The sequence below is a fragment of the Hyperolius riggenbachi genome, chromosome 9 (genome assembly GCF_040937935.1).
Source record: "Hyperolius riggenbachi isolate aHypRig1 chromosome 9, aHypRig1.pri, whole genome shotgun sequence".
Classification (NCBI taxonomy): Eukaryota; Metazoa; Chordata; class Amphibia; order Anura; family Hyperoliidae; genus Hyperolius; species Hyperolius riggenbachi.
Window position 1 is genome coordinate 245879054 of NC_090654.1, and position 106967 is coordinate 245986020.

The 106967-nt window shown below is 44.8% G+C and overlaps 1 protein-coding gene across 2 annotated transcripts; it reads left to right on the plus strand.

Moving 5' to 3' along the window:
- The first annotated feature begins 18367 nt into the window (after nt 1-18367).
- AKAP5 (A-kinase anchoring protein 5) lies at nt 18368-84850 on the plus strand. 2 transcript variants are annotated; one of them, XM_068252062.1, is made up of 3 exons: nt 18368-18445; nt 30324-30528; nt 82398-84850. In XM_068252062.1, exon 3 carries the CDS (start codon nt 82520-82522, stop codon nt 84047-84049), a length of 1530 nt encoding a protein of 509 aa, XP_068108163.1. In that variant the 5' UTR covers nt 18368-18445; nt 30324-30528; nt 82398-82519; the 3' UTR covers nt 84050-84850. The 2 variants fall into 2 exon arrangements, with proteins under 2 accessions (XP_068108163.1, XP_068108162.1); XM_068252061.1 differs by lacking the exon at nt 18368-18445 and having other exon boundaries at nt 30068-30528.
- Nucleotides 84851-106967: the final 22117 nt, after the last annotated feature.

Below are 106967 nucleotides of genomic sequence, written 5' to 3' on the forward strand. Positions count from 1 at the left end.
AATGGCAGATACACACCGCTTGCAGTTCTCCATTGGATTCCATCCTACTCGTTCTCAACAGTGCATTTGCACTTATGCTAAAATGCAAATGCATTGCCGCATTCATTTTTTAGGAAAACAGTGTGTACTGTACTTACATACAAATCACTGGCATAGTCATTTGCATCAAACTGCAAATGTACACAAATGATGAAAAAAAAACTACAGAAAAATGAATGAAACTTGCATGCATTTTTCTAAGCTATTTATTGTAAGTGGGTCTGGGAGCAAGAAATTTTAACACATCCTCTTATATGATTATTATTATTTATTTTATTTATAAAGCGCCAACATATAACGCAGCACTGGACAATAAATATATACAATGATACAAGGATGACAGACATAACAGGGTTATACAACATAGAGCAAAGTTATACATGCAAATTGTACAAAATACATGATCATGCGATATGGGCTGGTTAGGTAGGCCCAGTAATACAAGTAAAGGCTGTCATAGGACAGGAGTACATGATCCTGTAGATTACACTAGGGAATGGAGGACCCTGCCAGAGGCTTACAATCTAAAGGGTGGGGTGGAAACACTAGGTGGGGCTGTGAAATATTCACTAGAGAGCTACTGTGTGGTAGGAGGTGGGTAGGCCATCATAAAGAGGTGGGTTTTGAGGGCTTGCTTGAATGTGTTGAAAGAGGGTGCAAGTCTGATGGGTGGTGGAAGGGCGTTCCAGAGGGTGGGAGCGGCTCTTGAGAAATCCTGCAGGTGGGCATGGGAGTGGGAGATGCGTGGGGTGGTAAAATAACCTCTGTGTCTCTGCGTCCCAGGGTGTGTGTGTGTGTGTGTGGGTCCCTGCTTTGCGCAACTGCGCATGTGCAAGGACGCAGAGACACGGAGGGGGAGTGACCGCGGCTTGCAGGGGAGGACAGAGCCAAGGGGAGAGCAGGCATGTGCGCATACGGCGGGGGCGCCTGAGCGGCGGACTGTGCGAGCGGCGGGCGCATGCATAGCGACAGACCTAGAGCCCGTTTTGAAACAGGCTTAGGTCAGCTAGTTATCAATAAAGTACCTTTTCGGCCCCCAGCAATAAAAAAAAGTGCCTCCAGCCTTCCTTCAAGCTGCTTGTTGTGCAATATTTCTCATCTTTTGCAATGCATGACAGTCTGCCATGAGCAAGTTATTTTCTTTTTCTCCGACATGGCTCTCTTGTGTGCTGCCTCTCATCCCTCCTCCCCTCTCTGTAGAACAGTACAAGCCTGCACACAGTGCTCCAGCACCCAAAGCTGAGACACCAAAGTGCGCCCCTCCATCCCTCCTGCCCCAGCCGTCACGCACTGATTGCTATTAGACTAAGAGGCACCCCAGGGCCCCCAACCCCCCCAAGACTTTCATCTCTAGTTATATGGATTGGAGTCACTGCCATGTATCCTCTTTTCTTATTTCTCTCTCTGCTTCAAACACAATAGGGGAGTGTTAGCTGAGTTGTTGTTCACCCCCTGCTTCACTGCGCTCTGAGGCTGGAGCCTCTCTCTCCTCTGCCTCGACACAGCCCTGCCTGCCCGGCTCTCGTTTCCTGAAATGTAATTCTAATGATTTCTCAACAATCAAGCGCATCATCAATAGGGTATGTTTACAGGGCTATAGAATCAGCACTTACATAGCACAAGTGTAAAAAAAAGGAACTTCCTTCAAACTCTGTGATGTGCCACATTTTCAACAACAAAAATGACGTACTCAGCAACCACAAAACATTTGTAATGCGCTTTTCTCCAGTAGGGCCATAAGCTTGTCTCAGTACATAGTGGTGTGTTACAGGAGGAAAAAAAGTTATGTGACCATAAATGCCAGACTAAACAAGTGCCTTTTCTGTTTTGATTTAAACATCTCCAGGGTTAGAGCTGTCTTGATTGGACGTGGCAAGGCGTTCCAAAGGGTAGGGGCAGCATGACAGAAGATTCTGGCTCCGAAGGTTTTTAGCAATACTCACCAATATTTCAAAGCATATTCTCAATAAGGGTAAAAGCATATTCAATGATTCATTACTATAATTGAATAATTAGGAGAATGCTTCAGAGATTTATCTTTTTAAAAGCGTTATTCATTTTTTCACCGCCCTGAATTTAGTGATTCAGCAGCAAAGCGTCCCTGTAATTGACAGTAAATTATCTGCAGTGCTGTGGTCCGTGCAAGCTTTTACTTACGCCTGGTACTAGTTTTCAAAGACGCACATCTGCTGTCAGTTCCAACTCAGTGTCTGCGTTAACTATATTCATAACACCCAGAGTGTAATTTGTCTTCCTGCAAGGCCACGGTTGTGTCTGTCACATGTGATCAGGGCTTACAAGGAAGAAGCACCCGCTCTCATCAGACGTCGATTCATGTGTCACACAGCATTAATGCTGATTAAGTTATCTGATAAACCCACTAGCTGGCTCTTCCTGTAATGCAGTACTCCAGCCTGCCACCCTTGCTTATGTGGGTGATCAATAAACCGTGGTTAAGGGTTCCATTTATAAAGTTGGAGCTATGTCAGCTGAAGCAAGGCTATTTTTCAGATGGTCTTATAAAAGTGCCGATCAGCTTAAAGAGAAACCATAACCAAGAATTGAACCTCATCCCATTAATAGCTGATGCCTTCTTTCCCATGATAAATATTTTCCTTTTCACAAATATATGTGGTGAACGGCCTCCCACAGTGTGATGTGATGACCATGGCTCTGACATCACACTGTGGGCAACAATGGGGCCCCAGGGCAAAATAAACCTGGGGGGCCCCCCAACATATACCCCGGAACAAAAATCGGCATTAGGGGACCTTTTTTGCAGCTAGTATAGTCATAGTTCCCACACTCTAAACAAAAAAAAATATTGGGAAAATAGGAAAAAATGCCAGGGATCTTCATACAGCCATATTACGGCTGTATAGCGATCCCTGGCCAAAGCGCTGCGGCTGCATATTGACCCCCTGGAAACCCCGTCAGGAAATTTATTGTGCTTTCGTTTGATGCATGTAAAATTACACTACTGTTAGGTTTGCTACTAAAAGTGACATTTACCGCATTTAAAAGTATACTTTTTTCCTTCTAAACTTTAAAATATTATAAAAACTATAAGGTCTTTTTGAATAATTGTTTTTTCCTCTTATTCCTAATGATCTCCTTAACATATCCTGCAAATTTAGGGTTTCTAGCATTTAAGGTGGATTTGCTATTAACCATTAAAGTCGGCAGGTTTTTAAATGTATCAATTTTTTTCCTTTGAAACTTTAAAATCGATTTTCTCAAACTATAAGGCCGATTTGAATTTTTTTTTTCCTCTTGTAGCCACTGGGGGCCCCTACAAGCTCTGGGGCCCTGGGGCAGCTGCCTCCTTTGCCTTAATGGTAGCGCCGGCCCTGACTGTGGGAGCTTTGTTGCATTGTGGGAAATAACAGCTGTTTACAGCTGTTTCCAACTGCTAAAAAAGCAAACAGCATCTCCTTCCACTGACATCACCCGCCAGCAGTAACAATGTCATCATGTGATAAATGTCAGATTGTAAATCAGAGAGAGGAAAAAATTTACAATGGGCAAACACTGACTAAATCATTTATACATAATTATTGTAAAAATGAAGCACTTCTTTTATTACATTATTTTCTCTGGAGTTCCTCATTAAAGTGAACCTGAAGCCTATTTAACGTGTACCCAGGGTGACATGTGACATGATGAGATAAACGTATGCATGTATAGGGCAAAACATATTAATAACCAGGCTGTTTTACTTGTTTTATTTTGCTGCCTGAAAGAGTTAATTTCTGGGCATGGAAGTAACAGCTTTTGTCTTGTTTGTACCTTTTCGGGAATATAGTAAACATCACTGATAAGGAAATTATAGTCATAAAAGTTTTCCTGGCAGAATACAACGTCTGAGGACAGAGAAAGATAAAATACATGAACTATTGACCTTTTTCTAACTCTGGGATACTTAATAGGCTGCAACTGACTAGAGACCCTACAACATTCAACCTACTTTGTAAATGTTTAAATATAAAATAAAACCCTGGGATACTTAAAGAGAATCTGTACTCTAAAATTCTTACAATAAAAAGCATACCATTCTATTCATTATTTTCTCCTGGGCCCCTCTGTGCTGTTTCTGCCACTCCCTGCTGCAATCCTGGCTTGTAATTGCCAGTTTTAGGCAGTGTTTACAAACAAAAGACATGGCTGCTAACCAGAGTGTGATAGGCTGAGAGGAGAGCTTGGAGTGGGTGTGTAAAGCTTCTGCCTATCACAAGCTGTGCTGCACATTCCACACATTCCAGCCTGAGCCAGACACAGCTGACAGAGGAAAGAAGATAAGATTTATTACAGAGACAGTGCAACTAGAAAAGGCTGCAGTAAGCCAGTGCACATTAGAACAGGTATAGGAACTTATAGGATAGAAGAAATAAGGCTCAAAATTTTGTTACAGAGTCCCTTTAAAAAGTATTTTTTAGGATTAGGAGGATAAATATAATTGTTTATCTCATCAGTTTATTTTCACCTTGGGTTCACTTTAAAATAGAAAAAATAGGTACTTACCTAAGGAGGTGAAAGGCCTAAGCTCCTATAGTGCTGTCTCCTGCATTATCAGTCTCCGACCAATTGGCTGGAGATTGCTCTCTGCCGCCGCGGGATGTTTCGGAAGAGTTCAGGAGCCCGCGGGCTTCTGAAGATTGTCGGCTCTGTAGTGCGAATGCACAAGTGTGTGCTCTCATGCATGCACTGTATGGAGCCACCTGCCTGCGGGAGCAGTCGGCAAGCCTCCCACGGCAAGAGATTTAAATGGGGAAGTCTGCGCTGGAACGAGGGGACCGTGAGAGGAACGGGAAGGCTCTATAGGACCCAGAGCCTTCCTCCTCCTTAGGTAAGTATCTGCTTTTTTATCTTAAATACAGTAGGCTTCAGGTTTCTGATCCAATTCACTTTTTCTCCTTGGAGATAATTTTTCATCTTCTCTTTTCAGCTCTCTGCAATTAAAAAAAGTACCAAAAAGTAGGTGAAAATGTTTTCTGAAAAAGTATCGTCTTGTTTGCTGGTGGCTGAAAAGATCTAAGAAGAGGGAAGCCTCTGGCCAGGGGCGTAGCAATAGGGGTTGCATAGGTTGCGACCGCATTGGGGCACTTGGGCCCTGAAGGGCCCTCCCTCAACTACAGTATTAGCTTTCTATTGGTCCTGACTCCTGTGCTCATAATAATCACTTCTATAGATGCGTTGAATAGTGGTAATTATTAACAAACTGTTTCCCATCCCCTTCTTGCAGCTCTGACAGTGTAGTTACCATTGGTGCGCCGTATCAGTTGTTATGTATAGAGTGCTTGGGGGGCCCCATTGTAAAACTTGCATTGGGGCCCACAGCTCCTTAGCTACGCCACTGCCTCTGGCAAAGCAGGTAGTTTCAGCGGCAGTCGCATCGGTAATGGCCAGCGATATCAGGACAAGCGACGAACGTGGCGAAGCCCCCGACGCCGCCACCTAATGTATAAATCTGCCCCCCCCCCCATATGCGCATTTATACATAATCTGTCCTGCGTCAACCATCTGTCTTTCGGGTTTTCCTCTTCCATTTGCGCCTCATACACCGCTGGCGTATAGCACGTGCTGCGTTTGAAGTCACACAAGCGGCACGTGCTATACGCCACCAGTAGCATGTGAGGCGCAAATAAACGAGGAAGAACCAGAAAGTGGATAGGCACCAAGCGGTGGGCGACACAGTACAGGTAATGTATAAATGCACACACGGGGGAACATTTATACACTAGTGGGCAGCACTGAGGCGGCCGATTCCTTAGAGATTGCATGCTGAAATTGATCAGGGATCAGTCTGCGGTGTATGGTCAGCTGACAGATCTATCTCTGATCAGATTCAATCAGAGAGAGATTTGCCTCTTGGTTGAATCTTCCCAGCATCCCTAGATGTTTGGCTACCTTTACTGTAAATGACAGCTGCATAGAAATAAAGTCATTTATAGTGCATTTTATTTTGCAACACACGTACATCTTATATGTATGTGTGCACATGTATTTTAAATGTTACAGTTTTTTTTAATCATAGTCATAGTGGTAATGGTAAAGAATACTTTATCAATCTATTGGCTGTGTGATCATTGATGTGGTTTACATCCATACTATTCATCAGCATTGCTTCAATGGTAATATTGATTGGCACAAGACTTGCAAGTTGTACACACTGTGGTTTATAATTAAGCACTTGCTGTGCTGGAACTGTTTTGAATCTGACAACCTGACCAACATGAACATTATTTCCACCTTATGGGATTGGCAAAGGCAATTATTCATGCAATTTATTGAACTTGTCTTCCTTATTTATTTATTTATTGTATTTATAAAGCGCCAACATATTACGCAGCGCTTTAAATAACCTGCAGGTCCAATAGGGTTAAGGTCTTCTACCTTTTGGCATTAGCCATGTCTTTTCTTCTGTAACATGTTGATTGATTGCTGATAGGTTTAAACGAAACCAGAGACGAACAAATCTGAAAGATGTATACATACCTGGGGCTTCCTCCAGCCCCATCTGCACGGATCGCTGCCTTGCCACCGTCCTCAGTCTTCTCCAACTCCGGAACCGGGACCCGTAACTTTGGCCACTCGCAGCCAGTCAGAGCATGCGCAGTGCGCTCTCTCCATCTTTCTCCAGCGGAGAACAGTACTGAACATGCTCAGACTGGCCGTGACTGGTTGAAGTTACAGGTCCCGGTACAGGAGCTGGAAAAGGCTGAGGATGGCGGCGTGGGAGCGATCCATGCGAATGGGGCCCCAGGTATGTATAAAACTTTTATGTTATCTCGTGTCTGGTACACTTTAACAGAAAGAACCTGAGGTGAAAGACATGTGGTGGCTGACAAATGTATTTCCTTTTAAGCCCTTTTTATACTTATACACTTCTATTTAAGTCTCGTTACCCTTTCTGCACGCAGGGTAACACAACAGCAATGAAAGTGTATGGGGCCCAGTACACTTTCCGCATCCTGTTGCGCTGGAAGCTGACCTGCCCCAAACCGACTTTTACGTCATGTTAAGTATGTTCAACATAGAAATTTTAAATTTGTTGGCGGCTGTGGTGTGGCGTGCATGTGCATGGCGTCCAAGGAGTACGTCACTGGGCAAGGGGGGAAGGGCGTTCAGGGGCGCGTGAGTGCTGTATGGGGGGGGGGGGGCACGATGCTATGCATATGACTTACGCTACAATGGCTACATGAAGAAGCGCGAGATACCTTGTAGGAGCACGCATACTTTTAAAAGAAGCACTCGTAACTTAGTACCGCATGCTATGCAACACTACCACACGTAGCGTTCGAGTGCTGTATTTAAAGGGAACCAAAGATGTACCCTAGATGAAAAAGAAGTTATACATACCTGGGGCTTCCTCCAGCCCCATACGCGCTGATCGATCCCACGCCGCAGTCCTCCACTGTCTGCATCTACGAGAACGGGCTCCCATCGCTGACGTCATCTACGCAGGAGAAGTGCGCCCTCTATGTATCTCTCCATACACTGCTGCAGAGATACGCAAAGAGCGCATTTCTGCTACGCTTAGACTTGCTCCGACTGACGTAACAACGGGGAGCCGGTTCTCGTAGCTGCGGGCAGAGGAGGATGGCGGCGTGGGATCGATCAGCGCGTATGGGGCTGAAGGAAGCCCCAGGTATGTATACAATCTTTATTTTTTTTCATCTCTGGTTCCCTGTAAGTCCCGATGTTGCCTTTTAATTTGCGCTGTTGTAGCAGCCTGAGTTCATGAGTACTAAAGCCAGTACAAAACATAGCTGGTTTCCCAGAATGCTTTTGGAGGGAGAATTACACATAATAAACAGCCTAGGTTAAGCTTCAGTGGGAGGGCGGGGCTGCATACCAATATGTAGCTGTAGGAAGTGTTTCTGGTGCTAAAATTAGGATATTTCATGCAAAAGTGGGTATCCTAAGAAATTTTACTGCATTCACCTATTTGTTACAGTTCCTCTTTAATAAAATTCCCACTTGCCATTTCCTGCCAAGAACGTTCTTGTTCAATCCATTTTATTCAAGGAATTTTCAATAACAAAGTTAGCCATTACAGTGGCATAGAACATAATGCGAAATGCCATGAGATGGCTAAATCAGGGCCGGATTTACCATAAGGCACTCTAGGCACATGCCTGTAGGCGCCTGATGATAGAAAGGCGTCTCACTCTGCTTCTCAAGCGCCTCCCTCCCTCCATCCCTATGCAGAGTTCTGTGCGGAGTGTAAATGAGAGATAACTCACCCAGCTCTCGGCAGTCCACTGATAAGATCTACGTAATAGAGAGGGTACCTCTGGCTGCCTAATACTAAGGGGCACTTGGCTGTAGCTACCTATAATGGGCAAAAGAAGTAAGGGAGAAGTGACAGTTGGGCCAACCAGCAAAATTGCAGTGCAGTTTTTGTTAGGGGGTTGTAGGTTCATGGAGGGTGAAGTCTTGGGTGCCAAGGCATCTGTGCCTATAGGCTCCTGTGATGTAAATCCGAGCCTTGGATAAATATTGACTAAACATGACTGGAAATCTATGTAAATCTGAGCATTAAGAGTACCCTTTCTATGTTTTGTCCATTGTTTAGTGGACTTTTCCCATCCAGATGTTACTGCGCTGCATTACAGGCCCAGCTACAGAGCACAGACTGGCAGAGCCGGGACAAGGTCCTCCAGCACCCAAGGCTCAGACACCAAAGTGCGCCCCTCCATCCCTCCCACCCCAGCCATCACACGCAGATTGCTATTAGCCTAAGAGGCGCCCCAACCCCCAACACCTTAAAGGGGAACTGAAGAGAGAGGTATATGGAGGCTGCCATGTTTATTTCAATTTAAGCAATACCAGTTGCCTGGCAGCCCTGCTGATTCTCTGCCTCTAATACTATTAGCCATAGCCCCTGAACAAGCATGCAGCAGATCAGGTGTTTCAGACTTTAAAGTCAGATCTGACAAGACTAGCTGCATGCTTGTTTCTGGTGTTATTCAGATACTACTGCAGAGAAATAGACCAGCAGGGCTGCCAGGCAACTGGTATAGCTTAAAAGGAAATAAATATGGCAGCCTCCGTATACCTCTTACTTCAGTTCCCCTTTAATCTCTAGTCATCTGGCTTGCAGTCACTGCCATCTATTCCCGTCTCTTATTTCTCTCTGCTTCAAACACAATAGGGGAATGATAGCTGAGTGAGTTGTGTGCCCCTCCTACACTGCGCCCTGAGGCTGGAGCCTCTCTTGCCTCTGCCTCAGCCCGGCCCTGTAGACTGGTATGTCTGTATAATACTAGTACTTATAGTTCTTCAACTGTGATATAACTGATCTTTTAAGGAGGGATGAATTAAGACAATATTGGGCCCTAGCAGAAAAGGATGAAGATAAAATGGGCTCCAAGGCAAGATAGTAGTTTTTGTCCACTGCTGATGGTCACCTGGCTTTTTTTCAATAAGATGTGGTGGGGATTATGATCCAGCAGGCCCTTAGACTCTCTCCAGGCCCTAGGCATCTGCCTAGGTTTGTCTTGTGGATGATCTGGCTCTGGGTCCTTAGACAAGATAGCAGCTTTGGCTCCCCATTTGGTAAGATGAGGTGGGGACAGAAGCTCAGATGGGGAACTTAACAGGGTCAGGTATGAGCACAGCCCTGTGCCGTGCTGTGTGGTGTGAATGCTTCACTTTCCCCTTCATTAGCAATGTCGGCTGTCCTCATTATTATCTGTATCCAAACTGCTCCTGATCGATCCCGTTGTCGAGCGAGAGCAGATTGGACAATTAGGAAATAATTGTCAGATCCTGTCAGTCGGACGGGAAACTGCATTATGTGTACTCAGCATGATGTCCTACCATATTATTATATTGTAAGGTGCGTGGCTGAGGGAGACCTTTCAGGAATCCCTCCCTTGAAAATCCTGGGTTTGCGCCTGCTTATGGGTGGCAGACAGGACACTGAACTGTTTGACAAGGGCAGATCAGCCGTCTATCTGAAAGAGGCCTACTTCTGCACAGGATTAATATTTTCCCATATTTGTCTATGGCTCATTGCTGCACTAGCATTGCTTGGCAATGGCTGGCGGTACCTACAGTGCTCTGAACTGAACTGTGACTGAAATTGCTGAGGCAAAGCGTAAAATACATATTTTTGTGCGTTTGATAAGGTACCTATGGCTTCCAGCCCCTTTTACACATCCATGTACATCGCCTAAGGCTATTTACTGTGGCCTACTAATATATGCAGGATATGATTGCATGGTTGGCTTTCTGCGCCGGTGCACAATTTGTCAATGCGTGAGCTGGTTTAATCGTTTTTTAATGTAAGTTGTGTACTGTATTTCCATAGTGCTTGCCGCCTGCCAGTCTCCCGGCTAGATATGTTGTAAATGTTTCTTTTTTACAGGTAGAAATAATTATTTGTAGAATTTGACTCTATAGGGAAGGTACTGTGAGCATTTTCTGACTTGTCATATTTATTTCTTAAAGCAGTAGGATCAGCCATACTATGCCAGGGAAAAAAACACATATATAAGTAGATAAATACTTGATCTAATTACATAACACATGTATTGTACTGTCCACGTTTTGATTTCAGTGAATGTTATATAGTAAATGACGAGAATTCTGTTCCTGGTGGGAACCATGTCTTTTGCCCACAGTTAAGGCTAACTCGTGATGTCATTTCTGCCCTTTACTTTTTTTCTTGTCTCCTCCAATCACTGAGTCACCTCAGCCTTGCTTGTAAACACAAGTGAGTAGGGAATTAGGTTTCAGATAAGAAGCTGGCAGGGAAATAAAGGGAAGAGGAGGAATAGATTATAGATAAAAAGAACCCCCAGCATGCAATTCTTTGGCACGACTACTAAAGGGCCAGTGCTCCTTAAGTATGTGATAACTCCAAATCATAACAGCAGAAAAGGTATTAAAAGTTTTGAATGCAGGATTAGCATCTTTATCACTTAATACACTCAGACCAGTTGCTGTTGAAATTTGATTTTTATGGTGACGATACCGCTTTAAAGTAAACCTGTGACAAAAGGAGGGAACATTTTTATACATACCTGGGGCTTCCTCCAGCCCCCTCCAGGCAGATCGCTCCATTGCCACGGTCTAAACCCTCCTGAATCCTTCAGTGGTCATTTTCAGCCAGTCAGGGCCAGTCGGCATAGGCCCAGTGCGGCCGCATGTGCCCACCACACGCCGGGAGCGATCTATGCCTGCACAGTAATACCGCGCAGTCGCAGAACACTCCCATCCGAAAAGAACGGGCTGCTATTGGGGGATCCAAGAGGCTTTGGATGGTGACACCATGTTATTTTTTTCACTAGCCGTGCAGGTGCAGGGTGGGGGGCATTTGTAAGTTACTACCCTTCCAAACGTGCTGTGTTGATTGGTTACACTTGTTAGGGGGTGTTAGGGGTGGGGCTATAATGTGCACACATTTTCACTGGTGGGCTCCATGGTTTGAAGTTACACCATTGAGGCTTGGAGCACACATAATATAGCGTAAAAGGCTGCGTTTTATGTCATGTTCTATGTAAATGTTGTGTGCATTTTTTGAGCATTTTTACTGCATTTTTGCTGCGTTTGCTATGCGTTTTTTCATGCGTTTTGCGTGCATTTTAATACTTTTGCGGTTCACATATACAAAATGCATATGCATTTTGTATGCATTTTCCATAAGTTTTTATATTTCCATGTATGCAAATCACTAGGAAGACAACAGGAAGTGGAAATAAAGCAGAATTTTTTTTCTAGGAAAAACGCATAGAAAACGCATGAAACGCATACCATTGCGTTCCCCTTGACTTTCATTATGTGCGTTTTTCATGCGTCTATGAATATTATGCAACAAAAGCCAGCGTTTTTGAAAACGCATAGAAAATGCATGCGCATTTTATATACATTTTCCCTGCGGCCCATAGACTTCCATTAGCGGCAAAAACGCAGCGGTTCCGCAATGCTAGCGTTTCTGCTATGTGTGCACCAAGCCGCAATCAGACTGCTCACTGGGTTATAATTACAATGATTGCTGCTAAAACGTCAGCAAATAATGGCAGAGGTGATATTTTTGGAAACCGATGATCATTAATAAAAGTCTTGAGCATTTGATTGCCACTATTATAAATAAGGCGATCTGAAAACCACCATTATTTCTGCAGAGAAACTGGGAATTCTGTCTTGATCAGGTGATCGCTGGCTTTATAAATAGGTCCCTGGGTGTGTTACGCCTCCTGCCTCATTCATATGTACAGTTTCTTCCAGGGAAAGACAAGGCGGCACATGGGAAACATTTGCTGCTAACTTCTGGAGGACAAAAACAAATGTAAAAGTTATAAATTGCAGGCGAGGAGCTGCAAATATAAATTAAGAACAGAGATCAGGCCATTACTCTCCTTTGTCGGAGCAGTTGGACCCCAGCCAGGATGAGCCAGAGGCTCTCCTTAGTAGATGGATGGAGAATGATTGCAGTTTATTTGTCAGATTTACTGCATGGAGACAGAATCTGAGCCACAGCTAAGATATCGCCTCCCCATCTTTGAAATGTATCAGTAATATTATCCAATCCCTAATTATCTTACATCCTCTCATAGAGTTTCAGACTACCAAGCAAGCTCGTGGTGAACCAGAACTCCTAGGAGTGTGTAAGGGGCAGGGCAGTTTCTAGGCTAAATTGCGCCCAAGGCAAGGGTGTAAAAATTGCTGCCCCCCCCCCCATGTGGAGACAGGTATAGGTGCCCCCAGTATAGGTAGCCAGCTATAGGTAACCCCCCCAGTATAGGTGGCCCGTATAGGTTAGCTAGGTAGATGCCTCCAGCATAGGTAGCCAGTATAGTTGCCCCCAGTATAGGTTGGATAGGTAGGTGCCCGCAGTACAGGTTTGATACTGTAGGTAGGTGCATGCAATATAGGTTAGATAGGTAGGTGTCCGCAGTATAGGTTAGATAGGTAGTTGCACGTAGTATAGGTTAGATAGGTAGGAGCCCCCAGTATCTGTAGCAATCATGGGCGGCAGGAGCGGGCACAGCGGAGCTTCAACTCACCTTCCTCGATCCCCGCACGCACGCAGCCTCTATCTTTTTCCTGTCCCAGTCCATCGCATTGGTAAGAGCGCCCCCATGTGATGACACGCGGTTACATCATCATAGCTGGCGCTGTTACCAATGTGATGGATGCCTCAGGCAGGAAGAAGATAGAGGCTACGTGCTTGCAGGTATCGAGGAAGGTGAGTTGAAACTCCGCTATGCCCGCTATCCCCGCTGCTGCGCACACACGGCTTTGCACGGCTGTAGAAATGGGCCTGGTAAGGGGCTTCAATGGACCAAAAAAGCCCTGTTACTAAAATGAATGCAATCGAACCATGAGCTTGCTGGGTACTCTGTAACTCTGGGTGTTTCAAGTCCTACCCTATAGAGTCACATTAATCCATGTCATGCACTGATGAGGATCAACCAATCTGAAACAGTCTGTATGCACGTTGGATTAGTGTGGCTCTGTACAATTAACAAGCTGATACATCATTGCATTCCAGCGGTTCTGGGGGTGTGTTTAGCTTTCAGGGAGAACAAATGGATGAATTGAATATTTCAGCAGTGATGCACTGGGAGACACCTCAGAGCTCACTCCAACCTGAATAATCGCAAACGTTGTTATCCTCTCATGGAGTAACAGGGAATGCAGAAAAAGGGATTTAAAATAAGGAGATGAAAATTAAATTTGATCGTCACACTGTTTAAAGTGTCTAGCAACCCTGAGGATGACTGTAACCCGAGAGGAACATCAAATAAGGCTACTTCTACCATGTGAAGATGAAGACACAGCCGAGGGAAACCCCCAGGCATTTCCAAGACGTGGGCTTACATGACCTTCCTACTGGAGGACATAATGAAGCTGATCCCTGAAGACTACATCTCTGGGATTTGAGGATTAATCACACCAGCAGAGATAAAACAGAAGCAAACATTCCCTTTTTCACTGATACTTTTATGAAGGTGAGGAACTTGTGCGGAAAAACAAAATATCTTCTACCGGATAGCAGCCGCACTGCGCCTGCAGGAGCACGACTGCAGTTGCATAGTAAGCCGGTGCAGCTTGTGCTTGTATGGCTTGAAGAGAGGATGATCGCGAGCTTGGAATCTGAGAAGAGCTTCATGGAATCATTTGGGGGGGTTGGGCTCGTCAATGGTGGACCAGAGTATGGCATGGGAAGCCTCTACAGGATCCAGAGACTCCCCTATTCTTAGGTAAGTATTTGACTTTTGACTCAATGTTTGCCTTGGTTACACTTTCAAACCATTTAAAATAGGAAGTAACGGTGGACTCTTCAAGCGTGAGCGCAGCCTTTGCAATCATGGCCGCATCTGCGCACTAAGCCCGAACCGCTTATGCATGAGCACTCCATGCTGCTGCACAGTCGCCAAAGTGCTCATGCGGGTGCAGTGTGGCCAAACTCGTGCAGGAAAAGGAACATGCCCGCAAGGTTCAGGAGGGTCCCGGGGCAGCGGTGGAGATCCGGAGGACGGCGGAGGAAGCCTACTTACTTAGGTAAGTATTTGATTTTTTACCCAAGGTTTCTTTAAAGTGATTTATACTCATTGGTACATCTGTTATCTTCTACTGATCTTGTTTGCCTCCCCTGGTGGAAGTTTGCTACCCATTTTCACCCCAAAGAGAGCGACTTCTTAACCCGAGTGCGGTCAGGTTTATTCTCCCCACCTGCCTTTCCAGTGGTCACCCAAATTTGTGAGTATAACCCTTTACATTTCTCTTTGTCCATCTTGGGAACTTGGATATGCTACAATATACTTACTCTTGGCTTCACTTTTCTTTTTGTTTGCTGAGATTCTTTTCCAACCTGTCTCCTTCATCCTTTAAACCTGTAAAGGCAAGGTCCTCCTTGAATTGTTTCTGGTCTTTATAGTTCTGGTCCTTCCAAAAAATATGTAGTCATTCCCTGTGGTGGTTATCGTTATTTAACAATAAGCTATAATAGTTATTAAACATTGTCTACCGTTTAGCTATAAAACATTATCAGCCAGATGACAGAGGCTACAAATATAAATGCCGGGGCTCTGCCACTGCCACGAAAGTACTTTCTTACCCTGTGCATGATGCTCCCGGCTGGTGGCTGGCAGGCAGTGCCCACAGTCTAGTTGTGCTGGAAGTGGTCAGGCAGCCAATCCTGTGTGGGTGACCACCCAGCACACTGCTGCCTGCGTGGCATTCCGGCTCCTGCTGCTGCACTCTCCTCCTACCAGCATCATCCACGCGCTGTGCCAACCATCCTCTTCCCAAGGTCTGCTTTTCCTAGACGGCAGAGGTGGCAGGGCTAACATGCCCGCTCTCCACCCGTCCACTCCTCTCTCTTCCCTCCTGCTGCTTATTTTGAAAGTTGAGAAGCCACCACATACAAGGAAATTGTGTCAGTGGATGAGCCAGCAGCCGAAGAAACCCTCCTCACGGTGGGTTAATTAACGTTGAAGACAGTAAAATGATAATTAGCGATATGCCGCTTAACAATTTAACCTTTCAATTACTTTTTCGTCTGTGCACCATAATTAAACATTGAAATTGCTAAATAACATTAAGGCTATGTTTTCAATGCGGAGCCATTTTTAAACATCGGAACTATGCACCATTTTTCTCTGACCCCGGTTGGGGGATGGTGAACCCTTTAAAATGTTCTATACTGTTATATAACGATGACCTAAAACTTCTGATTTTCAAACACATCCTAAATGTAACAGAATAAAATCTGGTTAAACAAATGAAACAAAAATTATTATATATGGTCATACATTTATTGAAAAAAAAAAAAACTGAAGCTGATGAGAGAAGAAAGTGGAACAGTTTTAAGGTGATTTGCAACAGTTACTGGACACAACACCTAAAGCACCATCTGCACGATACGTTTCTTTGTGCGATTCAATTACGATTCTATTTACGATCTGATAAAATCCGACATGTCCGATCGGGATTCGATTCGATTCAATTCGATTTTCCATTGCAAAACCATGGCAAATCGAATTGAATCCAATCAAATCCCGATTGGACATGTCGGATTTAATCGGATCACAAAGAGAATCGTAATCGAATTGCAAAAAGAATCGTATCGTGTAGATTGGGCTTTAGAAAGACATTACATACTCGTAGGTGACTGGAATGCTAAAGTTAGCAGAGAAAAAACAAAAACAAACAATAAAGGGGTACACACTATAAAAAGGTTGAGAATTACTGGTCTACACTCTAGAAAGTTTCACTCTGACATTTTCCATCTTGATTGAAAGACTCTCCATGTTTATCTATTTCTGTGAAAAGAGCTCTGCAGTGGAAATATTTTTTGGACAATTTCTATTTGAAAGGTCAAATAAAATAACACGTTTCCACCAATATATTACAGCCATAAACACTTTTGGGACTGCTTTGGCTGTTTTTAACTTTGTATTAGTTCTAGATTTATATGCTATGTGAGTTTTAAAGAAAACGTTTACTTAAAGAGAACCCGAGGTGTGTTTAAAGAATGTTCTCTGCATACAGAGGCTGGATCTGCCTATACAGCCCAGCCTCTGTTGCTATCCCAAACCCCCCTAAGGTCCCCCTGCACTCTGCAATCCCTTATAAATCACAGCCGTGCTGTGAGGCTGTGTTTACATCTGTAGTGTCAGTCTCAGCTGCTCCCCCGCCTCCTGCATAGCTCCGGTCCCTGCCCCGGTCCCTTCCCTCCAATCAGCAGGGAGGGAAGGGATGCAGGCGGGGACTGGAGGTCTGCAGGAGGCGGGGAGAGCAGCAGACTGACACTATAGAGATAAACACAGCCAGCTCTGACAAGCTGTTTGTCAGCAGCGTGGCTGTGATTTATGAGGGATTGCAGAGTGCAGGGGGACCTTAGGGGGGTTTGGGATAGCAACAGAGGCTGGGCTGTATAGGCAGATCCAGCCTCTGTATGCAGATAATATTCTTCAAACCCACCTCGGGTTCTCTTTAAGGCTTGCATAAAATGAATGTGATTTTATCTTAGTCTTTAGCTAAAAGTCACGGGGTATTTTAGCACTAAATATTGGTAAAATGTCCTTGCACATAGAGCGTACACTTACTTCGTACACATTGGGCATGATTCACAAAGCTTTTTCACCTGTTTTCCTGTTTTCACCTTATCTGTTACTTTTTTAAGCTCCCACAGAGCAAGAATATAATATAATTAAGGTAAGAAAAGTAATATTAAAATGAAGTTAATCAGGAAAAACTAACTTTGAGAGATTATTTTGCTTGTAAATTTGCTGAAAGGTTACTTTTATTAATTAGGTGATAAAAAAAGTCATTTATAAGGCCCCATACATTGAGAAAGGCCGTGATTGGTCGAAACATGCCAGTGGGCGGAGCTATAGGATGCCGAACTTCTCCTGCCTACGGACCCTTGTTGATTCCCGCTGACTAGCCACGTGGGTGCAGGTAGATCACGGGACGAAGGCGCACATCCATGAAAGGGGATCCCCTTGCCTCACACAGCTGACTGAGGCATCCACAGGTTGTGAGTACTTGTACAGGACTTGCAGGGTGGCTGTTTTGAGTTGCGGCGCCGGTGGGTGGAAGTCCAAGCACTCATAGCTAGCCTTCCTTTACCTATGTCGCTGTATTACTTGTGCTGCAGCATCACCTCAGTGCCTGACAACAGACTGCAATTTTTTATGCTGACATTAGGCTGGATGCTTAAAGGGACACGATGGCGAAAAATTGTAAAATTTAACGTATGTGCAAACATATACAAATAAGAAGTACGTTTTTTTCCAGAGTAAAATGAGCCATAAATTACTTTTCTCCTATGTTGCTGTCACTTACAGTACTGCAGGTAGTAGAAATCTGACAGAAGCGACAGGTTTGGGACTAGTCCATCTCTTCATGGGGGATTCTCAGGGATCTATTTATTTTCAAAAGCACTTACTAAATGGCAGTTGCTCTGTCCAACTGACAAAAAACTGTTTCACGGGCAGGGAGGCTGGCCAGCATCATTGTTTAAATCATTTTTAAAGAGAACCTGTACTGAGTAAAAATATTTAAAATAAACACATGAGGTAACTTCAAATGAACATTGCATAGTTACCTTGCCCTCAGTTCCTCTCAGAAGTGCTCCATTTTCTTCTGACAATAATCCCTTCCAGTTCTGACAATATTTTGTCAGATCTGAAATATATCAGTTGCTGTCAGTAAAATATCAGTTGCTGTCAGTTACAGCTGAGAGGAAAACTGATGTACCAGGCAATGTCCATGTTTCCCTATGGCTCAAGTGGGCGATGTTACAGTTTAACTGTGTGCTGACCAGAAAGCTGTTATGGGTAATGGCTATTTTCAAAATGGAGGACGGAAAATTCCCTTGATCATAGTGAACAAATAGGACGCAGCACAGGAGAAAGACACTGAGGAGTAGACTACTTGGATGGTAAGTATGACTTGTGTATGCCTATTTTGACTTTTATTTTCAGTACAGGTTTTTTTAAGGAATATCTTTATAAAGAATAAAAGCCTTGCTGAGAATCCCCTATGAAGAGATGGACTAGTCCAAAACCTGTTGCTTCTGTCAGATTTCTACTACCTACTGTAAGTGACAGCAACATAGGAGAAAAGTAATTTATGGCTCATTTTACTCTGGAAAAAAATGTACTTCTTATTTGTATATGTTTGCACATATTTTATTTTTTACAATTTTTCGCCATAGTGCTCCTTTAAAGAGAAACTCCGACCAAGAATTGAACTTTATCCCAATCAGTAGCTGATACCCACTTTTACATGAAAAATATAATGATTTTCACAAACAGACCATCAGGGGGCGCTGTATGACTGATTTTGTGCTGAAACCCCTCCCACAAGAGGCTCTGGTACCGTACAGTACTCTGGGCAAACTGCCACAATGTAACAATGACACACACAGGAAATGGCTGTTTATAGCTGTCTGTTAAAGCCAGAACAGCTACATAATCTGCCCAGAGTAACAATGTCACCATGTAATACATGTCAGAATGTGAATCTGGGAGAGGAAAGATTTTACAATGAGCAAACTCTGACTAAATCATGTATACATAATTATTGTAAAAATTAAGCACCTTTTATATTAAATTATTTTCACTGGAGTTCCTCTTTAAGCATGATTAACTTGCTAACTGCTGCTAACTGTGTCGCTTGCTTGCAAGATCTATCTGTCGATATTTGAACCGTATTCTTGGATTACACAGATTATGTTGATAAGGAACTGCTTTTAATCTTAATATATGATTGCAGTGCCTGGAAGTCACTGGTTATATGTATTTGGCCAGATATCAGTTTATTAAGTGATTTTGGTGTATGGTGCAGCTGCAACATCTATATATCCAAAAATACTCAGATTGGGTGATCCTACAGATTGCACGCAGGCATGGGCTCACCAGTACTCAAGAGTGGCTAAGCACTCGAATGCGTGATTTAAATGAGGCTTAATTCCCGCAGCTGTGCGGCGGGGAAACAAGGGGTTATTTGCCCATAAGTCCGTCGTATATTGTGCACTCCAAATAGCTTGCACGTGTCCTATTGGACGCGCTGCAAGACTCACTTCCTCCTTCCGGCTTGAAAGAGGAAGTGCGCATAGTGAGTCTCGCAGCGCGTCCAATAGGACACATGCAAGCTATTTGGAGTGCACAATTTACAACAGACTTATGGGCAAATAACCCCTTGTTTCCCCGCTGCACAGCTGCGGCAATTAAGTCTCATTTAAATCACGTATTCGAGTGCTTAGCCACTCGTGAGCCCATGCCTAATTCTAGGTGTGAGGGTTTGTGTGTTGGAGATCCCAATTATGGATGATGTGAGAGTCAGTGCAGTCCTAATTCCATGATTTTAAAACCTTTTTAATTAGTGTGGTGATCGTGTGAAGGCTGTTTAAATAAAGATTTTGTATTTTTTGGAAAACTGAGGTCTAGATCCACCTTCTTTTCTGTCCATTTACAGGGGCGTAGCAATAGGATAGGGGTTGCAGAGGTTGCGACCGCATCGGGTCCCCAAAGGGCCCACACTCAACTACAGTATTAGCTCTCTATTGGTCTTGTGCTCATAATAATCACTTCTATAGATACTTTGAATAGTGGTAATCATTAACTAGCTGTTCTTCATCCCCTTCTTGCCCCTCTGACACTGTAGTTGCCATTGGCAGGTTTTGGTGCGACGTATCAATTTTTATGTACAGAGTGCTTGGGGGGCCCCATTGTAAAACCTGCATCTGGGCCCCCAGCTCCTTAGCTACGCCACTGTCCATTTATATATAATTACGTTAACTAAGTTGTAGACACTCTAATGATTTACCACACTGCGAAGTGAGGTGTATTTACACCCATCCTCTGTGTTACAGTAATTTTTCCATGTGAGGACTCTTCTTTCATACCTTAAAAAATAAGTCATTTTTGAAAAGTTTTGTGAATAGAGCCGATTGTGTGTTTAAAGCTCTTTGTCAGATTCCAAGCTCGTGACTGCATCCCTCTGCAGACACGAGCCCAGCTGCACCGCGCCTGCACAAGCACAGCTGCGTCTCCGCGCAGTAAGCTGGAGCCGCTTGTGCATGCATGGCTGTGCTCCTGTTTAAAGAGAAGCATGATCATGAGCTTGGAATCAGACAAGAGCTATAAATACACAATGTGTACATTGTTAGTGTATGCTCTATGCGCAAGGGGTTCGGGCTCGGCAATGGTGGACTAGAGTACAACATGGGAAGCCTCTGCAGGATCCCGGGGCTCCACTCTTCACCTTGGGTACACATTAAAAACCATTTGAAACGGGAGGTAACGGTGGACTCTTCAAGCATAAGCGGGGCTATGCTCAGGGCCGGATTTCTGGCAAGGCCACATAGGCCATGGCCTAGGGCATTAGAAATATAGGGGCGGCTCATTGAGGGTAGTAAAGCTGTTCTATGCAGCCATCCCAATCTACAAGGACAGCTTTAACCTTTGAACTCTCTGTCCTGTACTTGTGTCATTCCAGCAAGACCTGTAAGCTCTATCCTGCAGGTACACATCAGCCTAACTGGGTCCATCATTAACAACATGGCAGGCATAACATAAAAGTTCTTAAGGAAAACATAACTTATAATCTATATGCATATTACTAAAATAGCTATTGTCTGTGAAACCAATGATGGTTGGGGCACACAGAGATAACAACCATACAGACGGTATAGTCGGCCTAGGGCGGTAAAAAGTACAAATCCGGCCCTGGCTATGCTGCATCTGTGCAGTAAGGTGGAACCGCTTGTGCACAGGCAGCTACATGCTACTGCACAGGGGCGGGTGTGCTAACGCGGGTGCAGAGCAGCCACACTCGTGCATGAAAAAGAACACGACTGCTGTGTACAGGAGGGTCACAGGCAGCGGCAGAGTTCTGGAGGACAGCATGGGAAGCCTCAGGAAGCCTGCTTACTTAGGTAAGTATTTGATTTTTAACCCGCGGTTCATCTTGGGTACACCTCGCGCTTTCTTTAAAGAGGACCTGAACTCAGAACTTCCTCCCTGCTCTAAAAGATACACAACAGCATAAAATCTTTAAACAACAAGCATTTTTTGTTACAGCTGATACAAATCCTAAAATAAATCTGCACGGTTTCTACTTCTTGATTCATGGAAGCAGACATATTTTTAACAGCCTGTGCTTAAAATGAGCTTATCTGCCATCTCTGCCCTGGCAGTCATGGGACACAGGGGAGAGATCAAATTACAACTTGTGGTTAGACACAAATGATGGGAAATTAAACAGGCTAAACTCTCTAAATTCGATTCAATACAAAAAGAACCGGTTACTATACCTTAGGATGCGTTCTGTGAGGACGCATGGCACCAGCTCCTGCTGTCTCTCCCCACCTGCCTGCACCCGTCACCCTCACCTAGGGTGACACCTGGTGCACCCATGGGCAGGGAGGGCAGCGGCAGCCAGCGGTAATGCGTCTGTATAGACGCACTCTCAGCTATACTAAGTATAGCTAAGCAAAAAGCATCTTTAAAATTTGGCTCCAAGGCTCCCCATTGGTTCCTCATCGACCAATGGGGATCCTCCTGATCCCCATTGGTCTGATAAGGAACCAATGGGGGCAATTGGAGCGACATTTTAAAGATGCTTTTTGCTCTAAGCTATACTAAGTATAGCTGAGAGCAGTGCGGCGGGGGCGGCGTGTGTGACGTCGGGGCGGTGGAGATCTTCAATCAACATGTAACAGAAGGTCGCAAGATGGAGGATACTGTCGTGGGACCTAATTGACGTAGGATTTTTTTCTTAAAGGTACAGGTAAGTATTTCTGAAGATTGCAAGACAGAGAATACTGTCGTCGTGGGACATAACAGATTATACTGCGAAAGCTTTTCCGAGGATAATGGCGTGGGAATTTTTTCTTAAAGGTACAGGTAAGTATTTCTGAAGATCGCAAGATGGAGGATACTGTCGTGGGACCTAATTGGCGTGGAATTTTTTCTTAAAGGTACAGGTAAGTATTTCTGGTTAAAGGATACCACAGCCCACAGGCTGTGGTAAAATAAATGCAGCATGGTGTAGGGGAAAAAAAGGACATACTCACCGCTCCCCTTGCTCCCAGCTGTCGGGTCCCGCTCGTCTGCTACAGCTCCCGGTACCGGCCGACTCTTCTGACTCCTGACCCGGACATGCTGCGCATGCGCAGTATGTCCAATCATCTTCCCTTCTGCCGTCGCATCATGATGGCAGAAGATCGGACACTCCCCCGCCTCCTCCCTGCCCAGCGTGTGCGCTCCACTAATAAAGCTAGCGTGACATGCTAGCTGGAGTCACGCTGGGAGCGGCAATTTGGAGAGAGTGGAGGGGGAGTGAGTTGGGATGGACGGGAAGCAGGCACTTTCATAATAAGTGCCCGCTTCCCGTCCATCCTAACTCACTCCCCCTCCGCTCTCTCTCCAAATCGCCGCTCCCAGCGTGACTCCAGCTAGCATGTCACACTAGCTTTATTAGTGGAGAGCACACACTGGGCAGGGAGGAGGCGGGGGAGTGTCCGATCTTCTGCCATCATGATGCGACGGCAGAAGGGAAGATGATTGGACATACTGCGCATGCGCAGTGCAGTATGTCCGGGTCAGGGGTCAGAAGAGTCGGCCGGTACCGGGAGCTGTAGCAGACGAGCGCGACCCGACAGCTGGGAGCGAGGGGAGCGGTGAGTATGTCCTTTTTTTCCCCCTACACTATGCTGCATTTATTTTACCACAGCCTGTGGGCTGTGGTATCCTTTAATTTAGAACATTAAAGGACTTTTCTCTTTGTTGCGTTTTTATTTCATTTAACCCTTTATGGAAATGGGTAAGGGGTACTTTTCACCCCTATACTCATTTCTCCTGGGAGGGGGGGCAGGCATCTGGGTTCCCCTTCTTAAAGGGGACTCCCAGATGCCACCATGAACCCCCCCCCCCCCCCAGGGAGTCGTCGCCCCCACCTCCGGTGCCCCAGGAGGAGGTGAGGGCGACGACTCCCTGGGGGGGTTCATGGTCCATGGATTAGACAAGGGCTCCGGGGGGGGGAGGGGTAGGCTTGGCCGCCCCTCCCCCCGAAGGCCCCCCATACCATGGACCATGCGGGCTGGTATAGCTCAGGGTGTGAAGCCCCAGTCGGCTGGGGCTCCGCATTCTGGCTATCCCAGCCTGCATGGGGGACAAGGGGTTACAGAGGCTCGGGAGGGGGGACACCACGTCATTTTTTTCCAAAAATTTCCCACACTCAGAACATGACACAAAAATGTTATTTAAAAAAAATAAATAAATAAAATGTGTCAATTTTTTTTTAGATATTGTTTCCCAGTATCTTTTTAACATATCCTGCAAATTTGGTGTTGCTAGGATTTAAGGGGACTTTGCTATTAACTGCTAAAGTCGGCAGGAATTGTTTCTGCAGAAATGTCATTAGCGATTTAAATAGATACATTTTCCTCTTTGAACATTGAAAATTGATTTTCTCAAAAACTATAAGGTCTTTTTGAACAATTTTTTTTCTTCGTGTTCCCACTGTTCTTCTTAACATTCCCTACACATTTGGTGTTTCTGGCATTTAAAGGGGCTTTGCTATTAACCGCTAAAGTCGGCGGGCGTTTAATTTTCCCACGGTCAGAAGAAAAATATTCAAAATCGATTTTTCAAAAACTATCAGGTCTTTATGAAAAAAAAATGTTCCTCTTGTTCACACATTGTTTCTTAACATTCCCTGCAAATGTGGTGTTTTTAGCGTTTAAGGGGGCTTTGCTATTAAACATTAAAGTTGGCGGGCAGACATTTTCCAAATGGCAGCAAAGCAGGGCTTAAAACGATAAATATCGTTCAGGCAGGACAAAAAAAACAACTTTTAAAACGATAAATTTCGTTCAAAAAGTCTGCACTATTTTAACTTTTAAAACGAAAACATCGTTTTAAACTAATATCGGGCAGAAGGGGGCGCCATTATTTAACCGGCGCCATTTTTCACTAGACGCAAAACAGGGTGCATTTCTCTCTGTTTTGCTTCTGTTCTGTGCAAGAGATCAGGTCCACTTTAAAGTGTTTTAGACTCATTGGTGCCTCTGTTATCTTCTACTGATCTTGTTTGCCACCCTTGGTGGAGCTAACTACCCCTTTCCACCCCAGAGAACAACATCTTAACCCTCCTGGCGGTATAAAAAAATCTGCCAGGAGGGAGCGCAGCAGTTTTTTTTAAACTTTTTTTTTCCTATATCATGTAGCGAGCCCAGGGCCTTCGGCGATCTCCGATCAGGAAATCCCGTTCAAAGAACGGGATTTCCTGGAGGGCTTCCCCCGTCGCCATGGCGACGGGGCGGGATGACGTCACCGACGTCGCTGACGTCGGGACGTCATTGGGAGTCCCGGGCCACCCCTCGGCGCTGCCTGGCACTGATTGGCCAGGCAGCGCACGGGGTCTGGGGGGGGGGGGCCGTGCGGCTCGACTGATAGCGGCGATCGTGAGCGGGGCGGCGGCGATCAGTGTGCTGCCACAGCTAGCAAAGTGCTAGCTGCGTCCAGCAAAAAAAAAATTAAACAAATCGGCCCAGCAGGGCCTGAGCGGCACCCTCCGGCGGCTTACCCCGAACTACGTTCGGGGTTACCGCCAAGGAGGTTAAAGTGAATGGGAACAGCATTTTAAAAAATGAGACAGATACTTATCCAAGGAGAGGGAAGGCTCTGGGTCCTATAGAGCCTTCCGACTCCTCTCCTGGTCCCCTTGTTCCGGTGCTGGCTCGCCTGGTAGCAGTATTTGACTAAATTAGTCAAATACTGCTTTACCCGGCCGAAGGAGGCTTCAGAAGTCTTCAGGGAGCCCAAGTGCTCCTGAAGAAGGGCGGCCCTGTACTGCGCCTGCGCAAGCACGCTCTCTTGCAAGCTCACGCCTGTGCAGTATGGAGCTCTTTTTCTTTTTGTGTTCTGAGATTTTTTTCAAATCTGTCTGATTCATCCAACCACTTAAGGACCAGGGGATTTTGGAATGATCTACAGCCCGCAGCACCGATCAGGTAAAAGGCAGGGCGATCAGACTTCCCCCCTTTTTTCCCCACTAGGGGGATGTCCTGCAGGGGGGGATCTGATCACCGCCGGCTACTATTGATTTGCGGGGGGGCTCCTCAAAGCCCCCCTCCGCAGCGTTTTCCGGGCTCCCTCTGCTTACCTCCCTCTCCCATGTCCTCTGTGCGGCGCAGGACGGATATCCGTCCTGCGCCTGATAGAATAGGCTTCTGCCTATCAGATGCCGGCGATCCCCGGCCAATCAGAGGCCGAGGATCGCCGATCTACGTCACGGCGCTGCTGCGCAGCAGCGCCGTGTGATGTAAACAGCGGGGATTCCTTCCCCGCATGTTTACATTATGTGTGCGAGCCACGATCGGCGGCTCGCACACTGTTCACGGAGGCAGTCTCCGTGAACTGGCATGGAAAGCGGGCCGTTTCCATGCTATACTACTAACGACCCATCGACGCCTATGGGCGTTAGGCGGTCGTTAAGTGGTTTTTAAACCTGTAAGGGCAAGGTCCTCCCTGAATTGTTTCTGGTCTTTATATTGTAGTTCTGTTCCTTCCAAAAAAGCACGTATTTACTGTATGTTGCGGAATGCTGTACCAGTCATAAAATATGTAGGCATTTACTGTGGTGGTTGAATGATGGTGAACTCTTTAAAATGTTCTATATTGTTACATGAATGTGAAATAAAACACCTGATTCACAAACACGCTTATTGTTTTATGTGTTGGTTTGAGCCACGGTACAGACCCTGGTGAAAGGCTCAAATACAATGCAACGGCCTTACCAGTACGCTATCCACAATAACTTACTGGTGATAATCAGAACTTTATGATACCCCCTGATAGGCAACAGGACAACATGGCAACCTTCATTTAAAAAAAAATAAAAATATGTCAGCCTCCGTATCCCTCTCCTTTACTTCAAGGGCTCTCTGTAATGATCCGCTCAGCTGCCTGCGCAGGCAGGCAGCTTTTTGACCACTGTTCAGGTCTGCATTCTGCAGGTCTCTGGAAGAGAGACCTTTTGTCAGTTTTGCAGCTTGCTGCTGCTAGGGAATTTGCATACGTTGGTCATGCAAATTTCCTAGCCACATCCTCTGGAGGTTTGTACTATAAATACCATGTGATATCACAGACCTGGGCTGGTCATAAGGGTTGGTCCTGTGAAACACTCCTGGAGTGTCAGCCTTGCTCATTGTTTGAAGATTAGCTTAGAGTAATTCCTGGGACTGCACTAGGCAGATTCCCTAGTGCAGTTAGGATTGCATATCATTTTTGTTTGTCTGTTGCGATTGTTCTGTCCCAGCGGTGGTCGACAGGAAGTCGTTCTGATCTTTGTTCTTGGAGTATAGCTGGAGCAGCGGTTGCTACCAGCTATCTCTTCTAATCTGTCTTGCCTGGATCACACTCGCCTAGCGCTAGTGCTGTGGATCCGTCTGATCTCCATCTCTCTTGCTGTTATCTCTCACTTATTCCTGTTTTCGTGTATCTGTTTTGTCTGCTACAAACGCTTGCTGGAGGCTCGGTGAGGTAACCGTTTAGCAAGCGCTCGCGTCCTCTGTTTCATGTTTGTCTGTCGGTGGTTAGTTAGGCGTGCTTGTCTCTGTTGTGCTTAACACGCGGAGACCGCGCATAAACGCGTGCACTGTTGCAAATGAGTGCGGTGTTCGCGTTTAGTTAGCGTTTGTTATTTTCCTTATCTTCTCATTGTATGATTTGCTGTGCCTTTGCTACTCTCGTGCTCTGCCTTGCTGTAGCCTTGTGTCACCTCTGGCAATCGCCTCTCTCGCGATTGCGTTCCTACTTCATATCTGCTGTTGTGTATGCATCGTCGCAGGTTGGCGACTAGTTTGGTGCACACACATACAATCTGTCCCTTTGCTCAATCTCATTCGCAAACGCTTCTCAGGTGATTGCGTTCTCACTCGGTTTCCTTTGTTGTGTGTCTGCCGTCGCAGGTGGGCGGCTAGATTGGTGGACATACATACATTCCTCATCTGTGCTTATTCGGTCTTGTGTCGCTGTTAGCAACCGCCATCTCCGGCGATTGCCCTCTCACTTTATCTTCCTGGTTGTGTGTTCATGGTCGCAGGGTGGCGACTAGATTGTTGAACACACATACCCTCTGTCGCTTTGATCTCTCTCTTTCAGGGCTACCTTGCCTGCGTTCCTTCCCTTCGTGCAATTCCTGTCTTGCGTCTGTGGCAGGGCAGAGAAGCTGTTCCTCTGCACTCCACAGCTCCACCTGCCGACAGGAATTTCCCTCTACAGGTGCGTTGCACCTTTTGCTGGGTTCCCTCAAATTATACGCTTGTGGAGGATTTCCGCAGTGTCAGCGCACGTCTTGTGCGCTGATCACGGAGAGAATTTCACAACCGTTACACTCTCACATGCAAAACACCGGTAAGTGGTATGATCAATTAAAGATGGAAAATGTCCTGTATTTATTGTATGTAGTGAAGAAGGTATTACTGGAAGCCAAGCAACCCAAAATATTAAAGGGAAATAATGATGGCAGCCTCCATGCTGGTCTCTTTTCATGTTTTCTTTAAAGATACTCTGTAACAAAATAGAAAAAACACCCCCTGGGGGATACTTACCTCGGGAGGGAGACGCCTCCGGGTCCTAATGAGGCTTCCCCCATCCTCCTAAGCCTCAGGGATCCAGTGCTGTCTTCTAGAGCAGAATCATCCACCAGGCAACCTGGGCAGGTGCTTGAGCCTAATTGGTGTCAAGGGGACAACCAGCCTCCTACTGTGATCTCTGATCACTAAGTTCAGCTTACCAAAAAGACCACAAGGGGACCCCAAAGCTACTACCTTGCCTAGGGCCCCATTACAACTTAATCCACCTCTGCTATCTCCCCCGAAAATACAGCCAGCAAGGATGTCAGCTGAGGCACAGTAGTACCTGCAATATTTACCTAGCGTGATCCTGCGCAGGCGCAGTAGCGACTTTCCGACCAGACTAAGGCAGAAATAGCCGAACCCGATTCGTTCCGCTCTACTGCGCAGGCGCGAGCAGGGCTGGATTTGTACTCTTTACCACCCAAGGCCGCTGTCACCAGCCGCCCCCCTTCAGTATAGGTAGCGAGATGACCCCTTCCCTCCAGTATAGGTAGCCTGATGACCCCACCCCAGTATAGGTAGTCAGATGACCCCTCCCCCTTTTCCTCCAGTATAGGTAACCAGATGGCCCCTCCCCCCTTTCCCTCCAGTATAGGTAGCCAGATGACTCTCTTTATCCCTCCTTACTTCCTCCCCCCCCCCTTTCAGTATAGGTAGCCAGCTTGCCTTCACACCGCAGCAGCCATCAGCATCACTCATTTCTCCGCTCATGTCCAGTGCAGAAGCTTCCTCTTCCTTTCTGTCTCCAAAGCTGCCCAAGACCATAGCCGCCGGCCACAATGCAAATGTGCACAGAGAGCAAGGTGGCCGCTGCACAGGCAGCTAGCAGCAGAGAACCGTGGTCAGGTGCTTGCCTGATCTCCCTGCATTGCAGCATTTGCAAGCTTGCAAATGCTGCACCAGTTTAGCCTACTGCTTTGGTGCCCTTGCTCCTGTGGTGCCCTAGGCCATGGCCTACGTGGCCTTGCCCTAAATCCGGCCCTGGGCGCGAGTCAGATTGGGCTCAGCTATTTCCACCTGAGCCTGATCGGAAAGCCGCTACTGCACCTGCGCAATATTGTGGTAGGTAATATACCAGGTGTTCGGGGGTTGCCAGTGCTGGTCTGGACCCCTGAGGCTCAGGAGGATGGCGGAAGCCTCATTAGGATCAAGAGGCTTCCCTCTCTCGAAGTAAATACCCCCCAGGGGCTTTTGTTTTTTTGTTTTTTATTTTTTGTTACAGATTTACATTTTAAGATTCTTTGCGACAGTTCCTCCTTAAAGAAAAACACATACAAATAAGAAGTACGTTTCTTCCTGAGTAAAATGAGCCATAAATTGCTTCTCTCCTATGCTGCTGTTATTTACAGTAAGTAGTACAAATCTGACATTACCGACAGGTTTTGGGCTAGTCCATCTCTCCATAGGGGATTCTCAGCATGGCCTTTATTCTTTATAAAGACACTCCCTGAAAAAGATTTATACAAAGATGTTGACCAACCTCCCTGCTCACCGTACACTATTTATGGCAGTTGGACGGAGCAACTGCCATTCACTAAGGGCATTTTGAAAATAAAGAAATCCCTGTGAACCCCCCATGAGGAGATGGGCTAGTCCAAAACCTGTCGGTTCTGTCAGATTTCTACTACCTACTGTAAGTGACAGCAACATTGGAGAAAAGTAATTTATGGCTCATTTTACTCTGGAAGAAACGTACTTCTTAATTGTATATTTACATATATTTAATATTTTAAGAATTTTGCGACAGAGGTCCTTTAAGTGAAGAAAGGTGTTAAGAGTAAAAAGTTAGCCCACAAACAATTGCTGTTCCCATTTAACTGCCAGGTTGTCGTGGGTTACCAGCAGCAGAGATTTTCAGGGGGTGGCAAGAGCCCAGCTTTGAATTGTTTTTTGCTAATAGAGCAGCCAGTAAACAGCTAAATCGCAGTGAATCACCTGTCAGAGACGCTTCACGGAGGCTGATGAATACGTCTCTCCTAAGCAATTTATTCAATTTGTTTCAAAGAGCGCAGTCAATTCCTGGCTGCTGTATAATCTCACTCGCAAGCAATTTCACACTTTTTTTTCTTCTTCTTCTTCTCTGCTTGCTACAATTGCAACCCACTCTTTTTTTTTTTTTTACTTGTGGGGGCTTATTATTAGCAACTTTGATTTTGTCATTGTGAAACAGGGCTGTCCATCATCCGGGTTGCTACGGCGATGACCAATAGCAGGCCCCTGAGTAGGAGTTTCCATTTGGCTCCGAATGCAGCATGACCTGTCTTATAGAAGCAAGCAGAGGGAGAAGACGAGAGCCCGGCATGCGGAAGGATGTACAGGGGATGAGACCGGTCCAGCACGGCAGATAAGCGTCGCAAGTTAGCGAAATAAACAAGGTAAGGCCAATTTTCTTTGTTTCCTGCCAGGCATGCAGGTTGTGCAGTCTCTTGCCTGTACAGAATGGAACTGCCACAGTGTTATCATTGAATGTGCTACTAAGGCATTGTGCTGCAAGCTCCTACAGAGGGTACCGCTATAGCATGAAGCACACTGGCCATGCAGCTGTAGCATCCTCCGTCAAGGACACTACATACTGCTATTAACCCCTTGCACTCTGACAGCACAACAGATTTTTTCTTTTTTTCACAGACAGCAATAAAAGCGTGGCCAAGGCCGTTAAAAAAAAATGGAGAATCTTAGTTTACAGAAAAACTGCAGCATTTAGCGTAAGCCAGTTAAACGCGACAAGGTGTCCTTCATTTACCTAGTAAGTACTGTAACCCTGCACCATGCATAGCACTGCAAGCAGTCATCCCGTGCATGGTACCTTATTGGGCGCATGCATGGAGGGGGGATTCTCAATCTTTAGCTAAGGGAACTCACTATCACTACCAAGGACGCCATGCATGGAGTTTGCGTGTTCTCTGTGTTTTGCGTGGGTTTTCTCCTTGTGCTTGTTTCCGCCCACATGCTGAAAGCATACTGGCAGGTTACCTGGCATCTACCCAAACTGGATGGAGTGTGTGTGAATGTGGCAGAGGCGGGAGACTATCGAAACAGTACACTGCGTAGTATATCGGTCTTACATGTATGCTATTAATAAATAAAAATATCTCAACAACCTATGCGCAGTTCAGACAGCAGTTACCAATCATACACTCAGCTATAGAAAAATGGAATTCTGAATTGCCAGTGGTGTAGCAATAGGGAATGCAGAGGTTGTGACTGCATCGGGGCCCCTGGACCAGAGGGCCCTCCTTCATCCATCTTATTAGCTTTTCATTGGTGCTATGCTGATAATGAACACCTCTATATGTGCATTGCATAGTGGTAATCCTTAACAAACTGTTCCCTGACTCTAAATACACCTCTCTGACACTGCAGCTGTCCTTGGGAGGTTTTGGGGCTCACTATCAATACAGTGCTTGGGGCCCCATGTAAAACTGGCACTGGGGCCATAAGCTCCTTAGTTAAGCCACTGCTGGTTGCTATGGGCTACACACATCTCTTTGGGAAATATCTTTGCCTGTTGCTGACTTATATAAGCCTGTATATAGGTTGTTCTGTATTTGCATGAGAAAACTGATTTTGTACAAATAAAAAAACAAAACAAAAAAAACATTAGAATCAGTGTGAGCTGCTGGGTAATAAATGCGACTGTAAAATAAAAAATGTATATATAAATATATGTACACGTGTGTGTATGAGTGTGGAATCTATCTATCTATCTATCTATCTATCTATCTATCTATCTATCTATCTATCTACTTATCTATCTATCTATCTATCTATCTATCTGCTATCTATCTATCTATCTATCTATCTATCTATCTATCTATCTATCTATCTATCTACCTATCTATCTATCTACTTATCTATCTATCTATCTATCTACTTATCTATCTATCTATCTATCTATCTATCTATCTATCTATCTATCTATCTATCTATCTATCTATCTATCTATCTATCTATCTATCTATCTATCTATCTACTTATCTATCTATCTACCTATCTATCTATCTATCTATCTATCTACCTATCTATCTATCTACTTATCTATCTATCTATCTATCTACTTATCTATCTATCTACCTATCTATCTATCTATCTATCTATCTATCTACTTATCTATCTATCTATCTACCTATCTATCTATCTATCTATCTATCTATCTATCTATCTATCTATCTATCTATCTATCTATCTATCTACCTACCTATCTATCTATCTACTTATCTATCTATCTATCTATCTATCTATCTATCTACCTACCTATCTATCTATCTATCTACTTATCTATCTATCTACCTATCTACCTACCTACCTATCTATCTATCTATCTATCTATCTATCTATCTATCTACCTACCTATCTATTATCAAGGGTCAAGGGTACCTATGGGGTAATTCTATCTATCTATCTATCTATCTATCTATCTATCTATCTATCTATCTATCTATCTATCTATCTATCTATCTATCTATCTATCTATCTATCTATCTATCTATCTATCTATCTATTATCAAGGGTACCTATGGGGCAATCCTATCTATCTATCTATCTATCTATCTATCTATCTATCTATCATATATCTTTACATGCGCACAAGTAATGTCCTTCACAGAATGGCCAGTGTTGGATCTTCGATCTTAATTAGCGGAAGCCCCATCTCCAGTGTGGCATAATGGACAGTTACAGTATAGTCATAATGGGCTGTGAAAGAATGTGACCTATGAATGCAAGTCTAATGAGATGGAGGCAAGGAGTAGCCTCTGCAATCAATTTAATGCACTGTGAGCACTAATCAAGGTTAGTTATAGAGACAGGAGTGCATTGCTGCGTGAATGCTTTAAGCCATTGCTGTACTAATGCAAAAACATTTTTGCCTAATTCCAAGGCCAGGGTACGAGGACAGCAAAGTCAAGGGAAGAACGCCAGTGTAGACTCGCGAATGAGAGGCGGATGGAATAATATTTTAGGAGCTGTTACTACAGGAAAATCTCCATGGAAATCAATGTGGCAGCATTTAAAGCAAACCCAAGACAAATGCAATAACAAAAAAGATACTTACCTAAGAAGAGGTAGGACCACCCCCACTGCAGGGACCCTCTTGTAAATCACGATCGTGCTTCTCTTCATGTACGAATGCAGTTGTGTTGCGCCACATGAATGAGCGGCTACGGCTTACAGTGCAGGCATGGCTGCAGTCACGCATGACCAAGAAAGGCCCCTTTTACACTATTGCCTCGTGTCATGGTACTCTCCTCCCGCCGCTCCTAGGTCGCAGTGGCCATTAGTTTCTAGGAGACTGGCCACAGTACCCGTGGTGTGACTCGATGTGACGGAAGTGTTTTGGATGACGCAGAGGTGGCGCAGACTCTGCAGAGCTGTATAAGCGGTACTGCTTGACACACAATTGCATTGGAGCCAATGGCAAGGGAATAATCTTGTTGCAGTAGCGGTGCAGCATGCATGGGCAGATCGTCTGAAAACCAGTGATGTACTCCCTGTCCAGGCGAGAGCACGTCACTGAGCGGGGGCGGGGCAAAGGAAATTACGCTGTCATTCTGCCGCAGGGTATTTAAAATATGAAGTGATGCAGTGCGATTGTCCTGCGGAGGGCTCTCCTGTGGCAGGACCATCACAACTCTCCTTGGGCCTGATTTACAAAGCTTTTCTGTTAAATTATCTCACCTTATTTATTAACTCACAATTTATCACTCCCTAGACTTAACACATGATTTACCTCTCCTTATCTAACTTAACTCATGGTTTAGCTCTCCTTATTTGACATAGCTCATGGTTTAGCTCTCCTTATTTGACACAACTCATGGTTTAGCTCTCCTTATTTGACATAACTCATGGTTTAGCTCTCCTTATCTATTTATCTCATGAATGATCTCTCCTTATTTGTTTATCTCATGCATTAGCACTCCTTACAGTTAAAGAGACTCTTAAGCCCCGTCTACACGGGGAGATGTTGGGGAGATATTGTGGCGATCGGCTGGCTCTTGCGCGTCCCCCCCCCGCGTCCCCGCCGCATTCGATTCCGAGCTCGTGCCCGCTCGTCCCCGCTTATCTCCCGCACGATTCCCTGCCATTGTCCCCTCGCGGGGATCAAGCAGGGAATTGGCGGTGCGGAGATCCGTCCTGTCGGATCTTATCAATCGAGCCGCATCAGCGGCTCGATTGATAAGGAGCATCGCGGCCGCATCTACTCTTGTAGATGTGGCTTAAAGTCTCCTAAAAACGAGGTTTTTACTTTAAAAACCTCTTTAACCTAATTGCCCCTCCTAAAACGCTGCATCCCCGCGGCTGAGAACGCCATAAATCACCCCTAATTCCCCCCAGCAACATCCATGACTTTCTTGGTCGTAGATTTTGCTGCTAGAGGAGGCAGAGCTTTCAGCTGCAGCTCTGCCTCCATGCGCGTCAATCCGCGCGTATCTCTGCGAAGGTGAAGTGAAGGAAGACTGAGAGGGGCGGGGAGAGGCGGCGATCCGCGCTGATGGACGCGTGGAGAGGCAGAGTTGCAGCCGAAAGCTCTCCCTCTATGCGGAAGGAGCTCCGCGATGTCCCCCAGGTAATTTGGGGTGATTTATGGCATTTTCAGCCGCAGGGATGCGGCGTTTTAGGAGGGGCATTTAGGTTAAAGAGGTTTTTAAAGTAAGAACCTCGTTTTTAGAAGACTTCAGAGTATCTTTAATGTGAAAAATAACTAACCTTTGTGAACCCTCCCCCCCCCCCATGTGTACAATTAGCTTCACATATCCTATAAGCTCTTGACAGACATGTTCCAGGGGTCCACGTATGGCAACGGTGGGGGCCAGGAGAGTGTGCAAAGTCTTTGCAGGATCCAAAAACTTCCCTTTTTTAGGGAAGTATTTTTAATTCAGCAGAAAAGTCTTTATTAAGCAGTTTTAAGACAATGATCACATATTCGCCAATAAAACCCACAAAAAAGTTAGATACACTGATCAGTTGCATAAACTAGTATTTTTCTTTTAAAATATTTTTTGCCTCGGCTCGGGTACATTTTAAAAGATTTTATTATTTTATCAGTGGCGTAGCAATAGGGGATGCACAGGCTGTGACTGCACTGGGGTCCCTGTACCAGAAGGATCCAAAAGGGAACCTCCTTCAACCAGAGATGGATTAAGATGTAATGGGACCCTAGGCAAGGTAGTAGATTTGGGGGCCCCTTGTGGCCCTTTTGGTAAGCTGAAGTGGAGAGAGGACAGAGAAGGTGGCAGGTGGACCCCTTGATACCCACCAAGACCCAAGCACCTGCCTAGGTTGCCTGGTGGATGATCCTGCTCTGCCTTCAACCTCTGTATTAGCTCTTCATTGGTACCAGAATGGTAATAATTATCTGTGTATGTGCTTCGATTTGTGGAAATCATTAACATACTGTTCCCCCCGCTTACACTTCTCTGGCACTAAGGCTGGCCTTGGCAGATTTTAGTGCTCCATATTAGTTGACAAGACAAAATAACATTTATATCACACTTTTCTCCTGGCGGACTCAAAGCGCCAGAGCTGCAGCCACTAGGATGCGCTATATACACAGTAGCAGTGTTAGGGAGTCTTGCCCAAGGTCTCCTACTGAAAAGGTGCTGGCATACTGAACAGGAAGAGCCAAAATGGGAACCCTGGTCTCCTGTGTCAGAGGCAGAGCCCTTAACCAGTACAATATCCAGCCACTAAGAGACTGCATGAGGGGACTCAATGTAAAACTTGTACTGGGTCCCAATGCACCTTGGCTAGAACAATGGCTTCCATAAGGTAGGAAACCCCTTTAACTAGAGCAGGGGTCTCAAACTCGCGGCCCACGGGCCATTTGCGGCCCTCGATACAATATTTTGTGGCCCTCGCTGGCAAAAGCTTCCTTATAGTTCGCTTCAGTGCTCCCAAGTAATCCGCCGCATCCCCGCCGCTAAACGAGGGCTGCAGAGCCCCCAAATCGCCCAGGGGGGCAATCCGCCGGCATTTCCTGGAAGGGGCAGAGCTTTCAGCTTCAGCTCTGCCCCTCCTGACGTCAGTCGCCGCACGGATTGCCGCCTCTCCCCACCCCTCTCTGTGAAGGAAGAGTGAGAGGGGCGGGCAGAGGCGGCGATGCACCGCGATTGTGAAATTCCTTATGCGGCTCAGCCTCATCCTGACTTTGCCTCCTGCGGCCCCCAGGTAAATTGAGTTTGAGACCCCTGAACTAGAGTCTAGTTGGAAAGGAATGGAATATGGAGTTATAGGCAGGACCACATCGGCAAACAACTGAAGGGGTGATTCACTTTCTTTATGAAAGTTGAAAATCCCTTTAAAGCTGTCAGCCATACTAACTCAAAAACAAACCCCACATATATAAGTAGACAAATACTTGCTCTACTAACATATGCATTGCACTGTCCACGTTCTGATTTTAGTGTTTTATTTTAGTGAAAAAAAGAGAAAATCCTTATTAGCATTTCCCATATGAACCGTGGCTATTTTTAAGTGAATCCTGATGTCATTTCCTTCCTAACTCTCCTCTGCCTGATTGTGTATGCATTGCCTGCCCTTCACTATAGAAAGTACATTGTCTCTCAGGAAAGTGCATGAGAAATATTGGCCAATCAGAGAGGTACAGAGGTGTGGGATGGGAAAACAGGAGGGAACGAGGCTTCACCCAATCAGGCTGCATTAGTTAAGTCTGAGAAGAAGCAGAGGAGCAAAAAAAAAAAAAAAGACAACCCAGCATGCCCTGCAACTTCCTTTTTGTGTACCAAATTTTGTGTGTACCAAATAAGTCATGTAAACTGGGGAATGATCATTTATCAACAAGAAAAGTTATAGTGATTTTAAATTTTGGATTGCCTGATTAGCATCCTTATTACTTGTTTACCAGATAAAAATAAAGAATTGATTTTTGATTTTATGCACGACAGTTACTCTTTAAAGTGATCCTGAACTAACGTTGTCCAGTATGAAGAGAGCATATGATAATGCACTACATAATTAGGGGTCACCATTGGTGATATCTGGAGTTTCAGAGATTGGCACAGATGCAAGTAAAGTGATTTGAACTCTTGGACGTTCCTGTTGGTCAGTGAAGCCATCCATCACATTGCAGGACCAATAGAGAAGTTTAAAATGATCAACAGGGCAGGACTTCCTCCTGACACTCCTAGCAACTGGGCATATATAGAGCAAAATACCTTTTGTCATGCAGTCTTCACTGAAGGTGGCCCCTGACTATGAGCGCAATAAATTAACGTTTGGGAAGAATAAGTAAGATGTTCGGTAAAATACGGAGTGTAGATCAAACGTGTTTTACCACATTGGAAAGTAGCATTCACAGACCTAATATCAAATGCTGCGTAGCTCGTAGCTTGTTGGCAGTACTTTGTGATTTTTTGACTTCGGTAACATACCGCAGAAATTGGTATTTTATCAGGTTGTTGTTTTAGCAAAATGAACAGGTGGATTGTGGGTATTGTGAGAGGTGGAGATATGCAAATAAGTCACACGACTTATTTTAGCCTCAAATGCCGGGTGGAGAAGCTGAAGGCAACATTCGGTTGAGTGACGGAGAGAAGGGGGCGCGAACGCTCCAAGCATCTTGACTCTCCACAAACCAAACTTGCTCAAACTTAATACAGTATAACGACTGGTGAAGTGTGGCGGTATTTTCATGCGGTATTTACCGTTTCGATGTCCATCGTTTTGCTTTGTGAACTTAGAAAAAATTGACATTTTTCCAACTCAAATTGTAATTTATCAAATAAAAATGATAGAAATCCAAACATCTTTACCGCATTTTATGTTTCCACGGAAACGACTTTGGGTATTAACCACTTAAAGAGAATCTGTACTCTAATATTCTTACACTAAAAAGCATACCATTCTATTCCTTATTTTCTCCTGTGCCCCTCTGTGCTGTTTCTGCCACTCTCTGCTGCAATCCTGGCTTGTAATTAACAGTTTTAGGCAGTGTTTACAAACAAACTAACCAGCTTGTGATAGGCTCACATAAACAGAGTGTGCGAGTCATGCAGAGTGTGCAGGGGGCCTGCAGAGGGTGTGTATCGCTTCTATTCAATCACAAGCAGCCCTGCATATTCCACACATTCAAGCCTTAGCCCGACAGACACGACAGAGGAAAGGAGATAAGATTTAATACAGAGACAGTGCAATTAAGGTGCCCATACACTCGTCAGATTGGCAGCAGATAGATAAGAAATGCATCTGATGATCTATCTGATGCGTTTTTAAAACATTTTTTACCAGGATAGAATTTCAATAGATTTCAGTTTGAAATCTATTGAAATTCGATCTGATGGCATTTTTTTGCCATCAGATTTCCATTAAGGCCAATGCAAACTAATAAGCAATCTCATCAGATCGACCTAAATTTTCCACCCTGCCAGTTCGATGGAAATCCATCGAAATCGATTGAAATCGGCCATCGATCGGTCGATTGGCCAACCGATTTGCAATCGATCGGGATCGATCGGTCGGCCAGAAAATCGGCTGAGTGTATGGGCCTGTCATTATCGCTGCTGCAGCAGATAGTAGTGCTGCAGCTCAGGCAGTTCTGATCTCTTTCCATGCAAGCTGCATAGCTTTGTCTGCCTTTCCCTGCTGTCAGCTTGTGACTGATTATCATTCACCTGTGTGGGAATCTGCATGTCTGCTCCCATTGGATGACCTCAGTATAAAGATCTGCTTCCTGCAGGACTCCTCGGGTTTTCATAGCTTCAGTTTAAGCCTGTCTTGCTGTCGCTTCAGCCCCCGATCGTGTTTCTTGTTCTAAAGATACTTTGCTGGTTTTGCATCATATATTGGTTCATTGCCCATATATATGCATACCAGCACGTTTATTATTTTCCTTGTATTCGTGTTACGTTGATACATCAGTGACGCTGATATATACGTACACGGACTGTTTATATCCTGTGTTCAGCTAGTCAGTTCTAGCACGTTGATCACCCGTGCTGAGCTAGTTATCCTGTTCCTGGTCCTGTTTGTGGATTGCGTTCATCTCTGCGAGGAGATAACGAATCCTTCTGAATCCTGTCCTGTTACCGTTTGTGGATTGCGTTCATCTCTGCGAAGAGATAGCGAATCCTTCTGAGTCCTGTTCCCTGTATCGTTCCAGTCCTAAGTCAGTGTTCCTGCTTATGTCATATATCGGTTCATTGCCGATATATACATATGTTAGTCAGACGTTACAAATAGTTTCATTGATAGCTGTAATTGTAATACGCTAGGAAATCATACTTATTGTATATTTATCTGTGTTACATTCATCTATCTTGATCCTGCTATTTCCTGACTATCCTGTCCTGTCTTTGTGAGGCACGCCATCGCCGCAACGCATTGGCTGCCTCATTCCAGTCTGTTTTATTGTGGACGCTTGCTGTCACTAAGTAGTGGCTAATTAAGCAAGCGTTCATTCTGACTACCTGTCCTGATCTCCCCAGTTCTGGTTTATGCGCTCAGCGCTACTTTGCGCTGAGACGTTATAGCGAAAGTATTGTTTGTGGCTGTCGGATCTGCACTGGCTCTGTGCGCCACAATCTCCTATTGGAGTCAGTCCTCCCCTCCATTATACTAGGGATAGCCTGTTTCCTTGTGCTAGTGTGTGTACCTCCTTCACGTCAGCTCATGCGTTGCATGCTGACTGTGGAGAATACACCACCAAGCCTTACATTATGAAAACACCATTACCAATCCCCATTGTGGGGGGGATTCCCAGAAAGTATGACACTGTTAATTATGGTTCCTGTTCCTTCAAGAAATTTGAAGAACTTAACTCTGAAACAGAAAATGAGTTTTTCTCTGAATGTGCCAGGTTCCTGGCCAATCCCGATCTCCAAGCGACTCCTGTTTCAACCTGGGCACTCCAGCTAGTTTATATTTTGTTTAAAGGGCAATTGCTTCAGTGGGCATTTGATGTTCTCGATCATTCCGATTTGAAAGAAAGGCCGCTGGAATTTCTAGCGTTTGTGATCCATAACTGGTTGCGCATAGATCCATTGCCTTTTCCTCTAAATGAACTCCTGGCAGCAGGCCAATCAGCTGTCCCTTCAATTGTTTGCAAAAATGATCAGCAAGCAGAGAGTGTTCCTGATAATTTTCCTGCAGCCTTGAATAAATCACCAAAAACAGCAGGGTCTAAGGCAAAACGCAAACGTTCTAAGAAACGTGTCCGATCTGCAGAGTCGTTATCCTTAGCGACTGAGACCTATAATGAGATTCTGCCATTAACAGATAATGAAATGCAATTGTCTTTCAGGGGAGTTAAATGGACTTATGAAACTACTAATGAACTTTCATCACTGGCTAGGGAAAATAAAGATTTTTGTTTAAAAGAATTATCTGAGTATGATTATGAGGAGATATTACAGAGTATTGAACAAATCAACTTATTTGTGAAGCAAGGAAAGTTTGCATACACTACAGTTCAACACTTGCTACAGGTATTGGAGATTCTTAAGAATAAGGAATCTGCCAATCACCTGCTAATTAACCCAATATATGTCCCTGCCACAATCATATCTGCAAACTGTGATCTGCCTGTTAAGTATGCTTGGAATCCTCCATTTGAGAAAGGAGAGATGGAAGCTCTGGTCAATGAATGGAAGAATGATTCAAGTTCATTTTGTCAATTTTACAGTGCAAAAAGTGAATTAGTATTGAATGCATGCATTAAGTCTGCCTATAACCTAATAAAAACTGGTGTGTGTGGGTATGACTTTGTGGCTCCATTGATCGATGTGTGGAAAATGATTTTGGACGATTTTTATGCGATTCAATCAGTTGATACCAGGGAAGACACACTGTCAATTGGAGACTGTCCCACTTCTCCAGTTACTGAGTCCCTGCCATGTCTTGTGAATGTTCCTGTAACTCCAGCCTGTACCATGGATAACTCGGTGTTACTTCCCAGTAAAACAGAAGCCACTGATACTTTCTTAACTTTGCCCTGCACAAATTTCTCAGCAGAGAATCCAGAGGTCCTGCTGACTTCTGAGTCCAGCCTAGCCAGTACTCATGAGTCTTTGTTCAGTGAAACAGACACCAGAAAAATCTTGCCTGTCTCTGCAAACACTTCTGCAGAAATTACCTGTGTTAATAAAGTTCAACTCCTGTCTGATCCAGCACATGCCAATAGATGCACTACATCAGTTTCCGAGTCCCAGCAATCCTGTCCAGAAACCTCAGAACCCCAGCATCTGAATTTTCCAATTTTACAATTGAATGGTGATTCAGATGCGCAAACATTGTGTTTTGATCTTCCTGTTTCTACACCTCACTCTAGTTTCGTGAATAACTCAGAGCGTCTGCTATGTGAATCCGAAATCGCAGAATTATTACCGTGTTCAGAAAATGTTCCAGTAAATTTGCCCTGTACCATGAATTGTGCAGTAGATCTCTCCAATGAAACTCAGGTCACAGAATCATTATGCTGTCCAGCAGGTGCTTCCATGGTTTTGCCCTGCAATATGGACTGTTCAGTGATCCTGTCCAGTGAAGCTGTGGTCGCAGAGTCTTATGCTTCACCCAGTACTTTGGATACTTCAAACCCTCTAGCAGAGGAGTCTGAGGCACTGCTTACCTCAGTTGGTGTTGCAGTAATATTCACTTGTCTAGCAGCTGTTTTGGAATTACAGTCTGCTCTAATAAAACTTGATGAATTTCTGCCCAGCAAAGCAGAAGCCATTGAAATATTGTCCTCGTCAGCAAGTGTGTTAGATACCTTGCCCTGTACACAGTCTGATTTAACCAATGTTGTTGAGTCCCTCTCCAGTGTTGTAACAGCTGAGGAACTCCAGCCCTGTCCTCTGAATGTTTCAGAAGTCTTGCCCTGTAACATGAATAATTCTGATTCTCTGGTCAAAATAATAGAAATCTCAGAATTTCAGTCCGGTCTGATGAGTGTTCCTGAAACCCAGCCCTGTATCCTGAAAGATTCTGGTTCTCTGGCCGCTGTGGCAGAGGTTCCAGAGTCCCCTTCCTGTCCAGGGAATTCCTCAGTTTTGCCTAGTCCAGTGGGGGCTGCTGCAATACTGACTTGTTCTGCAGCGCCTCATGAGCTCCAATCCAGTGTATTAGATGAGTCTCTGTCCAGTCCACAGGTAGTTGTGGAGTCCCTATCTGGTTCAGTGCATACATCAGAAGATTTGTCCTGTCTTGTTAGTGCCCCTGAATCTGATTTGTTACTGACTTTGCTGGAATCAGCGACATCTAAGTCTGATCCTGCATTCTCGTGTAAAAGTCCAGTAGTTGCGAAGTCTAGTCATGATGATTTTTTTTGGCCAGTCCTGGTTTTGGTCCTGTCTTGGCTGACCCTGAGGCTCACAGTTCCTTGACATGCCCAGAGGTTTCTCTTGTGCCAGTGTGCCCAGATGTTCTTTGTGTGCCAGAATGCCCAAGTGTGTCTAAGGTGTTAGCGTGCTCTGATGCTTTCTTAGTGGGAACATGTTCTGATGTTGCCAGTCTGCCTGCATGCCCAGAGATGGTTCTGGTCCCTCAAAGCCCTGATCTTGATGTTTGTCCTTGTGGCCCTGACTCGGGAATTGCCCTAGGTTCCATAGGGGTTCTTGATAGTTCTCCATGTGAGCCTAAGGGGCGTTCTGACCTATGGGGATCTCTTTGGAGCTTCAAGGTGTTCTGGGAGGTCTCTGAGAAAACTTGTCCTGGTGCCTTGGACTGGTTCAACAGTGGGTTTTGTGTTGGTAAAGACAGTCCCGGTGGGCATTGCAAAGGCTTTGGCGTTTTTGAACGGTTCCTGGAAGGCGGTGGGTATCGCTCAGGGAGTTTCGGAGGGCTTTCTTCTGGAAATCATGGTTCTGATGGGTGTCACACTGGGGCTTGTGGTACTGATGGGCATGGTTCTGTAGGTTCTGGTTCTGATGGGTCCAGTCTTGTGGGGACTGATTCTGGAATTTGGTCTTGCCGTGCTGTCCCGGTCATCATGAATTATCAGTCAGACTGTTTTGTTGGGAATTTCAGTTTTGAAAAGCGTCTGGAATCCGCTTTTAAGGGCGGGGGTACTGTCATGATCGCTGCTGCAGCAGGTAGTAGTGCTGCAGCTCAGGCAGTTCTGATCTCTTTTCATGCAAGCTGCATAGCTTTGTCTGCCTTTCCCTGCTGTCAGCTTGTGACTGATTATCATTCACCTGTGTGGGAATCTGCATGTCTGCTCCCATTGGATGACCTCAGTATAAAGATCTGCTTCCTGCAGGACTCCTCGGGTTTTCATAGCTTCAGTTTAAGCCTGTCTTGCTGTCGCTTCAGCCCCCGATCGTGTTTCTTGTTCTAAAGATACTTTGCTGGTTTTGCATCATATATTGGTTCATTGCCCATATATATGCATACCAGCACGTTTATTATTTTCCTTGTATTCGTGTTACGTTGATACATCAGTGACGCTGATATATACGTACACGGACTGTTTATATCCTGTGTTCAGCTAGTCAGTTCTAGCACGTTGATCACCCGTGCTGAGCTAGTTATCCTGTTCCTGGTCCTGTTTGTGGATTGCGTTCATCTCTGCGAGGAGATAACGAATCCTTCTGAATCCTGTCCTGTTACCGTTTGTGGATTGCGTTCATCTCTGCGAAGAGATAGCGAATCCTTCTGAGTCCTGTTCCCTGTATCGTTCCAGTCCTAAGTCAGTGTTCCTGCTTATGTCATATATCGGTTCATTGCCGATATATACATATGTTAGTCAGACGTTACAAATAGTTTCATTGATAGCTGTAATTGTAATACGCTAGGAAATCATACTTATTGTATATTTATCTGTGTTACATTCATCTATCTTGATCCTGCTATTTCCTGACTATCCTGTCCTGTCTTTGTGAGGCACGCCATCGCCGCAACGCATTGGCTGCCTCATTCCAGTCTTTTTTATTGTGGACGCTTGCTGTCACTAAGTAGTGGCTAATTAAGCAAGCGTTCATTCTGACTACCTGTCCTGATCTCCTCAGTTCTGGTTTATGCGCTCAGCGCTACTTTGCGCTGAGACGTTATAGCGAAAGTATTGTTTGTGGCTGTCGGATCTGCACTGGCTCTGTGCGCCACAATCTCCTATTGGAGTCAGTCCTCCCCTCCACTATACTAGGGATAGCCTGTTTCCTTGTGCTAGTGTGTGTACCTCCTTCACGTCAGCTCATGCGTTGCATGCTGACTGTGGAGAATACACCACCAAGCCTTACAGGGCCCCTTTAGGAAAGGCTGCAGTAAGCCAGAGCACATTAGAACAGGCATAGGAACTTATAGAATAGAAGAACTAAGGCTGAAAAAATTGTTACAGAGTCTCTTTTAGTACCAGCGGTCTGTGCCCCTTTAAGGACCAGAGACCGCTGGTACAGAAACGGCGGAATCCCGACGAATCGCCGCACATACCTGCCACAATCGCTGTCACCACCGCACGTCTGGAACCTGGGCGACCCACTCTGCCGTCTTTATGTTCAAATCTATGCCTTGGCAGCCAGATCAGCATCAAAACAGGGCACAGATTTCAATTACGGTGGTTCGTAAATAGTTAAACGCTTCTTACGATAAATAATAAACACTTTTAACATTCCAATATTTGGTGCAGCTATAATTCAGCCCTATGTATGTCATCATGTGCTTAATTTATAATTCCCAACTTTATTACAGGATTACTTTTTAAAGGTAAAGAAAAAAAACAGTACAGCTAATTTATCAGGACAATTGTAAAGAAATAAGCAGTAAAGGTGAACCTATTGCTGACAGCAACCAACTGGTTTCAGCAGTTAAAGGACAACTGAAGCGAGAGGGATAAGGAGGCTGCCATATTTATTTCCTTTTAAACAATACCTGTTGCTATCCTGCTGATCCTCTGCCTCTTTTAGCCATAGACCCTGAACAAGCATATGCAGATCAGGTGTTCCTGACAATATTGTCAGATCTGACAAGATTAGCTGCATGCTTTTTCTGGTGCTATTCAACCACTTTTGCAGCCAAATAGATTAGCAGGACTGGTATTTCTAAAAAGGAAATAAATATGGCAGACTCCATATTCTTCTCACTTCAGTTGTCCTTTGCATGCAGTAAGGATTCTGATTGGCTCTTCTAAGCAACCAGTAAACCTCTACATCACTTTCCTTTATGTTTGCCTTTACAATTCAGACTTGTGGTTGGAAAGTACAATAAATTAGTGTTATGTCTTAACAGTCATAACAGTTTAAAAAAAATGTTTCCAATTATTTGTGAAAATTTATGGGCTGATCCTTTACTGTAATTTCAAAATAGCATATATGTTAATATTTCTTTAGAAACATTACTATTTCTTTAGAAACAAACCTGTAATACCTTCATTAGTAAGCATCCTTGTATTAGGCAGGTCAATTAAGTACATTTTGAGAAGGTAAAATGTATCCCTCCTAAGTGGATCAGCTGGCATTGCGTATAATCTCACCCCCCTTGCTCTTCATGTCTTTCAGAACACAATCATTTATTTACAATCCAAAAATACAAAAACGCTATACAGCCAACGCAGATAAAGCCAAGGTTCCATCTTGTTTACTCTGCTAGGATTGAAGGGGAATGTGATTCTTTCCTGCCTGGCACAGTAAATTGATTTCCCAGTTCTCCACATCTGTTTCAGCGCAGCAGCTGCTATATGAACTCACACAAGGCTCTGCTTCTTGATCTGGGGTAGCCGTAAGGAATCAAAATGTTCTATGCATATGTTGTATTTCCTGTTAACTTGGGTAAAAGAAAATGTTTTTAATTATCGAACACAGAATTAATTTACTAATAGTAACCAATGAGTCATCCTATCTCCTTGTGATAGTTGTGTGATAGGTGTGAAATCTAGCCTGATCTTATGTGTTGTAGAATTTCATGCCAATGCTGCTGTCTTTAGTAATTGGTTAAATAAGTTTTTGTGTCTTTAAAGTAAACCTGAGTTAGGGACTTTTATATAATATATACTTACCTGGGGCTTCCTCCAGCTCCCTCCAGGCTTATCCCTCTCACGCCGTCCTCCTCCACCTTCTTGTTTGTCCGCAATTGGCCCTGGAAAGTCCTCTGGTCTGAGGCCAACTGCGCATGAGCAGTCTGACTGTGTGCGCTCCCATGTCTCACGCCCACCAACGTGAGCGCTCTGTGCCTGTGCAGTACTACTGCTGACTGGAGTCCTCCCCACTGGAGGATTTTTTGGGGAAAGCTGCGAGTAAACGAGGAGGAGGACGGCATGGGAGCAATCAGCCTGGAAGGGGCTGGAGGAAGACCCAGGTATGTATATTTTATATGTAAGTCCCCATCTCAGGTACACTTTAAAGGGATTATGTGTATCTTTTTAAAAACAAAAACTGACACTTACCTGGGGCTTCAGTAAGCTCCCGCAGACGCAAGGACGCGCACAGACGCACAGGCTCACTTGCATTCGTCTAGTTTGACAAATATTTGGACCGTGACTGGCGGCGGGGAATGGAGGATTGTAGAGGATGGCGGGTGACAGGACAGCTGCAGGGGGGCGGTGGAACTCCCAGGTAAGTGTCAATTTTTTGTTTTTACAAAGATACACTGAAACCCTTTAAGGAGTAAGCTGGCTGCACATGAAGAGATATCAACAAGATATTCCGTAAAAAGGATTTAAACAATGATGCTGGCCAGCTTCCCTGCTCGCTACAAAGTTTTTTGTCAGTTGGTCAGAGCAAATGCCATTCACTAAGTGCTTTTGAAAATAAATAAATCCCTGAGAATCTCCCCATGAAGAGATGGGCTAGTCCAAAACCTGTTGCTTCTGTCAGATTTCTCCTACCTACTGTAAGTAACAGCAACATAGGAAAAAAGTAATTTATGGCTCATTTTACTCTGGAAAAAACGTACTTCTTATTTATATATGTTTGCACATATTTTAAATGTTACTATTTTTCACCATAGTGCCCCTTTAAAACAAAGTATAGAAGTTCCGTTGTGAGCTATTAGCTTCCAACTCAACAGGCATAGTGTCTGGGAAAGAGCACAAGGCAAATGTCGGGGACTCTCCCCTACTTATCAGTTTACTATGCTTGTTAGCAATGGGGAGGTGGCTTGCAAGGGGGTTTTCAAAGCCAAAACCCCAACAAGGACCAGTGCTCCCTGGTGGAGGAAACAGGAACTTTTCTGACCAGTGGGGTGCCCAGTAATGAAAGCGAAATGTTTACACAACTATATTTTATAACAGTTCTGTCAAATAACTGCTTTGCCTTTGCTAATGAGTACAGAGGGTAATTTTAAGACCCGTTACCCATTTGCCAATGGTGTAAAATTGTATGCAATAAACCTGATGATAGTTGTAATATTTTATTTTGTCTTCAAGTTGATAACAATCTTCAGGGTTCTTCTCTGGGACCCCCATCTTGATCCACTCAGAGTCGTAACTAGCGGGGAGCAGCACCTGTGATCGCAGGGGGGCCCAGAGCTTTTGGGGACCCCCGCTACTAACTTTCCCTTCCTCCTACACAGGGGACTATACTTAGATCAGGTGTTTTTGTGGCTACACTTGTTATGGGTGTAAAGGTCATGATGAACACACTAGTTTTATGACCCTTGTGAGATGGGCATTAAAGCTGTGTAGGGCACCAAGAAGAGGCAAAGGAAGGGGTGTGAGCTTTAGGAGGACACATTAAAGTTTTGTTGGGAGGGGGGGGGGGGGGGGGCAATGAATTTTAGTTATGCCACTGGATCCACTGCCTCTTTTTTGTGTTGACTGTAGAGAGGGACCTCTCTGGTCTGGTGTAGCTAGAAGTCTTGTGTCAACTTCCTTGAATAATTTTGCCATGTTGATTAAAACTAACACCCTCGGTCCTCTTCAAGCTCTCCAAGACCACTGGGGTCCATTTAAAGGACTCCTGAACTGTGAAGGACAAGGAGGCTGCCATATTTCCGTTTAACCAATACCAGTTGCCTGCAAGTCCTGCTGATCTCTTTGGCTACAGTGTCTGGATCACACACCTGGAAAAAACATGAGGCTAATCCACTCAGACTTCAGTCAGAAACATCTGATCTGCATGCTTGCTCAGGGTCTATGGCTAAAAGTATTAGAGGAAGAGTATAAGCAGGACAGCCAGGTATCGTGCATTGTTTAAAAGGAAATAAATATGACAGCCTCCACATCCCTCTCAGTTCAGGTGTACTTTAAATTTTGTGCTGCCACTTACCTAATCAAGCCACATCATCACCCTCTATAAATGTAGGCAGACCCAACAAGATAACATTTGCTGAGTTGGAAAACTCGAAAAAGGGCTGACGGTCAAAGCAGTGTCTCTTCGATCGAGTACATATGACTTCGGCGCCGCTTAGTTCGCTGGCGGCGTTAAATACTATCCCCCCTCCGAGTTGTTGCAACTCGGAGAGAGATGTAATTCGGAGTCTGGCAGCCGCCGAAGCCCCAAATTACTGCTACGCAGGGCGCGCATCATAGCATTGGTCGCGCGCCGAGATGAACTGATCCGCTTCAATCAGCATAGAAGATTACATGAAAAATGGAGACGCATCTTGAGGATGCTGGCTCCAATCACCAAACTGAACAGGGGTGTTCTTGTCCTAGTCAGCATTGTTGACTGTCCGATCTTTGCATTTTCAAATGTAGGGTAAATTGTAGATTTTATTCGGCTTCTATTGCATGTATGACTACAGAGGTAGCAGAAAACACAAAATGTCCCCAATTGAGCATTTATAAAAACCTACTGTATATGCAGTTATTCTTTTCAAGCAACAATTACTAGACAGCCATGAGTTTCTTATTGGTGGGGGATTAGCCATGTCAAAAAGTGAGTTGACCAGGTAAAAGGTCCATCCACAAGGCAACCCTCGGCAGTTGCCTACGGCCTGGAGAAAGTCTAGCCCCGTGGATGCTAGCCCCCACCACAGCTTACTAAAAAAGGCAAGTGACTATCAGCAGTGGGCAAAAACTGCTGTCTTGCCTCGAGCCCCATTTCATCTTAATCCTTTTCTTGGTCCAGGCATGGTCATGTTAGTGCCAAGTGATGGCCCGACTTCCTCCAAGCATGCCGCTGCTGCAGCTTCCCAGGACTTGATTAAGCAGTCAGAAGCGTGCGCCAATCAAGTGGGGGGCGCGGCAATAAAAATGAGTCAATCGCCGCAGCCTGCACTTCTAACTAGAGCCATCTGTCCTGCGGGCGAGACCAGGGCTCCATCATTGGGCTAATCACTTCACTCATTTAGAAGCAGCGAGTGGGGTATTAGCAGCTAACAGTCACCTCTAAGGACCTTGAGAAATGTAGTTCTGTGCCCCAAAGGCTTTTGATGCAGAAGGCAGCATTAGCCCCTCCTAATATATCTACTTCTAAGCTAGTGCTGTGGCGCTAGAATTAGTGGCAGCAGGAGTGTCGGAGAGACTCGACAGTGGAAGTGGTAAGACCTGTCCGGACCGGCACTGCTGCCGCGCTGATCTGTGGGTCTGAATAAATAGAGATTGGTATAGCACAAGGGGTCAGGGGATGGAGGAGGAAAGTAGAAGTCTGGGCCCCACTTACCCGCCAAGCACCGGGTGGAGGTCTAAATGTAGGAAGGGGAGCCTGTAAAAGTTTTGCTTCGGGAGGGGGGGCGTGACACTTTGTTACCTGCTACTTTGAAATGTAAAAGTCCTCATCAGTGCTTAGATCCACTGAACCCTGAGACCATTTGACAACATCGGTAGATTTGGTGGCTGATCAACCAAATCAGGTGCAGCCAAAAGCATTCCCGATCGACGATGCAACCAATTTCTGGCAAAAATTGGTTGCATGTATCAATTGGGCATGCCAGAAAATCTCGGACCAACATGCTCGATCGGGTGCACGGCTGTTACGGCGTACGATATCGCACCCCCTGGATGCTGCCCTCCCTAATGTACATGTATACGCCCACCCAGTGCCCATGCATTAATACTTTACCTGTCCAGTGTCCACTCCTGTGTCGCCACTCCTCTTCTGGATTTATGCCCCACACGGTGGCCGGCGCATTGCATGTGGGGCGTGTTTGTGATGTCACAAACATGCCCCATGTGCAGTTCGCTGGCAATTACATGGAAAAGAAGAGGAAGAGAAGTTCAGACACAGTGGCGGACACCAGACAGGTAAAGTACTGAAGCAGGGGCACCAGAGGGGTACTTGTACAGTAGGGCAGGGACGGCGAGGCGGCATCACAAGGCCATAGACTTTCATTGCACAACGGTGAGGTGCGGTAAAAATACCGCATTGCCTCGGTCTGAAAGGGCCCTAACAGTAAACACCAACAATAATCAAATTACAGTAGCTATCAGCCAGAATACAGCAAAAGACAGTAAAAGATTCGGACGTGTGAAAAAGTTTGAACCTAATCAGAGGGTCAGGAATAAGTACGGAGGATTTTATACAGGGTTCGAGTTACGTTATAAGCAAGCACTTAAGGTTGGGGCACACCAGGCCTGGATTTCCATCACAGGTGCCTATAGGCACAGATGTCCTGGCACACTAAACTTCCCCCACCATGATCCTTGGATTAAGTAGCTAGTGGTTCCCCCAAATGTCAGTGGAATGCCGAGAACTAGCTGAATAACCTCTCATTTACACTCTGCTTTGGACTGCATAGGGAATGAGGGACAGAGGCACTCGGAGAGGGGACTGAGCCACCTTTTCCAGCATCAGCCGCCTGTAGGCCCATGCCTACAGTTCCTTATGGTAAATCTGGCCCTGGGGACTAGAGTTGGGCCGAACCTCCGATTTTAGGTTCGCGAACCTGGTTCGCGAACTTCCGCGGAAGGTTCGGTTCGCGTTAAAGTTCGCGAACCGCAATAGACTTCAATGGGGATGCGAACTTTGAAAAAATAAAATAATTATGCTGGCCACAAAAGTGATGGAAAAGATGTTTCAAGGGGTCTAACACCTGGAGGGGGGCATGGCGGAGTGGGATACATGCCAAAAGTCCCGGGGAAAAATCTGGATTTGACGCAAAGCAGCGTTTTAAGGGCAGAAATCACATTGAATGCTAAATGACAGGCCTAAAGTGCTTTCAAACATCTTGCATGTGTATACATCAATCAGGTAGTGTAATTAAGGTACTGCTTCACACCGACACACCAAACTCACCGTGTAACGCACCGCAAACAGCTGTTTGTGTAGTGACGGCCGTGATGGACTGGTGCGCACCATGGCGAGAGTGCAGGTTTTGGTGGCTTTACAGTCCATATGGTCGCCTGGCTGATGTAGCTGAATGACAGAACAGTGACTGTCCAGCTGATCAAATTTGGTCTGACCACAATGAGGCAACGACCTTATTATCGTGGGTGTGCCCCCCGAGACACTCATCTAGGCGCCGGTCATTGCTTCATTGTGATACGCAAGCCCCTTCACCACGGCAAGGTAATGATCACGAAGGGGAATGGGCGCATGTACATGCCTTTTCTTTTGTTGTTGCAGCTGCCCGCAGTGCAGCCAGAAAAATTAGGCAGTCATGTACACGCACCAGAAAAATTATTACAGCGGCCGCTGCTAGCAGCGGCCTAAAAAATTCAGCAATCCGCCTGGAGTCCCGGACCCTGTTGGTGGTGGCGGAGAAGGTAGTCAAGCGGCCTGCAGGCAGACATGCTGTGTGGAGGGACTGGGAGCGACTTAGTCTTCTTGGGGCAGGCCAGGCAGCCAGTCACACGGCGTGCAGGCAGAGATGCTGTGTGTGCGGGGACTGACTTAGTCTTGGGGCGGGCAGCAGCCCTCCGGGATCCATGCCTCATTCATTTTGATAAAGGTGAGGTACTTAACACTTTTGTGACTTAGGCGACTTCTCTTCTCTGTGACAATGCCTCCAGCTGCGCTGAAGGTCCTTTCTGACAGGACGCTTGCGGCAGGGCAGGAGAGAAGTTGGATGGCAAATTGGGACAGCTCTGGCCACAGGTCAAGCCTGCGCACCCAGTAGTTCAAGGGTTCCTCATCGCTGTTCACAGCAGTGTCTACATCCACACTTAAGGCCAGGTAGTCGGCTACCTGCCGTTCCAGGCGTTGGTGGAGGGTGGATCCGGAAGGGCTACGGCGAGGCGTTGGACTAAAGAACGTCCGCATGTCCGACATCACCATGAGATCGCTGGAGCGTCCTGTCTTTGACTGCGTGGACACGGGAGAAGGATTAGTGGCAGTGGTACCTTGCTGGCGTTGTGCCGTCACATCACCCTTAAAGGCATTGTAAAGCATAGTTGACAGCTGGTTCTGCATGTGCTGCATCCTTTCCACCTTCCGGTGAGTTGGTAACAGGTCCGCCACTTTGTGCCTGTACCGAGGGTCTAGTAGTGTGGCCACCCAGTACAGCTCATTCCCCTTGAGGTTTTTTATACGGGGGTCCCTCAACAGGCAGGACAGCATAAAAGACGACATCTGCACAAAGTCGGATCCAGTACCCTCCATCTCCTCTTGCTCTTCCTCAGTGACGTCAGGTAAGTCAACCTCCTCCCCCCAGCCGCGAACAATACCACGGGAAGGTTGAGCAGCACAAGCCCCTTGCGATGCCTGCTGAGGTTGTTTTCCTGCCGCTGTCCCCTCCTCCTCCTCCTCCTCCTCCTCCCCCAAAGAAACACCTTGCTCATCATCCTCTGAGTCTGACTCGTCTTCTGCACACGACTTCTCTTCTTCCTCCTCCTCCCCCCTCTGTGCTGCCGCAGGTGTTGAGGAAACAGCTGGGTCTGATGAAAATTGGTCCCATGCCTGTTCCTGCCGTAACGGTTCCTGGTCACGCTCATTCACAGCTTCATCCGCCACTCTACGCACAGCACGCTCCAAGAAGTAAGCGTAGGGAATTAAGTCGCTGATGGTGCCCTCACTGCGGCTCACCAGGTTGGTCACCTCCTCAAACGGCCGCATGAGCCTGCATGCATTTTCCATCAGTGTCCAGTTGTCGGGCCACAACATCCCCATCTTCCCAGACTGTTTCATTCTACTGTAGTTGTAGAGGTAGTGGGTCACGGCTTTCTTCTGTTCTAGCAGGCGGGAGAACATGAGCAGGGTCGAGTTCCAGCGAGTCGGGCTATCGCAAATGAGGCGTCTCACCGGCATGTTGTTTTTGCGCTGAATTTCCGCAAAGCGTGCCATGGCTGTGTAAGACCGCCTCAAATGCCCACAGAACTTCCTGGCCTGCTTCAGGACATTCGCTAAGCCAGGGTACTTTGCCACAAATCTTTGAACCACTAGATTCATGACATGTGCCATGCAGGGTATGTGTGTCAGCTTCCCCATATGCAAAGCGGCAAGCAGATTGCTGCCGTTGTCGCACACCACGTTGCCTATCTCCAGGTGGTGCGGGGTCAGCCACTCATCCACCTGTTTCTTAAGAGCAGCCAGGAGAGCTGCTCCAGTGTGACTCTCCGCTTTGAGACAAGACATGTCTAAGATGGCGTGACACCGTCTTACCTGGCATGCAGCATAGGCCCTGCGGAGCTGGGGCTGTGTAGCTGGAGAGGAGAACTGCCACTCAGCCAAGGAGGAGGAGGACAGCGAAGAGCATGTAGCAGGAGGAGAGGAGGTGGCAGGAGGCCTGCCTGCAAGCCGTGGAGGTGTCACAATTTGGTCCGCTGCGCCCTGCTTGCCATCGTTCACCACCAGGTTCACCCAATGGGCTGTGTAGGTAATGTAGCGGCCCTGCCCGTGCTTGGCAGACCAGGCATCCGTGGTCAGGTGTACCCTTGACCCAACTCTCTTCGCAAGAGATGACACCACTTGCCTCTCAACTTCACGGTGCAGTTGGAGTATGGCCTTTCTCGAAAAATAAGTGCGGCCTGGCATCTTCCACTGCGGTGTTCCGATGGCCACAAATTTACGGAAGGCCTCAGAGTCCACCAGCCGGTATGGTAACAGCTGCCGAGCTAACAGTTCCGCCACGCCAGCTGTCAGACGCCGGGCAAGGGGGTGACTGGCCGAAATTGGCTTCTTCCGCTCAAACATTTCCTTCATGGACACCTGACTGCTGCTGTGGGCAGAGGAGCAGGAACCGCTCAAGGGCAGAGGCGGAGTGGAGGAGGGTGCCTGTGAAGGTGGAAGGGAGAAAGCGGCAGAAGCAGATAATGCACCTGATGACGGAGGAAGAGGAGAAGGAGGGTGGCTTTGCTTTTGTGTGCTGCTGCTGCTTTTGCTCAGGTGGCCATCCCATTGCTGTTTGTGCCTTTTCTCCAGGTGCCTTCGTAAGGCACTTGTCCCTACGTGAGTGTTGGCCTTTCCACGGCTCAATTTTTGTTGGCAGAGCGAACAGATGGCTTTGGTCTGATCTGAGGCACACACATTAAAAAATTTCCACACCGCTGAGCCACCCTGGGATGTGGGCACTATGGGGACCGTCACCTCAGCAGCTGATGCTGAAGGGCAAGTTGGCTGGCTGTACATAGGTGGCGATACATGGTGCCGGACTCTGCCACCAGCTGTTTCTGACGAAGAGCTGCCCCAGCTTCTTTCAGCAACTTCTCTCCTCCTACTACTCTCTGACTCCCCCTCTGAACTGTCCCCCTCTTCATCTCCTCTATTGGGAACATACAGAGGATCCCTATCATCGTCATCATCATAATCATCCTGCCCAGCTTCGCTTGCCTCAGACAAATCCAAACATGCACCATCAGTAGGTCCTTCATCCTCCTTACACGTTACATCCATAGTGTTGCCGGGTAACTCAAATATATGAGCTGGTGAAAATTCATCTGGCTGTAACAACAATGGCTGTGCATCAGTGATTTCAACACTAAATAATTCTTGCGAAGTGTCAAATGCAGCGGAAGTGGTGCTAGTAGTAGCGCTGGTGGCTGAGCAAGATGAGGTGTTCTGTGTCGCTAAATACTCAACCACGTCCTGACAATCTTGGGAGGTGATGGGACGTGCCTTCTTCCGAGCACTGTACTGTGGGCCAGGTCCACACGAAATTACATTTACACGACCTCGCGCAGATCTGCCGGGTGGCCTTCCTCTGGCTCTGGCACTACCTCTTCCTCTACCTGTTCTGTCCATATCGGGTATGCACGGAGTGGTATATCACACTGCGTGCACTCACGTAGGTAGGTGGGTTCACTTAACTGCACAGGTATGCGCACTGATGCGGTGGGTTCACTGAACAGAACAGGTATACAGTGGCGGGTCCACTGAACAGAACAGGTATGCAGTGGCGGGTTCACTAAACAGAACAGGTATACAGTGGCGGGTCCACTGAACAGAACAGGTATACAGTGGCGGGTTCACAGAACAGGTATGCAGTGGCAGGTTCACTGAACACAACAGGTATGCAGTGGCGGGTTCACTGAACAGGTATACAGTGGCGGGTCCACTGAACAGAACAGGTATGCAGTGGCGGGTTCACTGAACAGGTATACAGTGGCGGGTCCACTGAACAGAACAGGTATGCAGTGGCGGGTTCACGAAACAGAACAGGTATACAGTGGCGGGTTCACTAAACAGAACAGGTATACAGTGGCGGGTTCACTAAACAGAACAGGTATACAGTGGCGGGTTCACAGAACAGGTATGCAGTGGTGGGTTCACAGCACAGGTATGCAGTGGTGGGTTCAATGAACAGGTATACAGTGGCGGGTCCACTGAACAGAACAGGTATGCAGTGGCAGGTTCACTGAACAGGTATACAGTGGCGGGTCCACTGAACAGAACAGGTATGCAGTGGCGGGTTCACTGAACAGGTATGCAGTGGTGGGTTCACAGAACAGGTATGCAGTGGTGGGTTCACAGCACAGGTATGCAGTGGTGGGTTCAATGAACAGGTATGCAGTGGCGGGTCCACTGAACAGAACAGGTATGCAGTGGCAGGTTCACTGAACAGGTATGCAGTGGTGGGTTCACAGCACAGGTATGCAGTGGTGGGTTCACTGAACAGGTATGCAGTGGTGGGTTCACAGCACAGGTATGCAGTGGTGGGTTCACAGCACAGGTATGCAGTGGTGGGTTCACTGAACAGGTATGCAGTGGTGGGTTCACAGCACAGGTATGCAGTGGTGGGTTCACAGAACAGGTATGCAGCCAGACAGGAACAAGTTAAGCCTAACTAATCTTTCCCTGAGAGACAGTCTGCAGCAGCTCGCCCTACTCTCACTAACGCAGGCAGCACACGAGTGACCGTAATGGCCGCCGCTGCCTGCCTTATATAAGGGGGGGTGGGGCTCCAGGGGCTAGTGTAGCCTAATTGGCTACACTGGGCCTGCTGACTGTGATGTAGAGGGTCAAAGTTGACCCTCCATGTGCATTATGGGGCGAACCGAACTTCCGCAAAGGTTCGCCTGCGGGACGCGAACGCGAACCACTGAAGTTCGCATGGAACCGTTCGCAGGCGAACCGTTCGGCCCAACTCTACTGGGGACCACTAGAAGTATCGATTGCGATATGTGAAGTGTTTTTTGAAGCTATTTTAACAGCATTTTACCGGATCAATTTCTGGTGATTTTAAAACATGTTTTAATTTAATGCTAGCGATTTGTAAAGCGATTGCGATGACCTTTTATCAATTTTTGGTTCTGGGTAGTAAAAATGCTGAAAAATCAATTTGTACAAGCAATAAAAATGCAATTTTGTAGCGGTCTTGTACTTTGTAATGGAGTGCAACTGCTCCAAAAATGCTGCAGGACCCACAATTGCAATTTGAGGAAAGTTTGGTCGCTCCTGTAGAATCCTCCTGACTTTTATCAGCCTTGTGCTTTTGGAAACGCCAAAGTGCAAACTGCAGCTGAAACAGCTCCTGAGGTGGTTGTGTCATAACATCTAATGCTCGCAGCTCTGTAGTTTGGTATGCATTTTACTGCAATAAGGGGTAATTGAAGTACTTGTCTGCCAGTTGAGTTCTTTGACACGTGCGTGGCTCCCGCTTGCATCCAGTATTCAGGTATACAGAACACTGAGCATCTTCTGAATTCATTAACGTTACAATGACATTGATACAATAATGTATTTTCAATTGCAGGCCTGTATTTGAGGCAAATGTTTATGGTAATTCTTGGAGTGCAGCTGCTTAGCCTTGAGCGTTGTGATCTGTTGTGAGAAATTATGCCGCTAGCCTTTCCTCCCTCAGCCTCAATTTACAAACATTTCTAGGCGTACCCTGAGCCCCACTTAGTTTAAAAAGCAGAGACTACAATTGTTTTTGACATTTTAGTGAGTCAGTCTTTGCTTAATAGATTATTTGAGGATATACGGCATATGCTGTTTGCAAATGGTTGGATTTTATAAACAAAAGTTATGAAAACATACTGAAATGCTAAAACATAATAAACCTTAACTAGGGTGGTGGCGCCGGGGTGGGAGGGCTTTCTGGTGCAATAGCACCCCCAAAATTTTTAATAGCACCCCGATAGCACCGGCAACCCCAGCTGCCACAATCCGCCAGCAGTTTTTACGTCAGGCCATACCCCGGGCCTGAGGGTACTGAGGGTAATTGCTGCATTTCATACATGGGTCATTTGCTTCACTTTATATGTGGAGTAATATGTGTGGGACATTTGATTCACTTCATATATGGGGTAATTGTTGCATTTCATTTGTGGGGTATTTGCTGCATTTCATGGGTGGGGTATTTGCTGTATTTCATATGCATGGTGATTGATGCATTTTATATATGAGGTGACTGCTGCATGTCATATGCAAGCTGATTGGTGCATTTCATTTGTGCTGTAATTACTGCTGTTGAATTGTGGGGTAATTACTGTGTTTCATATGTGGGATGATTGCTGCTATTCATATGTGGGGTGATTGCTGCATTTCATATGTGAGATGATTGCTGCAATTTATATGTTGCATTGTGTTTAGTTAGATGCATAAACAGTAATGGTTTTTATCCCATTTTATAAAACCAATACACACAGGCCACATGGCCTTTTCACTTGCACAGAGGTGGGGTGGTGTTTGGAGGGAGGGAAATCGAATGAAGGAGGGCATCCTCACAATGTTTGCTTCTATCTGCAAAAAATCTAGAGCCTGTCCTGTTCACAGTTTTGCCCATATTTTCTATGGCTGCCTATGCCCAAGTTTCTGCTGCTAACAAGCGCTCAAATTTCCTGCTTCCATAGGGTGCACATTCTTTATGCTGAAACGAGGAAAATTAACGTTTAAGTGGGTATCCTGAATAATTTACTACATTCTACTATTTGTCACTACAGTGCCTCTTTGACAGTAAATTGTAAAGTTTTTATACTGCAAACTCGGAATCCGCAAAAAACAGCATTAGTTCAGAAATCCATGCATAAGAATTCCGATGGATTTGAAATTTTTCCGTTTCAACCAACCCTATTTTCAACTGCTGATTTCCATAATTTTTTTTCTTTAGCCCACATGGGAGCCGCCATCTTGCTTGTGATACCATTACTACGCTCAGCAGCTTCATGCCCATACATTTTAATTCTGCAAAAATGTTTTCTTATGCCCATAGACTACATAAAAAAATTTTTACGACGCGTGCATGCCCATAAATGTTTACACATATGCTTGCCCATAGACAATGCATTTGGTGAAAAATAGTTTTCTAATGCCAATATATTTTTGCAAACATTTGACATTTTACAAGAAAAATTATGGCAAAACAAAAATGGGCATATTTAGTTATCACTAATAGTGATTATCACCTTAACTGAACAAATTATTAAGATTACCATAGATGTACAGCTTTGTTTTCTCATAGACAATCATTAGCTACTATGGAAGTGTGAGCCCTCCCTTAAAGGACACCTGAAGTGAGAGGGATATGGAAGCTGACATATTTACCTCCTTTTCAACAAAGCAAATTGCCTTGCAGGCCACAGGCACATGCAGAGGGGGGTGGCTCTGGGTGCCCAAGCACCCCCCTTTTTAAATTACCATAAAAAGCACCTTTGGCTGCGAAAAAAGAAGCATCACCTCAGGCCATGATAAGCCCTGCCCACTTCACAGGGAAGCCATGCCCACCACCCATGGGAAGCTCCTCCCCATATCTGCGACACTTTAGAGTAAAGAGGTTCCATACAAGAATCCTAATGTAACTATCCCATCAACTGTGTGGGAGCAGGTAAGATGGTGTCTCCCTGACAGCAGTGACCTTTCCCTCCCAAAGCATTCACAGTGACCTCTCCCTTAACCTTGCACCCACAGGGACCTCTACCTTCACCTAGGGCCCCATACTGACCTCTACCTCCCTAGTATTAGCACTGCAGTGATCCTGCCTCCCCCAGCACCCACACTGACCTCTCCTTCCCCAGGAGCCCCTTTGACTTTTCCCTCCCCCAATGGCACCCTTCCTGTCCCCAGCAGCACCCACAGTGACCTCCCTCAGCACCTAAACTGACCTCTTCCTCCCCCAGCATACCCAATGTCTTCCCCTTCCTGCAGCACCCACACTGACCTTTACTTCTCCCAACATCCACCTGCACCCTTCCCCATAGCTGGCACCCTGTACTCACACTTACTCACTGACTCACATGACACCAAGTACCTGCACCCGGGCCTGACATTGCACCCAGTACTCACACTTGCACACAGGCTCTACATGGCACCCACTATCTACTCCAAGCACCCACTTAACCAGTTCCTGCACCAAAAGTACCTGCATTTAAAACCCTCCTGACACCCAATGTCCTCCCAATACCAGCACCTAGTACAGGCATAGCACCAAGTATTCACACCCATGTCACACCCAGGAACTGCACCCCGCACCCACATGACACCTAGTACACACACTTAGATCTCACATGGCACTAAGTACCTGCAATTAACACCCAAATGACACTCGATACCCACCCATACCCAGAACCCACATGAATGTGTCAAGCGGGATGGTTTGGGACAGCTAAAGAGCCGGGGGGGGGGGGGGGGGGGGGTCACATGTCACTGAAGGGCAAGGGGGTTGGGAGGGGCAAGGTCCCCCAACAATTGTGCAAGGGGCATGCAACGGAGGCAGCGCTATACATTCTGCCACAGGGTCATATGAATCGCGATGCGATGGGGGCGGAGCAAGCAACGCCCCGGCCAGGTGTAAAAGTGGCATTAATGCGGAATGTGCAACAAGCGCCATAGACTTCGCAGACACATCATTTTATAATCGTTCATAGCTCTGTACACACTGCGGACTATGAACGATTATCTACCAATGTGATCCATGTGACGGTTGTTCAACACAAGCCCTAACACATATAATCACTGAAGATACAGTGTAGCTGGTCTTTCACTGACTGAAAATGTCTGGGTTTTTTTTTCCTTTTTTTCCCTTTCTAGCAGCTTGATCACCAATATTATAAATGATCTGCAGAGATGTAGACTGCAGCTTACACAGCACTATTCCATGGCACAATCTGACGTTGGCTAATAAACGGTAAAAGCCGAGGCAGCGGCGCGCATATGTCGCGGCCAAGAAGCAATATACTATTACTTAGAACCGTTTCCAGGAAGCAGAAAGGTCACACATCTGCTTCATTTCATAGAAATAACGTTACATCATCCGTGGCTTTTCAGGGTCACCTTGGAGATCTCAAGAAGTGATTAGGATTCCTTGTAAATGCACGTAATGAATGCAAGCGTTATCTGCGAGACTGAGATTGTGTCGAGATTGTGCTGTCCTGGAGCTTCAGTATATTGGATTTAAAGGGACAGTGCGCCCGTGGCGATATATCATCTATCTTTGGTGGGCTGAGTTCCCACCCACGGGGGGAAAAAAATTGTGTATAACAAACTGCACATTGTTCCGATATTGTTTGAAAAAGAATTAGTAAATGGCGGTTTCAGACAAAACAATCTATGACCGACTGATGGAGATAAGATTTATTACAGCAGACATGACACGAAGTGACATGTGACATGATGAGATAGACATGTGTATGTATAGTGCCTAGCACACAAATAACTAGGCTGTGTTCCTTTTTTCTTTTCTTTCTCTGCCTGAAAGAGTTAAATATCAGGTATGTAAGTGGCTGACTTAGTCCTGACAGGAAGTGACTACAGTGTGACCCTCACTAATGAGAAATTCCCCTTTTTACCTCTTTCTTGCTCTCAGAAGCCATTTTCTGCCAGGAAAGTGTTTTATAGTTGGAATTTCTTATCAGTGAGGGTCACACTGTAGTCACTTCCTGTCTGAGTCAGGACTGAGTCAGCCACTTACATACCTGATATTTAACTCTTTCAGGCAGAGAAAGAAAAAAAGGAACACAGCATAGTTATTTGTGTGCTAGGCACTGTACATACACGTCTATCTCATCATGTCACATGTCACTTCAGGTATCCTTTAACCATTTCTGCCGCCCGGACGTGAAGCTCACATCCGGGCGGCTGCTCTACTGCGGTGCCGCGCTTTGGTACGTGAACGCGGGCTCGCCCCCGTGGTGCCCCCGGTAGCCCTGGGATCAGTGATTGGGAACATGGATCACCGATCCGTGTCCCCAGCAGAAAAACCGCAGCGCTCTTACAAGAGGCTTCAGTCTTTCTGCACGTAAAAATGTCCGCATCCCCTTGTGCTTCCGCTTAGCGAGAAGCACAAGGAGGGAAAAAAAACTCAAGGTGGCCATCTTGTGGCCAAATAGTAAAACTACATCTACATATTTTTTACATTACAATTTACACATATAATAACATTAAAAATTAACTGTTTATTTCCCACACCAAAATATTACCCAAATAAAATTTTTAATGGAAAAAAAAAATTGCAATTTAAAAAAATAAATAAAAAAAAGACAAATAGTTACCTAAGGGTCTGAACTTTTTAAATATGCATTTGAAGGGGGTATACTAAGAACATTTTTTAAATTATAAGCTTGTAAATAGTGATGGACGCAAAACGGAAACAATGCACCTTTTTTTCCAAATAAAATACTGTCGCCATACATTGTGATAGGGAAAAAATTTAAATGGTGTCATAACCGAGACAAACGGGCAAATAAAATACACAGGTTTTAATTATGGTAGCGTGGATTATTTTAAAGCTATAATGGCCGAAAACTGAGAAATAATGATTTTTTTCCCATTTTTTTCTTATTAATCCTGTTAAAATGCATTTATAACAAAATAATTCTTAACAAAATGTACCACCCAAAGAAAGCCTAATTAGTGGCGGAAAAAACAAGATATAGATTAATAAATTGTGATAAGTAGTGATAAAGTTATTAGCGAATGAATGAGAGGTGAAAATTTCTCTGATGCATAAGGTGAAAAATCCCCACGGGCTGAAATGGTTAAACTCAGAGCAGTGGGTAAATGGAATTTGATTTCATGGCTGATAATTCTCTTCAAAGCAACCTGACTGCTTGTGTGGATGTTTTGTGGACTTAAGATCCACTTTAAATTGTGGTCAGTGAGCCACAGAAAACATTGTGATCTTCACGTTACATTTGCTATCATAGTTTTAGCTTGTCTAGCGATCGCAAGTGCAGTTTTTACATACACCTGGTCTAGCACAGACAGATCTGATGGTTTTATTTTAAAATATGTCCAATTGATATTTAGGTTACAGAAGCTCATTTCCTGGTAAAGATTTATTTTATCAAATAAATAAAAGCACAACACAAGCCTATTTCCATGAGAAAGTCAGACCACATACATATCAGGCAAATCTGGGTCACAACATGTGCAGCATAAAAATATAAAATGTTCCAAGTGAAGAAACAGCCCAGAAATAGTTCTGCCATGAGGCATACAGGACTGTCATTAGAGAGAAACGTAACGCAAGAACCCACGGTTATGCAATCCATCAGCTTTCCTCACACTGGGTGGCTGCCTCGCTGGTGGGGGCACTCCCCTAATTCTACTAACCTTAGATAACTGTTATTAAAGCAAAACTGGAAATAAAATTATGAGATAATGAATTATATGTGTAGTCCAGCTAAGAAATAGAACATTAGAAGCAAAGAAACAAGGTTCATAATGTTTTCCAGTACAGGAAGAGAAAGGGCTCGTCTCCACTATCGCGAATTCGCATGCGTCCAACGCATGCGGATTCGCACATGTAATGCAAGTGGATGGGCCTGTTTCCACTGTAGCGTTGTTGAGGTGCGTTTTTTTCAGCGGAGAAAAAACGCACAAAAGAGCCGCAGAATTCGCCTGCGAGTGGAATGCATGCGAATCGCATGCAATGTATTTAATAGGGAAATCGCATGCGATTTCCCCATGCGTTTTTTTGCCACGAATTCGCATAGGTACGAATGTAAATTCACACAGGCAGTGACATGGTTAAAATCGCATATACCCTCACCTATGCGAATTCGCATACGAATTCGCGGCAAAAAACGCATGGGGAATCGCATCCGCATGCGATTTCATCAGCGGTGGAATCCAGGCGATTCCGCACTGCAATAGTGGAAACGAGCCCTTAAGAAACTTCAGTTATCTATGCAAAAGAACTTCTCTGAGCTCTTTGACCTACTGGATCAAATACAGGGCCGGAACCCAACCAGAGCAGTTTTTTGATCATTTAGGGAGCGCTTTAAATTGCTGACGATTTAACAAATTCCACAGTAGTGATTGCGATTAACAAAATTGCAAGCGCAGGACATGCAGTGTTTTGTGCTTCAATGTAAAGTATTGAAGCGCTGGCAAATTGCTCATAAATTGCTAGACATATTGATTTTTGTGCGATTTTAAATTACTGCAAACTATAAAAAAATGATAATAATTTGAAATGACCAACAGAATTAAAATCGCTAATCATAAATCGCTATCACAATCTCAGGCAAAAAGCTTATACTTTTTAAAATCGCCAGAAAACGATCATGAAATCGCTTACAAATTGCTAATTAAAAACGCAAGCGATTTGAAGTGGCTTCCAGGCCCCAGTGCTGTTTTCTGAAGCACTTAACCAGCCAAGAAACAGTGAGAGGCAGCTTGAGATAAGGTTTTTCTGCAAGAAAGTTCAAAGGGTCATTAGCTCTGCTTTGTTTCAGTTAATAGACAGAGTGTGGTTTCTAAACTGCAAATGTGACAGTATGATGCATGGTTATAGAAAAAAGCTATATAACTGAAAATAAAAATATGAGACGCTTTTCTTTGCTACTAATGCCGTATTCGTTATCCATACTACATACAATTCATTATATTATAAGTGTTTTTTTGCTTCAGGTTTACTTTAAATATCTAAAGTATATGGAGGCTGCCATATTTATTTCCTTTTAATCAATACCAGTTGCCTGGCAGCCCTGTTGGTCTATTTCTCTGCAGTAGTATCTGAATAACACCAGAAACAAGCAGCTAGTCTTGTCAGATCTGACTTTAAAGTCTGAAACACCTGATCTGCTGCATGCTTGTTCAGGGGCTATGGCTAATAGCATTAGAGGCAGAGGATCAGCAGGGCTGCCAGGCAACTGGTATTGCTTAAAAGGAAATAAATATGGCAGCCTCCGTATACCTCTTACTTCAGTTCCCCTTTAAGCTGGGCGCCGCCATAGCAGCAATGCTATACTGTATGCCCCGCATAAGGGTAATTCAGGGATCCGGTGATCACCAGACCCCCGAATAACATCTCCCTCCGAGTTGCTACAACTCAGAGTGGGGATTGTATTTAAAGAGAACCCGAGGTTGGCAGATCGGGGGCAGATGGGACACAAAGGCGTGTTCTCTGCCTCACGACATGCCTCTGTGTCACCACACTGGCGCGCTATAGCCCTCCAAGATTGGCGACATTATCTGTCAGCCTTTAGGAGGTAAGCACAGGGAGAGATATTCCCTGTTCACAATGCCCGCCGGGACGTTCTTCCAGGATTTCCAGAGCTGCCGTTGGGCAGCTCTCTCTCCCTGGCCACGCCGCCTGCCACTCCCTCGCCTCCCTGCAGGCAGGATGAGAGAATGAATCTCTCATCCCAGCGCCGTGACCTATAGGTCATGAAAATGAAAGTGTGCCAGTGCGGCACACAGGAGGGGCGTGGAGCGGCGTTTTTTTCGGCTACCTGATCCGCTCATCCCCACGGATCAGGTAGCCTACTAAAAAAAAAAAAAAATCTCCTTAAAGGGAACCTTAAAGAGAATCTGTTTTGTTAAAATCGCACAAAAGTAAACATACCAGTGCGTTAGGGGACATCTCCTATTACCCTCTGTCACAATTTCGCCGCTCCTCGCCGCATTAAAAGTGGTTAAAAACAGTTTTAAAAAGTTTGTTTATAAACAAACAAAATGGCCACCAAAACAGGAAGTAGGTTGATGTACAGTATGTCCACACATAGAAAATACATTCATACACAAGCAGGCTGTATACACCCTTCCTTTTGAATCTCAAGAGATCATTTGTGTGTTTCTTTCCCCCTGCAGCTATCTTCCACTGAAGTGTCAGGCTGTTTCTTCCTGCAGAGTGCAGACAGCTCTGCCTGTATGTAATTCCTCAGTATGTGAAAGCCCAGCCAGCTCAGAGGAGAATTTTTTTTTTTTTTTTTTTTTTCACATTTTAAAGCTTTATTGAATGAAAGAAAGTTACAATGTTGCAGTAAATATTTTGTTGCAAATTTCAATAAAACAATGTACCACATATACATTCCCCCTTCATTCATTACAGCAAATACAATCAAATTGTGCAAATCTGATGTTATATTTATCTTTGGCTAACATTCAGTATTCGGAGAGTTGGTGTCATCTAATACCGTACTTAATTGTATGTCTCCTGAAAGTTCTCAGTTTACTGTTATAGAAGTCGAAAGACCACTATACATGCTGACTACGTCTTCGTTAAGGGACACGAGTAACCATCCTACTGTCTCGCTCAGCCACAGTGGTGTTGGTGTTCTCCAGACCCTCCCCCCCCCCCCCCCCCCCAGCATGAGTAGTTCCCCCCCGAGGAGGGATTTTTCAAAGAGGCATCAAACAGGCATCAAGGCCCTATATTCATCAGTATCCTTGAATACAATCCAGCCAGCCCATGTTTCAACATATTTGTGGACCTGTTCCCTGGCTGTTAGTGCAATATCCTCCATCTGCGAGAGGCCCTCAACTCTGGTTAGCCATTGCTGAATCGTAGGTGGATCTGATCGCTTCCATAGAATTGGTATAGTCGCCTTAGCTGCATTAATTAGGTGTACTAGGATGCTTTTTTTGTATGTCTTTAGTGAGATATTATTGCTATGTAGTAGGAATACTTCAGGGGTCTGTGGGATTTGTAGGCCAGATATCTTCACACAGAGTTTATGTACCTCTCTCCAGAAGGAGGACAATTTTGTACAGGACCAAAAAACATGTATCAAATCCGCCTGTGGAGCCCCACAACGCCAACAGGCATCTGTAATCCCCTTTGCATACTTGCTTAGTGTTGCCGGTGTTTTATACCAGTTTGTTAGAATTTTAAAGCTTAACTCTTGTATTGAAACATTAGGAGATCCTTTGTGTGTCAATACCCAGATCGTTTGCCATTGGTCATCTGTTAGTTCTCTCCCCAATGTCCTCTCCCAGAATTTCTGATACGGGAGTTTGTCAGTTCTAGGCTTACCTAGGAGCAGGGCATTATAGGTAAGAGAAATTGTATGTCTATGTGGGCCCTCAGTTAGTAGAGCCCTTTCAAGTGTGTGTGGCTTTCTGACGATTAGGGCTCTATGAGGTGAGTTGGTAATGTAGCTTCTGAGTTGCATATATGCCCAAAGTGGGAATTTGTGGGGAGTCGTGAACTGGTGTAGCTCCGTTAATGCTTTGATCCTGTCTCCCTCCATAAAGTGACATATCCTAGGGATGCATAGGCCTGCCCATTTCTCTGCAAAGGAGGAGAAGTGACCTGGTGGGAAGGTTGGGTTGTTTTGTACTGGTGTTAGGGGGCTATAGAGTGGGGAAAGTTTTAATCTCCCAGCTGCTGTACGCCATATTTTGATCGTGGCCCTTATGAGGGGGTGCAAGGACTCCGGATTTTTAGTTTCCTGTATGGGAAGCCATGGTAGTGAGGCTAACTGAGATTTTGAGAAGCTCTGTTCGATCCACACCCAATGTTTGGTTGTAGAGTGATCACACCACTCATACATCCTACTAAGGACCGCAGCTTGGTGGTACAGAAAAAGATCGGGGAGGCCCGCTCCTCCCTCGGCTTTTGGCAGCATAAGAATAGATCTCCTTAACCTGGGCCTTCGTTTTCCCCAAATAAAGTCATTAATTTTCGTCTGCAGGTCTAGTAGCATCTTTTTGGGAAGATAAATAGGGAGCGTCTGACACACATATAGGAATCTAGGAAGTAAGTTCATCTTAACTGAGGCCATGCGGCCAAACCACGATAGGTGAGGTTTTTTCCCCCATGTTTCCAAGTCTTTAGTCAATTGTTCTACTAAGGGTGTGTAATTGAGGGAGAGGATGCGGCTAAGGTCATTTGGGATCATCACCCCCAGATATTTAATTGCAGTTGTGGCCCATTTAAATTGGAAGTTAGCTTTACATTGGTCAGTCAATAAAGTAGGTAGGGATATATTTAGGGCTTCAGATTTTGTAAAATTAATTTTAAAATTCGAGATGTAATTAAATTCAGTGAATTTTGTCATTAAGTTAGGAATCGAGGTTATTGGTTGCTGGATAAAAAAGAGCAGGTCGTCCGCAAAAGCTGCCACTTTAAATTCTCTGCCCCTCACCTCAATACCCCTAATGTTAGAGTCTGCCCTGATCATATTAATAAACGGCTCTAGTGTTATGATGAAAAGTAATGGTGAGAGGGGGCAACCCTGCCTGGTACCATTTGAGATGTCCAGCAGCTGAGACAGTAACCCGTTGACTTTTACTCTGGCTGAGGGGTTCTTATAAAGCATGCCAATCCAAAACATGAAACTCGGAGGGGTTCCCATATGCTCCAGCACTGCGAACATATAATCCCAGGAGATGCGATCAAATGCTTTCTCTGCATCTGTAGAAAGTAGCATTCCTGGGATCTTGTTCTTTTTCATGTGTGCCACAATACCAATTGCTTTCATTGTATTGTCTTTGCCTTCTCTATCAGGTACAAAACCTACCTGGTCTGGTAGTATAGTGGTTGGCAGGTAGGGTAACAATCTATTTGCTATAATCTTGGCAAAGATCTTTGTGTCTACATTTAGCAGCGATATAGGCCGATAACTGGCACACTGTCCAGGATCCTTTCCCTCTTTCGGTATTACAGTGATATGCGCTTCTAAAAAGTGTTTTGAGGGGAGGGTATCTTGGTTTGCTGCATTAAATGCTGAGCTAAATCGTGCGGCGAGAATATCTTGGAAAAACTTATAGTATTGGACCGTAAACCCGTCTGGGCCCGGGGATTTGCCTAATTTCATGTGTTTTATGGCAGCTCTAAATTCACCCTCTGATATTGGTTCGTCAAGATCCTTAGCCGCATCCTCTGTAAATTTGGGGAGACCATATCTATCTACGAACAGTTTAATTTTTTGCTGTCTGAGAGTGCAGGATTCCGAGGAGGGTGTCGCCTGTGTGAGGTTATATAGTTGGGAATAAAAAGCTCTGAATTCCCCTGCAATCTGGTCATTTCTGACTTGTTTAACTTGGGCGCTGTCAACTATGCATTTCACTCTGGTTTGTGCTATTTGTTGTCTCAAGGCTCGGGCTAGAAATTTACCGCTCTTGTTTCCTGATTCATAAAAAATTCCCTTTTTAAGGAGAATCTTTCGTTTAGCTGTTAGATTTAGTAGAGTTAGTAATGAGTTTCTGAGTTGCGAAAGTTCTGTTAATGTTTGTGGCGCCTGTAGTTTTTTATGTGAGCTTTCCAACAGTTTGATTTTTTCTATCAATTTGTCTATTTGAGTTTGACGGGATTTCTTCATCTCTGCTCCTAGCTTAATTAGGACCCCCCGGATCACCGGTTTGTGGGCTTCCCAAAGTGTCATAGGGTTGGTATCAGGTGTGTCGTTTCTCCTGAAATATCTATTAAGATCTCTGGACACTTCAACCCGCAGATTGGGATCTGAGAGCAAGAAGGGATTAAGACGCCAGTTCCATGACTTCTGGACCAGCTCAGGGAATCTCAAAGTGATGGAGATTGGGTTGTGGTCAGTAAAGGTTTTGACCCCGATTTCTGCCGATTTCAAGTACCCAAGATCTCTCTGAGGAAGGAAGATATAATCAATACGAGTGTATTTGTTATGCAGTCCCGAATAGAACGTATAATCCCTTTCAGTGGGATGGAGCAGACGCCACACGTCGTGTAGAGCCAGGGAGTCTAGGCCTTTTTTAACGAAATTCAGAGCTTTAAAAGGGATTGAAGATGCACCCGTAGATGTATCTAGACGTGGATTTAGGGATATGTTTAGATCGCCTCCTATTATAAGCATTCCCTCCTGGAAATCCTGCAGTCTCTTTAGGGTGGACATAATGAAGGAAGGTTGGCCTTTGTTGGGGGCGTAGATATTGGCCAGAGTAAATAGCCTCTCCCCAGAAAACCCTTTTATGAAAAGATAGCGTCCCTCCTCATCTGCCACCACTTCCTTCAATTCGAAGTCTAGTGACTTATGTATAAGAGTAGTCACCCCCTTCTTTTTCCCTTCCGAGGTTCTGGAATGGAACACCTGTGTAAATTTTTTATCCTTGAAATTGGGGGTATTTCCCCTTTTAAAGTGGGTCTCTTGTAGAAAGCAGATATGTGCTTGTTGTTTGTTTAGGAAGTCTAATGTGGATGATCTTTTTTCTGGGGTATTCAACCCATTTATGTTAAGGGATATGATCTTCCACTCCAGAAACCCAGAGTTTTCTTTCTGGCTTGATGAGGTAGTTTTTACAGACATGTTTGCTTGAGTCACTGGGTAAAGAGGGCTGAGAGGAGGAACACCAGCCGGAGCGAGACAGGTCTGGCAGAGCAGTATGTAATGTAGCCCAAAGAGAACTTTCAGAGATACAATAATCATCCCTGAGCAAGACACTGCTCAAACAAAAGGTTACTGTGTCAGTCAATTATAATCCAGTAAGAGTTCTTCTTATCAAAGCAAAACCAAAGAAATCAATGGATTGCACTTTAAGGTAGAAAAACAAAACACGCCACACAGATAGACTACCTAGGTAGTTCTCTGTATACTAAGGCGGACAAGATAGGTCAGCAGACAAGAGTCAACTGTGGGGGTACGACTTAACACCTAGAGGACACACTGAGCCAGCTGGCTCCGGTTTTCCCCAGATTTTGGAAGCATCAGAAAATAAACATAACGATAAAGTGCATTCCCTTGATGGATTTTATGATCAATGTCCTCTCCTAAACTCACAAACCAAGTTGTTTTTATGTAGGAGAGAATGTCAGGGAGCCAAACCTTTTAAGCAAGACGTTAACTATCAAACTTATAACCAGATCTTTAACTGAGGCCTGGAAAGCACAGGTGACCTTATATCCTTTTGAGACCATATCCTGCATTCACACAGCCAATATTAATTCCAGATTGTCAACACATCCGGGCCTTCTGTTATTTTGACCCACTAGTGCATAGAGTTGGTATCGATTATCACCTTGTAGCCCTATTGGGTCTCGCTGCTGCTTCCCCTGCCTCACACAGATAGTGGAAGATAGGGAGATAGGGGGGGGGGGGGAGGGGGGGACCGCCCCGCCACGCACAACCCATAAAACTGGGCTACGGGCAATTGGCGCGGCAGCCCCCCGCCACCCCAGCCCCCCAAGAGAGCAAACATCAGCAGGCAAACAATTTTGCAGAAGTACAGGCAAAGTTATGTTTCACTTCCCCTCCCTCACACCCCGGGTCCCCACAAATCCCCCTCCCCCCCCCCCCTTCAGTAACAGATGCATTTCCCCATCTTTGTGACCTGTCCAAAAACCAAATACTGTGAAATATGTAGAACATGACATTTCAACGTCTGCAGTTTAACTATATCTTCAGTGCAGAAGAAAGAGAGATGTGCAATCTTGCGCTTCAAATTGGGGTTGATCACAAAGTACATAACACGAAACATAACTTCAGGCTTAGACAGGTGTTCTTAGGATGGGTGCGACACTAACATATGTTGTAAAATGAAAAGACAGTGGGCCTTAGGTGAGCAGTTCCACGGTGTCTCGGTTACTGTAGTTAGTATGGGGGCATCCGAGTGCGAGGAGGGACCGGAAGGCCCGGGCAGCGATGCGGGGAATAAAGTTATGGCCAGAACGCAAGACATGGCATACAAAGTCACGTATGTTAGCGAGGCAACCGCATTACTTATCTGATTCAGACGACGAAGATCGCGCATCATCTCCTCTTGTGTCCTGGATGGCGTCAGGGAGGCCCGATTTAGCTTTCTTAGACCTGGGTAAGAGGTGGGTTGTCTGGCGTTCCGTCTGTAGCTCCTCTGGTAGTGTAAAGTCCGCATACCATTCCGGTAATTCTGGGACTCTGAGTTTCAGTCCTTTACAGAACTCTGTAAGGTCTTCAGGCGTCTTCAGGGTGAATACCTGGTTTCCCAGAGTTGCTACCAGGGCAAACGGAAATCTCCATTTGTAGACGATTTTTTTGTCACGTAGGATCTGGAGAAGAGGTTTCAACGCTCTTCGGTTCGCCAGCGTAATCGGTGATAAGTCTTGAAAAATTGAGATTTGGGCCTCATTAAACCTGATTTCTTCCTGTTCTCTCGCTGCCTTCATAATAGATTCCTTCAGTGGAAATGATTGTAGACAGCAAATGACGTCTCTCGGGGAGGCTTCGGAGATGGACCTCGGCCTCAGGGCTCTATGAGCCCTCACAAACTCTATAGCTTCTTCTTTAGGCCTCTCCATCAGGCCGTTAAAGATGGCGGTCAGCGCTGGGACAATGTCCTCCGTGTTAACTGATTCGGGCAAGCCACGCAATCTAATGTTACAGCGACGTCCTCTGTTGTCCAGATCTTCCAGTTTGCGATTGGATTCAATCAAGCAGTTGTTGTGCATGTAGATTGCTCTGTTCGCAGCGTTAATGGTTGTATCCCTCCGTGCGCCATCTTGTTCTAGCGTGTGGACTCTCGCCGCTATGTCCGCCATGTCGGATCTCATTTCGGAAATGGCGCTGGAGAATGCTGCTTTAATATCTTCAGCCATATCTCTCATATCCTTGAGGGTAGGAGAGCGATTTAGCCGGTCTGCACCTTTAGTCACAGTCTCTGGTGAGCTTCCCGCTGAGTCCGAGGAGCGTGGGTCCCCTGGTCTCTTCTCCGGCGCCATCTTGGATGGGGTGTTTGCGGCCGTCTTCAAGGTCTGCGCTTTGAAAAGGTCAGTTATATTCCTTCCCGGCTTGGCTACGGGGTTCCCGGTGGATCTGGTTGTCATACGGGGTTGGCTCCCTCTTCGCATGCTATGCTATAATGGCACTTTTGGCTGAATCTGGGGAGTCACGGAGCGGAGCACTGAGTTCAAGCAGCCATCTTAGTTGGACGCCAAGCCACGCCCCCCTCAGAGGAGAATTTATCCAGCTTGTAAAAGATAAGAGAGAAGAGAGGAGCTGCCCTAATCTAAATAATACACAGGCAGTGTGCAGAGAGGGGCCTGGAAGGGAAAGATGCATCACAGAACCACAACACTGAAGAACTTGGCAGCCTTCCAGACACAGGCCGACAAGTCTGACAAGAGAGAGATAAGTTGATTTATTACAGAGATGGTGATAGTAGAAAGTGCTGCAGTAAGCCAGAACACATTAGAATAGCTTTTGGAACTTGTAGGATGATAAAAAACAGGATGCAATTTTTGTTACGGAGTCTCTTTAACTGAGAGGGATATGGATGTTTCCTTTTAGACAATACCAGTTGCCTGGCAGCCCTGCTGATCTCTTTGGATGTAGTAGTGGCTGAATCATACACCTGAAACAATCATGCAGCTAATCCAGTCTGACTTCAGTCAGAGCACCTGATCTGCATGCGTTATGTACAATACTCTTTTCACTGTACAGATATTGGTAAAAGAATACAAATCCAAAAGCAATCTGTGAGTAGTAATGCCTGGTACACTCCATGCAATTTCCCGTCAGATAGACAGGTCGAATCAATTATTTCCGCCAGGCCCGATCTGATTTCCAATCGTTTTCTGATCACTGCTATACAATATCAATCAGAAAAACTATCGGAAATCAGATCGGATGGTCGGAAATAATCGGTTCAACCCGTCTATCTGATGGGTAATTGCATGGTGTGTACCAGGCTTTACACTTGGTGAATTGAAAGTATACGGAAGAAATGTTCTGAAAACTGAACAAGCAAATACAGTAGAGTTCAGATTATCCAGAACTCAACTAACCAGCAGTCTCAACCAACCAGCACAAATTACCAGCAGCACTTAGGCCTGGTGCACACCAAAAACCGCTAGCAGATCCGCAAACTGCTAGCAGATTTTGAAACGCTTTTTCTTCTTTTTCTGTAGCGTTTCAGCTAGCGTTTTGCGGTTTTGTGTAGCGGTTTTGGTGTAGTAGACTTCAAAACCGCCGGCAAAACCGCTCTCAACAGGCGTTTTTCAGAGCGGTTTGCGTTTTTCCTATACTTAACATTGAGGCAAAAAAGCATCCGCAATCCAAAAAATGCCTCACCCCGGGAGTATGCGTTTCTGCAAAACGCCTCCCGCTCTGGTGTGAACCACCCCATTGAGATACATTGACCAAGCGTATCCGCAGCCTCAAGCAGAAACGCTGAAAAAGCCGCTCGGTGTGCACCAGCCCTTACAGTGGTGAAGGCTAACTTCTTAGGCTGTCTGTGGGCTCTGCTGTGCTTAAAGGGAACCTAAACTGAGAAGGATATGGATTTTTCCTTTTAAAATAATACCAGTTGCCTGACTCTCCTGCTCCTGGGCATATGTGCCTGTAGTATAGGTTAGCTGGGCATATGTGCCTGTAATATAGGTTAGCTGGGCATATGTTCCTGTAGTATAGGTTAGCTGGGCATATGTGCCTGTAATATAGGTTAGCTGGGCATATGTGCCTGTAGTATAGGTTAGCTGGGCATATGTGCCTGTAGTATAGGTTAGCTGGGCATATGTGCCTGTAGTATAGGTTAGCTGGGCATATGTGCCTGTAGTATAGGTTAGTTGGGCATATGTGCCTGTAGTATAGGTTAGCTGGGCATATGTGCCTGTAGTATAGGTTAGCTGAGCATATGTGCCTGTAGTATAGGTTAGCTGGGCATATGTGCCTGTAGTATAGGTTAGTTGGGCATATGTGCCTGTAGTATAGGTTAGCTAGGCATATGTGCCTGTAGTATAGGTTAGCTGGGCACACGTTATCACTTACCTCCCTACAGCTCCAGCGGTGGCGTCCTGGTCTTCACTCCCAATTTGGCGCATGAGGGGTGATGCTGGAGTAGGTTGCGGCAGGCCCGCGAGTGGAGTATTGCTTCCAGCGCCGCCCCCAGCCATAACACTGCGTCATGGCAAAGCCGCCCCTGGCCTCTCAGCCATGCCTCTCTCCTCCCCGCGAGATCAGCGGCCAGCAGCAGAATCTGACAGCTGCTGGCCGCTAAAGTCAATGGGACGCGGCTATGAGGCCGCGATCTACCAATCAGGCTGTCGCGATCTACCGGTAGATCGCGATCGACCTGTTGGGCAGCCCTGCTCTAGCAGATCCGCAAGATGCTAGAGGTTTTTCAAGCAGATTTTCAGAGCGATTCTAGACATGTTCGGAAAGATTTTCTACACATGCCTAGCGTTTTTTGGAGTGTTTTTGTGTAGCAGATTTCAAATATTGTCACAGTAAAGCTGTTACTGAACAACAAAAACACTTGGAAAACCGCTCTAGCGTTTTTCAGAGTGGTTTTCCACTTTCCTATACTTAACATTTAGGCAGAAACGCCTCAGAAATCTAAAAAATGCTGCAGCCCCAGTTTGCGTTTGTGGAAAAAAACGAACCGCTCTGGTGTGCACCAGCCCATTGAAATATATTACCCAAGCTGTTTTCAAAAACGCTCCAAAACCGCTGTGGTGTGCACCAGTCCTTATCCAGCATCAGCAGATTCCCAGCGGTGAGATTCTACTGTATGTGATCTTTTCTCGATTAGCAAAATAGATGTTGATTATAAAGCCGTAAGGTACAAGATCAGTTAAATGTACTTGAGCCCTTGGGAAATTGTGTTATATTATTTCTCTATTAATAATGCAGTGTGCCACGATCATCTCTCCTTTTCACCAGCGTTTTAGCATTGTTATGTTGAGTTCATTATTTTAAATACTCCCTCTGTGGCTGTTATATAACCACATTGATCCGCTATCTTGTTCACAGTTGCTGCCCATTATTGATTCAAAATTCAATAAACATCAAATAAAACTAGTCCTTTTAACACAAGATACGTAAGATTTATATTGCGCTTTTCTCCTGGCAGACTCAAAATGCCGAAGTTGCAGCCACTAGGTGATAGCAGTGTTAGGGAGTCTTGCCCAATGTCTCCTTCCTGAATAGGTGCAGGCTTACTGAACAGGAAGGGGACCTGAACGCAGAACTTTCTCTCTGCTCTAAAAGATAAGCAACAGCATAATAACCTTTAAAGAAAATAATGTATTTGTTACAGCTGATACACCTGCAGAAAAAACTGCTTTGTATCTACTTCCTGCTTTCATAGAAGCAGACATAGGTTTAACATCCTGTGATTACCAATTAGCTATTCTGCCAAAGCAGCTAGCTGACACAGGTGAGAGATCAGCACGGTGGCGTAGTGGTTAGCTCTCTCGCCTTGCAGCGCTGGGTCCGTGGTTCGAATCCCAGCCAGGGCACTATCTGCAAAGAGTTTGTATGTTCTCTCCGTGTCTGCGTGGGTTTCCTCCGGGCACTCTGGTTTCCTCCCACATTCCAAAAACATACGGATAAGTTAATTGGCTCCCCCTAAAATTGGCCCTAGACTACAGTACTTACACTACATAATATAGACATATGGCAATGGTAGGGATTAGATTGTGAGCTCCTTTGAGGGACAGTTAGTGACAAGATATATATATACACTGTACAGCGCTGCGTAATATGTCGGCGCTATATAAATACTAAATAATAATAATAATTACATTTGTAATTAGTCACAGATGAGGGGGAATTAGACAGGCCACACTCTCTAAATACATACTGGGTGCATTTCTCTGTTTTCCTTCTGTCCTGTGCAACAGTTCAGGTCTACTTCAAAAGTAAAAAAAAAATGAGATAATTGGCCTTAATTCACTAAGCTTATCTCCTGTCTTTAATAACGTTTCTAGAGTTATCACCATGGTGATGAGGCATGTAGTATTCAGGAAACATTTTACCTCAGGCAAACCTAAAGTTAACTCTTCTGTCTTTAAGTTAACTTTTCTTAAAATAACTCCAGAATTCTAAAGTTAAAGACAGGCTGTTAATTAGCTGTGTGTGAAAGTAACTACAGAGGAGGTAACTTAACTACAGAAGAGGTAACTTAAGGAATGAAGAGATAAGATAACTCTCTCAGGCCTAGTGCACACCAAAAACCACTAGCAGATCCGCAAAACGCTAGCGGTTTTGGAAGCGGTTTTTCTTATTAATATGAAGCATTTAAGCTAGCATTTTGCGGTTTTGTGTAGCAGTTTTTGTGTAGCAGATTTCATATATTGTTACAGTAAAGCTGTTACTGAACAGCTACTGTAACAAAAACGCCTGGAAAACCGCTCTGATCTGGCGTTTTACCAAGCGTTTTGCGTTTTTCCTATACTTTACATTGAGGCAGAAACACCTCCAAAATCCAAAAAATGCTGCAGCCCGGGAGAATGCGTTTCTGCAAAACGCCTACCACTCTGGTGTGTACCAGCCCATTGAAATACATTACCCAAGCGTTTCCACATCCGCAAGTGGTTCTAAAAACGCGACCAAAACTGCTCGGTGTGCACTAGGCCTCACTGTGTGGTGGCAAGTTCTCTCTTGCCTTATTATCTCCAGCATGATCTTAGTGAACTGAGGCCAATGAATTGTATGTGTAGTACAGATAATTCATAGAACATTAGTAGCAAAGAAAATAGTCTCTTTTCTATAACATTGCATCATTCTCTAATTTTTGTTTACAAATTACACTCTGTATTTTAAATGATGAAACAGAGCAGAGCTAATAATGATCCTTTGAACTTCCCGGCAGATAAACCTTAAACTAACAAGAAACAGTGAGACAGGTTGAGATAAGTGCTTCAGAAAATACCATTGCTCTCTGACTAAATTAGTCAGGGAGCTGAGATACAATACAATACAATACAATACAATAACATTTCTATAGCGCTTTTCTCCCATAGGACTCAAAGCGCTTAGGCTTTCTCAGATTCAGTAATTAGTAGGATGAAGTATTCACACAACAAAAGTTATATTTCTGCAAATGCCAAACTGAACAGGTGGGTTTTCAGTCTGGATATAAACACGTCCAGGGATGGAGCTGTCCTGATCTGTTGAGGTAAGGAGTTCCAAAACGTAGGGGCAGCATGACAGAGGGCTCTGGGACCAAACGTTTCCAGGTGGACTCTGGGTATGACTAGATTATTAGAACCTGTTGATCTGAGAACGCGGGGATTGCTACGTAGCTGCAACATATCTTTCATGTTTCCAGGGCCCAGATTATTCAGGGATTTAAATGTCAGTAGGCCGATCTTGAATGGGACCCTCCATTCTATAGGTAGCCAGTGAAGGGAGTGCAGGACTGGCGTTATGTGGCAGTGACGGGGTTGGTTGGTTAGCAGTCTGGCAGCAGTATTCTGTATCAGCTGTAGACGGTACAAGGCCTTTTTTGGAAGACCAGTGTAGAGCGCATTGCAGTAGTCCAGTCGGGATGTGATGAAGGCGTGGACTAAGGTTGGCAGATCTTCTGGGGGGATGAGGTGCTTGATTTTTGCAATGTTCTTCAGGTGAAAATAGGATGATTTCACCACAGCAGAGATTTGAGTTCTGAAGTTTAAATCCCAATCAATTAGAACTCCCAGGCTACGCACATGATCAGAGCTGCGTAGATCCGTGCCTCCTATTCCCAGTGGTGAAGACTGCAAGTTAAGTTGTTTTGTTATCATGCTCTGCCCTCCAATCAGATAAGCTCTTTTGCATAGATACAGTGGCTTGCAAAAGTATTCGGCTCCCTTGAAGTTTTCCACATTTTGTCACATTACTGCCACAAACATGAATCAATTTTATTGGAATTACGCGTGAAAGACCAACACAAAGTGTTGTAAACGTGAGAAGTGGATCGAAAATCATACATCATTCCAAACATTTTTTTTACAAATCAATAACTGCAAAGTGGGGTGTGCATAATTATTCAGCCCCCTTTGGTCTGAGTGCAGTCAGTTGCCCATAGACATTGCCTGATGAGTGATAATGACTAAATAGAGTGCACCTGTGTGTAATCTTATGTCAGTACAAATACAGCTGCTCTGTGAGGGCCTCAGAGGTTGGCTAAAAGAATATTGGGAGCAACAACACCATGAAGCCTAAAGAACACACCAGACAGGTCAGGGATAAAGTTATTGAGAAATTTAAAGCAAGCTTAGGCTACAAAAAGATTTCCAAAGCCTTGAACATCCCACAAAGCACTGTTCAAGCGATCATTCAGAAATGGAAGGCGTATGGCACAACTGTAAACCTACCAAGACAAGGCCGTCCACCTAAACTCACAGGCCAAACAAGAAGAGTGCTGATCAGAAATGCAGTCAAGAGGCCCATGGTGACTCTGGACGAGCTGCAGAGATCTACAGCTCAGGTGAGGGAATGTGTCCATAGGACAACTGTTAGTCATGCACTGCACAAAGTTGGCCTTTATGGAAGAGTGGCAAGAAGAAAGCCATTGTTAACAGAAAAGCATAAGAAATCCCGTTTGCAGTTTGCCACAAGCCATGTGGGGGACAAAGCAAAGATGTGGAAGAAGGTGCTCTGGTCAGATGAGACCAAAATGGAACTTTTTGGCCAAAATGCAAAATGCTATGTGTGGCGGAAAACTAACACTGCACATCACTCTGAAAACACCATCCCCACTGTCAAATATGGTGGTGGCAGCATCAAGCTCTGGGGATGCTTCTCTTCAGCAGGGACAGGGAAGCTGGTCAGAGTTGATGGGAAGATAGATGGAGCCAAATACAGGGCAATCTTGGAAGAAAACCTCTTGGAGTCAGTAAAAGACTTGAGACTGGGGTGGAGGTTCACCTTCCAGCAGGACAACGACCCTAAACATAAAGCCAGGGCAACAATGGAATGGTTTAAAACAAAACATATTCATGTGTTAGATTGGCCCAGTCAAAGTCCAGATCTAAATCCAATCGAGAATATGTGGCGAGATCTGAAAACTGCTGTTCACAAACGCTGTCCATCTAATCTGACTGAGCTGGAGCTGTTTTGCAAAGAAGAATGGGCAAGGATTTCAGTCTCTAGATGTGCAAAGCTGGTAGAGACATATCCTAAAAGACTGGCAGCTGTAATTGCAGCAAAAGGTGGTTCTACAAAGTATTGACTCAGGGGGCTGAATAATTACGCACACATCACTTTGCAGTTATTTATTTGTAAAAAATGTTTGGAATAATGTATGATTTTCGTTCCACTTCTCACGTGTACACCACTTTGTATTGGTCTTTCACGTGGAATTCCAATAAAATTGATTCATGTTTGTGGCAGTAATGTGACAAAATGTGGAAAACTTCAAGAGGGCCGAATACTTTTGCAAGCCACTGTAACAATTGATGTTTCTTAACTCTTCCTGTACTGGAAACAATATGAGACTCATTTATTTGCTACTTATGTTCTATTTCTTAGCTGTACTACACGTACAATTCATTATCTCATAAGTTTATTTTCGCTTCAGATTCCCTTTAAGTAAAAAAAGTATTAATGAAAAGCAGTACTGGTTACATCAAGAACATGTCATTAGGGTGTGTGGCCTTTTCCAAGCTGTAAAAGGACTGGTTTTATTTCTTGAACAACCTGTAAAGAGCTATAATTTTAACGTGGTACAGGTCCAAATTTTCTGGTGGCAAAATGTAGCTTGACATTTATGAGGGCCCATTTACACTTGAGCGTTTTGCTGGCGATTTTGGCAAAACGCTCAAACGCTAGCGCTTTTCAAAGCGCTAGGGTAATAAAAGTCTATGGGCCCATTCTCATTTGGGCAATTTGCGCTAATCGCCGCAAATCGCCCAAAAACGCTAAACGCAAACGCGTAGCCTGCACCATTTTCAGGCGATTTTCCGTCGATCGCGTTTTAGTCCTATAGAAGCGCAAAACGCGATTGCTAAAAAAATCGCCAGGTGTGAATGGTGATTTTATGGCGTTAATCGCCAATAAACGCAAGAGCAAAACGCTACCAAAATCGCTAGCGTTTTGCGATCAGCAAGTGTGAATGGGCCCTTATTCTGCCTGCTGAATGTGTCACAAGGACACATGTAACTGACCCACCCAGCAGGTTTATACAGAAAGGGCAAGAAGCACATTTTTGAAATGGTATTTTTTGCATAACAGTTTTACTTCTATACGCTGTTTACATCCTCTCATCCTGATAGCTGTTGGAGTTTGCATTGTTAACTTTGAAGGTGCCCATACTGCACTCAATTTTGTGGACCGATCAACTTTCAGGTTCCATAATGTTATTGAATCGGAGGAGAATTGGTGCCGCAACATAGCTGCCCAAATGATCTTTCAATCCATTTCAGGGCAAAAATCGATCGGCAATGGTGCCAAAATCTCAGTCGCAAGGGCTCAATTGGGTGCATGGCGTTCGATATTGCGATGACAGATGGAACCGATGGACCCGCGGCCAGTGTCCACCAAAGTATATGTCATCCCCCACCCCCATCAGTGTGCATTATCAAAGGTTTACTTAGCCAACGGCATGACTCCTGGCCTCCTCTGGTGTTTGACGTCACCGCGAACACCTGTTCCCTGTGACACTAGAGCATGTTGTGACATCAACATGGGTCGAGTCACATGGTACAGACGCTAATGGTGATGCTGAACATCAGAGGAGGCCAGGAGAGATGCGTCTTTAATACTAATCATGGGCACTGGGGGATGATCCCTCTCTAATCACATTAGATCAGAGAGGATCTAATTGTTGATCTGGCCATACATCTTGATGTATGGCCAGCTTTAGGTTTAGTTGGGATTAAAGGATTGGTTTAGAAGACTTCTGAAATTTCACGTTTTACGCTTTTATTAGTATTTCAGAAAAACATTCATAGAATCAAAGATATTGAATAGGAGAAACCAAGTCAAAACATTAATTGGCACTTTTAAATGACATTGTTTGCATGTAAACCATCATTAACCTACTTGTATCTCTGATGAAGTTTTCAGTATTCTATTAGAAGATGAAGATATTGAGCATTACCTTCGAGAGGGTATGAAACAACATGAATTGCCAATCAATTGTTACTCTAAATACTAAATACATTTTACTTATCAAACGTAGAACATTTATATCGCGCTTTTCTCCTGGATGACTCAAAGCGCCAGAGCTGCAGCCACTAGGCCGCGCTCTATAGCAGCAGTGTTAGGGAGTCTAGCCCAAAGTCTCCTACTGAATAGGTGCAGGCTTACTGAACAGGAGGAGCCGAGTTTCGAACCCTGGTCTACTGTGTTAGAGGCAGCGCCTTTAACCAGTACACTATCCAGCCACCACCTGCACCCATTAACATGGTGTTTCACGGCTGGGTAACAGGGGTAGTATAGCAACTAAACATGCCTATTCAGCCTGTCTTCCAATGTAAGACAGGACAAACTAAGTAAACCCATTCCTTGAACAACGATTGGGATAGTCTTCTTTAATAGCGTGTAGAAAATAGGTAAACGTAAGTTACGATTGTGAAGTGGACCAACTTTCTCGTAATGAGGGCTGAGGATGAGGAAGTCTAATGCAGCTAGGTATATTGTTTTCGATTGAGATGGTCATCTCCCTGGTGTTTGTTGTCTCTCTAGTGAAGCAGAAGCAGTCTGGAAATCATAAAAAGGGAATGTACAAAGGAAAGAGGAGAATTGTGAGATAGAGGGGAGAAGAAGGGGGTGTCCCGGGAAAGGAGGTGACCTGCGACCAAAAAGACTTCTGAAATTTCATGCTGTATTTCACATGTGCACAGTACCTGAACAAACTGAGACTCTGAAGTGTAGCAACTAAATACAAACAATGTAATAAAAACTGGGTATCTAAGAGATAGCTGGCCGGTTCTGGGTTGAAACCTCCAGTGATGAGATTTCTGAATTTGCAACTCAATCTTTGTACTGCTGCAGTAGAAGTGTCAATGCAGCTATCGCACATTCTTTACAATGAAAACTAAAGTGAAAATTTGATAAAGGGATCAAAAATACCTTGTGTTGTCTCCAGTATGCTGAGTGCCTAAAATTCAAGTGCCAAGATCTCACTGTTAACGCCCCTGCTAGATACAAATATTGTAAAATGATTTAGCTGGACGGCTCTAAGAAATACTGGTAGACTTTGGTGTGGAGTAATTCTCTTGTCTAGTACATAAATGTATATAAAGTATTTATATTTGATCAGTGTTCTGTATGTTTTGTCTCCTTCTTCAGATACGATGATGTTTTGGAACAGAAGGAATGCCGAGGCAAGACGGGCAACGTGAAAGCATCTTGCTTCTCTACATTTAATGCTGATCTGACTACAGTTTTGGCAACTCTCCTGTTCTATAAAAATGTCAGCATGTAATGCAGAACCTGATGATTCATCTAAAGAAAAACCTCAACCTCAATCCAGCATTGAGAATCCTCCAAATGACCCTGTTAGCAAATACTTTAAAGGCTACTCGTCCATGGTGTTCCTCAGGAGAGGTAAACACAAAAGGAAACAAAGTCGGAGCAATCTGGGCAACCTTTCTAAGGAATTACAAGGGAGTGAAAAGAAACCCTTAAGTGTTGCAACAAAGAAATGTGAGGTTCTGGGTTTTGAAGAAGTCTCCAATGAGTTTACCTGTGACTCTTCACTGGTGGAGTCCTACCACCTGAATACGACCAAGGAGGCAAAGTTCAGCTTCCGAAAACTAGAAGATGGCACTTTTGTGTTAGAAACAAAAACCCCAAGTGATCCTGAGAAATCTGGGTCTGGACTGAAGAGGTCTACAAAATCACGTCACAAGAATGGACGATATTCACACAAACCATTAAAAATTTGCTTCAAAAAAAGAAGTAAAGCCCTCCGGAAGTCTTCGGATTCAAATGATGACTATAAATCACAAAATCTGAATTCACCTTGTGATATTGAGCAAGGAGACATAACCTGTGCTGAAAACAGTCAAGATGAGAACACACTAAATGTTCAGTCAACAAGCAAGACCTGGGCAACTTTTAAAAGGCTCATAACTCGCAGGAGAAAATTGCATTCCTCCTTAAAACGACAATCCCAGCTCAGTGGTCGACACCTTGAAGTCAATGGGAGTGGTTCTTCCATTCAGAGAACGTCTCAAAAAAAAAGGTTCTCCAACCTTAGGATCCCATGCATGAACTTTTCTAGAGGAAAAAGATCTGCAAAAATGGATTTACCTTCTGAAGAACCCCTTTGTACAGCCAAGTCAACGGAACATAGTAGAAATGAATCAGAAGAAGATGGTAATACAAATAACAATGTTCAGGCAAGTATATCTACACCGCAAAATCCTCTAGAGGTAGAAAGGAGGAAAACGGATAGCAGTCCTGAGATTGTTACCGACATATGCTCAAACCCCCATAACAACTTGAACCGAAAAGAAAATGAAAAATGTGAGATAAATCCTCCAAATGCGCAACTTCTTCTCCAGAGCATCAGCTCTCCTGAAGAAATAAAATGTAATTCTCAACAAAGTCAGGGCAAAGAACTAGAACATCAATTAAAAATGGATTTTGAGAGATCGTCTGGGTCTCTGGCTAAAGGACAAGATCTAAAATGTGCCATTTCAAATATTCCAAGCATCATCATAACAAATGGACTTCTGATGGATGAAGACAATTCTGCCCAAAGAGATGATACTTATTCTCACACAGACAGTGAAGAGGAAATGAATGGGCAATTTTTGGTCAACGGTATCTCCACAATAGTGGACCAAAAATCTGATCTGTATGAATTTCTCTTAATGAGAACAGCTGCTTCTCTTGTCAGTAAAGTGCTTCAGTCATCCATTCAACAGATAGTCGAAGAAGACACTTTACTGAATCATTCCCCGTGCAGAGCTTCAGAGAGATTCTACATTTGAGAAATAAGAGCATTAAAAATGGGATATGGGCCCTGTCACCTGCTCCTTTTCATCTTCATTTTGTGCCTTCAAGCTTAAAAGGTTTCTTCACCCACCCGTAAACTTTTTTTTTATATGTAAAATATTTTGAAAAGAGATGTATGCCTGGCAACAGTCTCTGAGGTGCTGCTTTTTAACCACGCCTCTGAGCTGCAGCATTGTAATTGTCCACCTGAAAGGAGAACTCGTGCCAAGATAAAAATGACCAATAGATGTAAATAATGTCAGATCACATGTATCTTCTCCTTTTTTTATTGACAGCTTCAGATTAGCTACACGCAGAAGGTTATACCTTACAAATCAGTTTTCTGAACCTTATTGTATCTTTCTAATTAAATATCTTTCTAATCTATCTAGTTTATGGGTAGGAGGAAGGTAATAGCCGAGAGAACTGTGTTTCAGGATTGGAGAGATTATGAACAAGAGCCAAACTCTCTATGGCTGAGGGTCAAGGTAACAGAGCATGCTAAGTGGAGAGTGTTTTATTTGCTGCTTGCACTAATTAGTAAAATTAATAGTTACACAACATAATTATAAGGTGGGCAGCCCCTGCAGTTTCAGGAAAGCTGGGGCTTTGGACCTTAGAACTTCTTCAGATCAGGTAATTTTGGGTGTAGGGATCGTAAGGCATCTAATAGACGCTTGTGTTAATTATCTGTAATTTGGTGCCCAAAGGGTGAGTAGGTTGTCCGATATGGCTAGTAGCCTATTGACTACTACTGCATAGGAATGAATGGCCTCAGCCGATAGTGGATGAAAAGTGTTAGGCATTGGGGGGGGGGGGGGGGGGGGGGGTTCATTTTAGGGTTTTAGGCACTTCGAGGGGTAGTTTGGGTTAGGTATTTAAGGTACTAGAAGGCAAAGCAGGTTGTTTTGGTGCTCGGTGCCAGGAGCCGGGCAACAAAACTGGGTGCAGCTGTAGCGCTATACTATGTGCCCCGCGGAAGGGTAATTCCGGGTTCCGGTGATCGGGCCAGACACCGCATTACTTCTCCCTCCGATTTGCTATGACTCGGAGGTGGAATAGCATTTAACACCACCGTGGATTTGAGCGCCTAGCTTACTGGCAGCGTATATATACGTACGCCTAAAGGGGGAGGGTTCAAGTGAAATTGGGTTCCAGGTAGTGCATAGAAAAATATCAATAATTGATATTACTGAGTATTTTTACTAAGTCACTTGGTGGTGCCACAATACGTACTCCAACTTCTTATCCTCTCTTTCTCTGATACAGGGACCATCCCGCCGAAGCAGGAGTTATTCTAGCCACACTTATTATGGGTGGGGATAATCATTGTGGCTGTATTTGTCTGCTTCATGGCCGATGTGCCTGTGGTCATGTGGTGAAGGTGGTATAAACATTGTGGGTGGAGAAGGGTGGATCCATCACAATTCTGCCCCTACAGTATACTCTCGTTATAGTAAACTCTGATATAGTAAACATTCAGAAATAGAAAACTACCTCTCCAGGTCCGGGCCAACCTCCATTATAAGACTATCGGAGCAACCCCTGATATAGTAAACTCTGATATAATAAAACTTCTGTTATAGTAAACATGTTTTTGGCCCCTTCATGTCGCTGACTCCGGATATAGTAAACAGTGGGCGGTGCATGCGTCATATGTCAGTGTGACACCCATGGTCAGCAGCTCTCTTCAGGCTGGTTGCAGGTGAGGTGATGCCAGATAACATTTATAAGACAAGAAGAATGGCACCGGCACTAGATATACAGTACTGTACAAATAAGCAGCCTGAGAAAAATGAGGAATAATGTGAACACAAACAAAAGAGGATGCAGTGTTACCACTTCCACTTTGCAATCACCTATAAGTATCATCACAGTCCTCACGTGGGATTGTAAGCACTCCCAGATATCTCTTCCCTTGTTAGCGATGATGCTTCTGGTAGCGTGTGGAGCGCAGTACAGGCTACTTTCACTTGTAGCGCAGATCAGAGCATGCCTACTCTGTGCAAAACTAAGGGCCCATTTCCACTGGAGCCGCACGCGCCTGCGAGACACGCGGCGGCACTTCCGGGTTTGCGGCTAAGCAGACGAATCCCATCAGCAGTGCCATGCACGGTTATGGGATTTGCAGCCTCCCGCACCATTTTGGATGGTAATGTCGGACGAATCGCTAGCGCAAGCGATTCGACCGGCGGCGCAATTGTACCCTATGGCAAAATATTCCTGCGGGATTTGCCTGTGGGGAAACACTGCGAATTAGCTGCGGAAACCGCGCCAGTGGAAACGGGCCCTCAGGAGAGTGTAGAGGAGAGTGCTAAGTCCCACCAGCAGAGCTATCAGACCCTCTTGCATTATATATGCAAGAAGAACGTTTTGCAGGACACATGCTGCAAGTCCCCACACCAAAGTATTAGACCCACTCACAGGAAGCGAGTGGCTGCCTCTATTCAGTGACGGTTGCAATTTTAAGGCTGGGTTCACACATGACATAGCGTGAAAGGCTGCGTTTTAAAGAGAACCCGAGGTGGGTTTGAAGAATATTATCTGCATACAGAGGCTGGATCTGCCTATACAGCCCAGTCTCTGTTGCTATCACAAACCCCCCTAAGGTCCCCCTGCACTCTGCAATCCCTCATAAATCACAGCCACGCTGCTGACAAACAGCTTGTCAGAGCTGGCTGTGTTTATCTCTATAGTGTCAGTCTGCTGCTCTCCCCGCCTCCTGCAGAACTCCAGTCCCCGCCTGCATCCCTTCCCTCCCTGCTGATTGGAGGGAAGGGACAGGGGCAGGGACTGGAGCTATGCAGGAGGCGAGGGAGCAGCTGAGACTGACACTACAGATGTAAACACAGCCTCACAGCATGGCTGTGATTTATGAGGGATTGCAGAGTGCAGGGGGACCTTAGTGGGGTTTGGGATAGCAACAGAGGCTGGGCTGTATAGGCAGATCCAGCCTCTGTATGCAGATAACATTCTTTAAACACACCTCGGGTTCTCTTTAAGTCAAGTTTTATGTTAATGGTGTGTGCGTCTTTTGTGTGTTTTTACTGCGTTTTTGGTTTGTATCCGATGCGTTTTTCAAGCGTTTTGCTTGCGTTTCAATGCATTGGCGGTTCGCTAATACAAAATGCATATGCTTTTTGTATGCGTTTTTCAATTGCGTTTTATGCAAATCACTAGGAAGACAACTGGAAGCGAAAATGCATCACTAAACTATATTTTTAAGCATAAACACATATAAAACACAGAACATGCATGAAAAACGCATACCATTGCGTTCCCATTGACTTTCATTATGTGCATTTTGGTAGTCATCCTGCAATGATATGCAACAGAACCAGCATTTTGCGAAATGCATACTGCAAAACACATAGCGAATGCATACGTTTTTTATATTCGTTTTTTCCTGCGGCCCACAGACTTCCATTAGCGACAAAAACACAGCGTTTTACGCAACGCTAGCGTTTCTGCTATGTGTGAACCCAGCCTTAAGGAGCCCTGGATAGTGTACTAGCAATCTGTCCAGCCTGGCTATGCAGCCCTAAGGTATACTAGGCTCCTTTGCAGCAGAGAATGTACCAGAGCATGCTGGACCATTTCTAGGTCAATTTCTGATATAGTAAACTTCTTATATACTAAACCACTTTCCTGGCCCCTTGGAGTTTACCATAACGAGATTATACTGTATATGCAAAAAAAGGAAAATAAAGCAAAAATCAACTTTTGTTATCATATAGCCATAAATATAGTTTGGTGCTGCACAAATCTGTTTGCAATTTAATGTTAATTTTAATGTCATTAAAATTGCCTTTAAACGCAAATTCCGATCTTTGGAACCACGGCAACACAGCTACTAAACTGACTGCTGTTGCCATGTAACGCCTACACTGCCGCAGGAATAGTTAACTACCCAGGCCAAAGCCTTTGTTACTCATTTTCAACAACTACAGTACCTTAATCCATTGACTGGGAGCAAATTATGACGCACTCACATGCCAGTTTTTGCTACAGAATGAGACCTAAATAATTCCGTTCATTTTATGCAAATTTATGCATCTTGAAAATCAGTTCCACTTTTGGCGGGATTTGATTGTTTCATTTCCAAGCCACAAGAGACTGGGTGTGGCTTGGCAGTGCGTGAAAGGTCGCGTTTTCTGTCATGTGCGTTTTTATTGCGTTTTCTGTGCATTTGCGTTTCTGTCCCGCACATGCGCTTTTTCAGGTTTTTTGTATCTTTTTTTTTTTTTTATGCAAATCACTAGGAACTCAACAGGAAGGGGAAATACATCAGGAAACATAGGTTTTTACAAAACGCATATAAAAACGTATGCAAAGTGCTTTCAAAACGCAATACATTGCGTCACCATTGACTTTCATTCCGTACGTTTTTTATGCGTTTTTGAAAATATGCAACAAAATCAGCGTTTTAAAAACGCATACACATGCATTAACACAGCTTTTTATGTAACTCTAGCGTTTCTGCTTAGGCCCCGTTTACACTTAATCAGTTGGTACGTGTTTTTTTTTTCTTCTCCATAGCAGTGCATTGTGAAAATGATTTCAGTTAAAACGCGTTAAGTGTGAAAGGTGCCGTAGGAAAACATGGGCAATGAAAATCAGTTATAACTGAGAGCAACGGTGTGTTCCCTGCCTGAATCTGCAAATAGGATTTGCATGATCCAGCTACAACTTGAAATCATATGCATTGCAAAGACCACCTCTAATATACTGCTGTAGAATGGCTGTGTTTCATAGGCAGAAAGAAAGTAATCAAGCGGAACTAACATTTACAATGAATTTTTTTCTGTTCTTAAGCTACGTACACACATACGACAATGATGGTTCGTTGTGAACGACGAACGATCTTTTAATTGACGAAAGAACGACCTAAGTAAAGTTAGCTTTTAAAGGTGTGTAACGATCTGATCGTTTGTTAACGAACGATCCGGAAAACGGCACATACTGTTCCTGGAAGCGACATCATACCAAGTTCCGCCCGTACGTAACGAACGGCTCAAAACGTACGTTACACTGTAAAACTAACGTTAGATATATTACATTACAGTACAAGATTTCATACTGTAGGTATGTAGGTAGAGCATTTACATAATATAGCGTTGACAAAACATACAAAAATACACTCTGTCCTGTTAAAATGACAATTGTGGTATAATCATGGAGCAATTAACATGTCACAGGCCACATTCATAGAACATTCATAGAACCAATGTTACATCACGAAAAGCAAATGTTGCGCTTGTGCATAAAAATTAAAGGTTCTATGAAGATATAGCGAAATGCGCATGTCAAGCCTAGTACGAACGACCGTTTTCTAACGATGTACTACTTTTGCAAACGATCGTCGTTAAAAACGAAAGATCTGCCTTGTCGGATTTTTTTAAACGATCTAGCTCATCCATCATTTGATTTAATGATCGTTGGATTTTTTTTAAACGATTGTCGTTTGAAATGATCTGGGAACGATCGTTTCAAATGACTATAGTCGCATGTGTGTACGCACCTTTAAAACTAGCCTATACGTAAGTGCAGCAAATTATGTATTCTCTAGGACTGTGAGGCACGGTTCACAGTGCTCAACTGCATAAAGCACGCATTATAATGAGTGTGAACTGCAACAGGGACTAGCTATAGACTTTGAGGGTCTTTTTCCAGGGATGCTCAACTCCGGAACCGAATGAAATCCGGATAGTTGTTATCCGGACTTTATCTGGTTAAATCAAATCACCTGTGTGGGGTGTGCGGGGGGGGGGTTTAACCTTACTTATCTGACGTCTTCTTAGGTCCGTCCCTCGCCGCCTCCCACGATGCGGTCCACGCGCGTCACGTGACTCCTTCAGAAGGAGGAAGTGTTTGTAATCACGTGACCGCCGCTTGGACCGCATCGTGGGAGTCGCCGAGGGACGGACCTAAGAAGACGTCAGATAGGTAAGATTAACCCCCCCCCCCCCCCCCCCGCCCTGGTGATTTGATTTAACCAGATGAAATCCGGATAACAATTATCTGGATTACATCCGGTTCCGAAGTTAAGCATCCCTGCCCGTTTACACTTGTGCGGTGCGAATTAGTTGCGGAAAACACAAAACCAAATTCGCATGCGAATGAGAATTCTACCGCAAATTCGTGTACGTTTTCGTGGTTTTTTGTTAGTAGGCGAATTTAACCATGTCAGTGCCTGTGTGCTCTTACATTGATTTTAGGCAAAATCATACGTGAATTTGCATGGAATACGCATGTGAATTTCCTATTAATTTCATTGTATGCGAATCGCACACCGCATTGCAGTGTGCGATTTCTGATGGCTCTGCTGTGAAGATTTTTCCTGCACAGAAAAACGCTCTGTTTTCCTGACAAGTGGAAACAGGCTAATTAAGTTGTATTGGTTGTGCGAATCTGCGTGCAGAAAATGTATGCAAAAGATAGAAAACCGAGAGCCCAATATAGTGTAGTAAGTATTAATAGGGGGTGGGATGTGTTATGAAATGTAAGTAATATACTCACAAACCAGGGTTGCCTCCAAAGCAACCACTGTTCAGGCAGGTGGGGAGAACAAGCCTGTCCCCACTCAGGATTAAAACGTCGCTCTCCGTGGATAGAAGGAATTTGTAGGGTAAAACACCCTTCCACCAAGGGTGGACTTCAGGATACGTAAAGGTGTACAGAGGCGCCGGAAGGATAAAAATAACTAAAAGGTTTAAAATTGTTCTGGTTGCAGTGGTGGACCAAACAACCATAAACAGACCAAAACTGTCGAATTTCAAAACATATAAACAGTTTATTCAATGACTCCCAGTACAAGAGTCGCAACGCGTTTCGCAGGCAAGAACACGCTTCTTCAGGCAATAAGGGTCGGGAACATTACAAAGCGTGTAGTCTGGACGAAGCTTGGCACCTCTGTCAAAGCAGTTATCACATGAGCTGCCGCGCACAAAAGTTAGCGCACGAACAGCGTTACTTTGCGTGATAAGCGAAGGTTTGTGAGCGATCATGTGCTTTTTTGCGTCAGGGAGTAAATAAAAAAAACGCTCTGGAAAAGCGCGTAGAAATGCGCTTTGCACAAAAACGAATTGCCCACCTGAACTTTGGAAGGAGAAAAAAAACCTCCTCCTAAAACGGCCAACGTGAATGGCCACGCGAGCGGAACGCAATGTGAACAAGGCCTAACAGGATCTATGAATTGGTTTACCATATTTTTCGGACCATAAGACGCACCTAGGTTTAGAGGACAAAAATCAGGAAAAAAACATACATACTTATCCGAGTACATTTGAAATCGGCGCCGGTAGACTTGGGCGCAGGATACAGCCGGTATATGGCTGATCCTGCTTCTGCACAAGTCCGGGCCGTGTTAATTACTATTCCGCCTCCAGGCCGCCTTGGATGGTAGGGAATAAAATAATTTGGCTTCCAGCAATTGCTTTTAAGCAACTTCAGCTCTGTCTTCTGACGGAGCCGACGTTACTCACTGAGCGCCGCTATAGACTGATTCCCATTATAGTCTATGGCGGCGCTGGCTGCGCCCAAATCTAGCAGCGCCGAAAAGCACTGCTCCGTACTTATCCTGGTGCGTCCATGGCACAGGGGCGTCTTATGAACCTTTTCCTCCAATTCCCCTACATTTTTATGTCTCCCTTGTACCTTCTGGGTCCCCCTTGTACCTTTTGTGTCCCTCTGTGTCCTCCTCAGTCCTTTCTGTGTCCACCATGTCCTTCCTTTGTTAGTCCTGTGTCCCCCTCTCTCTGTCCAGGTCGCCGTCCAGCGCATCACTTACTCTTCTTCCATATGTCCCTTTCAGATGCCCCCCGGCCAATCACGTGATGGCGCTGTCAATCATGGCCGCTGCACTGGCCAAACACGCTGACCCCCGCTGTCCATTGCACCAGCACTCGCTATTCTTCCTGTATGTTCCCATTCAGACTCCCACTGGCCAATCAGGCAGGTGCCGATGGGCTTGAGGGCGGGACAAGACTCCACCATACTAGCCAATCACTGCACTCGCTCTGAGATCAGCGAGTGCAGTGATTGGCTAGTATGGTAGAGCCTTGTCCCGCCCTTAAGACCATCGGCACCCGCCCGATTGGCCAGCGGGAGTCTGAATGGGAACATACAGGAAGAATAACGAGTGCTGGTGCGATGGACAGCGGGGGTCAGCATGTTTGGTCGGTGCAGCGGCCATGATTGACAGCGTCCCCGCGTTATTAGATGGCAGGCCGGGGCATCTGATAGCAATATATGAAGATCCAGGCCAAGCAAAACAGTAAAATGATGCGGTGGACGGCGGGAGTTAACGTGTCTGGCCACTGTAGCGGCTGTGATTGACAGTGTCCCCAGGTGGTTGGCCAGCAGGCATGTTAGGGATTATGTTGATGTATGGATGTGCTAGTGCGGTGGGTGCAGAGGTCTCATTTGTTCGGACCATAAGACGCAGGTACTTCCTCCCCCCCCCCCCACCCACACACACACACACTTTTGGGGGAGAAAAATGTCTTATGGTCCGAAAAATACGGTAGTAGGTATTTTCTGTCTTTATTTTGCAAAACCTGCAACCTTTTCCATACAACCTTTTTCTGTATAATGAATTTAACATAATATTCTATTGGATACATATTAAAAAAAGTTAATGCATGAACCTGGGACTATACCATTTACTGATTTAAATTTGTACTTAAAGGGAACCTGAAGCGAGTAAAAGTATTTAAAATAAACACATGAAGTAGTTGAAGTAGCTGCAAATGAATATTACATACTTACCTCACCGTCGGTTCCTCTCAGCTCACCATTTTCTTCTAACAGTGATCGCTTCCAGTTCTGACAAGATTTTGTCAGAACTGGAATATACCAGTTGCTGTCAGTTATATATCAGCAGGTGTCAGTTACAACTGAATGTGCAAGGTAATGTCCATGTTTCCCTATGGCTCAAGTGGGTGATATTACAATTTAACAGTGTGCTGACCAGGAAGCTGTTATGGGGTAATGGCCATTTTTAAAATGATGGACTGATAATTCCATTGATCACAGGGGACAAACAACACCCAGGAGAGGAGAAAGACGTTGAGGAGTAGATTACACAGGAGGTAAGTATGACCTGTTTATGGTTATTTTGACTTTTTATTTTCAGTTCAGGTTCACTTTAAGGCTGTAATACGTTTTTGTTTTTTTAAAAAAGCACTGCAAAAGAAATGAAGACTTTGTATAGTTGTAGTTGTGTAAAGTACATACTTACTGAAGCACTCTATTATACTTTGATTTCTGCTTACAGTCATGGGTGAAGAGTGAATATGTAAAGTTGATGAGGTTGTTAGTCTTTATTTTTTTGTCATCTATGGTGGTGTACTGGAAATGGCAATATTAAATGTAAAGCCATGCTTGTGTCAATGTCATTTTGTGGAACAATGAAACGTAAACGTTATGAGACCTCGAATACCGACCAATAGGCTAAGCCGATAAAACTCTCCCCTATTGGAAATTAGTCGAATAGTGATTGAATCCTGCTCTAGCTGGAAAACTAAATTTTGATAGATTTCAGAAGATATCTATTGCGCATCTGTAAATCAACTCTTTAGAGCAAAAGATGATATAAAATCAAGTCTCTATACATACAGGCTAAAGAAAAACTAGAACACTGAGGAAGTTGCCGTAATGTATATGTTACGTCCAGAACCCGAAGTGTGGCCACTCCTAGTTCTGGCCGGCCACTTCGGGTTCTGGCCGGCCAATGTGCGAAGTGGCCGCAGCGCAGCGGCCAATGTTAGAAATGTAATGTTTACGCCGTCTCGCTGCGGCCAAATTGATGACAACTTGCTTAACTTACTGAAATATAGCCGTCGGCAATTTAATAGATGAAGCCGCCGGCCTTTGCACTGCCTCTCTCCTCTCCCCCCCCCTCCCCCCCCGCCTCCCATACAATAAGTAGCAGCCGGCGGGGACACACCTGTCCCGAGAGTCATTCGTCGCAGCAGGGGAATCCTGCCGTTCCTGCAGAGCGAGTGCTGGCAGAAGCAATGTCTGCAGCCTCCCCGCTCTGCTGCCCCTGCTGCGACGAACAACTCTCCGGCTGCATGTCCCCGCCGGCTGCTACTTATTGTATAGGAGGCGGGGAGAGGAGAGAGGAGAGAGGCAGTGCGAAAGCCGGCGGCTTCATCTATTACATTGCCGCCGGCTATATTTCATTAAATTAAGCAAGTTGTCATCAATTTGGCCGCAGCGAGATGGCGTAAACATTACATTTCTAACATTGGCCGCTGCACTGCGGCCACTTCGCACATTGGCCGGCCAGAACCAGAAGTGGCCACACTTTGGGTTCTGGCCGTAACATATACAAATAGAAGAAAACTCCTTTAGGGCTCTTTCACATCTACCAACGCATGCAGGAGCCGTTCTCCTGCACGCGTTGAATAGCCTGCGGCGTGTCGTCGGAATGCTGCGGTGCAACGCAATCAGCGGCAGTTGTAATTAATTCACATGACGGGAAAACACTGGCGACGATTAAAAGCTCGAAACGCAGCGTCGGGTGTGCAAGGTAAAATGAAAGTATATAGACTTTCATTTTACCTTGGTTAACTCAAAGTTTCGACTTTGCATTAAAACACAGCAAATGGGCTCTAGTGTGAAAGGAATATATTCAAAATGCTAAATTTATTGAGTATTATATGCTGACAAAATCTAAAAACACATAAAACCAGAATAAAGAATGCTCCCAAAGCTGAATGTAATCAGACAACCTTCTGCCGATATTGAAATGACACAAAAATACAGTACAATACCACTGTGGTAAGTGCAAAGACCTGAACAGTGATTACATAAAATCATACATCATGGATGTCAGAAAAAACTACTTTCAAATACAATCAATGTGCAAAAAAAAAAAACCTGTGAAGAAATACAAATATAAAAAATCCACAATGAATAAGTGCAAAAAATATTCACATATGTACAGTATGAAGAAATGCCCGGTGAAAAAAAATCAAAGTTCTAGTGCAAAAAGATGTTGTTATAATAAAGTGGCAAACTAGAAAATGGATACTTACCGAAGTGGGATCAGCTAGCAGGGGAGCAAAGGAAAGCCTGAAAGCCTGTCTATTGCGCATCTATCCAACTACAAGCATTGTATTGCTTGATGCAGTGCAAAGCTATAGGCCATTGAGCCTAGACTGCTCTTGGTCCGCTAAACCTGCACAGAGGTTTTCCAACATATTTTTGTTTAAAGGGAAACTTCAGCCTAAACAGACATACTGTTATCAAGTTACATTAGTTATGTTAATTAGAATAGATAGGTAATATGATCTCTTACCCACCCTGTTTTAAAAGAACAGGCAAATGTTTGTGATTCATGGGGGCTGCCATCTTTGTCATGGGGGCAGCCATCTTTTTGGTTGAAAGGAGGTGACAAGGAGCAGGAGACACAGTTCCAACTATCCTGTGTCCTGATTACCCCTCCCAGCTGCACACACTAGGCTTCAAATGACAAATTCAAAATGTAAAAAAAAAAAAAAATACACCAAAACAGCAGAACGAGTACAACAACATCAGAAATCCCATCATGCTTTGCACAGCATCAGGGGAAAAAAGCCCGGGCAGTTTTCTTCTGTGTAGCTAAAAATGAGGCTTGTATAAGAGAAACAAAGTTCTGATGCTGTGAAACTGTTAAAGAAACACCAAGTCTCTTCAGTGCTGATGAGTTGATTTTTAGTCCGGAGGTTCACTTTAATATAGTTTTTTTTAAATGCAAAGTGAATAAATATTATAAACCCATCATACCAATGAAACACGATCAGTGAAGTAAACTAATACAAATTAGCATCTAGTATGATAAGTGCAGAGAATGGAGCCAAATTGCAATACAAATGAGAACAAAAGAAGGCTAAGTTCTATATGGAGACCACTCAGCACATGGGGCTGTAGTCATCTTTTTTTGTCTTAATCGTTAACAGGGCCGGATTTACCATAAGGCACTGTAGGCACGTGCCTACAGGCACCTGATGATGGAAAGGCAGACCACTCCCCTCTCTGAGTGCCTCCCTCCCTCCTTCTCTATGCAGAGTCCTGATGAGATAGTAAATAAGAGATTGCTCAACCTGTTCTCGGCATTCAACTGACAAGATCCCCCTTCAGTCAGGGACACCTCTAGCTACTTCATATTGAGGTTCCTTGAGCTACTTAATACTTGGGGGCAACTCTAGCTACTTAAAGAGAACCAGAGGTGTGTTTAAAGAATGTTATCTGCATACAGAGGCTGGATCTGCCTATACAGCCCAGCCTCTGTTGCTATCCCAAACCCCACTAAGGTCCCCCTGCACTCTGCAATCCCTCATAAATCACAGCCGTGCTGTGAGGCTGTGTTTACATCTGTAGTGTCAGTCTCAGCTGCTCCCCCGCCTCCTGCATAGCTCCGGTCCCTGCCCCCGTCCCTTCCCTCCAATCAGCAGGGAGGGAAGGGATGTAGGTGGGGACTGGAGTTCTGCAGGAGGCGGGGAGAGCAGCAGACTGACACTATAGAGATAAACACAGCCAGCTCTGACAAGCTGTTTGTCAGCAGCGTGGCTGTGATTTATGAGGGATTGCAGAGTGCAGGGGGACCTTAGGGGGGTTTGGGATAGCAACAGAGGCTGGGCTGTATAGGCAGACCCAGCCTCTGTATGCAGATAATATTCTTCAAACCCACCTCGGGTTCTCTTTAATGTTGAGGGTACAGCTGGCTACCTAATACTAAGGGGCACCTGTAGCTACCTATGATGGGCAAGGGAAGTAAGGGAGAAGTGACAGCTGGGACCACCAGCACACGCGGTTCAATGGGGGTTTGTAGATTCCTAGAGGGCAAAGTCTAAGATGCCAGGACATCTGTGGACATCCTATAGGCTCCTCTGAGGAAAAATCCAGGCCTGGTCGTTAACCCTACTAACACCTCTTATCATACACCATGTACTGTCCATAGAGAAGAAGAAGAAAGAAGAAGAGAGTAAACAAGAAACAAAGAGAAAGAAAAGGTGTAACGATTGGTGTCAGCACACAGAGAGAATCTGATTATTGATGATCTGCAGAATCATCAACAATAAAGATGTATACCTGATAATGGATGATCTGCAGAATCACCAATAATACAAGTATGACTAACCTCTGGGCACCTAATTAAGTGTTTAGTGCAACTGTAGGCTATCTCCCGTGGGGCGGGAGACACAGATAACTTCGGCCAGAGACCACCTGAGGAGCAGGTGGCCCTCGGCTGTGCAGGAACTATCTCTTTAAGAGAGGGGATAGAGATAATCTGACAGCCAGTGATTCCCTGGTAAACTGGTAATCAGACTGTACTGCAGCCAGGGGGCTCCTATGGGATAGAGGCCACTGGCTGCACTGCAGGAAGGACTCTCTGATGAGCAAGAGGTCCTTGCAGCTAACTGACACTTGGTGGAAGAGTGTCACGGGTAGTACAGACAGACTGAACACTCAAGGGATGAGTGACAGCCAGAAGGGTCGGGCAGGCCAGGTCGGCAACACACGAGCAGATAAGGTACAAAGACAGAAGGCTGATTCGGTAACCTGGTACAGGCAAGGTTGGCAACTGGAAGGCAGATAGGCAGAGGTACCGAATCAGAAAGCAAGAGAGAGGTCGACAGAGCAAATGGCCATAACAGATATAAAGCACAATCCTAGTCTGGGGTGTGAGGTCCTTGGTCTCGACACACAGGAACTAGTCTAAGGAATAACACAGTATCCTACGCTTGGGTGTGAGGTCCTTGGTCTCAACACCCTGGAACTGATATAAAGTATAACACAGCAATGACACAGTAATCCTAAGCTTGGGTGTGAGGTCCTTGGTCTCAACACCCCGGTTCTGGTCTAAGGTATAACACAGCAATGACACAGTAATCCTAAGCTTGGGTGTGAGGTCCTTGGTCTCAACACCCTGGAACTGGTCTAAGGTATAACACTGCAATGACACAGTAATCCTAAGCTTGGGTGTGAGGTCCTTGGTCTCAACACCCTGGAACTGGTCTAAAGTATAACACAGTAATAACAAGAGCGTAATCTGGCTAAGTGTGAATTCCCAGGTCCACCTGGTTCTAACACACTGTAGGATCTGACTGAGGTCTGAGTGCTCACACGTAAGTATTCGCAACGGCAGACAACCAGCAACTGACAAGCAATATCTATATATACTCCAGCGCTCCTCAGCGCCGCCCCCAGCCACTCAGGAGTTCCACTGGAATCAGCTGATCAGCTGATACCTCTCCTGCTGGCATAAAGGTCCTGTCTTCTAGCGCGCGCGCCCGTAGCTCTCCATCTGTGTGCACTAGAAGGCCCAGGCAAACCAGACGCATGCTGCTGTGCGGAAACCGCTGGTCTGAACGCGGAGACAGCCGCCCCGCCGCCAGACCACGCGGCGGCATCTCCGCTATTCATTACAAAAGGAAGTAAAGAATAGATATGGGACTGAAAAAAATAATTGCGCTGGATCCCGGCAAGGTACTGTAAATATATCAAGCCTTGTCAGGCTTGTCGGGGGAGGATTGCGGGACATTTCGGGGGAGCCAGAGCTGGATTCCCTGCAGCTACAGGGATAGGGGAAGCCTCATTGGGACCCTGAGGCTTCCCTCTCCCGAGGTGAGTACCCCCAGGGGATGTTTCTTTTAGTACAGGTTTTCTTTAAACAGTATTTTATTGATAGAGTATGAAAATATCACCTAGGAGAAATCGTAAAAATTTAAATAAGGGCCATAGTCTAAACAAAGCCTTTGAACGCTGGAGAACATAAGTGATCCAACAAGTCTGGATGTTTTTTTTCCTTTTTTTTTTTTTAAGCACGCCTGAAGTGAGAGGGTTATGGAGGCTGACACATTTATTTCCTTTTAAAAGGCATTGTAGTGATTAGGTGTGAGAATATCACCTAGGAGAAAACTAGGGTGAAAATGTGAATTGAATCAGGGCCCTAGAGTTTTAAAGTACACCTGAAATGAGAAGGATATGGGTGAGTCCTTTAAAGGACCACTGTCATGAAAATCTTAAAATCTAAAATACATATAAACACATACAGATAAGAAGTATGTTTCTTCTGGAGTAAAATGAGCCATAAATTACTTTTCTCCTATGTTGCTGTCACTTGCATTAGGTAGTAGAAATCTGACATTACCGACAGGTTTTGGGCTAGTCCATTTCTCCATAGGGGATGTTCAGCATGGTCTTTAATATTTATAAAGACTCTCCTAGAAAAATGATTTATAAAAAAAGATTCTGGCCAGCCTCCCTACTAGCTGTACACTATTTTGGCAGTTGGACGGAGCAACTGCCATTCACTAAGTGCTTTTGAAAATAAAGAAAACCCTAAGAATCCCCCATGAGGAGATGGGCTAGTCTAAAACCTGTTGGTTCTGTCAGATTTCTACAACCTACTGTAATTGACAGCAGCATAGCAGAAAAGTAATATACGGCTCATTTTACACTGGAAGAAACATACTTCTTATATGTTTACATATATTTAAAATGTTAAGATTTTTGGGACAGTGGTCCTTTAATAAGTCTAATCAGGAAAAGTATTCAGTTGCAAATATGACCAGCAGATGTCAGTGCACTGCAGTAATCATCACTGGTACAATAAAAATGTGCAAATTACTGCTTTGCATAATGTAAAACACTGCAGCCTGAATATGCAGTGTCACCTACAGTCAGAATATACAGCTCAGACAGTATATTAATCCAAGTATGGTCAATTCAATTGTGCACTTGATAGGGTTAACAGCGCAGCACTGTTTTGTTAATGGGAACATCCATAATTAGTTTTTACAGGTAATTAGTGGCGTGACCTTCTTCTTTGTTTGTTAAAAAATTCCCTGTAGATGCTTGTCTGAGTTCTAAACTCCCCCAGGAGACCAGCACGTTGGAAAAAAAAACATGAAAGAATAGGAGGTATTTAGGTTAACCATAAAATAACTGTGAAAGTATTTAAAGGGAGTTTGAAGCGATTTTATAAATAAAAAACAGATACCTAAGGAGAGGGAAGGCTCTGGGTCCTGTAGAGCCTATTCTCGTTCCCCCACAGGCTCCACTGTTAGCAGTCGGTGACTCATGGGTTGCTCTCTTCCGGGTTGGGCCGGCTTCAGCAGTCTTCAGAAGTACTCGGGCTTTCCCGAAGATGGGCTGCTCTGTACCGCACGCACCCTCTCTCAAGCACTTGCGCGTACGCAATACAGAGCTGCCGGTCTTTGGGAGCCAGAGTGCTTCCGAAGACTGCCGGAGCTAGCCCAACCCGGAAGAGAGCATTCTAAGACCCATGGGTCATAAACTGCTAATGGGGGAGCCTTCCCTCTCCTTAGGTGAGTTATTTTTAAAATCACTTCAGACTTGCTTCAAAGGAGAACTGTAGTGAGAGTTATATGGAGGCTTCCATATTGATTTCCTTTTAAAGAGAACCAGAGACGAAGCACCCTCATGTATTTTATTACATTTATCAGTGGGAACATGACAGTAAACACCTACCCTGCTTTTAGTTTTATTCTTCTCAGTCTAATCTATCTGTTATCAACTGTGATAAGAATCCACCGACTATTCAGTCGAGGTGTGACCTGGAATCATTATAGCTGAGTCACTCTTCTGTGGAGTGTTTTCAAGCCCAAGCCTTCCCCCTCCTGGCTCAAATTTCATGCTTTACATACTGAGAGATGTTATGACATGGGATGGGGCTGCTGCTGCAGGAAAAATCTCTGTCTAACAGACAAGTGTGGCTGTGTGCTCTGTCTGTGCAGCCAGTCATCATTATTATCTACTGTATGCAGTTTCATTACTATGAGAGACACTTCCTACAGGCAGCCACACAGCATACCAGAATATGAAGTTGAAAAACACAGATGAAAGCCTACAGCAGCCCTGCTTGTCTATAGTCTCATATAGCCTAGACAGCACATCCAGAACACCTTATAACCTGGAAGCAGAAGGAATATGAGCCGGCGGCCATATTGGATATTTCCTGGAGAAATAATGCATAAAAAGCACTCAAAAAGTCACACCAGAGTGGCAAAATTATCGGGTGGAGCATTTATTCTTTACAAGCTATCAACTGATATGTTTATTTTGTGTGAATCGTTCATCTCTGGTTCCCTTTAAGCAATACCAGTTGCCTCGCTATCCTGCTTAGCTATTTGCCTGCAGAAGTGTGAAGAACACCAGAAACAAGCATGCAGCTAATCTTGTCAGATCTGACAAAAATGTCAGAAACACCTGATATGCTGCATGCTTGTTCAGGGTCCAGGGCTAAAAGTATTAGAGGCAGAGGATCCGCAGGTTAGCCAAACAACTGGTATTGCTTAAAAGGAATTAAATATGGCAACCTCCATATACCTCTCACTACAGTTCTCCTTTAAAGTGAACCCAAGGTGAGAGTGATATGGAGGCTACCAAATGTGTTTCCTTTTAAACACTATCAGTTGCCTGGCAGCCCTGCTGATCTATTTGGCTGCAGTAGTGTCTGAATCACACAAAAAGAAGCATGCACCTAATCCTGTGAGATCTGACAATATTGTCAAAAACTCCTGATCTGCTGCATGCTTGTTCAGGATCTATAGCTGAAAGGATTAGAGGCAGAGGATGAGCCCTACAGCCAGGAAACTGGTATTGCTTAGAAGGAAATAAATGTACAATATAGAGAGTGATATCCAGCAATGTTCCTTTGTAAAAGTAAAAACGCTTTATTACATATCTTGCAGTGTGTTCTCAGCACAACACACATAATTCAACATGATAAGAACCGGAGACATACCAGGTGATTCGACCAGCTGTGGAACAGTGTGGCAGTAAGAGTTAGCCTAATAATTGTTTCGCTTCAGCGAGTCTTCATGAGGCTCTGTGGCCTGTAGAAGGAATTAAATATGGCAGCCTCCTTAAAACTCTCATCTTGGGTTCACTTTAAAGTGACTCTGTAACAAAAATTACAACGTTTTTTCTACCTTCCTACAAGTTCCTAAACCTATTCTAATGTGATCTGGCTTGCTGCAGCTCTTTCTACTATAACCATCTCTGTAATAAATCAGCTTATCTTTCCCCTGTCAGACTTGTCGGCCTGTGTCTGGAAGGCTGCCAAGTTCTTCCGTCCTGGTCTGTTCCTTTATGCACACTCCAGTGTGTTTTATTTACATAAGCCAGCAGCTTCTCTGCTATCTTATCAGTGATAGAAGAGAGCTGGATAAAAATCCTCCTCTGGAGGCTGTGAAAGGAGCTGGTCTGTCACATACTGAGGAATTAATGACATAGGTAGAGCTGTCTGCAGGAAGCCTGTAATGTTCAGTGCATGAGAGAAGCTGGGGACAGAAGGTAAACACACACAAGTGATCTCTTGAGATTCAGAAGTAAGGCTGTATACAGCCTGCTTGTGTATGGATGTATTTTCTATGTGTGGACATACTGTACATCAACCTACTTCCTGTTTTGGTGGCCATTTTGTTTGTTTATAAACAAACTTTTTAAAACAGTTTTTGACTACTTTTAATGCGGCGGGGAGCGGTGAAATTGTGACAGAGGGTAATAGGAGATGTCCCCTAACGCACTGGTATGTTTACTTTTGTGCGATTTTAACAATACAGATTCTCTTTAAGCGATAAAATGCACTTTTGAAAGGCAGTTATCCAAAATGCCCTCCTCAGGGCCCAATCCCTCCTCATTTATACATGCAAGTATGATCCTGTCAAGTCACCTGAAGGCCAGGGTCTTAAAGAACCTTGAGGCCGGTTTTACACTTGATTTTCGTGCTGCGATGCAATACCCCTGCCACATCCCACAGGAAAAATTACAATCATACGATCCCGCAGCAGAGTGCGGCGACAGGGTCATATACATAGTGCCGCCCCCCGTTCAGTGACTTACATCCTGCAGGGCAGGAAGTACGTCACTGGGATTTCTGTTGGTCCGCGCCTGTACACCACGACACATCGAGCTCTGGCATTTACACTTACTGCATCGCCCACAGACTTCCATTACCCCAAGCACCGTGCGTTAACCGTGTTAAAGGGGCACTACAGCGAAAAACTGTAAAATTTAAAATATCTGCAAACATATAAAAATAAGAAAAAATAATATTTAGGTGGCGCTTATGGAAAAAACCTCACAAAACAGAGAAATGAGAAAGGGATATCCTCCCTCCTCCACTGGTCTGCTGCTACCTCACTCTGTTGGGGTACCCCTGTCCCCAACTACACGCACAAAATTTTCAAACAATATGTGAGGAGCGCTGACACTTTCCACAGCAGTTAACGTAACTTTTTGTATTTAACTTTTATTGATCAATTAAATTACATGAATATAAAATGAATAAATTGAGTTGGTGGAATACATGACACACACAATCTCTCTGCACTCACTTTCTCATACAACCTGAGAGTTTGCTGATGAGTTCTCAAAAAGAAAAAAATATATATATAGGGGCACCCATAAAAAGGTAATCAAAAAATCTAAAATCAAAAAGGTTTTAGTATATGAAAAAATATAAAAATATAAATGTATATGCATATATAAGGTTTGCAAATTGAACCCACAAGTGTCCACATAAGGATATCCGGTCACACTACGCCAGCTTATTCCTAATAATCATAAAGGTGCTTACTGGTGGGTGAAATATATTCCTCAGTCCGCTCCTATGCGTCTTGCCGATAATGGTTCTGACCCGGGTCTCCCGCAGCAGTAATCCAAGAGGAGGAGGACTATCATAGATTTTCCCGTCTGTATCCACCCGCCGTAACAATAGCCAGGTGAAGGTGGCGGGTCCTATCCAGAAGCCGCTCGTCACTCTTCGTACTCTGCGGCAGACACCAATAGCACTTCCTGGGTCAGGGTTCTGACCAGAGCCGTCACTTCCGTGCGTCTCACCGCTGCTTCCCTGCGCTCCAACCTCCACCAGTCATACGATATCCACTGGTCCTATGGGGACACACTAAGCGTGTCTTCATCAGAATGATTGGAATTCCAATCATTCTGATGAAGACACACGCTTAGTGTCGAAACATGTTAATGAGGTTTTAGTGGGGCGCCCCATTAGATCTATTGGAACTAAGCTGCTACCGAACCGACAGTTTCCCCATAGGACCAGTGGATATCGTATGACTGGTGGAGGTTGGAGCGCAGGGAAGCAGCGGTGAGACGCACGGAAGTGACGGCTCTGGTCAGAACCCTGACCCAGGAAGTGCTATTGGTGTCTGCCGCGGAGTACGAAGAGTGACGAGCGGCTTCTGGATAGGACCCGCCACCTTCACCTGGCTATTGTTACGGCGGGTGGATACAGACGGGAAAATCTATGATAGTCCCCCTCCTCTTGGATTACTGCTGCGGGAGACCCGGGTCAGAACCATTATCGGCAAGACGCATAGGAGCGGACTGAGGAATATATTTCACCCACCAGTAAGCACCTTTATGATTATTAGGAATAAGCTGGCGTAGTGTGACCGGATATCCTTATGTGGACACTTGTGGGTTCAATTTGCAAACCTTATATATGCATATACATTTATATTTTTATATTTTTTTATATACTAAAACCTTTTTGATTTTAGATTTTTTGATTACCTTTTTATGGGTGCACCTATATATATATTTTTTTCTTTTTGAGAACTCATCAGCAAACTCTCAGGTTGTATGAGAAAGTGAGTGCAGAGAGATTGTGTGTGTCATGTATTCCACCAACTCAATTTATTCATTTTATATTCATGTAATTTAATTGATCAATAAAAGTTAAATACAAAAAGTTACGTTAACTGCTGTGGAAAGTGTCAGCGCTCCTCACATATTGTTTGAATATAAAAATAAGAAGTACGTTACTTCACAAAGTAAAATGAGCCATAAATTAATGTTCTCCTATAATGCTGTCACTTACAGTAGGCAGTAGAAATCTGACAGAAGTGACAGGTTTTGGACTAGTCCATCTCTTCATAGGGGATTCTCAGCAAGGCTTTTATTCTTTATATATACTTACTAAAAAGGATTTAAACAATGATGCTGGCCAGCTTCCCTGCTCACTACACAGTTTTTTGGCAGTTGGACAGAGCAACTGCCATTCACTAAGTGCTTTTGAAAATAAATCTATCCCTGAGAATCCCCTATAAAGAAATGGACTAGTCCAAAACCTGTCACTTCTGTCAGATTTCTACAACCTACTCTAAGTGACGGCAACATAGGAGAAACGTTTTTATGGCTCATTTTACTCTGAAAAAATGTTACTTCTTATTTGTATATGTTTGCACATATTTACAGTTTTTCGCTGTAGTGCCCCTTTAGGCTACTTACACACAGGGATGTTACAGGCGCACGTTAGTGCAGCCTGTAACGCTCCCCCAACGCACAGCAATGTAACACAAGTGGGCTGTTCAGACTGCCCACGTTGCATTACATGTAACGCTGCACGTTCTCCCGAAAGTACAGCATGCTACGGCGTTACATCGGCTTAAGCCGTGTTAGACTGTTTGCACATGCTCAGTCAGGTTGGGGAGGAGCGAAGAGCGGCCAGGCACATACAGTGGTGTGAAAAACTATTTGCCCCCTTCCTGATTTCTTAGTCTTTTGCATGTTTGTCACACTTAAATGTTTCTGCTCATCAAAAACCATTAACTATTAGTCAAAGATAACATAATTGAACACAAAATGCAGTTTTAAATGATGTTTTTTATTATTTAGTGAGAAAAATAACTCAAAACCTACATGGCCCTGTGTGAAAAAGAAATTGCCCCCTTAACCTAATAACTGGTTGGGCCACCCTTAGCAGCAATAACTGCAATCAAGCGTTTGCGATAACTTGCAACGAGTCTTTTACAGCGCTCTGGAGGCATTTTGGCCCACTCATCTTTGCAGAATTGTTGTAATTCAGCTTTATTTGAGGGTTTTCTAGCATGAACCGCCTTTTTAAGGTCATGCCACAACATCTCAATAGGATTCAGGTCAGGACTTTGACTAGGCCACTCCAAAGTCTTCATTTTGTTTTTCTTCAGCCATTCAGAGGTGGATTTGCTGGTGTGTTTTGGGTCATTGTCCTGCTGCAGCACCCAAGATCGCTTCAGCTTGAGTTGACAAACAGATGGCCGGACATTCTCCTTCAGGATTTTTTGGTAGACAGTAGAATTAATGGTTCCATCTATCACAGCAAGCCTTCCAGGTCCTGAAGCAGCAAAACAACCCCAGACCATCAAACTACCACCACCATATTTTACTGTTGGTATGATGTTCTTTTGCTGAAATGCTGTGTTACTTCTACGCCAGATGTAACGGGACACACACCTTCCAAAAAGTTCAACTTTTGTCTCGTCGGTCCACAAGGTATTTTCCCAAAAGTCTTGCCAATCATTGAGATGTTTTTTTTAGAAAAATTGAGACGAGCCTTAATGTTCTTTTTGCTTAAAAGTGGTTTGCGCCTTGGATATCTGCCATGCAGACCGTTTTTGCCCAGTCTCTTTCTTATGGTGGAGTCATGAACAATGATCTTAATTGAGGCAAGTGAGGCCTGCAGTTCTTTAGATGTTGTCCTGGGGTCTTTTGTGGCCTCTCAGATGAGTTTTCTCTGCGCTCTTGGGGTAATTTTGGTCAGCCAGCCACTCCTGGGAAGGTTCATCACTGTTCCATGTTTTTGCCATTTGTGGATAATGGCTCTCACTTTGGTTCGCTGGAGTCCCAAAGCTTTAGAAATGGCTTTATAACCTTTACCAGACTGATAGATCTCAATTACAGTACTTTGTTCTCATTTGTTCCTGAATTTCTTTGGATCTTGGCATGATGTCTAGCTTTTGAGGTGCTTTTGGTCTACTTCTCTGTGTCAGATAGCTCCTATTTAAGTGATTTCTTGATTGAAACAGGTGTGGCAGTAATCAGGCCTGGGTGTGACTACAGAAATTGAACTCAGGTGTGATAAACCACAGTTAAGTTATTTTTTAACAAGGGGGG

What these genes read in the sequence shown, in the direction of transcription:
- AKAP5 (XM_068252062.1), top strand. Translation starts at nt 82,520, where the DNA reads ATGTCAGCATGTAATGCAGAACCTGATGATTCATCTAAAGAAAAACCT.